General features: G+C 54.3%; 1 protein-coding gene across 1 annotated transcript; it reads left to right on the forward strand.

Annotated features, from left to right (window-relative positions):
- The first annotated feature begins 16453 nt into the window (after window positions 1-16453).
- LOC144736145 (sodium/potassium/calcium exchanger 1-like) lies at window positions 16454-62054 on the forward strand. The gene is made up of 9 exons (XM_078618722.1): window positions 16454-16623; window positions 17136-17989; window positions 32606-32711; window positions 51388-51462; window positions 52797-52921; window positions 54376-54549; window positions 55829-55918; window positions 56131-56297; window positions 61805-62054. The coding sequence occupies exons 1-9, from the start codon at window positions 16458-16460 to the stop codon at window positions 62052-62054; spliced, it is 2007 nt and encodes a 668-aa protein (XP_078474848.1). The 5' UTR covers window positions 16454-16457.
- The last annotated feature ends 58888 nt before the right edge of the window (window positions 62055-120942 follow it).

A 120942-nucleotide genomic window follows, 5' to 3' on the forward strand; every position in this document is an offset into this window, starting at 1 on the left:
GGGGCTGCCTCACATTCCAGTTCGCACCCCCCCCCCACTCGGAAAGCGAGAGGGACGAGGGGAGCGAGATCGTGGTGGTGGTGAGTGGTGGTGGTGGTGATGAGTGTTAGTGGTGGCGCAGTGGTTAGCACTGCACTGAGCGCTACAGAGTTCGATTCCCGCTCGTGGCCAACTCCAGTGGCGATTCTCTGAACCGGTCCTGGGCCTCTCCTAGGTCGACTCGGCCTCAAATGAGTACCCGGTTGCGGTGTGTAAACATCGCCATTGGGGAGACAAAGGCGGTCGGGCGAGGTGCTGGCCACCCACCCCCTCGTGTGCCGTTCCAGCCTTCCTAGGCGGCTGCTTGTCGCTAACAGCACTTGCCCCCCAGGCTACACGGGGGGGGGGGGGTGTTCTGGGGGATCTTTGTTTTGTGGTGACCGATGGAGTGACATGCGGCGAGGAAAGATCGCCTCTAAATAAAAACTCGCGATCCACGCACGACAGCCCCCCCCACCCCCACCCCTTCCTCCCTTTGGCACAGACGCAGGATGGAGGGACGTGCGCAGATTTCTCTCTCCCGGGGGCCGGATGGGGGGTGGAGAGCGGCGCACGGAGCGCCTCGCGACCCCGGAACGCTCCCGAGTTGCTGCTGTTCCGGGAATTGTCGAATTGTTCTGGCGCGCACTCACACCGGGCCCCACGAAGAGCGGTCACGCAGCATCGCACGGCGCGTCCACGTGCGGTGCTGCGGCCGTCTGGAACGTTCTCTCTCTCTCTTCCTTCCGATATTGCGAAGCCACTGGGAGCTATGATGCACTTTTAAATCATCGTCGTCGTCATCATCTGGATTGACAAACTTATTGCTTGCTGCTGTGTTTAGTCTATTGTCCCCCCCCCCCTCCGATTAGCGCGGTTGGCTACGTCCGGTGCGAAAGAAGTTCAACACACATGCGTATTGCGGCCACCGAAGGCTCGTTGCTGGCAGTAGGATGTCAGGGGACAGACCCAGGTGCTTGGGGTTGACTGACCGAGATGACTGGCAGATGCGTCACCTCTGCACGGTGCCAATTAATCCACTCGCACAAAGCCGAAGAACCCCGTATAGCCTTAGTAGATTGTTGGGGCAGGGGCTGTCAGTGAGCAGCTACCGCTCCCCACACATGTTCAACATACATACAAAGAAGTTCAACATGCAAGTGAGATCTACATACATGTAAAGAAGTTCAACATGCAAGTGAGATCTACATGTAAAGAAGTTCAACATGCAAGTGAGATCTACATGTAAAGAAGTTCAACATGCATGCCACATACATCTCGTGTCGGTCCTCACAGTGACATTTGCCCTCTTTAACACCTAGTCGGAGGCTTTCGCGACCAATATCAAAAATAGAGGTTGTTTGGGTTAGATCGCGAAGATATATAAATGTTTCGTCAAACCCGCCACCACCCGACACAGCCACAACCTGTAAGGGGGTTGTCACCTCAACAGAACGTGCCAATTCGTCACTAGCACAGCGGTGTGTTGGAGAGTAAACCCCACAACATTTACAATTCGAGTTCGACGTTTCGACAGCAATTACAACTAGCATCATCAGCCGACGGCCTGATGATGCAAGTTGTCAATGTGTTGGGTTTCCTCTCCAACCCACCCGCGTGCTGTACTAGTCAAGGTCGACTCAGCCGCAAATGAGTACCGGGTGCGGTGTGTCGTAAACATCGCCGCTGGGGAGACAAAGGCGGTCGAGCGTGGCGCTGGCCAACAACCGCCGCCCTCGTTCGCCGTGCCGGAGGTCGTAGTCGCTACGACGGTGCTCGCGAACAGGGCGATACGGCGGGGGGGGGGGGGCGTCTTTGTCTTAGGAGTTAGACGAGGTGTCTGATGACGATGATGATGAGACGATCTTTGCGCGTTAGTCACCCGTCATCACGATCATCTTCCGCCAGCGTCAGCAGCGTCAGCGGCGTCAGTGGAATCAAATACGAGCAGAGAAATTCGACTCCTCGACCCATTCAATGTAAGTCGCCCTCCTAACCCCTGACCCCCCTGACCCCCTCCCCCCCCCTGAATGTGAGTCTGGATCTGGGCTCCCGATCTCGCCCTAATGCGTGGGAAAGCGAGAGGCTTCGTGCGTGTCACGGTGGCGCGCGTTGGCCGGCTGAGATGACTGCCCGATGCCCCACCCGTGCCCCCCTACTGTGGCAACGCGCTCTGCCCTCCGCTGCTGTTGTTTGAGGGGGGCTGCCCCCAACTGCCCAGCAGCAGCAGCGACCTTCACGAGCTTCCTCCTCCACAGAGGCCGATGTTGACAAGGCTGGTACCGCTCATTGGCAAGTCCACTCAGCTTCCACATCCTCCTGTACCGCATCAGTCCATCCTCAAACACAAGACAAAGATCCCTTGTATAGCCCCAACAGATTCTTGGGGCAAGTATTAGCGGGTATCACCTACGAAGGCCGGCACGGCACACGAGGGGGTGGGGTGGCCAACACCACGCCCGACCGCCTTTGTCTCCCCACTGGTGATGTTCACAAACCACACCAGGTACTACTTAATTGAGGCCGAGTCGACCTAGGGGAGGTTCAGAACCGGTTCAGTTAATCGCCACCGGTGTTGGCCGCTCGCGGGAATCGAACTCGGGTGGCCGGGTTCGTAGCGCGTCGCCCACCAAGCCGGTCGCACGCATCCCACGACACAAACAAGTCGAATCGGCGTGGGGGAGCGCTCCGCACCATTCGACGTCGTAGTCGTCTCCTCGTGGTGGCTGCGCGTGGTCGTTTAAAGACGTTGCGAGTGGTGGGACGCCTCGGGGAATGGAGCCGCGCGCGTGCGTCGGTTTTTGGTCTTCTTCTCCTTAATAGGAAGTTGGCGGTGCGCTGAGAGACCGGCTCAGGGTGTGAACTCTGAACTTGGATGCGCGGGGGGGGGGCGAGGAGTCAGATTCAGCTGCGCTCGCCGATTTTGCGGGCCTGGAAATAGACGGCGGCGTTCCACTTTGCACCACCACCACTCTGTACCACCACCACTCTGCACCACCACCACTCTGCACCACCACCACTCTGCACCACCACCACCACTCTGCACCACCACCACTCTGCACCACCACCACCACCACTCTGCACCACCACCACTCTGCACCACCACCACTCTGCACCACCACCACCACTCTGCACCACCACTCTGCACCACCACCACCACTCTGCACCACCACCACTCTGCACCACCACCACTCTGCACCACCACCACTCTGCACCACCACCACCACCACTCTGCACCACCACCACTCTGCACCACCACCACCACCACTCTGCACCACCACCACTCTGCACCACCACCACTCTGCACCACCACCACCACCACTCTGCACCACCACTCTGCACCACCACCACCACTCTGCACCACCACCACTCTGCACCACCACCACCACTCTGCACCACCACCACCACTCTGCACCACCACCACCACCACTCTGCACCACCACCACCACTCTGCACCACCACCACCACCACCACTCTGCCACTGCACCTCCGATAATTAGCAACGGATTGGCCACGGTACGGTGCGAAAGAAGTCTAATACACACGACAGACAGGGCAGCAAACGAGGCCACGGTACCCAGTAGCGGTGTGCGCCCGTGGTCATCCAGAACAGAGACCGGAGGACAGCGGAGAACGACGCAATGCAAGAACCGATCCACTAACACGAAGGGGACATCGTCACAGCGGCGACGATACCCGAATCCGCGACTGCTCCTGCCGCGGTTGTCTGAGCTTGACCACCTGAACAACAACAAAACAACAACAACAATTATTAAAATTTATCATGCGCATTACTTCATAGGATCCCAATGCTCAACGCGTGAAACACAGGAAACAAAAGCCGAAGCAGGGCCCAACCGACCCAACTAGAGAGGGAAGGCCACTTTAAAGAGACTTTCAAGAGACTTTCAAGAGACGATGCTTCAAAGCGGACCGACTCTGATCTAGCGCCTGGGTGCCACGCTAACACAAGCCGCATCACCGACAGAGCGCGACCGATAGACGTGGGAGCGCTGAGCGGTTGGAGATACCAGAAGGTGTTAAGGAGCTGTGATGGACTATATATTCATGTATTAGGTCCTGCAAGTAATGTGGTGTGATGAGAAATGTTAAGTCCTTAGAGGTCATTGTGAAATTGTAGTTGAGGCTCTGCATCTACATCAGCAGCCGTACAAAAGAAGAAGCAGTCTAAACTATAAACTTTAAGAGTCTTTATTTTTATTTGACGAGTTAAGGCCCACTGAGATGCTACCGTGGCTCTATTTCAACAGTGGCCTGGCAATCACGAATGACAGCTCAACGAAGTGGCACATCAACATCGTCACGTGGGAATGTTTATCAGTAGCCAAATGGTCTAAACGCGTGGTGATGTTGATTCTAACTGTGGAGGGAAAACCCGGAGAGCCCGAAAGACAAAATTCACGGGACCACGGAGAGAGACGCAAACTACAAATCTACAGCAGCAGGCGGCGTCAGGGTCGGGATGGAACCCACGACCTCCTGTAGACCAGGCGAGCTCGTCAACATCTCCTAGTCACCGTGATGATGATGAGAGAGACGCAAACTCCAAATATACAGCAGCAGGCGTCAGGGTCGGGATGGAGCCCACGACCTCCTGTAGACCAGGCGAGGTAATTAACATCTCGCGCCGCCTGCCTCTCCGTGCCCTTCCCTCTGATCACGATCCCGCCTGGAGGGCCTACGAAGCCGCCCACCAGAGTCCCAGTGACGAATCTCTGAGCCGGTATTGGGCCTCCCCTAGATTGACTCAGCCTTAAATGAGACAAAGGCGTCCGGGCGTGGTGCTGGACACCCGCCCATGATGTGCGCCATGCCGGGCGCTGCTGTTACTCGCTAACAGCACTTGCCCCGACCGCCTGCTAGAGGCTATGCGGGTATCTTTGTCTTTTGCAACAGCTGCCCTGGGTATCCACGTACTCACGTACTCAGGGCATATTCGCCACTCTGCTTTGACATGTACTGTATGTACCGTCATGAAGGTCCATTGACCGAAACGTCGCCTACTATTTACATTATCATTCTCAGGCTATGCACACGCGGTGCTGTTATTGACACGGAATTTGTTCTCACAGCGCGTTACACAAATCCGACTCGTGAATCGAATCGCCACTGACGGTGCCCGCCCACTGGTTCAGACATCGCTCGCCGCTGACGGCAGCCGTGGGCATGGAATCGAACTCAGGGGAGAGCGGGCACGGCGGCGCTGTGTGCGCTGCTGACTGCTTCACGCCACTGATCCGCCACTCATCCTCGAAGACGAACTTTGGGGCTACGCTGCCCTCTGCTGGCCGACGCGCTGCGGTGGTGAGCATCGGTCCACCAGAGAGAACAGCCATCTTAAAGCATCTCAACTCGAAAGGGACTCCTCAACTGACGAACATTCGACTCACGAACTTTCAGAGATACGAACAAATCTGTCCGTATGTCGAGTTGCCTGATCGGACGGAGAGGCGTAAGTTCAACCGCCGCGCAACAGATGGCGGCAGTGGCATCGACATCTGCAGGAGAGGATACAACTTTTAAAGCCATTCCCCGTGTTTGGTGTCCACGCCGTACACAGCATGTTTGAAATCGACAGGAGTAAAGTTGGACTTATTATTTGGGTCTTTCGGTAAAGTCACCTAGATAGGTGAAAACAATAACAACAAAAAACTATGACGTTTCGATCGCAACACAAGCGGTCGTAATTGAAGATGTGGTCCAACAAGGATTGAATGCTGATGTACCAGCCCTGGTGAGACACTGCATCACCAATACATACTTCACCTGGAGTGGAACATTCTACAAATACAATGAAGCCACCCCAATGGGTTCTCCCTTTTCTCCGGTTGTGGCCAACATTTTCATGGAACAGTTTGAGACGGACGCCATCCGGGCACCCACTCTACGCCCGCCCTTGTGGAAGAGGTACGTGGATGACACGCTCGTCATCTGGCCACATGGCCGACCGGCTCTGAAACAATTCCTCAAACACATCAATTCCATACACCCAGCCATCAAATTCACCATGGAGGTGAGACCAGATGGCTCAATGAGCCATTCTGTCTATAGGAAAGTAACCCATACTGACGCCTACATGAAACCTGATTCCCACCACCATCCATCCCAGAAGAATTCCATCATCAAAAGGCTACACCATAGAGCTCAATGTATCTGCGACCATGAACACCTAACCAGTGAACTCAAACACAAACCTTACCATAATAATGTCAAAAAAACTCCGATCCAGGGGCCTACCTTGGCTCCTCCCCCCTCAACCAGTATATATACAAGGTCGGGTCTCTTGAAATTTCTCTTCACTTGATACAGCAAGCGAGCTGTGACGGTTCCACCTGAAGACGAAAGCTTGTGTTGCCTCCGAAACGTCGTGATTTTTTATTTTATTTTTATTAATTTTATTTTTAACCTACGTGACTTTACCGAAAAAACCTAACAGTATGAATCCTTGCAGTCACTAAAGCTTCAAATCTAGAATCTTAGAGACGGTGTTGATGGCACATTTCTGGGACGTCGTACTTGACCGGTTCCGCATGCACCTACAGGAAAGTGACATTGACATCGCTGTAGCAGCACAGCTTTGTCTTCGTTGAGGAATTTTGTGGCGGGACAGCGAGACGAGTTTGAGGCTTTTGAGAGAGCAGCCTTAATGTGACGGGTGTCTCTCAGCCATCTGAGCACGATCTTCAGCGAGAGAGGAAACGCAAAACATTTACAGATGAGAGCTCAGAGCCAGGCGTGACGCTTGAGGGGAGGGAGACGTTCAAAATAGAAACATTTTGTGTGGTCATTGATAAGCTGGTGGCATGCCTTGAACATCGCTTGGACGCTCACAAGTGTTTGACCAGTCTCTTTGGAGTTCTGTTCATGTCAGATCAGGTGTCTAAGAGTGATGTCATAGTGGGCAAGGTCAATGCACTCTCCGCTGCATACCCATCAGACCTGGACATGCATTATGCCAACGACTCTGAGGGTGAGAAGTGCCCGACTAAATTGCTTGAGACGTTGCAGGCGCTTAGTCTGCAGCGTCCCCCAATGTGTCCGTAGCACTTGGGATGTTTCTCACTTTGCCGCTGACAAACGGCCACGGGGAGCGCACATTTCCCCTCCTAGGCAGAATAAAAAATGAGCTGCGGAGTAGCGTGTTGCCAAACCCGTCTCAGCTCAGTGTCACTCACGTCGAGAGAGTCAGACCTTGTCAGACAGGGAGATGTTGACGATCTAGTGGATGGTTTGGCGAGGAGGAAGGCAAGAAAGACACCAACATAGGAAAGGGGGGGGGCTCCAAGAGACACGTTCCGGGGGGCCTCACGGGACCACGTTGCGGCCTGGCTGGTGGTGGTGGCTACTCTCGTGCGCGCGCGTGGCTGCCTGCTGTGGAGGCATCAGCGAGGGGTAGGTGGATCACACAGAGACGGTGTTGTTGTGACACTCCCTTCCCTTGCTGCCCGTGGGTGGAAAAACCGAAGAGGAGCCGTATCCCGGACTCTGCCAGGAGAGGGCGGTACACAGTGAGCGTGACCCGGCCAAGGTCACATCGCAGCGGTACACAGTGAGCGTGACCCGGCCAAGGTCACATCGCAGCGGTACACAGTGAGCGTGACCCGGCCAAGGTCACATCGCAGCGGTACACAGTGAGCGTGACCCGGCCAAGGTCACATCGCAGCGGTACACAGTGAGCGTGACCCGGCCAAGGTCACATCGCAGCGGAACACAGTGAGCGTGACCCGGCCAAGGTCACATCGCAGCGGAACACAGTCAGCGTGACCCGGCCAAGGTCACATCACAGCGGTGGCACGCGGTAGCGTGACCCGGCCAAGGTCACATCACAGCGGTGGCACGTGGTAGCGTGACCCGGCCAAGGTCACATCACAGCGGTGGCACGTGGTAGTATGACCCGGCCAAGGTCACATCACAGCGGTGGCACGTGGTAGCGTGACCCGGCCAAGGTCACATCACAGCGGTGGCACGCGGTAGCGTGACCCGGCCAAGGTCACTTTACAGCGGTGGCACGTGGTAGTGTGACCCGGCCAAGGTCACATTGCAGCGGTGTCACGCGGTAGCGTGACCCGGCCAAGGTCACATCGCAGCAGTGTCACGCGTGTAGCGTGACCCGGCCAAGGTCAAACGGAGGCAAGTGCGCGATCATCGAGTACAGAATCCCCTGCGGACTTCATGCCCCCCCCCCCCCACATAACCCCCTAAACACCCCCCCCACCCCCAGAGGAGTATCCTGAGCTATATTTAAACGAAGGAGCAGAGAGCGCACTGTAAGCTCACTGGCGTGAGATTAAACAATCTCGCACCCATTGTGAGTGTCTCCCAGTGTGTGTGCTTGGATTATATTATGGGGAGCGGTGGGGCAGCGGTTAGCGCGCTGCGCTAAGAACCCGGCGAGCTGAGTTCAAATACCGCTTAGGGTGGTGGTGGAGGTTGTGGTGGTGGTAGAGGTTGTGGTGGAGGTCGTGAAGGCTGTGGTGTTGGTGGAGGAGGAAGTGGTGGAGGAGGAGGTGGTGGTGGTAGTGGTGGAGGAGGTGGTGGTGATAGTGGTAGAGGAGGAGGGGATAGTGGTGGAGGAGGAGGAGGGGGTAGTGGTGGAGGAGGAGGAGGGGGTAGTGGTGGAGGAGGTGGTGGTGGTGGAGGTTGTGGTGGAGGAGGAGGTGGTGGTAATGGTGCTGGAGGAGGAGGTTGTGGTTGTGGTGGTGTGGGGAGCGGTGGCGCAGTGGTTAGCGCTACGCTGCGCTACTACGAACCCAGCTTGCCGAGTTAATTTCCCGCTCACAGCTAATAACATCGATGGCGAATATCTGAACCAGGTCGGGGCCGCCCCTAGATCGACTCAGCCTCCAACGAGTGTGTAAACATCGCCAGCAGGGAGACAAAGGCGGCCGGGCGAGATGGTGCTGGCCACCCACCCCCTCGTGTGCCTTGCCGGCCTTTATAGGTGCTGCTCGCTAACAGCACTTGCCCCAAAACGTCTGTCAAGGCTACCCGGGGTGGGGGGGTCTTTGTCCTGTGAAGACGATGGCCCTCGTGAATGAAGATGAATCGTAACTTACGATCTCTCTCACGGATCCGCAGATGCTGTGGTAAGAACAATCGTAACTTTAAACCGTGGTTGTGGCTTAACCCAGCCCATCATCATCATTAGTATCATCCACCCGGGGTCGATAAAGCGAGTACCACTCTGGTGGTACTTAATTAGGGCAATTCAAGTGGTTGCTCGGTGCGTTGACTAGCCATCTCCTCCACGCCATAGGAATGTGGAATTTCCACCACTGGAAAGTCCTCGCGGCCCCAGCACCGCCAGCTCCGTCGTCCCGCGTTGTGCCGATGTCGTCCTGCTGCCCGCTCGTGACTCAAACCAACTTTGTCCTCCACGCTGCACGCGCCCGATGATTGTTCAACACGTCCCACGTGACGCGCCCAGCAATTCACGCTGTGTGCGTCACGGAGAACGCGTGAATAGAGAGCACACATCTCCTGTGTCACCTGACCACACGCGTGGGGCAAGTGCTGTTAGCGAGCAGCACCTATGAAGGCCGGCATGGCACACGAGGGGGTGGGTGACCAGCACCACGCCCGACCGCCTTTGTCTCCCCAATGGCGATGTTTACTAAACACCGCACCGGGTACCCATTTGAGGCTGAGTCGACCTATAGGGGAGGCCCAGGATCGGTTCAGATAATCGTCACCGGTGCTGGTGGCCCTGAGCAGGAATCAAACTCGGATTCGCCGAGTTTCTTAACGCAGCGCGCTAACCGCTGCGCCACCGCTCCCCACGTGTACACACACGCGCGCGCACAGAGATGTCAATCGTAATTAGAAGCGGCTGTGTTGAATCAGGCGGCGCTAATTGCTTCGCGCTTCTCGTGGGACGCGTTTATCAAGCATCGGGCGCGTGCAGCGTGTAGCGAGTTTATTTGTATTTCGAATGGGGGAGGGAGCAGTGAAGTGGTGGTGGTGGAGCACAGTGGAGGGGCGCTTTGGAGCAGCCTACTCCATTCACTGGTGGTAACTATATTTACCGAGACCCTGGGCCGAGGAAAGAGTGGGATTAGTGGGGAGCTTAGGTGAGGATAGGCCGAGGAGTTGGGCGGGTACCGGGACGATCCACGGGAAGGAGCAAGTGTCGAAGTGCCGACCTCGGGTGTGATCCTGTGACCCTGTACGGGAGTGTGGTCGTTAATACACTGGCAATAGCCCTTACAGAGAAGACCGTCTCCGTGTGAGTTTACACCTCTACACATGGAAAACTTTGAAACAAGAGCACTTGCCTCGAGTACATTAAAACCATCTCTTTGGTTTAGATATGTGAATGACACTTTGGTTGTATGGCCACATGGAAAGATACACATAACGATTTCCTAAATCATCTCAATGCACAACACGCGGCCATCCAGTTCACCATGGAAATGGGGGTGAATAACACACTCCCGTTCCTAGATATTATGCTTGGACATGGCCTAAATGGTAAAATAACACACAGCGTTTACAGAAAGCGAACGCACACTGATGCCTATCTGAATGCAGATTAACATCATCACCCAGCTCAGAAATCCTCTAATCAAGACGCTCATACATCGGGCTAAAACAGTGTCAGGTGGTGAAAGTCTAGTGAGAGAGATGAAACATGTTAAAGAAGCACTACGACATAATGGCTACAATAATGCTCAAATTAAGAGAGCACTGAATGCCAAATCACGATCGCAAAGCAACACTGCTGAAAGCGATCAGATTGTTAAAACAATTAAAATACCATTTATCTCAGGAGTAACTGACAAATTAGCCCGTGTTTTGCAAAAGCAAAACATTACAGTAAGATTTGGTACAGTACACAAAATTCAACAACTAGTAACGTGCACTAAAGACGAACTACCTAAATTATCAACAGAAGGTGTATATCGGATTAATTGTGTATGTGGCAGATGCTATATTGGACAGACAGGGCGTAACGTTAGTGTAAGACTAAAAGAACACCAGAGAAATATTAAACTATCGCAAACACAACTGTCGGCAGTGGCTGAACATGCTTGCCAACAGGGACACTCAATTGATTTTGACAACGTTGAAGTGTTGTGTAAAACTAGTTACTACTGGCAAAGACTAATAAGAGAATCCATTGAAATTAAGAGAAATAGAAATAACTTTAATCACTCTTACAGCTACAAGTTTAGAGCGGCCTGGAAGCGTATTATTAAATAATAAATATTACAATTCCTTATAGGGGAAACAAATACTCATTAACTGATTACTAACGTAGCATATAATTACAATAACCATCCCCCCCTCCGCCCCCTTCTGATCTCTGCACCTGCTTGGGTATCATAATTGGGTTAAGTTGTTGAATAACACACATTGCAACTAATTACTAATCTACAACTAAGCATAATAATGAACTGATTACTAATCTATTTATAATAACAATAACCTCCCCCCCCCCTCACCTTTAATTTATGCACTTAAGTGGTTATTGTAAATGGGTTCAGTTATTAAATAATACACATAACTAATTACTAATCTACAACTGATTACTAATCATAACAATTGACTGATTACTAATCTATTATATAATTACACAGCCTCCGCCTCAAATCACTGCCCCTGATTGGGTTAGCTGATGATGACGTCTCCCGCTGCTGCTCTATTTAAGACCGGGAGCAAGTGAGAGCTTCACCATTCTGGCCGATTGCCCCGCGCCGCTGCTTGATGTGACCACCAGCCAAACGGCGGTCTCAGAAGTTGTCAACGTTGTGGGTTCACTCGTCAACACACGCTGTGGGGCTAAAGCAGTGAACTATTCGCCTTTTGTCAACGTGACACTTTTTTGCTGATTGGCCGTGTTGGGTGGTGGAGGGTTACGACACATAACAAAAATAACGCGATCTAAACCCAAAAGCGTTTATCATGAACGAAGCAAAGTGCCGATTAAACCGAGCATCATCATCCTCTTGTTCCCGCTGATCCTAACAATAAGGGAGAGGAGAGCGGGAGAATGGAACCGGAAGTTGGAAGAGCTTCGATGAGATTCGGATGAGGAGAGATAGAGGGGGGGTAGCGGAGGTGAGAGAGAGAGGGGGGGGGTAGCGGAGGTGAGAGAGAGAGGGGGGGTAGCGGAGGAGGAAGAGAGAGGGGGGGGGTAGCGGAGGAGAAAGAGAGAGGGGGGGGGTAGCGGAGGAGGAAGAGAGAGGGGGGGGGGTAGCGGAGGAGGAAGAGAGGGGGGGGTAGCAGAGGAGGAAGAGAGAGGGGGGGGGGTAGCGGAGGAGGAAGAGAGAGAGGGGGGGGGGTAGCGGAGCAGAAAGAAAGAGAGGGGGGGGGGTAGCGGAGGAGGAAGAGAGGGGGGGTAGCAGAGGAGGAAGAGAGAGGGGGGGGGGTAGCGGAGGAAGAAGAGAGAGGGGGGGGGGGTAGCGGAGCAGAAAGAAAGAGAGGGGGGGGGTAGCGGAGGAGGAAGAGAGAGAGGGGGGGGTAGCGGAGCAGAAAGAAAGAGAGGGGGGGGGGTAGCGGAGGAGGAAGAGAGAGAGGGGGGGGGTAGCGGAGCAGAAAGAAAGAGAGGGGGGGGGTAGCGGAGGAGGAAGAGAGAGAGGGGGGGTAGCGGAGGAGGAAGAGAGAGGGGGGGGGGTAGCGGAGGAGGAAGAGAGAGAGGGGGGGGGTAGCGGAGCAGAAAGAAAGAGAGGGGGGGGGGTAGCGGAGGAGGAAGAGAGAGGGGGGGGGGGTAGCGGAGGAGGAAGAGAGAGGGGGGGGGGGTAGCGGAGGAGGAAGAGAGAGGGGGGGGGGGTAGCGGAGGAGGAAGAGAGAGGGGGGGGGGTAGCGGAGGAGAAAGAGGGAGGGGGGGGGTAGCGGAGGAGGAAGAGAGAGGGGGGGGGTAGCGGAGGAGAAAGAGGGAGGGGGGGGGTAGCGGAGGAGGAAGAGAGAGGGGGGGGGTAGCGGAGGAGAAAGAGAGAGGGGGGGGGTAGCGGAGGAGGAAGAGAGAGGGGGGGGGGTAGCGGAGGAGAAAGAGAGAGGGGGGGGGGTAGCGGAGGAGAAAGAGGGAGGGGGGGGGTAGCGGAGGAGGAAGAGAGAGGGGGGGGGTAGCGGAGGAGAAAGAGAGAGGGGGGGGGGGTAGCGGAGGAGAAAGAGAGAGGGGGGGGGGGGTAGCGGAGGAGAAAGAAAGAGAGGGGGGGGGGTAGCGGAGGTGAGATAGAGAGGGGGGGGGGGTAGCGGAGCAGAAAGAAAGAGAGGGGGGGGGGGTAGCGGACGGAAGAGCAGAGAGAGGGAGGTGATAAGGGGGAGAGTGGGAGAGGTAGCGGAGGTGAGATAGAGGGAGGTGATCAGGGAGAGGGGGGGGCGGAGCAGAAAGCGAGAGGGGGGGAGGTAGGGGAGGAGGAGAGAGAGGGGGGGTGATACGGGGAGAGAGCTAGGAGAGAGGGGGGGGGGAGGTGGTATAGGAGAGAGCGGGGAGGTGGTTATAGGAGAGAGTGAGTAAGGAGGAGAGGGGAGCGAGGAGCGAGCGAGGATCGAGCGCGCTCTGTCTCCCCGCCAGCGTCTCTCCCCTCGCTCTCCTCCTCTTCCTCGGCGCCGGCGGCGAGGCAACAGGTCGGGCTCGCAACAACAACAACACCACCACCACTGTCGTATTCACAACGGCTCGCAACCACAATCGCTCGCAACAACCTTGCACAACGACACTCACAGACTCGCATCACCACCACAGTCAGTGTCACATTTGACCTTGCACAACCACTGACAGCCGCTCACAACAACAACCAAACCACAACCACCACCACCACTACAATGTTTAATATTGACAACCAAACCACCACCACCACCACAATGTTTAATATTGACAACCAAACCACCACCACCACTACAATGTTTAATATTGACAACCAAACCACCACCACCACAATGTTTAATATTGACAACCAAACCACCACCACCACTACAATGTTTAGTATTGACAACCAAACCACCACCACCACTACAATGTTTAATATTTACAACCAAACCACCACCACCACTACAATGTTTAATATTGACAACCAAACCACCACCACCACTACAATGTTTAATATTGACAACGAAACCACCACCACCACCACTACAATGTTTAATATTGACAACGAAACCACCACCACCACTACAATGTTTAATATTGATAACCAAACCACCACCACCACTACAATGTTTAATATTGACAACCAAACCACCACCACCACTACAATGTTTAATATTGACAACCAAACCACCACCACTACAATGTTTAATATTGACAACCAAACCACCACCACCACCACTATGTTTAATATTGACAACCAAACCACCACCACCACTACAATGTTTAATATTGATAACCAAACCACCACCACCACCACTACAATGTTTAATATTGACAACAAAACCACCACCACCACAATGTTTAATATTGACAACCAAACCACCACCTCCACAATGTTTAATATTGACAACCAAACCACCACCACCACAATGTTTAATATTGACAACCAAACCACCACCACCACCACAATGTTTAATATTGACAACCAAACCACCACCACCACAATGTTTAATATTGACAACCAAACCACCACCACCACTACAATGTTTAATATTGACAACCAAACCACCACCACCACTACAATGTTTAATATTGACAACCAAACCACCACCACCACTACAATGTTTAATATTGACAACCAAACCACCACCACCACCACTACAATGTTTAATATTGACAACCAAACCACCACCACCACAATGTTTAATATTGATAACCAAACCACCACCACCACCACTATGTTTAATATTGACAACCAAACCACCACCACCACTACAATGTTTAATATTGACAACCAAACCACCACCACCACTACAATGTTTAATATTGACAACCAAACCACCACCACCACTACAATGTTTAATATTGATAACCAAACCACCACCACCACCACTACAATGTTTAATATTGATAACCAAACCACCACCACCACCACTACAATGTTTAATATTGACAACCAAACCACCACCACCACCACAATGTTTAATATTGACAACCAAACCACCACCACCACATTTCTATAATTCTAATTATTTATTTTATTACTATATATTTTTACCTACGTGACTTTACCGAAACAACCTAAGAGTATAAAAAACAAAAACCACTAATGTAGACTGTAGCCTGGTAAAAACAAAAAAAACAGGCTACAGTCTACATTATAGACTGCCAGTACACTCACCCAGCTTAATAACCAGGCTACAGTCTACATTATAGACTGCCAGTACACTCACCCAGCTTAATAACCAGGCTACAGTCTACATTATAGACTGCTAGTACACTCACCCAGCTTAATAACCAGGCTACAGTCTACATTATAGATTGCCAGTACACTCACCCAGCTTAATAACCAGGCTACAGTCTACATTATAGACTGCCAGTACACTCACCCAGCTTAATAACCAGGCTACAGTCTACATTATAGACTGCCAGTACACTCACCCAGCTTGATAACTATTGCTACAGTCTATATTAGACTGCCAGTACACTCACTCCGATTAACCAGGCTACAGTCTACATTAGTGGTTTTTTGTTGTTCATTATTTTAATTGTATTTTGTATTATTATTTTTCTATCTACGTGACTTTACCGAAAGAACCAAAGAATACTTGGACAATTCTCGGTGGCACCGATGTCTGTGGCTGCTTTCTCCCGTTGTTATCGTTGAACCTGCGGGAACCCCTGTTACGACATTTACAACGCTAATTATTCTGAGTGTAGTGAGGTATATTGAGTCCCCATGGCGTCTATCGCCAGCTATTGGAAGAAGGGTGGCACTGCATGTTGGCGTCTCTCTCTGGCACCAGAGTGCGCGTGGCACAGCAGCGAGCCCTAGGGGGGGCGTGCTTCGGGTCACGGCCAGAGAGAGAGAGGGCACGTCAGACAGCAATTGAGGTCATGGCAGTCTGGGTGAACCCGAGAGGGCACGTGACCGGGTAGCGAGGGGGGCCAAGGGTTGGCGTGAGGGACACGTGATGCAGGGCCCAGAACCTTCTAGTAGGATCTAGAAGGGGGTGTGGCCGAGGGCGGAGCCAGGCCACTCTGAGGCATGAAAGTCCCGACATCCGATCGGGGCTGTCTTGTGGAATCAACCAGCCGTGCCAAGTCGTCTCGGTCTTCCATCCTCGGTCTTTGAGCTCGGCATCGTGGGTCAGGCAGTGCGTTGCCGACTGACCCGTTTCTACAGTTACCCCGTTGTGGTGTAGTTAACCGGTGTGAGGTGCGTCGTTACCCTGTTGGGGTCCTGTAATAAAAGTGTTGCTTCCAAATGTCGTGTGCGCCTCTGTAGAACCCACTACATAAGCATTATTAATTATTATAATGGTAAAATTATATAATAATTAATAATTGTTTGTTTTTACTTGTGCGTCCAGGACATTTGGCCATCATGTCTCGACACCACGTGACTCCCCGCACCTCCTGCACCTCATCGCTGCTCGTAGCGTTCCTCGTCGTCGTCATCGTTGTGATGGCCACGGGCACCACCCCGGCCCTCTGCTCCCGGGGGACGCAGCGCGGCCCCCACCTCGGCCTGGGCCTTCACCCCCCGCACGGTGAGAGATCATCATCGTCGTCGTCGTCGTCGCATTGGTCTTCATCCAGCAGTAGATTGACCATGGTTACCGAGACACGGAGAGGAGCACGTGGATTAGAGAATATGCGCAGGGTGGAGACATTATCATCCAGCAGTGGGTATGTCACAACTTCATGATGATGACCAGTAACTTGGGCCTGGCCAGGTGTTTCACCTAGAGTCCTTTACCCGTAAAGACTTGCCCCCACCATAGGAATGTGGAATTTCCACCTCTGGCTGTGCAGCAGGGTTGTCAACAGGATGGAGCGCCAACGCCTCGGCACCCATTCTGAGCAGCAGCAGTCGTAGTTGTAGCAGCGGTAGTAGTAACAGCATGGGCAGTAGTAACAGCAGCAGCAGTAGTAACAGCAGCAGCAGCAGTAGTAACAGTAGGGGTATTGGTGGCAGCAGCAAGGAATGAGTTGGCGACTTTTGTTCATGTTGTTTTCAACTCCGCTCCACCATTGCCCCCCTATCTCTCTCTCTCTGCAGCGCCGCCCGGCACTTCGTTCACAACCACAGCAGGAAGTGGCAGCAGCAGCACGAGTGGCAGCCCCGGCAAGAACAGCAGTTGGCACCACCATCCTCTGCTCTCCTCGTCGTCCTCCTCCAACGCAACCTCCTCCACTCCCGCCACGGCGTCCCCGCCCCGCGCCGGCGGCGAGTACCCCCGCGACCTCTTCTCGCTGGCGCAGCGCCGCCGCGGCGCGGCCGTCCTTCACCTGGCCGGCGTGGCGTACACCTTCGTCGCGCTGGCGCTCGTCTGCGACGAGTTCTTCGTGCCCGCCCTGGGCGCCGTCTCGGAGCGGCTTGCGCTCGCCGACGACGTCGCGGGCGCCACCTTCATGGCGGCGGGCGGCTCCGCGCCGGAGCTCTTCACGGCGCTCGTCGGCGTCTTCCTGGCGCGCAGCAACGTCGGCGTGGGCACCGTCGTCGGCTCGGCCGTCTTCAACGTCTTCTTCGTGGTGGGGGTCTGCGCGCTGGCGTCGCGCGCCCCCCTGCGCCTCCGCTGGCGCCCGATGTTCCGCGACGCGGCGTTCTACGCGCTGGCGCTGGCGCTGGCGATCGGCGCGTTCGCCGACGGGCGCGTCGAGTGGTGGGAGAGCGTCCTGCTGCTCGCCAACTACGCCGCCTACGTGGCCTTCGTGGCGCGCGGGGCCTGCGCCGTGGGCTGGCTCCGGCGGCGGCTGCGGTGGGATGGCGGCGGCGACGGTGGTGGCGGTGGCGGCGGTGGCTGCGGTGGCGGCGGTGGTGAGAGCGTGGGGGCTGCAACTACCGCTGCACCTGCACCTGCCACCGCTGCTGCTGTCCAGCCCGTGGTGATGGAGGCGGCCAGGAGGAATGAGGTGAGAACGTGGGGGTTCTCTCGGCGTGCTCCGCTACCCTCCTCCCGATAGCACCAGCATGTATAGAGAGAGGACGGCAGAGCTTAGAGGGTAATCGTTGGTTGCGCAAGCTCGGCACCGCGTGGCTGCTGCTGCTGCTGCGGTTACTGCTGCTGCTGCGGCTGCTGCTGCGGCTATTGCTGCTGCGGCTACTGCTGCTGCGGCTACTGCTGCTGCTCCCTTTCTCCTCGTTGTCGTCTCTGTCGCCCCCCCCCCCACCTTTCTCTGTACGAGCGTGATGAGCTGGCGCACCGTGTGATGGCGCCTTACCCAGGACACGCGCGCGCTCCCCCACGTCCGTGCACGCTCACGAACCGGACAAAAAAACGCGTCCGCCTCTCTCCACTCGAGTGGCCGTGGTGACATCACCAGCAATGCTTGCGCCAGGCTAGGTGCACCCTGAGAATACGTGAAGTGTGGAAGGGAGGCTCGCCACTGCGAGTAAGTGGGGTGGAGGTGATGATGGCCACCGCTGTGTCTGTCTGTCTGTCTCTGTCTGTCTCTGTGTGTGGGCGAGCGGTAGTGCAGCGGTTGGGTGCGCTGGCTCTACAAACCTAGTGACCTAGGCTCGATTCCCGCTCGTGGCCAACACCCGTGACGATTATCTGAACCGGTCCTGGGCCTCTCCGAGGTCGACTTGAGCTCAAATAAGTACCTGGTGCGGTGTGTAAAACATCGCCACTAGGGAGACAAAGGCGGCCAGGCGTGGTGTTGGCCACTCATCCCCTCGAGTGCCTTTCATAGCTGCTACTCGCTAAGAGCACTTGCCCCAACAGTCTGTTTGGGCTATATGGGGATCTTTGTGCGCGTGCGCGATCTCAATTGAGTTGTCAGCTGTGCAAGTGGTAAATTCGTGTATTTATCTTTCGGGGCATTTAAGGTGGCAGCAATCTTTAACGTCGTCCCGCTGTGAGCGATGGGAAAGTGGAGCAAGGGGAGAGGGGAGGATTGCAAATGCAAAACAGCAGCAGAGGCGTCCCCCACACCTACAACCACGCGCTACAGTCGACCCCCCCACCCCCACTTGCGACCACTCGCTACAACAACCGCCATTCGCCACTAAGTGCCAGCCTCGGTGCACTTTGAGGTCACGTAAAGTGTCGAACGCTACCCGCTGGCAGGAGGTCACGGGGCAGACCCAGGTGCCACGGGTCGACTGACTGAGATGACTGAAATGACTGGCTGATGCACCACCTGTGCCCCTTACTGTGCCAACTTCCTGTGCTTTAGCCACCCGGCGCTCCGCTTGTTGTTGAGTGCCGCTCCTCCGCCCTCCGTTGTTGTTGGAGGGTCGACTGCCTCCAACTGCCCAGTAGCGTCCTTCACGAGCCTCCTCCACAGAGGCCGATCTTGACACCGCTGGTACCAGTCATCGGCAAGTCCACTCAGCTCCACATCCTCGTGTACCACATCACTTCATTTTTTTCTCTAGCCCGTGCTGCGACCGTTTTGCCCCCTCGATCCGGCTGAAAAAACGCTGTTTAGGCATGCGGTGGCTGGGCATGTGGGCTACATGACCCAGCCAACGCAGCCTTGCCCGCCGGAGGAGCTCACCGATGGGACTTTGTCCAGATCTTTCAAGGATTTGTGAGCAGCTCACACAATCCAGCCTGGTTAAACCCAGGATGGATCGTAGGCAGGCCAGCCTAAATGGTTCTAAATGGTGAAGATGTTCCGTTAGAGGGGTCCACGTTTCGCAAGCGTAGAGAAGGGAGGGAATGACTGTGGCCAAGAAGACCTGAAGCTTCGTGCAGAGCGACAGACCAGGTAGATTCTACACAGTGTTACGCAACTGATGAAAAGATATTGCCACTCGACTGATTCAGAGTGAGACCTCTGCTGTTAAACTGGAGCTAGTCATGATCACACTTCCCAGGTATGGGAAACTCTCCGCTCTCCACAACTGCCCTATCACCAAGTTGGAGTTGTGGTGGTGGCGTGTCATATGGTACAAAATACCCAGGCAGGTGCTTAGTTTTGGTGGGGCTGATGGTAAGGCCCCACCTCTTAGTGGCACGCTCCAGGTTCAGCAGCAGCGCCTCTAACTCCTCCTCTGAGTGAGCAGCAATTACCGGATCGGCATACATAACATGGTTCAGCCTCCCATTGTATTGACACCAGATGGATATTCCTCTGGTACAGCTATTGAAGGCTTCATGAACTACATAGTCGAAATAGATGTTAAATAATGTGGGAGCCAGAGGGCATCCCTGTCGCACCCCAAGGTGGACAGGGAATGGTTCCGACTCTTGGCCACGTAGTTTTACCCGGGCCCGCTCACCATCATGAAGGTCCTTAATGATCGTGAGCAGGGGGTCAGGGACTCCGAAATCATGAAGAACAACCCAGAGCCCAGGCCTACTGATGGTATCATAGGCTTTGACCAGGTCAATAAAGCAGAGATGTAGGTCTTGTTGGAATTCCCTACACCTCTGCTGTAGCAGACGGACAGAAAATATGGCATCTGTGCCCTATCCTGAAATCACAGTGGGGCTCTGCAAGCCTCTCCTCAGCGTGCCTAGCAAGGTGATGTTGAATAATCCTTGCCAGGACCTTTCCCGGCACACTGAGGAGTGAGATGCCCCTGTAGTTGTTAGTCTGTGCGGTCCCCCTTCTTAAAGAGGGGGGGTACCACTAGGGCATCCTTCCAATCCTGCGGAACGCATCCAATGGTCCAGACTGTTATGATGTCATGTAGGGCAGTCTGTGCACAAACACCACCCTCCCTCAGCATTTCGCTTGGGAGATCATTGACCAGTTCCTTTCCTTGCCTCAGGCTCTGGATCGCCTTCAGTGCTTCAGATGGCACCCTCAGCCAGCCACTCACAGGGGGCGACCTCTTCCAATATACGAGGCACTGCAGCCTCGGCAGTGTCATCCCCACTTTGTCCCACGTTGTTTTCCAGGCTGAGGGATTTCCCCTCCCCCAGGACCTCGCAGAAATGCTCAACAAATATTTAAACCTGTTCCTTGGGGTCGGAGATTGCATCACCGTTCTTTCCCCTAATGATGATAGTAGGTGTGGCACTGCGGGTTACTTGTTTGATGGAATTAGGGCGATTTGTGATTGTGGGCCATTGAGCTTCGCACATCTCACCGCCACGCTCCCACGCCCCCTTCATTCTTTTGTTCAGAAGAAGAACCACCCCCTGTTGTTTGGCAGTCTCCTGCCCCGAGTAGAGGACTGTCCACCCCTCATGCTGGCAGGAGCCAGAGGCTATCTACCGGACCTCCTGAATACCACAGAGATCCAGGCGGTACTAGTTCAGCTTACACATGGCCGTCCATAGTGTTTTTGTTGTTGTTTCTGGAGGAGCCCTGAGGGTAAGGATTCTGTCTCCTGGCTCCGCCAAATGGGGTTTGGCCAGGAGACGTCAAAGACGTCTATCCTCCTGGAGCCTCTGGCACAAGCTGAATTAATTTAAATGTATTTTATAATCGTAGTTTAGTGGTAGTTAATTGAAGGTGGAGGGGTTACCAGCCCCTCGCACCCGTTCAGAGCCCCCATCTTACCGCTGTGGTGGTTACCACCATGAAATGAAAGGCCAATCTAAATTGGCCCTCCCCCCACGGCACTGCCCACTACAGGATTGCCGTCTGACACCACGAGGAGGTAGGGGGGTTGTTTTTGCCACACACTCGCCGCCATACACATCCACACACACTCACCGCCACACATACACACACTCATCACCACACACACACACTCGGCGTCACCTTCGCATACATACACACACATACACTCACCACAGCTTCCACATGCAAATCGCGACCCTTCATTAGTGATGCAGAATGCCAAGTGCCGGATTAAAACTCACACGGCCTCCCTTTCAGTCAACCACCCGCACCTCTCGCCCACCCACCCACCCGCACCACGCCACCCGCTCCCCACACAACTCTCGCCCACCCACCCGCACCACCCGCCCACACCCCCACACCACCCGCCCACACCAATCGTTACTAGTTCAGCACTAACTGGTGTGTCGCAGAGTAAACCCACAACACATTACAATTCGAGTACAACGTTTCGCCAGTAATTACACCTAGCCTCATCAGGCAACAGCCAGAGTGGTGGAGAAATCCTCCTGGTTCGATCTTAAATGGAGCGGATCAATGCGGCGTCACTTGTGAGTCAATCAGGTGCGAAGATCAGAGGGGGGGGGGGGTTAATGTGGGCCCATAAACATGGGGGGAGCAAACTCCACGACGCTCAACCACCACCACGGCACTGGGGTTTCCTCACGGAAGAATATTACGCCTCAACCTGGAACAAGAAGTGTGCACACGAAGCTGCTGCGGCTGCTGTGGCTCCACAGCAGCAGCAGCCCCCAGGATCAGTCTCGGGGGCTCGCGGAAGAGCTCCACCACTGCCGTGGCTTCTGGGCCTCGAAAACATCGCTCCCCTTCTTGCTGGAGGGAGTAGCCAGCAAGGCCATCGGGAATCACAAACCCCTCGATGAACAAGGACACGTCCACATACCTGCGCCTACCTTATTACAGACTAATTCAGACCTTATTGGTCAAGGCGTGGTCTTATAAATGTCAACGTTCATCCTACAAAGTCCCATCAGAAGGGAGAGACACAAACTAATACACTTTTTTGTGCCCATATTGAAACGGCTGTACGCCGTATGGACCTGAAAAGTCAATTTCCCTGTTCAGGAATACGGAGTAAACTGTGTGGGTTGACAGGGATGTATCCATGTCGCCACCACCACTGCACAGGTGGCTCAAATGCCAGAGAAAACAGTTCTGGCTAAAAATAAAAAAGTCCGACTGACCACCGAAGCGCGAGGGAGGCCTGGGGGTAAAACGACCAACCCTGCTGCAGAAATCCATCGTTCGTGATCTGACCTACCGAGGGAAGATCCTGAAACCGGATCCGGACACTTCGTGGAAGATGTGGGGACACTTTCTCCAGGAAAGGGAAATGAAGGAGAGTCCATGTATATGCATCGTGAACGGCTGCCCCGATCGGCTCGTTCAACGGCGATCTGAAACAAATCTACGAAGTGACGACTCGTGAAGCAGTCGAATGGAGATATTAAATCTTGGCATCAATTTGCCATCTGTTGCAATCCCCCAAAATGTCACTTGAAAGTATGGAGAGTGGTGGCGCAGCGGTTAGCGCTGCACTGAGCTATGCACCCAGCGATCCCAAGTTCGATTCCTGCTCACGGCCACCAACGCCAGTGACGATTATTCTAAACTGATCTCGGGCTTCCCCTAGTTCGACTTGGCCTCGTAAGTAGCTGATGCAGCGTGTGAAGGTCGCCACGGGGAACATGAAGGCAGCCGTGTGGGGCTGGCCATCAACGCCTCGAGCCGCTACTCGCTAACACCACTTGCCCCAACAGGCTGTTGAAGCTACCTGGGGGGGGGCGAATCTTCTTCTTTGTCTTTGTCTTCATCCCACGAGAAGCTAGCCAGCCCACCTCTCAATGCCTGCTTTGCACACTCTTCTATGAGTAATTGCATAGATGTGCAAATATCCCGCACTGTTTGTACGTGAATATTTATATTTTAATTCTAAGCAGAATTAATTGGGCTGCTTTGTGGGCGAATGAATGTGCGTGTACGGCAAAAGCAAACCCCTACCTCCCTTGTGATGCCTGACGGCAACGTTGTGGTGGACAGGGCCGTGAGGGGAGGGTCTACTTTAGATTGGCCTTTCCCCTCATGGCGTTTCTAACCACCACAGCAGCCAAATGGGGGGCTCTGGATGAGTGCGAGGGGCTAGTAACCCCTCCACCTTCAATTAACTACCACTAAACTATGATTATAAAATGTGTTAAGCTTGTGCCGGAGGCCCTGGGGGGACAGGCGTCTTTGACGTCTCCTGGCCAAATCCTATTTGGCAGAGCCAGGAGACTGAATTCTTACTCTCGGAGCTCCTCCAGAAACAACAAAAAGCCACTACGGATGGCCCTGTGGAATGTTCGAATGCTCACTGCGGAGGAGAGGCTGCCATTCTTCTGTCGGAAGCTTGACCAGTACCATCTGAATCTGTGGTATTCAGGAGGTCCGGTGGACCGGCTCTGGCTCCTGCCACCATGAGGGGTGGACAGTCCTCTACTCGGTAGGACAAAAGAATGAAGGGGGGTGTGGGAAGCTGTAAGCCCCAGGCTACTTTGGGCTCGCCTTCCCATCAACCAGAGGCGAGGAGTGGTGGTCGTGGTTACTTATGCCCCCACCAAAGACGAACATCCGTGGAGGGATGCAGGCAAGGTCGATGAGTCTGATGCCTTCTATAACCTCCTGTCACAAGTGCTCGCTAAAGTGGCCCCTTTGGGATAGAGTCATGTTGTTAGGTGACTTCATTGTCCGAGTTGGTCATGATGCTGGCATCTGGTTTGGAGTGATTGGAAGGCATGGATGCATGCCGGGTCCGAGCAAGAACATCTGCTGGACTACATAGTGATGGAACGTGGATACGGGCCCATGTCTTTGACACCAGGACCTACTGTGGAAATGATCTGTCCACTGACCATCGACTTGTCATCTTTTAAGATGCACCTGCCATTCTTCCACTCAGGTGGTGGGTGTACACCCAAGACCCCATTCAAACCCTTGGTGGCATGGTCTCAGCTAGCTGATGAAAGTTGCAAGCGAGAATTTCATCATTGCTTGTGGCTGGGGTTGGCATCGTCCCCCACTCCTCCTGATGTCGAGGGGGAAATGGGCGAGGGTTGAGGACTGCGGCTCATGCAGCTGGCAATGCCTGCTTTGGGCACATGGTCAAGACCTCATCAGAGACCCTGGCTGACAGAGGAGGTGTTCAGGCTGGCTCAGAAAAAGCGATAGGCCCAATCTCATCGGCTATAGCATCCCACGTCAGAGAATGAGGAGGCTTACCACAGCCTTCGCTCAGAGGTTCAGAGAGCATGAGGCACTGAAAGGATGGTTGGTGGTCGCGGGTTGCTGAGGAGATGGAGTCTGTCTCAATGGTCCGCGATCACAAATCGCTCTTTAATTCCATAAAAAAGTAACCTGCAGCGCCGCACCCATTACCATCATTAGGAGAATTAACGGTGATCCAATCAGACCCTCAGGAACAGGTTTTCAGATTTTCTGAGCATTTCTGTGAGGTCGTGGGGGAGGAGAAATCCCTTAGCCTGGAAAACAACGTGGGACAAAGTGGGGATGACACTGCTGAGGCTGCAGTGCCTCGTATATTGGAAGAAGTCGCCCCCTGTGAGTGGCTGGCTGAGGGTGCCATCTGAAGCACTGAAGGCGATCCAGAGCCTGAGGCAAGGAAAGGAACTGGTCAGAGATGATCTCCCAAGCGAAATGCTGAGGGAGGGTGGTGTTTGTGCACAGACTGCCCTACATGGCATCATAACAGTCTGGACCATTGGATGTGTTCCACAGGATTGGAAGGATGCCCTGGTGGTCCCCCTCTTTAGGAAGGAGGACCGCACAGACTAGCAACTACAGGGGCATCTAACTCCTCAGTGTGCAGGGAATGGGCCTGGCAAGGATTATTCAACATTGCCTTGCCAGGCAGCCAGAGAAGAGGCGTGCAGAGCCCCAATGTGGTTTTAGGAAAGGGCGGTCCTGCACGGATGCCATATTTTCTGTCCATTTTCTACAGCAGAGGTAAGAAATTCCAACAAGACCTACATCTCTGCTTTATTGACCTGGTCAAGGCCTATGATACCATCATTAGGCCTGGACACTCTGGGTTGTTCTTCGTGCTTTCAGAGTCCCTGACCCTCTGCTCACGATCATTAAGGACCTTCATGATGGTGAGTGGGCCCGGGTAAAACTACGTGGTCGGGAGTCGAGCCATTTCCTGTTCACTTGGGGTGCGACAGGGATGTCCTCAGGCTCCCACATTATTTAACATCTATTTCGACTACGTAGTTCGTGAAGCCTTCAATAGCTGTACCGGAGGAATTTCCATCTGTTACAGATACAATGACGCTGATCGATGCCCGGGTGCGGTAAAGGGATGGCTCCCTATTGCTCAACCATGTTATGTATGCCGATGATATGGTAATTGCTGCTCACTCAGAGGAGGAGTTGGAGGTGCTGCTGCTGAATCTGGAGCTTGCCACTAAGAGGGTGGGGCTTTACCATCAGCCCCACCAAAACTAAGCACCTGCCTAGGTATTTTGTACCATCGGACACTCCACCCACACAACTCCCAATTGGTGTTAGGCAGTTGTGGAGAGAGTGCAGAGTTTTCCATACCTGGGCAGTGTGCTCATGACTGGCTCCGGATTCACAGAGGTCTCACTCTGAATCGGTCGAGCAGCATTATCTTTTCATCGGTTGCATAATGCTGTGTGGAAGCTACCTGTTCTGTCACTCCGCACGAAGCTTCTCAAGTCTTCTCGGCCACAGACATTTCCCCCTCTACGCTTGCGAAACGTGGACCCCCCTAATGGAACATCTTCACTGGTTAGAAACATTTAGGCTGGCCTGCCTACGATCCATCCTGGGTTTAACCAGGCTGGATTGTGTGAGGAGCTCACAAAACCTTGCATGCCTAAACAGCTTTTGTTCGGCCGGATCGAACGGGCGCGGCACGGGCTAGAGAAGAGATGCAGTGATGTGCTACAGGAGGACGTGGTGCTGAGTGGACTTGCCAATGACTGGTACCAGCGGTGTCAAGATGGGCCTCTGTGGGGGAGGCTCGTGAAGGATGCTGCTACTGGGCAGTTGGGAGCAGTCGCCCTCCAACAACAGAGGGGGGAAGAGCGAAGCTCACATCAACGAGCGGAGCGCCGGGTGGCTAAAGCACAGCAAGTTGGCACAGTAGGGGGCACAGGTGGTGCATCAGCCAGTCGTCTCAGTCGACCTCTGGCATCTGGGTCTGCCCTGTGACCTCCTGCAAGCGAGCGTTCGACACTTCACGTAGCCTCAACGTGCACATAGCCTGGCACAAGCGTCCTGGTGACGTCACCCCCACTTAGTGGCGAATGGTGGTTGTGTGTCTTCGCTTACAGCACTTTCCCCAAAAAGTCTGGTCAGGCAATACGGGCGATCTTTGTTCTTCCTGTCAAATGAGTACCTGGTTGCGGTGTGTAGTAAAACAATGTCACTGGGGAGACAAAGACGGCCGGGGAAGTTTAATACGGCGTAGGCAACCAATGTATATTATAACTCGCCATAGACATTTCCAGGTCGGCTCTGTGGAAGTAGTAATGTTTTGTGTCGTACACCCTTCCTCTACCTGACACAACCCAGTTTATAAAGCTGTCACGTGGTGAACAAACGTGGCCAATGTCTTGGCGTGCTGTGTAGCAGCAGCATCACACCAGGGTGCGTTACTCACGCCGTGATAAATTGGCCACGTGTTTAATCATCGCGTGACGTCATCAATTGGGCTGTGGGGGTGGAGGGGTATACGACAACGGTTTTACTCACACGGGCCATCTGACCCAAAGCAAATAAGTATAACCCGTAAAAACAAAGTTTTTCACTATAAATCCTTTATATGCGTGGCAGCGAACTTAATATAAAGGATTTAAAAATATATTCGCCTGTGGAGGACGCGGGGATCGATCCCGCGACCTTTGGCATGGGAAGCGAGGGCGCTACCAACTGCGCTACTCCGCCACGGCCTGTGGAGGGGTTACGCTCTGGGCTCTTATACTGTGACGTTCAGCCAAAGCGATGAATGAGTTCTATTTGAATATATATAAAATATTTTTTTTTTGCCTAAAAAGTGTCAAATTTTGTGAATTTTTTTTTCACGAACATTAATTGTCTGGCACAACGAGTCTGTGTGGAAAATGTCAGCTCGATTGGATCACGGGAAGTGGGTTAAAAAACGAGCGAAAGATTTGCACGGTCCTAAGAAAGCAAGCAAGCACGCAAGCAAGCACGCAAGCAAGCAAGCAAGCGAACTTAATATAAAGGATTTAAAAATATATTCGCCTGTGGAGGACGCGGGGATCGATCCCGCGACCTTTGGCATGGGAAGCGAGGGCGCTACCAACTGCGCTACTCCGCCACGGCCTGTGGAGGGGTTATGCTCTGGGCTCTTACACTCTGACGTACAGCCAAAGCCATGAATGCGTTCTATTTGAATATATGTAAAATATTTTTTTTTGCCTAAAAAGTGTCAAATTTTGTGAATTTTTTTTCACGAACAATAATTGTCTGGCACAACGAGTCTGTGTGGAAAATGTCAGCTCGATTGGATCACGGGAAGTGGGTTAAAAAACGACCCACATATTTGCACGGTCCTAAGCAAGCAAGCAAGCACGCGAACTTAATATAAAGGATTTAATAAAAATAAATCGCTGCTGAATGGTTTGGGAACGAGGCGGGCGAAGCAAGGGGGGAGGCTTTCTTGATGGACTGGTGTTGGGGACGGCTTGGAGTTGAAAATAAAGATAATTATTACATTCATATTTATAAGCACCTTCTTTGATCCAAGGTGCTTAACATAATAAAACATCGGTACGTCTGAACAAGGGCAGTATTTGAATGGCAGGGACATGCAAGGCGTGATGATTGAGTGACATAATAGTGCTGGGGGGGGGGGGCGGTCACGAAAGGGGGAGTGGAGGGAAGAGGAAGGGAATGGGCGGTAGAGAAGAGGTGAGGCTTGAGAGGAACGGAAGGAGGTTTAAGCGCCCCCCCCCCCCTTTATGTACAGGGATAGCATTGAGGATATGGTGCAGTGTTGGGTCTATGGGTAGTGTTGGGTCTGGTGCAGTGTCGAGTCTATGGTGCAGTGTCGAGTCTATGGTGCAGTGTTGGGTCTATGGGTAGTGTTGGGTCTATGGTGCAGTGTCGAGTCTATGGTGCAGTGTTGAGTCTATGGTGCAGTGTCGAGTCTATGGTGCAGTGTTGAGTCTATGGTGCAGTGTTGGGTCTATGGTGCAGTGTCGAGTCTATGGTGCAGTGTCGGGTCTATGGTGCAGTGTCGAGTCTATGGTGCAGTGTTGGGTCTATGGTGCAGTGTCGAGTCTATGGTGCAGTGTCGAGTCTATGGTGCAGTGTTGGGTCTATGGGTAGTGTTTGGTCTATGGTGCAGTGTCGAGTCTATGGTGCAGTGTTGGGTCTATGGTGCAGTGTTGCTCAATGTAAGGGAAGCCGATTCCAGTGGAGGGATGTAACCAGAGATGGGCCGTGCCGGCCATCATTGGCACCACCGCTGCTAATCAATAACAACACTTGTCCCAACAGTCTGCTAAAGGCTACACGGGGGTGATTTAGCTTTGTATCCCCGCAAAGAGTAGGAGGGAATTAGGATGTATGCGCCACATCGCGATCTGACAAGCGCATGAGATGACCACTTGGCATCGACCCACCGTGTGATTCTGTATCGACCCAGACACGCACAGCGTGTTTCCACTGTCACGTGGGACGACCGTTCTCTCGGATGAGACCTTCCGCATTGGATGAAGCGTTGCGCTTCACGAGGATTATCTGTCCGCCTCCGATGCGACGACTCCTGCCATGCTTACTCTGTGCCGGATGACGCTCGTGCGGGGCTTGTAGCATGATGTTGTTATAAAGGGGCCCTAAATAAACAACGCATTCATATTAAAAAAACGCTTTTTTACTTTCATAGTAAAGTAAATGTGTTTTTTCATTTGCTACACAGTTGGGTAATACAACAAATTGCTAACCTTAAACACCGAGTCGTTCATAAAAGTTTAAGGTAGTAGAGTACTATTGTAAGTGCAGAATCACTAAACCGGAATTGATGGCTTGAAAGCATTTAGCGTGGGGCCCTTGAAAGTGCGGGTAGTAGCTACTACATGTGTAGTAGCTACTGCTGCACCTACTAATCCTGCTGCTACTACTGCTGCTACTCCTGTTATTTCTGCTGCGACGACTTCTGCTGCTGCTGTTGCTGCTGCTACTACTCATGCTGCTGCCTGCGTGTCGAGGCGGTGTTGTGATTTCAGTGGCCGCGTCCTGGCCCCTTTTGGTGCACAAACGAAGCCGTAGCAGCAACCGTGCTAACCTGCGATTAGCATGGTTGGCTACGTATGGTGCGAAAGAAGTTCAACGTACATTACATAAATACGATGGACAGAGGGAGAGCTAGAGAAAGGGAGCAAGAGATAAAGAGAGAGAGAGAGATGGAGGGAAAGAAAGACAAAGGGAGAGGAAGAAATGGAGAGAGGCACAAAAATACAATTAAAGGGAGATGGAGGGAGAGAAAATGAGAGGGAGAACGATCGAGAGAGAGTGAGAGAGAGAAAATGTGAAATTGGGAGATCTCAACACAATGTGGAATGTGAAAAAAGTGGGTTTTTTCCAATTATTTTTGCAGCCAAAGACATTTATTATTATAATGACATATTTAATCTGATTTCAAATGTCCCGAGCAGGAGTTACTCAGTGTGCAGGTGCAAATTTACATTTGCATCTTAATTTCCAGAGTCGGCAGAGGTGTGAATTAGAATGCGGACTGAGTTATGTTTGAAATGCATGGGAGAAGGCCGATGGTGTTTAACACTCGCCCATAGGGTGGTGGTGGTTATAGAGGTCACATAGGTGGTGATGGTGGTGTTGGTGCTGCTGGAGGTGGTGGAGATGGTGTTGGTGCTGCTGGTGGAGGTGGTGATGGTGGTGTTGGTGCTGCTGGAGGTAGTGCTGGTGGAGGTGGTGCGCGCTGGTGGAAGTGGTGGTAGTGGAGGAGGTGATGGAGGTGGTGGAGGTGGTGGGCAGCAGCAGTATAACGGTGAGGTCGCTGCACTCCAAACCCAGCGACCGGAGTTCAATTTCCGATTTATCTGAAGCGGTCTTGGGCCTCCCCGAGGTCGGCTCGGCCTCATGACTGCCTGGTGTGGTGCGTAAACACCGCACCGCTAGGGAGACAAAGGTGGTCGTGTGCCATGCCGGCCTTCGTAGGTGGTACCCACTAACAGCACTTGCCCCAAGTCTGTTGGAGGCGATATGGGGAATATTTTTTCATTGTAGATGGCGTGTGGTTTGTGTGTGAGAGAGGGTCTGTCAACCCCTCCAACTGAACACTTGGGTGATACCAAGAGGCAAGGTAGAGGCCTGGGGTGGATAGGCGTCTGACATTTTCCGCATGAACCATCGTCACGCGAACTCCGCTCATCCTCGTAGCAGCGGCAGCAGCAGCGGCGGCTTTCGGCTGCTGGCCATCGAACAAAGATGGCGGTCACCGCATCATCGCCCGGCGATTTCAGAGGCGCTTCTGCGGCCGTCTGGAACGCTCTTCCTTCCGATATGAGGAAGCCACTGAGCTATGCAATTTTAAATCTATAGTGAAAACTAATTTCTGTAGAACTACTTTTTGTGTTTAGTTTGTCTTTATCCCGAACCTCCAATTAGTGTGGTTGGCTACGTGCGGTGCGACAGAAGTTCAACACGCATGCGTATTGCGGCCATCGAAGGCTCGTTGCTGGCAGTAGGATGTCACGGTAAAGACCCAGGTGCTATGGGTTGACTGGCAGATGCGTCGCCTCTGCACGGTGCCAATTCATCCACTCGCATAAAAACAGGTCCCCGGTATAGCCTTGGCAGACTGTTGGGGCAAGTGCTGTTAGCGAGCACCGATGAAGGCCAGCACAGCACACGAGGTGGTGGGTAGCCAGCACCACGCCCGGCCGCCTTTGTCTCTCCAGTGGCGATGTTTACACCGCGCCAGGTACTCATTTGAGGCCGAGTCGACCTAGGGGAGTCCCAGGACCGGTTCAGATAATTGTCACTTATGTTGGCATTGAGAGGAAGTCGATCTCGGGTCTCCGGGTTCGTAGCGTGGCGTGCTAACCGCTATGCTACCGCTCCCCACACAACCGCCATTTTCCACCAAGTGGTGATGACGTCACCACGGTGCTTGTGCCAGGCTACGTGCATGTTAAGGCCATGTGAAGTATCGAACGCACGCCGGCAGGTCACGGGATAGACCCAGGTGCCATGGGTCGACTGACTGAGATGACTGGTCGATGCACCAGCAGGGCTTCTTACTGTACCAACTTGCTGTGTTTTAGCCGGCCAGCGCTCCGCTCGTCGTTGTGAGCGTCGTTCCTCCGCCCCCCGTTGTTGCTGGAGGGCGACTGCCTCCAACTGCCCAGTAGCTGCGTCCTTCACGAGCCACCTCCACGAGCCCAATATTGACAAGTCCACTCAGCTCCACGTCCTCTTGTATCACGTCACTCCATCTCTTCTCCAGACCGTGCCGCATCAGTTTAGCCTCCTCTATCTCGTCGAACAGAAGCTGTTTAGGCATGCAGTGACTAGGCATGCAAGCTACATGACCCAGCCACACTCACTCACTGACTCGCACTCGCTCACGCGGCCGATGTGGCGGTGCCCCTATGCCCCCTAATTGGGCCGTGCCGGCCGTGGTTCACATTCACCGGCACTGACGGAGACCGCGGCGGCAATTATGCCCCTGGAACGCGCGACACGCGTGGCCACCTGGCGTGCCGGGGGGCGTCCCCTCAATCCCCGCCCGGGGAGACGGGGGACGCTGCCCCCCATCATCCCAGGAGTGGAGTGACCATGGCTGATGATGACCGTGGTGGTGGTCTTCATAGGGAGGTGCTACTCGCTAACAGCACTTGCCCCAACAGTCTGTTCAGGGGATCTTTGTCTTTGGTGTTGCCCCCCTCTGCCCCTCCCCGCTAGAAGTGGCGGCTGCAGCGCGGGGGCAGCACGGCCTCCCTGCGCAGCAGCACCATGAGGAGCAGCCTCTTCCAGCTGATGATCCACACCCTCGACCCCCTCGGAGATGGTACAGGCCCCCTGCCTCCCCTCACCCCCCTCCATCTCTTCCCCCTCTCACCCTCTCCTCCGTTTTGTTTCATCTAGACCTCGACACTGCCACCCTGCCCATAAACTCAGCACTGTGCCCCCATCGTGCCATTACTCACCTGCGTGATCATTGCTTTCATTCCACATCTGTCCATTCGTCTCCACCACAGTTAACCCATCCCCCACACCCACGTGCCCCAGTGTATCGTAGTGGTAGTGTATCGTGGTAGTAGTGTCTAGCCATGTGTATCTATCGTATGTTGAACTTCTTTGGTGTTGTCCATAGCGAACCGTGCTAATCGGAGGTGCCGGGGGGTGGGGGGCAAGAAAAACAGACGTATCACAAAAAGCAGCTCCTCAAGAAATCAGCTGGTCTCTCCAAAGTGATTCTTAGCCTGCGGTGCGAGATGATGCCCTTTCCGGGTGCGAGATGTGGCCAGATTTTTCTAGAAGGTAAATCGTGGAAACGCAAACTAAGCACGGGCACGTCAGTTAAACTTCTTTGTTTCATTAAAGCCCTGTCTTTATTAACATTGTTTTTTACGATTGAGAAGTAAAAGGGTGCAAGGCTGCAGCAAAGGTTAAGAATCGCCGATCCAAATGATGATTTAAGAGTACATCAAAGCTGCCGGTGGCTTCCTAATATCGGAAGTGGCGTTCCAGACGCCCGCAGAAGCGCGTCTGGAAGCGCCGCACGACGCCGCCTTTGTTCGACCGCCGCGAGGACGAGCGGAGGGGGGGAGTGTCGTATGAGGACGATGGCTCCGAGCTCCTTGGCCGAGATGGGCGGCGAGGCGGTATTGTGGTGACGAGCGAAATGCTCGTCAGCGGTATGCGTCGGGAGAGCGAAAAAAAATTCCGAAATGAAGAAAGAGAAATTATCTTTGAGAGACGTGTCGAGGTTTACAAAAATCACCAAACCCCCCCCCCAACCCCGGTTCCTTTTGCGAGAGTCATGGCAGAGTGACGCGGTGGGAGTTATTTTTGGGAAGCCGCCGCTGACCTTTTCCGAGACGCGGCGTTGCAGTGAAGCGCCTCGCACATGTCGATAATCCCCAGCGGAGGCGTCACTTCAGCTCCCATCTCCCTCCACCTCTCCTCCCTCCCCTCTCTCCCTATCTTCCACTCTCTCTCCCCTTCTAACCCTCCCTCTTCCCCTCTCTTTCTCCCATTCTATCCCTCCTCTCTCCCTCCCCCTCTCTTTTTTTTTAATAAAACAACCTTTCTTTAAAAAAATCCATAAATCAAGAAAGGTATTCAAATCGCTGAAATAAATAAAAGTAGAATAATTTCTGCAAGCTTGACGCACTCCTTTTGAAAAAATACATTAAAAAGAAACGATAATTTTCGTGTTAATGTTATTCCGTTTTAAGTTATTTCTTTATTATATATTTTTATTATTTCCCTTCTATGTGACTTTACCGAAAGAACCAAGAATATGAATCCCTGCAGTCATGAAAGCTTTAAATACACATTTATTCCTTTATTGTTTTGACCGTCCGTCTGCAACTCCTCTGGGCAACCTTCACTCCAGCAACCGATTTATGAATGTGGATGTTAGAGGGGATTACGTGAAGAGGAGAGGATCGCAAAGATGAGAGGATGACAAAGGAGATGAGGGAGATGGTGAGAGTTGAGATAAAAACTTCGTTGATGCAGAATTATGGGGGGGGGGGGGGGGGGTGAGGGGATGAGTGAACAAGGTGGAACATGAACTAGTTTGACAATTTTGAAGGCGATGGTAGGTAAAGGGAGAATGAGGCGAGGATGAGGGGATGGGACATGACGTGGAGGAATGAGGGCGAAGTCTTCACTTGTCAACAGCGATGACTCCCTCTTGAATTTCGTTTAATTCTCCTCTAGATGTGACTGTCGGCCTCCAGCACGAAGATCTTGCAGTCGTTTCCATTCATCTGCCGCGGTAAATTTTTTGGGAGCTGGATACTCCAGGAGCCCTTGAGGTCCGGCCGATCTCGTGCCTTGGCCTCCTCGGTGAGATACCGGGAGATGATCGTGAGGCAGGCGGTGGTTGCTGGGCTTGGGGTCGAGTCGCAGAGTGAGATGTCGTGCATTTGTAGCCGTACGGCGCCTAGCGCCCAGTGCAGGTGCAGGAGCAGGAGGAGCAGATGGCGTGAGAACACAGACACCTTCTTCGGCCATGGCTTCACGCCGCCGTGGCCGCGATGTTCGAGGTGGCTGTAGACAAAGCTGGTGAAAAAGTACACATCCGGTTTCAGGTCTGGCAGCATCTCCCCGTATACGTTTGTTGAGGTGTAGAACCACGCAGACTCGGAGTTTCTTGTAAGGGCTTACGCCGGTCTATTAACACTTCATGAACACACCAGAGGTAGGTGCACACTACACTCGGCCCTTCCCTTGGACCTCGGCTCTACTCTTGTCCCGAGCCTCGGCTATTCCCTTGGGCGCTCTCACTCGAGTCGGGATGGGGGTTCGGCAACTTCTCCCTAGCCGGCTCTCACGGACTTCCTGGAGCCTTACCCTCGGCCATCTTGACGGCTCTCCCGCTCGTCAAACCCGGGACGGGGATTCGGCCAACTTCATCCGGTCACGAGCGGGAGAGACCTCCCTCGGCCGCTACACAGCCCGGGCTCCCATAACGACCCCCTTAACGTCACGGGGTCCCCCTGAAGTAGTACCCCCTTACAATCCCCGTCGCGTGACGTCATCCCGCTATCCCTTGACGCCATCGGGCTACTCGACACATTGATCACCTGATCGTTGAGCCATGCACGGCCACCTTCCTCACCCTGTACATGGTGAGCTTGGCATAGCCGACGAGCACGTTGACCAGCCCCTGAAGATGTTGGGATCCGTCACCCTTTGGGTATCCAGAGATGAGGACCGTCGGGGAGAAGTGGAGGCTGAACCTTAGGAGGATGTTTCTAAACATCTTGAACAGTGAGTCCAAGCTCTTGCACTCCACGTATTGGTGCGCCACCGTCTTCACTTTACCGTAGAACCGGCACTCTGGGGATGTGTCGGTGAAGCCCGCCAGGGAGGCATTGGTTGTGACGGTGCTGTGGGCGATGCTCCAGCTGAGGTCGCCGATGCGGGTTTTACGTTGGTCTGGAGTAGAGTTGCCTCCAGCGAGGCCTCTCTGGAGAGGAGCAGGGCTTTCCTCCAGGCATGGTCCTCGTGGCTCCTCAGGGTGTCCTGTTGGTGAAACTGGACCATGTCGGAGTAGAGCCCCTTCCTCTTTACATTTGCGAAGGCTACCTCCGGTAGGTCTTCCAGCCGGCACAGGTTGTGATCCGCCTTCATTTGTCGGCATTGGCGATGCAGTGGCACGACGAAGAGCTCCGGTGGAGGGGGACCGAGAGGGGCCTCGTCATCGCCAATGCTGATGGGGGTGGTCTCCCTGCTGCCGCTGTGGTTGCCCGGCCAGGATCCGGGCAACCACCCGGTGCAACCTGCAGCCCTGTCTTTGCGACCATGTCTGCTGGTCAGAGTCACCGGCCCCGTGTTGCAGGCTCCACCAGATCTCCCATCCTGGTGAGCCGCACGTTGGTGAGGCGCCTCTCCATGCCGGGGGTGGTGGATGGCAGCTTTGTCTGCGGGTTCCTGAGGAGATCGGTTCAAAGACCAAATCCCCGGCCGATCGCAGCTGGTTCAGCCTCCTGACGGCGAGGGAGCTCCATGTCTGCAGGATAATCCTGTAGAAAGAAAGGTAGCAGCTGTCCCAGTGGGAGGCCCTGCAGGTCCATGTAGAATAGTTGTTAGGAGCACTGCAGACCCCCCAGCTGCTTCAGGAGGAAGGAAGCCGTGATGCTGCAGACCGGTGCAGGAGCAGCGTGCAGGAACTTTTGCGTTGCCTGCAGACGAAAGGTGGCCAGCCGGTTACGCATGCACACCAGCCCGTGACCGCCCTCGTCTAGTGGCAGGGCCAGGACCCCAGCCGCGACCCGGTGTCCTCTGCCCGACCCAGAAGAAGTCGGACTCGCTTCTGAAGTGTGTTGACGAGGCTCATGGAGGGGGGGAGGGTTGCAGGGAGAGCAGTTCCTCTGTGGTGGTTTCTCCTCTGGTCCCAGGAACACCCCCAGGTGGTGCAGCGATGTTGTGCTCCAAATGATGGCTTTTTCTTTCTTGGGACACTGGGTCTCATGTCCCACGTTCCAACCAGCAGCCTCTGCACTTTGCCAGTTCATTTTTGATGAGGCCTTCCAAAAGACCTCCTGGCACTCGTGCAGCAGTTCAGTTAATTTATTAGGTACAGACCTATGAGCCATTCGGCTCTTGATTCGGGTGCAACCGCAACAAACAATAAAATTACGAGATACATTTAAAATTTACTGTATGCAAATTGAAACATCTCCTACAAAAACAATAAAATCTTCCAGAAAAAGTGAGGCTGCTGCCCCCCGATTCCTCTCCCCCTTCCTCCTTTTCTTCTTTCCTCGCTGCCACCGCTTCCCCTCTGCGAGACATAACTCCTGGCTGGCCCTTGGCCACCTCGGGTCATTCACACACCTGGACGCCACGGCCCACACTCGTGTATGCGCAGCCACTCAAACGCGACATCTCCGCTCTCACAACCACGCTCGGCGATGCACACACGGAGCGGAGGCCAGGGGTCACAGGACGAAACGCGTACTCGCGGAGTCCTTCGGACACAGCGTTTCTTCCACCGTGACACAGTGCACCGACCACATGCATTACGGCGAGAGCACACACGCACCACGCACTTTCCTCACACTCGTAAAAACCACACGAGGCTGTTATTGATCACTAACGATTTATTCCCGGTGTGTCTGCGAGCTACTATTATCCGAATCAGTCTGAGTCAGCAGGGCAGGGCTAACCTATCTCCCGATGGTCTAAACCCAATCTACCTCGTCTACTTGGAATTAAACTCCCTAGGATCTTAGGCTAGATTCCAACTCTGTCTTGCATACTCACGGTTCGGCTCGGATGTGCTGGAAGCCGTGGAGAGGCGAGGCTGCACGAAGTTCTCCTGGGGCCGGGGCCTGGCGGCGCCGAGACTCCAAAGATGAGGACCGTCGGGGAGAAGTGGAGGCTGAACTTTAGGAGGATGTTTTTGAGGACCTTGAACAACAAATCCAGGCTCTTGCACTCCACGTATTGGTGCACCACCGTCTCCACTTTACCGCAGAACCGGCACTCCGGGGACGTGTCGGTGAAGCGCGCCAGGGAGGCGTTGGTGGTAACGGTGCCGTGGGCGATGCTCCAGCTGAGATCACCGATGCTGTTGTACGTCGGGCTGGAGTAGAGTTGCCTCCAGCGAGGCCTCTCCCGAGAGGGACGGGGCTTTCCTCCAGGCATGGTCCTTGTGGTTCCTCAGGGTGTCCTGTTGGTGAAACCGGACCATGTAGGAGTAGAGCACCTTCCTCTTTACATTTTCAAAGGCCACCTCCGGTAGGTTTTCCAGCCGGCACAGGTTGTGATCCACCTTCGCTTGTCGGCATTGGCGATGCAGTGGCACGATGGAGAGCTCCGGTGAAGGGGACCGAGAGGGGCCTCGTCATCCCCAACGCCGATGGGGGGCGTTCTCCCCGCTGCCGCTGAGAAGGCTCGCTTGGCTTCGGCCAGGATCCGGGCAGCCACCCAGAGCGACTGCAGCCCTGTCTTTGCGGCCCCGTGTTTCAGGCTCCACCAGATCTCCCATCCTGGTGAGCCGCGCGTTGGTGAGGCGCCTCTCCATGCCGGGGGTGGCGGTGGTGGATGAGAGCGTTGTCTGCGGATTCGTGAGGATTGGTTCGAAGACCAGATCCTCGGCCGATCGCAGCTGGTTCAGCCTCCTGACGGCGAGTGAGCTCCATGTCTACAGGACGCTCCTGTAGAAAGGTGGCAGCTGTCCCAGTGGGAGGCCCTGCAGGTCCAAGTAGAATAGTTGTTTGGAGCACTGCAGACCCCCCAGTTGTTTCAGGAGGAAGGAGGCCGTGACGCTCCAGGCCGGTGCAGGGGTGGCGTGCAGGAACATTTGTGCGGCCTGCAGTTGGAAGGTGGCCAGCTGACTCCGCACGCTTTTGAAGCGCGTTGACGAGGCTCATGGGGGGGTGCAGGGAGAAGAGTCGGTGCCACAGCATGGACGTCACCAGCTGGTTCACCACCAACGTCTTCGGCCTGAAGGTGAGGAACTTGCACAGGCGACTCCAGGTGCCCAGCCGCTCCTTCACCTTCTCCTCCAGCTCGACCCAGTTCATTTGCGGTGGTTCCTCCTCTGGTCCGAGGAACACCCCCAGGTGGTGCAGCGATGTTGTGCTCCAATGGGTGGCTTTTGCCTTCTCCGGACACTCGGTCATGTCCCACGCTACAACCAGCAGGCCGCTGCACTTTTGCCAGTTCATTTTGGATGAGGCCTTCGAAAAGACCTCCTGGCACTCGTGCAGCAGGGCGACATCATCCAGGGAACGAAGGATGAGGAGGATGTCGTCAGTGTACGCCGTGAGGACCAACTTGACACTTGGTTCCCTGAGCACCAGGCCGCTGAGTCTCTGCCTTATGAGACTCAGGAAAGGCTCTAATGCCAGGGCATAAAGTTGGCCCAAAAATGGGCATCCCTGTCTCACTCCTCGCTCGAATTTGACGGGGGCAGTGAGGGCGCCGTTGATCTTTATCATGCACTCCACCTTGGTGTAGAGTCTGCGGATCGTTCGGACAAAGCCATCCCCAAAACCAAAGGTCTTGAGGGTTCCCAGCAGGTATTTGTGGTCCACTCTGTCAAAAGCCTTTTCCTGGTCAAGGGCCAGAAACGCGATTTGGGATGCCCAACTTCTCGGACACCGTGATGAGGTCCCTGACCAGTAAGATGCCGTCATGGATGGATCGTCCGGGGATGGTGTAGGACTGGTCCCTGTTTACGACTTGTGCAATCACCCCTTTCAGTCACAGGGAGAGAGCCTTTGTCAATATTTTGTAGTCGGTGTTCAGGAGGGACACCGGACGCCAGTTTTGTAGGTGCCTCAGGTCTCCGTTCTTGGGAAGCAGAGTGAGCACCGCCCTCCTCCAAGACTGAGGCATCACCCCGGTGACAGAGGCTTCCTCCAGCACCTCTCTGTAGTCCTCCCGTAGGGATGGCCAAAAAGCGGCGTAAAACTCCCCTGTTAGCCCGTCTAAACCTGGGGATTTATTTGGGGCCAGTCCTCCTACAGCTGCGGCAAGGTCATTCCTGGTGAGCTTTTGCTCCAGCAGCTCTTTCCCGTCTTCCTCCAGGGTGGGTAGACCACTCCATGCCTCCGCCTGGGCCGCTCCCGATGTTTCTTCAGGGGAAAACAGGCTGCCGTAGAAGTCTCTGATGGTCTACTTCTGCTGGAGTTCGTGCGCCAGGACACCTTCACCATCAAAGAGGCACTCCATGGATTTGCATCTCCCGTTCTGCCTCCCGAGGGAGTAGAAAAGCGGGGATCCCGTGTCGAGGTCTGTGAGCTTTACCCGGGATCGCACACGCTCCCCTCGTCTGCTCCTCCTGTAGCCCTTTGAGACGCTCCCTATTCTCCTCGTATTCTCGGAGAAGAGCAGGGTCACTGTCCTCGGCGCGGCGACTCTCCAAATCGAGGACCCGGGCTTCCATGTCGGTGATGTCCGCGTTCTTCAGTCTGCTCCCCCAGGTGTATTGTTGGCACAACAGCCTGGTGTGCACTTTTCCCATATCCCACCATTGGGCCAGCGAGTCGAACTGCGTTTTGGTTTTTTGCCACTTCCCAGAAGTCCTCGAACATCTCTATGAAGGCGCCATCCTCCAGCAGCGAGTTGTTAAAATGCCAGTGGGACGCACCCTCGCGGGCCCTCTCCAGCCTGATGCAGAGCACGATGAGGTTGTGATCCGTGAAGGGTGCCGCCCTGATGCCAGACGTTATGGCGCACGTCACAAAGCTCTCAGAGTTGTAAAACCTGTCGAGCCTGGACTGTGTCACCGAGCCATCTCGCCTCGTCCTCGTGTACGTGAACTGGCGATGGCCCGGGTGATGTATGCGCCACACATCCACCAAGGCGGCGTCCTCCAGGAGTCCCTGCATTTCCCTCTTCGGCCCAACTCCCCCTGCTGCCTCCCCGAACGATCCAGGGGCGCCGATTGTGCAGTTGTGGTCGCCACCCACAATCACACACTCGTCGTCCGGGATCCCAGCCAGGTGCCTCCTCAGGATGTGCAGGAATGGGATATTCTCCTTGTTGGTGACCGGCGCATACATGTTGATCTTCGAGGCGTGGGAGATGGTGCCTAGCAGGACGATGGCGACGATGGCGCCCAGGGCCGCGACGTACTCTCCTCGATCGTGACGGAGCTCGAGGCATAGTAGCGGATGTCGTTCTCGCGCGGCGGAAATATTCGCTGCGCACTTGGGGGGGTTGGCCTTGGAGCAGAGGCCCGAGTGGGGAGCCTCGTGACTCCGGGCAGATTGGCAGCTGCGGCCTGTGCGTAGGTGGCCATTTTATTCCTCCTACCCTCAAACGCTGGCTGACTGTGGTGTAGTGCTTCTATACAGAGCTCCCCTCGAGAGAGTAAACTGAGGATCAAGAAGTAATCCACGTTGAAGAAAATAAAGAAAGTGAGAAAAAAGAATAAATTAATTGATTTAATAAATTAGATGTATTTCTTATTTATTGAATAAATGAACCTATTGAGAAAAAAAGATTCTATAAATAATAAATGGAGATCAAATTGTAAATGTACGTGATGAATAAATAAATAATCTGCACAAGCGTGTAAGCAGCCTTATAGTTAATCATTAACAATTAGGCTGCTTAATCCGCAAAGTCAACAATAGTGTTCAAATTAACGTGTGTGGCTTTAACTCTGTGTTCACGGCAAACGCCTAGTCTTGGCTCACACAAGAAACAAGTTATAACAAATCTTAAAAAGTTTGAGAATCGCAAACTGAGATTAACAACATAAGCAGAAGAATACCGGAACAATAAGCAAAGTATAAAAAGCCTGTAAAGTATGAAAACGATGCTTGAATAAACTATGGGATTGACCACAGTGCCCAAGAAACAACAGCGTGTTTCAAAAGGCTGTGCCTCACCCAGAGCTGTTAAGCTTTAGAAAGTGAAGAAAAATAGAAAACCACACAAATATGGCTACCTGTGTGTGCAAGACGCAGAATACTTACTCTTACTGAGAAAAATCTGGAAAGAAATGAAGTAGTTAGAAGTGGGTTTCTAAGATATAGGATGGAAAACTCGGGAGCTCAAACGAAGCGCGTCCTCTCCCTTTCCCTCCCTCTCTTCCCCCTCCCGCCTCTTCCCATCGGCGCCCGCCAAAGTGGTCTGTTGATTTTCTGCTTTTCCATCCGTGTGAAGGGTACAAAGGTCCCCTGGATAGCCTGTAGCAGGTTGTTGGGGCAAGTGCTGTTGGCCAGTAACAACGGCGCCTACAAAGGCCGGCACTGTGGCACACACACAGGGGGTGGGTGGCTCGTACCACGCCCGCCCGGCCGCCTTTGTCTCCCCAGTGGCGATGTTTACTACACACTGCACCGGGTATTCACTTGAGGCCGAGTCGACCTAGAGGAGGCCCGGAACCGGTTCAGAGATGTTATTGGTGCGTTGCACGGCATCCCTAGAATTAGGATGTGAATATTTACTAACACTGGAGGAATCCGATGAGCTATAAAGCTTTCACAGATTTCCAGTCGGAGCACGGGGTCCGAACATTACAACATTACAACATCACCACCACCACAATACAAAAACACGGTCGGAGTGCAAAGTATAGGAAAGGTGAACAAACATTTCCACGCGACGATGATGAGTCATTTTGTTGAGCTATCAATTTGGGATAGCCAGGTCGTTGCTGAGAGACAAGCTAATAGCTCCGTGGGGCAATAACAGCATCATCATACTTTCACAGTTTTAGAGTACCTCCGAGAAGCATGGTTGGCTAAGTACGGTGCGAAAGAAGTTCAACGTACCTACACACAGAGCAGTCGGTCATCGGTGTTGTTTGACCATACTTCACCGCTTTGGGCAGTACTGGTGGGTCCGTGTTCGGTGCTGTGGGGAGCGGTAGTGTGGTGGTTATCGCTGCGTTACGAATCCGGCGACCCGGGTTCGATTCCCGCTCACGGCCAACACCGGTGACGATTATCTAAACCGGTCCTGGGCCTCCCCTAGGTCGACTCGGCCTCAAGCGAGTACCTGGTGCGATGTGTAAACATCGCCACGAGGGATACAAAGGCGGCCGGGCGTGGTGTTGGCCACCCACCCCCTCGTGTGCTGTGCTGGCCTTCATTGGTGCTCGCTAACAGCACTTGCCCCTACAGCCTGTTGCAGGCTACACGGGGGATCTTTGTTTTTTGGTGCTGGCGTCAGCGTCTCGGACTAGGGCTGAACGATTTGGGGAACATTTCTAATTGCGATTTTTCTGACAAATTTTGCGATTACATTAAAAAAGATCAAGCTTCAGTTCACGGTGTAGTAGATTTAAAATGTGATGGAGCGTTACCACATGATACCATCAAAATATGAAGTGCTCTATATATTCTAATGCAAGGGTGAGAACTTACAATATATGAGTTGCTTCCAACATGTTTTTTTTTAATGCTTTAATTGAAATATAAAACACAAAACAAATAAATAAATAAAGTTTTCATAATATTAAATAAATCAATTCCAATAAAAAATTAAGAGGACTTTTCAAATCGCAAAAAATCGCAGCCTTTGCGATTTGCTAAACGCATTGTTTCAAATTGCGGTTTCGATTTGAAATCGATTAATCGTTCAGCCCGACTCTGGACACGGCCATTTGTGGCATCTTCAAAGCGAAATTGTAATTTGTATTTATTTATTTTGTTCCCACGGACTCGAGCGGATCAATTTCCCCCATCTGCAAACACAACTCTGGTGTGTGCACGCTTTATATGTCGTGTTCCGTCGATTCCAATTTTCTGAGATGATTGGACTTTGGCGGCGGCGGCAGCAGCGAAATCTTCTTTGTCTTGGAGGACGATCCAAACACTCTCCAATTTCTGGTTGCCATATGGACACCTCCCATTGCTATTATTCACTAACTATAGTTTTTGTTGTACTCGGTAAGGCCCACTAAGCCATGTAGCTCGATCACAACGTCGTGATCTATTACTTTCTACCCACGTGACTTTACCGAAAGAACCAAAGAGCGTGGATTCCTGTAGTCACGAAAGCTTCAAATCAAGATTATATAGCTCTTTTCTTTTAGAAGCGACCTAGCCGCACGTATTGATGGCTCAACGTAGTGGCTTGTCGTCATCATAGCGTGCGGAATGTATTGCAGCCAAATACTGTACTCCTAAACGCGTGATGATGTTTCTAAATGCGGAGGGAAAACCCGGAGGACCCGGAGACAAATCCACGCCACCACGAGGAAAAAGAGATGCAAACTCCCAATATGCAGCAGCAGGCGTCGGGGTCGGGATCGAACCCACACTTTCCTGTATACCAGGCGATGTAATTAACATATTGCCCATAATTATTATCATTATTAACATGACCCCAGGGTTATTATCTTCATAATGACTCTGAAATCGTACAGCCGCTGAGTAAATCTCCCCAAACAGCAGGCGATGGCTCCAGCATCATTGGCGCGAGTGAGATCCCAACCTGTGACGACGCCTGCTGCTGCTGTCTATTTGGAGTCTTCGTGTCTCCATCTCTCTCCCCATGGTCGCGTGGATCTTTTTTTCTCCAGGTCCTCCGATTTCCCCCTCCCACATTGGAAATCAACATCGCGCGTTTAGAGTATTTCACTGCTGTACATTTCTATTTAAGCCACTTCGATGAGCTATCATTTGTGGCCAAGTCGCCTCTGAAAAAAAAGCGAATAGCTCAGGTGGGCTTTACCTGGTAAAATAAAAAATAAAGTGATTTTTTTTATAGTAATTTTCTTCCCTTTCCTATACTTTGCCCTCCTAGCGTATGTTTGTATTGTTTGGTGTTGTAATGTTTTGATCCCCGGTGCCCCTGCTAGATATATGTGAAAAATAACTTTAGAGCTCATAGGATTCCATCAGTATAAATCCATATTCGGATTCTCATTCTGACCTGGCAGTCAAACCAACACGTTCACCCTCAGGGTTGCAATGAAGTGGAATTGAGCGGCGAACCAACTCGCTGCACTTGACACCCCAGTTTAAACACTTCTCCGGCTACCCGAGTCTGAGTCTGTATGGGTCTACACGAGGCTATGGGTTTCTTATGTAAGTCTATTGATCTATACGAGTGGTTATTTGAGGCTATGGGGTCTCTGCGTGAGTCTATGGGTCTCTGTGTGTGGTCTATGTGTGAGTGTGGGTCTCTGTGTAAGTCTGGGTCTTTGTGAGTTCATGGGTCTGCATGAGTCTGGAGATCTGCGTGAGCTTTCGGTCTCTGCGAGAGTCTACGGGTCTCTGTACGAGTCTATGGGTCTTAGTACGAGTCTATGGGTCTTAGTACGAGTCTACGGGTCTCTGTACGAGTCTACGGGTCTCTGTACGAGTCTACGGGTCTCTGTACGAGGCTTTGAGTCTCTGTACGAGGCTTTGGGTCTCTGTACGAGTCTATGGGTCTGCGCGCGTTTATGGGATGGTAAAACGAGCACCGCTTTGAAGTCTTCCGTGGGTTCGATAGATCGAGACTCGGCTCTCCGGTCGTAGGGACGTGGAATTCGTGACAGATGTTTGATAGCAAAGCGTCGTTGGGAACAACGCAGTAAAATGATATTCGTGTGATTTATTCTCAGCGTCGTCATTGTCATTATTAAGATTTTTATATAAATGTGTTTATTTTTATCATTGTTATATAATATTTAAATTCCAAGGGTGAAGTTGTTGTTTTTGTCGTCGCAATCTGAGGGCCTTGGATCCCAGGTAACCGCTGCCATGGCAACCGTGTCGAGCGAGAACATAACGTGTAGTAATATTAATAATTATTTTAAACTCCAATTTGTTGTGTATTGTCGCTGCTGTTGTTCCTCCTGTTACAGCTCACTAGCGGGCTTTTATTTTTCGTGTTGTAGTGTGGTGTTTTATTAGCGTTGTTTTGTTAATGTGATTATTTATGATTTGATAAATAATCGATCGACTAAATCGCGATTACGCGACTACAGTGCATATCTACAATTTGGATTAATTCTGTACACTTCGCAATATTAGACATTATACCTGGTGCTTCTGCTGCATGAGTGACAACACTGCCAGTGTAGCCTTAAAATCAAATAAAAAAAACATTGTATAATGATTATATATCTTATTTATAAAAGGCATTTTGTGTCTGTCTGTCTGTCTGCGTACGCGCGCTTGCAAAGGATTTGGCTCGCGAACTGTGGGGTTTACGTAAAAAAAATTAGCCGGGTACCACGCCGTAAGCCCCGTGCTTGGCATAGGCTATTCCTGTTCCACGTCCGTCACCTTTAAGTTATTAATAAGTAATATAAAAAAACAACTTTTTTTTAAACACGCTTTAATGAAATGTACCGTACGAGTAATGGCAGAAATCCACGATTCCAGGAAGTGGCCGCAAAGCTTGCCATAACGTGAGGGGCCGTGGTGATTTATAGCCAACGTCAGTTGAGTGTGGATAATTAGACCCAAGCCGAAACATAACATACAAAAAATAATGATAGAATATAGTATTGTCATCAGTATGACACAAGTATACCAAGTTTGCAGTCGGTAGCACATTTGGAAGTGGGTTAAAATTGAGTTACAAGATTTGAGGATACGACAACAACAGACTGAGTTAAATAAAAGCATGTAAAAATAGCGTTTTGTGCAATTTTTCTTTATTTACTTCTGCCGCCCGGCGTGAGACAAAGCACGCCATTGCGCATGCGCGAAACGCTGACGGGAGTTGCCCCTGGTGGAGGGTGGGAGGGGATTTCACCTTCGCGTTCAAAATGCAGGTAAATTCATCAGTGTCATGTCCCACCCCAATGTGTGCACTTACTACTATAGGGTCGGTAGATACTACTATTATAGCGCTTGGATAGTATCATTGTAGCGCGGGCAGGGGGATGGTGGGCGGGGGGTAGCGACTCGGGCCACAGCCTCTGCCGGCTGGGCAATCTAGGCGAGGGCGGGGGCTCTGTACGGGACTAGGCCTCACCACGGCACTCTGTCAGGTGAGTACTTTGTGCTATAGAGTCGATATATACTGCTTTAGAGTCCGCATATACTACTGTAGTGATAGCAGGTACCACCACAGTCAGTATGCACTGCTGTAATCATAGCAGGTACCACCACAGTCAGTATGCACTGCTGTAATCATAGCAGGTACCACCACAGTCGGTATGCACTGCTGTAGTAATAGTAGATACTGCTATCGAGTTGGTAGATACTGCTATATAGAGTTAGTAGATACTAAAACAGTCAGCATATACCACTATGGTGAGTAAATACTGCTACAGTCAGTAGATACTAGAGTGAATAGATACTGCTATAGAGTTAGTAGATATTACGATAGTCGGTAGATACTACTGTACAGTCGGTAGATACTACAGAGTCAATAGATACTACTTCCTCTGTATGTAGGGTGTGTAGGTACATACACCTACGCGGGGGTAAATATATTCGGTAACCTTTTAGATCAACCATTTACCCCCCACTTTCTATAACGTTTTGGACTTGTGCAAGCCTCTTATCATTTTGTTGGTGGAGAAATAGACAAACGGCCCACTGGGCTTTCACAATACAGTGATACCTCGGTTCACGAACTTAATTCGTGAACTGACTCTGGTCGCGAACCGAATTGGTCGTGAACCGAGGCACATTTTCCCATAGGGTTCAATGTAAATCCGGTTAATCCGTTCTGACCTTTTTTTTGGTTTTTGAAGCACAAAAATATGAAACAAATTACAATACACATTAGTACTGTACAGTATAGTAATGTATAAATAGAGAACACTAACCTTGCTTGAGATGACTTAAGTAAGCACTCAAACGGGTGAACTGTACAATACAGTAAGTACAGTATTGTACAGTACAGTAGTACAGTACAGTACTGTATGTGCTAAAAAGCACACCAAAAAGCAAAAAGTCACTGAAATTGTCTTCACAGTACTCACAGTACTTATTTTTGTGTCTCTTCTTCTCTCCACGATCTTCCTACAGGAAGTCACGACCACGTGACAGCCTGGAAATAGCATTAAAATGGCCGCGGCTCCTGTTCGTGAACCGAAGCGAAGTTCGTGAACCGGAGCAGATTTTTATGAACTTTTCTGTTCGTGAACCGAGTTGTTCGTGAACAGAAGCGTTCGTGAACCGAGGTATCACTGTACCTTGGTATGTGTGTATGTATACGTAAGGGTTTTAAGATAAGTTTTGAAATATAATTTTAGCCCGCGCAACGCCGGGTACTTCCCACTAGTATTACATAAGGGGCCGTCCAGAAATGACGTCCACAAGATTTTGGACGATTTTGACCCCCCCCCCCCCCCCTTTTGTCACACGGCGTCACAAAAAGTCAGACCCCCCTCAAATATGACGCCACAAAGCTCTGCCCCCCCCCCCCCCCCAAAATGAAACATTCTTCAAATCGCTTAACTATTCATCTTCTTGGTTTTTTCGGTAAAGTCACGTAGAAGGGAAATAATACAATAATAAAAATAAAACATAATAAAGACGCTGTCTCCCCGACAGACCTGGTCTTCACCTGAGGACGGCTGCTTGCGTTGTGGCCGAAACGTCGTGAGAATTATTTTATTATTTTTTATTTTTATTATTGTATTATTTCCCTTCTACGTGACTTTACCGAAAGAACCAAGAAGATTAATCCCTGCAGTCACGAAAGCTTTAAATCGCTTAACTATTGTCATTGTAGTGTGTATTTAATGTGGCGCTGCACTCTGTTGTAGTGGAAAACATTAAAAAGTCTAATTAGAAGAACGTGTCTATATTTACTTAAAGTTGCACACTTTGATGTGATGTCACATTTCTCAAACCCCCCCCACCCCATCGGCACAAATGTCTGACCTCCCCCCCCCCCGAGGTGCGTGACGTAATTTATGGACGGCCCCTAATAAACATTGAGATCAGGAGAGGCCAGGTTGATGCGGTAAACGAGTTGGTTACTCCACTTAGATCGATGGGACCCTGGTGATAATTACATTATTCAGAATGTTTTCTGATGACCGGATTAATAAGATGTTAATATACACGTGACTAGTTTAACACGTCGGCTTTCGTGACCAAGATTATTCATGATGAAGGTTTTCGGGTGAGATCGTGTAAGTATAAATGTGTCGTAACCCTCCACCACCCTACACGGCCAGTAAGGTTTGTCACGTAAACAACGCGCCAATTAGTTTCTACTCCAGCCCACCGGTGTGTTGGAGAGTAAATCCACAACATTTACAATTAGAATCCCGTGACGTTCCGCTGGTAATTACATCATCATCGGGCGATTTGCCGCAACAGTGAAGCAATCCACCTGCTTCCGGTCTTAAAGAGCAGCAGCAGGACGACGACGTCACCGCTGAACCCATCAGGTGCAGAGATCAGAGGCGGAGGAGGAGTGGGGGAGGTATTGTAATTAATAATAGATTATTAATCAGTTAATTAGCATGTGTTCCTCTATAATAAATAGTTGTGATGTGTATTATACTTAATAATACGCTCCCAGGCCACGCTCAGCCTGTAGCTGTCAGAGCGGTTAAAATGATTGGTATTTCTCTCCATCTCAATAGATTCTCCAATTAGTCTCGGCCAGCAATAATTAGTTTGGCACAACACTTCAACGTTATCAAAATCAATTGAGTGTCCTTGTTGGCAAGCGTGTTGAGCCACTGCCGACAGTTGTGTTTGAGAGTATTTAATATTTATTTGGTGTTGTTTTAATCGTACGCTAATGTTACGATCCGTCTGTCCAATATAACATCTGCCACATAATCAAATAATCCGATACACACCCTCTGTTGATAACTTAGGCAATTCATCTCTAGTGCACGATACTGTTTTTTGAATGTTGTGTACCGTGCCAAATCTTACTCTGATTTTTAGTTTTTCCAAAACTCTAGCTCGTTTGTCAGTACATCTCGCAACATATGGTATTTTAATTGTTTTAATAACCTAATCGCTTTCAGCAGTATTGCTGTTCAATCTTGGTTTGGTATTCAATGCTCTTAATTTGAGCATTTTTGTAGCCATTTAATCGTAGCGCTTCTTTAACATGTTTAATCTCTCTCATCAGACGTTCACCATCTGACACTGTTTTAGCCCGATGTGTGAGCTTCTTGATGACATAATTTATGTGCGGGTGATGATGCGAATCTGCATTCAGATAGGCATCAGTGTGCGTTTCCTTTCGGTAAACGATGTCTGTTTTACCATTTATGACGTGTCTGAGCAAAATATCCAGGAATGAGAGTGTTATTCACCTCCATTTCCATGTTGAACTGGATGGACGGGTTTTGCGAATTGAGATGGTTTATAAATGCATTAAGTGTATCTTTGCCATATGGCCAGACAACCAAAGCGTCATCTACATATCTAGCAATTATTAATTACAATACCCCCCTCCTCCGCCTCTGATCTCTGCACCTGATGGGTTCAGCGGTGACGACGTCCTGCTGCTGCTGCTCTCTTTAAGACCGGGAGCAGGTGGATTGCTTCACTGTTGCGGCAAATCTCCCGATGATGCTGGCTGATGCAATTACCAGCGGAACGTCACAGGATTCTAATTGTAAATGTTGTGGATATACTCTCCAACGCACCGGTGGTCTGGAGTAGTCAACTAATAGGCGCGTTGTTTACGTGACAAACCTCACGGGCCGTGTCGGGTGGTGGAGGGTTACTGCACATTTATACTTGCGCGATCTCACCCAAAAACTTGTATTATGAATACATGTGAATAGTTATCTCAGTGGCTACTGTGGCAGCGAATTTTCAAGCCAGTTCCTGCGCTTCTCCCACCCCTAGTTCGACTCGGCCTCAAATATGTATCTGGCGCCGTGTGTAATAAACCAAAGCAAAACATTTCGCCACTGGGGAGGCACAGACGGCTGTGCGTGGTGCCGGGACCCCTTCTCCCCGCTCGTGTGCCGCAGTGGCGGCCTGCATGTGCGCTGCTGCCACTCGTGACTACTAAACAGCACTTGCCCCCGACAATCTGTCGCGGGCTTTACAGGGAATCTTTGTCTTCGACGGATGGGTCATTTCACACGTGGGCGTACCTGCTATTCGGTGGCGGCCGTGGTGGCCTCTATTGGGTGTCACGTGTGAATTGGATGGCTTTTATCGGCATGCGCCCACATGTCAGGTCACGCGCACACGTCACGCACGAGTCGAGGATCGAAATCCGAGCCCTTTTGTTGCCGTGAGCTGGGAACGAGCGTTCCGACTGCACGACCGTCCTGCGGTATCGCGACGTCGTGGCAACGTCGTGGCAACGTCGTGGCAACGTCGTGGCAACGTCGTGGCAACGTCGTGGCAACGTCGTGGCAACGTCGTGGCAACGTCGTGGCAACGTCGTGGCAACGTCGTGGCAACGTCGTGGCAACGTCGTGGCAACGTCGTGGCAACGTCGTGGCAACGTCGTGGCAACGTCGTGGCAACGTCGTGGCAACGTCGTGGCAACGTCGTGGCAACGTCGTGGCAACGTCGTGGCAACGTCGTGGCAACGTCGTGGCAACGTCGTGGCAACGTCGTGGCAACGTCGTGGCAACGTCGTGGCAACGTCGTGGCAACGTCGCTGTAATATTACTGCTATTCTTGTTGTGGTGGTGCCAGCAGCCCAGTTCCAAGAGAAGGCTGCGATCCTCCATCGCGTGGCGAAGATGCAGCGGGATGAGCCACAGGCTGAAGGCAAGCCAAGCCAGGCTCCTGCCCACGGCACCCACAGCACCCACGGCGCCCACAGTGCCCACAGCACCCACAACACCCACAACATCCACAGCACCTACAGCACCCACAGCGCCCACAGTGCCCACAGCACCCACAACACCCACAACATCCACAGCACCTACAGCACCCACGGCGCCCACAGTGCCCACAGCACCCACAACACCCACAACATCCACAGCACCTACAGCACCCACGGCGCCCACAGTGCCCACAGCACCCACAACACCCACAACATCCACAGCACCTACAGCACCCACGGCGCCCACAGTGCCCACAGCACCCACAACACCCACAACATCCACAGCACCTACAGCACCCACGGCCCCACAGTGCCCACAGTGCCCACAGTGCCCACAGCACCCACAAAACCCACAACACCCACGGCACCCACGGCACCCACAGCACCCACAACACCCACGGCACCCACAACACCCACGGCACCCACGGCACCCACAGCACCCACAATACCCACAGCACCCACAGCACCCACGGCGCCCACAGCACCCACAACACCCACAGCACCCACGGCACCCACAGCACCCACAACACCCACGGCGCCCACAGCACCCACAACACCCACAGCACCCACGGCACCCACAGCACCCACAACACCCACGGCGCCCACAGCACCCACAGCACCCACAGCACCCACAGTGCCCACAGCACCCACAGCACCCACAGCACCCACAGCACCCACAGCACCCACAGTGCCCACAGCACCCACACCACCCACAGCACCCACAGCACCCACAGTGCCCACAGCACCCACACCACCCACAGCACCCACACCACCCACAGCACCCACAGCACCCACACCACCCACAGTGCCCACAGCATGGTAATGATTTATTGTAGCGCCGTAGATGCCAGGTCGCCCCGGAGCGCTTTGCCATGCGCCTCATCTCGACACATCTTAACGGGCACCTCCAGTGGCAGCTGTCCCTTTGCGGCCCACGGGCGACTCTGTAACCTTGCTTGTAGCAGCCCATTGGCCTGCTGCCAGTAGGGTGGGGAGCACCGACTGCAGCTCCCGCTGCTGCTGCTACGTGATCCATAGAGGAATTTGGGCACCCCATGGATGACGTGCCTTTTGCTGATGATGCCACGGGGTCTCAAACGTCCAGTGCGCTTATTGCTCCGCGCAGTATCCGCCACCACCGCTATCGCCCACAACATCCTTCCTGTGTGCCACAGCGCCGGCCTTAATAGCTGCTGCTGCTACTGCTACTCGCTCCTAACGGCACTTGGCCCCAACAGTCTGTTCAAGGGCACCTTTGTCTTTGCTACCGAGGCAGCGTCGGCCGCGGGCCCAGCTGGGACGGATCCTGGGCACCACGTGCTGCTCTCCCAGTCGCCCGGCGTCAGCGGCGGTGGCGGCGGGGTGGTCAGCTACCAAAACTACGACTCCTCGCTTCAGTCGGTGAGGTCATGGGGGGGGGGGGGCGAGGCTCATGATGGAGCCAAGCCGAGACGGCTCCACCTGTGAGAGCTACAACTCTACTCTACACTTTCAAACTATATATTTTTTTATTAAATTTTTTCATTGACCCGGTGTAAGGCTCACACTGTGAGCTAAGATATACTTTACTTTTCCAGCAACGACCTGGCTATCACGAATGATAGCTCTTCATTCGTGAATCTATTGTCATCGTCATCGTGGCGTAGAAATGTAGAGTAGCAGCCAAAATACTCTAAAACGCGTAACCTTGTTGGCGATTCTAAATGTAGAGGGGGAGATGTAAATAAAAAACGTCGTAGGAACCCCAGAGAGAAATACACGCGACCACGGGGAGAGACACGCAGACTCCACACATACAGCAGCAGGCGTCGGCATGGAACCCACGGCCTCCTGCATGCCAGGCGAGGTAGTAAACATCTCCTAACCACCGTGGCGCCAACTCCTCGCCGATGCCTCCACAGTGATTCCAGGCCACGTGCAAAGCCAAAGGTCCCCCCTCGCCATACAGCCTCACTGTTGGGGCAAGTGCTGTCAATGGCGAGTTGCAGCGCCGATGAATGCAGGTAGCAGACAAACGCGTTCACAAAGTAACGCGGCCGAGATCCCATCGGAGATCGGCAGTGTTCCATCCACTGCTGGATTAAGACCGACTCCAGCAGAATCCCACAACCGGAGCTCGTCTGCCCCGAGCCTGGAGCATCGGTGCGGCTGCCGAGTGCGCAGGCGGTGCAACTGCATGGGGGGAGCCCAAAGGGGTCCCAGTGCCCCGGGCGAAGGCGCAGGAGTGGGGCGAGCGAGAGGGAGAGAGAGGGAGAGAGAGGGAGCTTCCACCAGAGCCCTGTGCCGACACGCGCCTATTATATTCATAGACTCGCGCAGAGACCCATAGACTCGCGCAGAGACCCATAGACTCGCGCAGAGACCCATAGACTCGCGCAGAGACCCATAGACTCGCGCAGAGACCCATAGACTCGCGCAGAGACCCATAGACTCGCGCAGAGACCCATAGACTCGCGCAGAGACCCATAGACTCGCGCAGAGACCCATAGACTCGCGCAGAGACCCATAGACTCGCGCAGAGACCCATAGACTCGCGCAGAGACCCATAGACTCGCGCAGAGACCCATAGACTCGCGCAGAGACCCATAGACTCGCGCAGAGACCCATAGACTCGCGCAGAGACCCATAGACTCGCGCAGAGACCCATAGACTCGCGCAGAGACCCATAGACTCGCGCAGAGACCCATAGACTCGCGCAGATTCATAGGCTCCATAGAGACAGACTCGCACAGACACCAACAGTGTGCATGCGCGTACTTTAAACACTTCGAGCCGCCAGTGCTCATCGGCGACTCGCGGCAGAGCGAGCCCGCTGCGTGACCTCTCCTTGTGCACCCACCCGCTTGTCCACGCAGCTCCAGTGCGACGACGACGACGAGGTGGGTGACGACGGTGACGATGGAGACGAGGCGATCGAGGAGCCCATGAGCCTGGCGTGGCCGGACTCGACGCGCAAGCGCGCGATCTACCTCCTCGTGCTCCCCATCGTGTTCCCCCTGTGGCTCACGCTGCCCGACGTGCGCAAGCCGGTACGCAGGGGGTCCGTGTGTGTGGGAGAGTGTGGGAGAGTGCGGGAGAGTCTGTGCGAGTGCGTGTGGGGGAGTGTGTGGGAGTGTGTGGGGAGTGTGGGAGAGTCTGTGCGTGTGTCTGTGCGAGTGTTATGGGGGAGTCTGTGCGTGTGTCTGTGCGAGTGTTATGGGGGAGTCTGTGTGTGTGTCTGTGCATGTGTCTGTGCGAGTGTTATGGGGGAGTCTGTGCGTGTGTCTGTGCGAGTGTTATGGGGGAGTCTGTGCGTGTGTCTGTGCGAGTGTTATGGGGGAGTCTGTGCGAGTGTTATGGGGGAGCGGTAGTGTAGAGGTTCGCACGCAGCGCTACGAATCGGGTGGGCCGATTTCGAATTACGCTAGCGGGCCACCCACACCAGCGACGATTATCTGAATCGGTCCTGGGCCTCCCCAAGATCGACTCGCCTCAAATGAGTACCTGGTGCGGTTTGTAAACATTGTCACGAGGGAGACAAAAGCGGCCGGGTGTGATGGTGGCCACCCACGCCCTCGTGTGCCGTGCCGGCCTTCATAGGTGCTCGCTAACAGCACTTGTCCCTACAGTCTGGTGAGGCTACACGGGGGATCTTTGTGACCACCGCCGCCCCTACCACCCCCCACGCAAAGATCCCGCCCCACCCTGTATCGGCTAACAGACGGTTGGGGCAAGTGCTGTTAACGGGTAGCAGCGTCTGCGAAAGCCGGCAGTGTGGCACACGAAGGGTGTGGCACACGAAGGGTGTGGGTGGCCAGCATCACCCCCCCCCCCATACACACCCAGGGTAGAGATATCGTCGCATCGATCTTCATCTCGGGACGCATCGATCTTCATCTCGGGACGCATCGCGTTCCCCTCCTGCTGCTGCTCGATTCGACGTCTGTGACCGGCTGCCCGGCGCCGTCCTCCCAGCAGGGAGGGAAGCCACCGGGCAGTGCGGGGCGAGGCGGTGCGCGCTGTGGGAAGCCTCAAACTCAGGTGCCGTGGCGCAGCGCGCCCGACTCGGAGTGGGGCATTGGGTGGGTCAATGGGTTCGTGGGCGGGCAGACGAGTGGGTCAGTGGGCGGTGGGTGGGTCAGTGGGCGAGTGGGCGGGCAGACGAGTGGGTCAGTGGGCGAGTGGGCGGGCAGACGAGTAGGTCAGTGGGCGAGAGGGTGGGTCAGTGGGCGAGTGGGCGGGCAGGTGGGTCAGTGGGCGAGTGGGTGGGTCAGCGGAGTGCTCGCCGGTAAGACCCCCCCCCCGCCCCCTCTGTGCGCGCGTTCCCAGGCAGCGCGGCAGTACTTCGTGGTCACCTTCTTGGGCTCCATCGTGTGGATCGCGCTCTTCTCCTACCTCATGGTGTGGTGGGCGCACCAGGTATGGACGCCCGTGGTTGTAACGGCAGCGACTGTGATGCCGGGTCGCCGCTCTCTAAGGCGGCCCAGCAGCAAGCAGCGCTGTGGAAAGTATTGAGATGCCAAACTCTGGGTCACTGATCCCGGGTCACCAATCCAATGCACTGTTCATCGACTGTGAATAACCGATAAGATTTTCCAACAATGCGTGCTTCCTCCCTGTCGTGCTGCGAGGTGGGGGAGACGATGGGAATCAGCGAGGAGATTATGGGACTCACCATCCTGGCAGCGGGGACATCCATCCCGGACCTCATCACGAGCGTCATCGTCGCTCGCAAGGGCCTGGGGGACATGGCCGTCTCCAGCTCCGTGGGCAGCAACATCTTCGACATCACCGTCGGGTGGGTGGTTAGGTGGGCGAGTGGGTGGTTAGGTGGGCGAGTGGGTGGTTAGGTGGGCGAGTGGGTGGTTAGGTGGGCGAGTGGGTGGTTAGGTGGGCAAGTGGTTAGGCGGGCGAGTGGGCCAATGGACGAGGCTGTAGGAGCATGAGGAGCAGGTGGGTCGCTATGTTGGTGGATGGGCGAGCCAATCTGCTCTCTCTGGCTCCCAGGTCCAGCACTCAATATCCAAGTCATTGTCCCCGTGTCTCATTGCCCTTGTATCGGTCTGTCACTGCCCAACATGTGTCCGCGTGTCTATCTCACGGGCCTTGTAACATAATTTCATTGTCCCTGTAGGTCTCATGGTCTACCTCCTTATCCCAGTAGGTCTCGTGGTCTACCTCATTGTCCCTGTAGGTCTCATGGTCTACCTCATTGTCCCTGTAGGTCTCGTGGTCTACCTCATTGTCCCTGTAGGTCTCATGGTCTACCTCATTATCCCTGTAGGTCTCATGGTCTACCTCATTGTCCCTGTAGGTCTCGTGGTCTACCTCATTATCCCTGTAGGTCTCGTGGTCTACCTCATTGTCCCTGTAGGTCTCAAGGTCTACCTCATTGTCCCTGTAGGTCTCGTGGTCTACCTCATTGTCCCTGTAGGTCTCGTGGTCTACCTCATTGTCCCTGTAGGTCTCGTGGTCTACCTCATTGTCCCTGTAGGTCTCGTGGTCTACCTCATTGTCCCTGTAGGTCTCGTGGTCTACCTCATTATCCCTGTAGGTCTCATGGTCTACCTCATTGTCCCTGTAGGTCTCGTGGTCTACCTCATTGTCCCTGTAGGTCTCATGGTCTACCTCATAGTCCCTGTAGGTCTCATGGTCTATCTCATTGTCCCTGTAGGTCTCATGGTCTACCTCATTGTCCCTGTATGTCTCATGGTCTACCTCATTGTCCCTGTAGGTCTCATGGTCTACCTCATTGTCCCTGTAGGTCTCATGGTCTACCTCATTGTCCCTGTAGGTCTCATGGTCTACCTCATTGTCCCTGTAGGTCTCGTGGTCTACCTCATTGTCCCTGTAGGTCTCATGGTCTACCTCATTGTCCCTGTAGGTCTCATGGTCTACCTCATTGTCCCTGGTCTCGTGGTCTACCTCATTATCCCTGTAGGTCTCATGGTCTACCTCATTGTCCCTGGTCTCGTGGTCTACCTCATTGTCCCTGTAGGTCTCGTGGTCTACCTCATTGTCCCTGTAGGTCTCATGGTCTACCTCATTGTCCCTGTAGGTCTCATGGTCTATCTCATTGTCCATGCATATTGTGGTCTACCTCATTATCCCTGTAGGTCTCATGGTCTACCTCATTGTCCCTGTAGGTCTCGTGGTCTACCTCATTGTCCCTGTAGGTCTCATGGTCTACCTCATTGTCCCTGTAGGTCTCATGGTCTACCTCATTGTCCCTGGTCTCGTGGTCTACCTCATTATCCCTGTAGGTCTCATGGTCTACCTCATTGTCCCTGGTCTCGTGGTCTACCTCATTGTCCCTGTAGGTCTCGTGGTCTACCTCATTGTCCCTGTAGGTCTCGTGGTCTACCTCATTGTCCCTGTAGGTCTCGTGGTCTACCTCATTGTCCCTGTAGGTCTCATGGTCTACCTCATTGTCCCTGTAGGTCTCGTGGTCTACCTCATTGTCCCTGTAGGTCTCATGGTCTACCTCATTGTCCCTGTAGGTCTCGTGGTCTACCTCATTGTCCCTGTAGGTCTCGTGGTCTACCTCATTGTCCCTGTAGATCTCATGGTCTACCTCATTGTCCCTGTAGGTCTCATGGTCTACCTCATTGTCCCTGTAGGTCTCATGATCTACCTCATTGTCCATGTAGGTCTCATGGTCTATCTCAGTGTCCATGCATATCGTGGTCTACCTCATTGTCCCTGTAGATCTCATGGTCTACCTCATTGTCCCTGTAGGTCTCGTGGTCTACCTCATTGTCCCTGTAGGTCTCGTGGTCTACCTCATTGTCCCTGTAGGTCTCATGGTCTACCTCATTGTCCCTGTAGGTCTCGTGGTCTACCTCATTGTCCCTGTAGGTCTCATGGTCTACCTCATTGTCCATGTAGGTATCATGGTCTACCTCATGGTCCCTGTAGGTCTCGTGGTCTACCTCATTGTCCCTGTAGGTCTCATGGTCTACCTCATGGTCCCTGTAGGTCTCGTGGTCTACCTCATTGTCCCTGTAGGTCTCATGGTCTACCTCATTGTCCATGTAGGTCTCATGGTCTACCTCATTGTCCATGTAGGTATCATGGTCTACCTCATGGTCCCTGTAGGTCTCGTGGTCTACCTCATTGTCCCTGTAGCTCTCATGGTCTACCTCATGGTCCCTGTAGGTCTCGTGGTCTACCTCATTGTCCCTGTAGGTCTCATGGTCTACCTCATTGTCCATGTAGGTCTCATGGTCTATCTCAGTGTCCATGCATATCGTGGTCTACCTCATTGTCCCTGTAGGTCTCATGGTCTACCTCATTGTCCCTGTAGATCTCATGGTCTACCTCATTGTCCCTGTAGGTCTCGTGGTCTACCTCATTGTCCCTGTAGGTCTCATGGTCTATCTCATTGTCCATGTAGGTCTCATGGTCTACCTCATTGTCCCTGTAGGTCTCATGGTCTACCTCATTGTCCCTGTAGGTCTCATGGTCTACCTCATTGTCCCTGTAGATCTCATGGTCTACCTCATTGTCCCTGTAGGTCTCATGGTCTATCTCATTGTCCATGTAGGTCTCATGGTCTACCTCATTGTCCCTGTAGGTCTCATGGTCTACCTCATTGTCCATGTAGGTCTCATGGTCTACCTCATTATCCCTGTAGGTCTTATGGTCTACCTCATTGTCCCTGTAGGTCTCGTGGTCTACCTCATTTTCCCTGTAGGTCTCAAGGTCTACCTCATTGTCTCTGTAGGTATCATGGTCTATCTCATTGTGCCTGTAGGTCTCATGGTCTACCTCATTGTCCCTGTAGGTCTCGTGGTCTACCTCATTGTCCCTGTAGGTCTCGTGGTCTACCTCATTATCCCTGTAGGTCTTATGGTCTACCTCATTGTCCCTGTAGGTCTCGTGGTCTACCTCATTTTCCCTGTAGGTCTCAAGGTCTACCTCATTGTCTCTGTAGGTATCATGGTCTATCTCATTGTGCCTGTAGGTCTCATGGTCTACCTCATTGTCCCTGTAGGTCTCGTGGTCTACCTCATTGTCCCTGTAGGTCTCGTGGTCTACCTCATTGTCCCTGTAGGTCTCATGGTCTACCTCATTATCCCTGTAGGTCTCATGGTCTACCTCATTGTCCCTGTAGGTCTCATGGTCTACCTCATTGTCCCTGTAGGTCTCATGGTCTATCTCATTGTCCCTGTAGGTCTCATGGTCTACGTCATTGTCCCTGTAGGTCTCGTGGTCTACCTCATTGTCCCTGTAGGTCTCGTGGTCTACCTCATTGTCCCTGTAGGTCTCGTGGTCTACCTCATTGTCCCTGTAGGTCTCGTGGTCTACCTCATTGTCCCTGTAGGTCTCATGGTCTACCTCATTGTCCCTGTAGGTCTCATGGTCTACCTCATTGTCCATGTAGGTCTCATGGTCTACCTCATTGTCCATGTATGTCGTGGTCTAAGTATCTCGTCGTTCCTTTGCAAGTGTCTCTGTACCTCAGCCCTTGGATCAGCGTCTCATCGTCCCTGTTTCAGTGTCATCGTCCATCTCCTTGTCCGTGTCAGCGTGTCCCTCTATCCCTGTCCGTGTCTTTATCTGCATCCAAGTCTCGGCGTGGCATCGGCAGCCGTCTCATTCAAAATTAATGGGGTCCCGGAGGGGATCAGCTGGAGAGACGGGCGGGGGGTGGGCGACGGGGGGGGGGGATTACGCTGCTGGGCGGTGAGCAGCGATTATCTCTGTGGGAGACCGTGGGGGTTGTTTTTTAAATGGTCCTGGGGAGCGCAGCGGCGAGCGCCCTGCACTTCACGCCCAGAGTGGAATTCCACGTGGGGGGAGTGGCTCCACGTGGGGGGAGTGGCTCCACGTGGGGGGAGTGGCTCCACGTGGGGGGAGTGGCTCCACGTGGGGGGGAGTGGCTCCACGTGGGGGGAGTGGCTCCACGTGCGGGGAGTGGCTCCACGTGGGGGGAGTGGCTCCACGTGGGGCGAGTGGCTCCACGTGCGGGGAGTGGCTCCACGTGCGGGGAGTGGCTCCACGTGGGGGGAGTGGCTCCACGTGCGGGGAGTGGCTCCACGTGGGGCGAGTGGCTCCACGTGGGGGGAGTGGCTCCACGTGGGGGGAGTGGCTCCACGTGGGGGGAGTGGCTCCACGTGGGGGGAGTGGCTCCACGTGGGGGGAGTGGCTCCACGTGCGGGGAGTGGCTCCACGTGGGGGGAGTGGCTCCACGTGGGGGGAGTGGCTCCACGTGCGGGGAGTGGCTCCACGTGGGGGGAGTGGCTCCACGTGGGGGGAGTGGCTCCACGTGGGGGGAGTGGCTCCACGTGGGGGGAGTGGCTCCACGTGCGGGGAGTGGCTCCACGTGGGGGGAGTGGCTCCACGTGCGGGGAGTGGCTCCACGTGGGGCGAGTGGCTCCACGTGGGGGGAGTGGCTCCACGTGCGGGGAGTGGCTCCACGTGGGGGGAGTGGCTCCACGTGGGGGGAGTGGCTCCACGTGGGGGGAGTGGCTCCACGTGCGGGGAGTGGCTCCACGTGGGGGGAGTGGCTCCACGTGCGGGGAGTGGCTCCACGTGGGGCGAGTGGCTCCACGTGGGGGGAGTGGCTCCACGTGGGGGGAGTGGCTCCACGTGGGGGGAGTGGCTCCACGTGCGGGGAGTGGCTCCACGTGGGGGGAGTGGCTCCACGTGGGGGGAGTGGCTCCACGTGCGGGGAGTGGCTCCACGTGGGGGGAGTGGCTCCACGTGCGGGGAGTGGCTCCACGTGGGGGGAGTGGCTCCACGTGGGGGGAGTGGCTCCACGTGGGGGGAGTGGCTCCACGTGGGGGGAGTGGCTCCACGTGGGGGGAGTGGCTCCACGTGCGGGGAGTGGCTCCACGTGGGGGGAGTGGCTCCACGTGCGGGGAGTGGCTCCACGTGGGGCGAGTGGCTCCACGTGGGGGGAGTGGCTCCACGTGCGGGGAGTGGCTCCACGTGGGGGGAGTGGCTCCACGTGGGGGGAGTGGCTCCACGTGGGGGGAGTGGCTCCACGTGCGGGGAGTGGCTCCACGTGGGGGGAGTGGCTCCACGTGCGGGGAGTGGCTCCACGTGGGGCGAGTGGCTCCACGTGGGGGGAGTGGCTCCACGTGGGGGGAGTGGCTCCACGTGGGGGGAGTGGCTCCACGTGCGGGGAGTGGCTCCACGTGGGGGGAGTGGCTCCACGTGGGGGGAGTGGCTCCACGTGCGGGGAGTGGCTCCACGTGGGGGGAGTGGCTCCACGTGCGGGCGAGTTGGTGGGTCAGTGGCCGAGTGAGTGGGCGCGTGAGCCGGTGAGCGACACCTCCCCCCCCCCGCTGCCCCCAGGCTGCCCGTGCCGTGGCTGCTCTTCTCGCTGTCGCACGGCCTCGCGCCCATCGGCGTGAGCAGCAACGGCCTCTTCTGCGCCCTGGTGCTGCTCCTGCTCATGCTCGTGCTGCTCATCGGCACGGTGGCGGCCAGCCGCTGGGTGATGACGCGGACGCTGGGAGGCGCGATGTTGGCGCTCTACGTGCTCTTCCTGCTCGCCAGCGTGCTGCTGGAGCAGCGCGTGCTCACGTGCCCCGTGTCGCTCTGAGCGAGACGGGGCACGTGCTCACGTGCTGCTGGAGCAGCGCGTGCTCACGTGCCCCGTGTCGCTCTGAGCGAGACGGGGCACGTGCTCACGTGCTGCTGGAGCAGCGCGTGCTCACGTGCCCCGTGTCGCTCTGAGCGAGACGGGGCACGTGCTCACGTGTTGCTGGAGCAGCGCGTGCTCACATGCTCACGTGTCGCTCTGAGCGAGACGGGGCACGTGCTCACGTGCTGCTGGAGCAGCGCGTGCTCACGTGCCCCGTGTCGCTCTGAGCGAGACGGGGCACGTGCTCACGTGCTGCTGGAGCAGCGCGTGCTCACATGCTCACGTGTCGCTCTGAGCGAGACGGGGCACGTGCTCACGTGTTGCTGGAGCAGCGCGTGCTCACATGCTCACGTGTCGCTCTGAGCGAGACGGGGCACGTGCTCACGTGTTGCTGGAGCAGCGCGTGCTCACGTGCCCCGTGTCGCTCTGAGCGAGACGGGGCACGTGCTCACGTGCTGCTGGAGCAGCGCGTGCTCACATGCTCACGTGTCGCTCTGAGCGAGACGGGGCACGTGCTCACGTGCTGCTGGAGCAGCGCGTGCTCACGTGCCCCGTGTCACTCTGAGCGACACGGCGGAGGGCGGTGGTGGTGGTGGCCGTGGCAGTCGTGGTGATGTCGGTGGCCACTGTGGTCGTGGCGGTGGAGGCAGCAGTGCCAGTGGTGGTGGTGGTTGTGGTGGTGGTGGCAGCAGTGCCAGTGGTGGTGGTGGTAGTGGTGGTGGTGGCGGCGGCAGCGCTTGAGTGCTGTGGACGCGGCCACAGGCGTCCCCGTGCCTCACTGATGAGACCAAGTGGAGCCGGTTTCTGGGTTTTTCCTGCAGGAGATGTCCAGACCGAGCTGTGGGTAGAGAGTGTGGGTTGTGCTATTGGTGGGTTACAACACAGCAGTATTTTACACACCCATCGGCAACACGTGGCGAGAAGCAAGAACAGATTTACTATAAGATTGTATCCTGTGCTCTGTTTGCCGGAGGAAGATTGCAGCGCTGATAGAAATGGAGGCGAGGGGGACGCAGCCCTGCAGGCTCCGGCTCGCAAGGTCATGCCCCCCCCCCCTCCTGCAGCAGTTACCCGCGCTTTACCCCACCACACGAGACCCACCCATCAGAGAGCAACTTGCGGGTGAATCCATTCATACCGCTGTGGGTGGACAGAGGTGGCCGAGGTTGGGGGGGGGCGCGAGTGGGTGGGAATGTTGAGACCCCCACTCCTGCTTCACGGCCACGCCGGGAGATGGACCCAAACCACGAGCTTCGGGTCGCGAGTGGAGCGGATGTCGAGGGCTTCGTGCGCTGACAACCCACGACACCACGACCACCACGACACCACCGCCACGACACCACCACGACACCAACACCACCACGACACCACCACCACGACACGACCACCACCACCGACCACCACCGACACCACCACCGACACCACCACCACAACACCACCACCGACACCACCACCACCGACACCACCACCGACACCACCACCACGACACTACCACCACCACGACACTGCCGCCACCACGACACTACCACCACCACGACCACCACGACGACACCACCACGACACCACCACGACACCAACACCACCACGACACCACCACGACACCACCACGACACCACCACGACACCACCACGACACCACCACCACCACACCACCACCACCACGACACCACCACCACCACAACACCACCACCGACCACCACCACCACCGACACCACCACCGACACCACCACCACGACACTACCACCACCACGACCACCACGACACCACCACCACGACACCACCACGACACCAACACCACCACGACACCACCACGACACTACCACCACCACGACACCACCACCACGACACGACCACCACGACACGACCACCACCACCGACCACCACCGACACCACCACCACAACACCACCACCGACACCACCACCACCGACCACCACCGACACCACCACCACAACACCACCACCGACACCACCACCACCGACACCACCACCGACACCACCACCACGACACTACCACCACCACGACACTACCACCACCACGACACTGCCGCCACCACGACACTACCACCACCACGACACCACCACCACGACACCACCACGACACCAACACCACCACGACACCACCACGACACCACCACCACGACACCACCACGACACCACCACCACCACGACACCACCACGACACCACCACGACACCACCACCACCACGACACCACCACGACACCACCACCACCACGACACCACCACCACGACACGACCACCACCACCGACCACCACCGACACCACCACCACGACACCACCACCGACACCACCACCACCGACACCACCACCGACACCACCACCACCGACACCATCACTGAGTGGCAGCGTCTGTCCGTGTCGTGTCGTCGTCTCTCCGTGTCGTGTGTCCTGTGCGACGTGACTCTTGGAAGGACGCCACTTGGCAGGGCGAGCGTCTGTCTGTACCGTCGCGTCTGTGCTCTACGTGTGTTGTGTGAAGGGGGGGGGCAATCTCTCTGCATACGGTGCGAACAAAGTCCACAGTGCAATCAACATCTCTCCATTTCCCGCCTGGCTCACACGGCGCCATGTGCTGGAGTCGTCACAGCCAAGAGATGTGGTGCTGGTGGTGCTGGTGGTGGTGTGCGGATGGAGAGATTATTAATACTACTACGATAGGTTATTTATGACTATGATAGATTACTACTATTACTATGATAGATTACTACTACTATGATAGATTACTACTACTATGATAGATTACTACTACTATGATAGATTATTTATTTACTACTATGACAGATTACTATGACTGAATCTCCCCGGGGGGAGCACCGGGAAAGCGGTGGCCACGTGACTGGAGTGTCGGCCCGCAGCCATCGCGGGTCGCTATACAGGATGTTGTGTGCCGGGTGGCGGGCTGTACAAACCCTTACAACCCAGCTGCCCTGTCACTCAATGGACCAAATGATACCGTAACTCAAAAGGTTTACATCGTCAATTATTGTTGTAAAAATGTGCAATCGGATTATTCTTTTTACGCACAATTCACCCCTAGAATTCTTTTTCGTAAAACGCAATTTTGGGTGCACGTCAAGCGAACCCGTGTCCCATGGGGAGCGGTGGTGCAGCGGTTAGCACTGCGCTACGAACTCGTGTCCCATGGGGAGCGGTGGTGCAGCGGTTAGCACTGCACTACGAACCCGTGTCTGATTGGGGCGGTCGACTCCGCCCCAAATGAGTACCTGGGGAGACAAAGGCGGCCGGGCGTGGGGCTGGCCAACCATCCACTCCCCCCCCCCTCACCTTGTGCCGTGCCGGCTTTCAATAGGTGCTCGCTGACGGCACTTGCCCCAAAAAGCTTGTTAAAGCTTTACGGGAGGAGGGGGGGGGGGCGATCTTTACCTGTGTCTTGTCCGTGCGCCGCGATGGCCTTAATAGGTGCTCGCTAACAGCAAACCGTCGTCCCTCCGCAGAAGACGAGGCGAACCAAGCAGGGTAATTCACGCCGTGTGTCTGTGTGCGCGTGGTTTGACATTCCTGCTAATCGATGTATGTTCACCTGTGAATCGCAACCGATGTCTGCGTGCGATGGGAATTGCGGACTTCTCGGGATGAGTTCCAGATCGTTGTCGATCATTCAAATCAACTTCCAATGGTCCGGCAACGATGAGGGGACTTCCGCAGCGCAAAATACCTTCTTGGGATGGGTCCGGAGATTGACGTCACTAATATGGCATCCCCCTTAGTTATAGGTGGGAGAACGGATACTATTATTCGTCCGTGGTGTTACAAAATCATTATCTGCGATAGTCCCTCGGGTTACAAATACAATCGATTAACCCCGCGGATTCAAGCAGCGTCTCGTTGCCGTGCAGAAACTCTGATACCCTCACCGAGTCGCGGATCCCGGCGGTGACGATCCGTGACGATTCGTGATGATCCGTGACCCGTGGATAAGCGTGGTGGCATGAGAAATCAGACTTGGTTTATCCTGGATGAATTCGCCAACTCGCCACGCGAGTTCCCGCTAGCCGTGACAGTTCAACATCGCCAGTGCTGGGAATGCGGTTTTATTATCCACCAACTACCCCACGCTTAACCAACTCCATCCCACATACAGCGGCGTTATTTGTGTCATCTCCGAAGCGCCTTGGAATAAGGCGGTGCTGCGAACTCCTCGATGAGATTTACGATGAGAAATCGGAGTCTCCGTCGGCGTTTATCTTTCAGCTCTAGCGGATAATAGGATCTCCGATGGCCTCTTTGACCAGTATAAATTATTTAAAAACATGGTTAGACATTGTGCTTTAAGATGTAAAGCCACAGTTATTTATCACTTAACTCATCCCTATTGGCTGCTGTTGTGATAATGTTGGCACAAAGTGTTTTACTCTTGTTGGCACGGTGCGAAAGTTCTACGTACGTTCATCGTTACACATTTACGAATCATTACGCTGTACATAATTTTATAATCTACAGGAAGCTGTTATAATGGAGGTACTTCCGCCAAAAGTCCCCACAATGTCTCGTTTTCTGTAATTGTACAAATAAAATAAAACTAATATATACCCCATCACAAATGTGCGCCTTTCTTTGCCAGCAATCAACGCCGGGTTGGGTGCCATTGAGGGCAGGGGACGACATCCTGCCACTGGAAGGCGTGCGGGCTTCGTGACGCCATTGATGACGTCACCACCACCACCGTCTCGCATTCACAGCGCGGCTCGCGAAAGTTCAGTTTCTTACAGAATTAGAACAAAAATTGTTATTGTTTTGGTTGCTCGACCCAACCCATCCCCTCTATGGGTAAGCCTCTTTATAAAGTACCACAGTCTCGTATTCACATGGCAGCTACTCATTTATTGAGTTTGACACCGAATTGGAATGCCAAACTTGTGTTAATTTGCTTGTCTGACGCTACCCCCACCCCCTCTGCTCAAAGAGTCAGAATCCTGCGGATCTTTCAAGGGACCACCCTCTCGTATCCACATTGCATCGCTGCTGTTAAAATTTTCGAGTTCAATGTACAATGCATCAGACTGGATTCCTAGCAAATGGTATCTATTTGTCGTTTGAACATCGAAACGCCTCCTGTTTTATTGCCAGAAAAAGGTGTCCGTCCTCCTTGCCTGCACGTCGAGCGATGGAGAAGTCGTCACCACCACCAACAAAGCCGCCGCAGTCGCGTCACTACAGCGCTTGTGCCAGGCTAGGTGCACCTTGAGGTCCACGCCAAATGTCGAAGGCTCATCCCGTTTGGCAGGAGATCACGTGACAGACCCAGGTGCCATGGGTTGACTGCTGCAGCAGGCTAGGTGCAGGAGATCACGTGACAGACCCAGGTGCTGTGAGTTGACAGCTGCACCAGGCTAGGTGCAGGAGATCACGTGACAGACCCAGGCGCCATGAGTTGACTGCTGCACCGGGCTATGTGCAGGAGATCACGTGACAGACCCAGGTGCTATGGGTTGACTGCTGCACCAGGCTAGATGCAGGAGATCACGTGACAGATCCAGGTGCTGTGAGTTGACAGCTGCACCACGCTAGGTGCAGGAGATCACGTGCCAGACCCAGGCGCCATGAGTTGGCTGCTGCACCGGGTTATGTGCAGGAGATCACGTGACAGACCCAGGTGCTGACCGACTGCGCGCCTGGCTGTGCTAAGAATGCCACACCCGCAACTTTACGCTGTTCACTTTCCAGCCCTCATCGCATTCATCGCGAATCTGTAATCGTTGTGGGGGTGGGGATAGGGGGTGGAGTGGGCAGTGGGGGAGACCCCAGGTAGTTAACCAATTAACCAATTGCAACGCCACTGTGACCCGACGCGTAATTGGACCCGCGCGTGCACAGAGACTCGAGGCATCGCACGCTCACGGCATCACTCGCACCTGCGGTGCGTTACACAGCGTGGCCCAGAAGTCAGGACACACGGGGCTATTGTTCTCCAGGGTGGCCCTCACAACCATTTATGGCAATCGGCCAGGAAAGTCACGAAACAAGTTGCACACGAACGACGCATTCACACAAGCACCCGATGCTCCGTTTTGAAGTTATAAAATTAAACGTCTTTGAATTGTATTATGTTTTGAATTAGATAATTTTATTTCCTCATTAAAAGCTTATATCATTTTACATCTGGAATACTTCATTGAAAAGGACATTTCGTGTGAATTTCCTCTCGTCGTTAAGTCGATGGCCTTGCTGGGGGTTCGCTTCGATGCGGACTTTAACCTTCATGGGATTGCGGTGTCGAGATGAGGCGACACGGAGCTGCTGGCCGTGCGAGGAGACGCCGCCGCCTGCGACGTGGGGGGGGGAGGCGACGTGGGGGGGGGAGGCGACGTGGGGGGGGGGAGGCGACGTGGGGGGGGCGACGTGGGTGTGGGGGGGGGAGGCGACGTGGGGGGGGGAGGCGACGTGGGGGGGGGGAGGCGACGTGGGGGGGGCGACGTGGGTGTGGGGGGGGGAGGCGACGTGGGTGTGGGGGGGGGAGGCGACGTGGGGGGGGCGACGTGGGTGTGGGGGGTGGAGGCGACGTGGGTGTGGGGGGGGGAGGCGACGTGGGGGGGGGGGGAGGCGACGTGGGGGGGGGGCGACGTGGGTGTGGGGGGTGGAGGCGACGTGGGTGTGGGGGGTGGAGGCGACGTGGGTGTGGGGGGTGGAGGCGACGTGGGTGTGGGGGGGGGAGGCGACGTGGGGGGGGGGAGGCGACGTGGGGGGGGCGACGTGGGTGTGGGGGGTGGAGGCGACGTGGGTGTGGGGGGGGGAGGCGACGTGGGGGGTGGAGGCGACGTGGGGGGGGGGGGGAGGCGACGTGGGGGGGGAGGTGGAGGCGTCGTGGGTGTGGGGGGGGAGGCGACGTGGGGGGGGGGGGTGGAGGCGACGTGGGTGGGGGGGGTGGAGGCGACGTGAGTGTGGGGGGGGGAGGCGACGTGGGGGGGGGGGGTGGAGGCGACGTGGGTGGGGGGGTGGAGGCGACGTGGGTGTGGGGGGGGGAGGCGACGTGGGGGGTGGAGGCGACGTGGGGGGGGGGGGGAGGCGACGTGGGGGGGGAGGTGGAGGCGTCGTGGGTGTGGGGGGGAGGCGACGTGAGTGTGGGGGGGGAGGCGACGTGGGTGTGGGGGGGGGAGGCGACGTGGGGAGGGGGTGGAGGCGACGTGGGTGGGGGGGGTGGAGGCGACGTGGGGGTGGGGGGGGGCGACGTGGGGGTGGGGGGGGGCGACGTGGGGGTGGGGGGGGGCGACGTGGGGGTGGGGGGGAGGCGACGTGGGGGGGGGTGGAGGCGACGTGGGGGGGTGGAGGCGACGTGGGGGGGGGGTGGAGGCGACGCTAATCGGGTCGTGGTGTCAGTCGAGTGGCGACGGATTTGTGAAACGACTTAAAACGGGGAAAACGTAAATGGGGGCATTGCCATGTATTGTCACTTCTACAACAACACATGTAAAGTCCATAATCACACACGTAAAGTGTTTAATATACAGGGTCCTCCGTTAGTCACAACATTAATTTAAATAACTTCACGTGTACGACCTTAATTGGAGACGATAATTCAATCGTTGTTTGGAATAAAACAAACGTTACGTTTTGGTTGCACATACGGTGCTAAAATAAAGAATAAATCACACTTGATTATCGTCAACATAACATGACATAATTAATCTCTTTTGATAATTATCAATGACTCACCACGTCTATCAATTACCAAACAAATATGCTGCCTAACTGGTAATTAAAAGACAAAGATCCCCCGTATAGCCTTGACAGACTGTTGGGGCAAGTGCTGTTAGCGAGTCGCAGCGCCGATGAAGACCGGCACACGAGGGGGTGGGTGGCCAGCACCACGCCCGGCCGCCTTTGTCTCCCCAGTGGCGATGCTTTACTCCACACCGCACCAGGTACTCATTCGAGGCCGAGTCCACCGAGGAGGAGGATGTTCAGATAATCGTCGCTGGTGTTGGCCGTGAGCGTGAACGAGGCTCCGTCGGGGTCCGTATCTCCAGCGCTCTCACCGCTACGCCACCGCTCCCCACTGGCATACAAAGACTAGCAGGCACGTGTCCGCCAGAGGGCGCCGTGTAACCATTCATTAAAATACAACTATAAACTATTTATAGTCTTGGTTCTTTCGGTAAGTCACGTAGATAGAAAAAATACAATTAAAATAATAAAAAGAACAATTTAAAATAATATAAGCAAAAAACTCACAATGAAAATAGTAAAATAAAATGTAAATTAATTAGGTCTAAATATAAACTATTTACCAGGTGTAAGGTATCCACTGAGCTCTTTTCTCAGAAGCGACTTGGTTATCACAAATTGTAGTTCAACGAAGTGGCTTCTCATCATCGCGTGGAAATTCATAGCAGCAGCCAAATCACTCGACGCGCGTGGCGACGTGATTCTAACAAGTGTGGAGGGGAAATCCCGGAGGAACCCGGAGTGAAATCCCCCGAGAACGATATGGAAAATACTTTTGATAAGCTCGTTGATCGTCAACAATGCGGGCTTCCAAGCATGGGGAGCGTCCGTTGAATGTATTTTGTATTCGTTTGCAGTTACTTCGCTACATCTACGTGGCATTTGTGTTGTTGCCAGCATCCACAAATTATGAGAAATTAAGAATAGGTTTGAGCCTATCCAGCCAATGAAACTGTCGTGAGGCCAATCCGTGTCGAGGACGATGCGTGTCTATCACAAAGGTCTACAATTGGTTTAGACGTCGTCTGCTGCAGAGAGGGAACGTGCTGCTTATTACGGATTTTGATGTGCTGAATTCAAATATGACAATCAAAACTGATTGGCTACTGTTCCCACGATATTTACGTTTTTCCATTTTACCTCCATGTATATTGTGTAAATAGTCGAGTTTTAATCATAAATTGTGTTTATGGTTCCTTTACATGATGACATGTCACCCGTCCTGTTCATGTAACACTTTAAAAAATCAGCAAAAAGGTTATATGAATAAAACGTATTATCACACAAAAGGCAAAAAACGATGATGTTTATATATAAGTACACAGTTTAGTCCTCATCCAGTGTCTACTCGGCGCTTCTTGGCTTGTCTCTTGTATTCATTAAATGGATCATCTCGTGTCACTGTCCAGTCTGCAGGCATTGATGGCCTCCATTGGCCCTCACAGCGTTTCTCCATCGTCGCAATCTCCTGGTGACATCGCTCGCCATGCTCGTCGCTCGCTGCTCCGCAGTTCGGTGGGAAACATCTCGATGAGAGTGCAAACACATGTACCCTTAGTGGCATGTTGCAGCCAGGGCTTCTACATGCCTTGAGGAGGTTCTCCACCAACACCCTGTAGTCGTCTGCCGAGTTGTTTCCGAGAAAATGTGTTGCCACTAACTGGAAGGCGTTCCATGCCGTCTTTTCCTTGCCACGCAGTGCACCGTCAAATGCATCATCTCGAAGAAGTTCACGAATATGAGGACCAACAAAGACACCTTCCTTTATCTGAGCTTCACTTCACCTTGGACATTTTCCACGGAGGTACTTGAAAGGTGTTTTGTCCATGGCTTTGACGAAGTTCTTCATCAGACCCAGTTTGATGTGTAAGGGTGGTAACAACATCTTCCTTGATTCAACAAGTGGTGGATGCTGAACATTTTGCCTCCCAGGCTTCGATGACTGTCAGAGTGGCCAATCTGTCTTGATGTAGTGGGAATCTCTCACGCGACTATCCCATTCGCAGAGAAAGCAGCAGCAGTACTTTGTGTATCCAAGCAAGAGATCAACAACCCTCAAATCGCCACAAAGCTGCCACTGATGTTGGTCATATTTTATGCATCTCAAAAGTTGTTTCATGTTGTCATTGGTTTCCTTCATATGGACTGCATGACCAACTGGAATTGATGGCAAAACGTTGCCATTACGCAGCAAAACAACTTTAAAACTAATCTTCGATTAATCAATGAACAGCCTCAACTCATCTGGATCATGAACGATGTTGAGGGCTGCCATCACACCATCGATGTTGTTGCAGGCTACAAGATCACCTTCATGGAACATGGAAACCCAACATCACCTGCCAGGAGATTCCACTGCTGCAGTCTGGAGCCCAACAGCCTTACTCTTGGGTAGTTCCAAATGCCTGACAAGGTCTTTCAGTTCACCTTGTGTTATGAGGTGTGGTTCAGAGGAGGAGGATGGGAGAACATCTGGGTCATGTGACCTTGATGGTTCAGGACCAGAAGTTTCATCCTCTTCCTCGTCTGACTCAAGTGAGAATGATTCTGGTGCATCAGGAACCGGCAGTCCATCTCTGTGGGGTACTGGGCATACAGGTGATGAAATGTTTGGATAATGCACAGTCCACTTTTTCTTCTTTGACACACCTTTCCCAACTGGAAGTGCCATGCAGAAGTAATAATTGCTGATATGATCTGTTGGCTCTCTCCAAATCATTGGCACTGCAAAAGGTATAGATTTCCTTTTCCTGTTCAACCACTGGCAAAGATTTGTTTCGCAAGTGTTGCATTATATGTGTGGGGCGCACATCTTGTTCTGATCTCCAATTTTGCAGCCAAAATAAAGGTGATAGGTTTTCTTAACCATAGTGGCTATACTGCACTTTGTGATGCAAAAGTCACTTCACCACGCACGTAGCAGAGGTTATCTGCTTTGTTCACACAAGTACGAGGCATCTCTGCTCACTTTGGCTAAACAGAAATGTGCCCCTTTGCAAAATCAAACATTGACTTATAAGAGAGCACGACACTCACGATTTCTCGAGCTGATGCAATTTGTTCAGCAGAGGGATGTCAGCCGAGCTATGGTGGCATCATCCATGACTTCGAGGAATAACATGAGGCAATTAATATCATGTATGACGCAATACCAGGTTCAGATTGCATCATTCATTGTTTTGCTAAGAAAGTAAGTCCTGTCCAAACCCAGTCATACATTTATTCATAGATCCAGTCAAAGATGTATTTTTGTCATTTCTGGTTTAAATTCAGATCCCTTCCCTTTATAACTCACTTATCAGTTTAACACGTAGGCTTTCGCGACCAATATTATTCATAATCAACGTTTTTTGGGTTTAGATCGCGTTATTTATAAATGTGTCGTAACCCTCCACCACCCGACACGGCCAATCAGTAAAAAGGTGTCACGTTAACAAAAGACAAATAGTTCACTGCTTTAGCCCACCGGTGTGTTGAAGCGTGACACCACAACATTTACAATTTGTGGTGGTTTCACGCTTCAACACACCGGTGGGCTAAAGCAGTGAACTATTTGTCTTTTGTCAACGTGACACCTTTTTACTGATTGGCCGTGTCGGGTGGTGGAGGGTTACGACACATTTATAAATAACGCGATCTAAACCCAAAAACGTTGATTATGAACTTACTTATCCTCCGCCATTCCCAAGTCAAGGGTCGTATATAATGGCCCAGTAGCATATCTTGAAAACTAGAGCCAATCAACAATTTTAAGCATCATTTCTATTCTCAGTGACCCAGAATTTGTAAAGTTGGAGTACATTTATTTCGGAAGCATTTTGGCTGTAGACGAGCGTAATTAGACACGTTTTTTGCGTGTTTTGCCATGAAGTGTCTGTGTGTGTGGCTGATGCAGCACGTATTGCCTTGCAAAGAGGTGTCTGTTGGGTGTTTGAACATCTTTAAGACCTCCTGTTTCATGGCCATAAAGGGTAACCACCCATTCTTCTTTTTAAAAATCGGTTACTTTGCGAGTTAGGATACCGCACAAAATGGACAATTGACTTAAACTATTTGGTGACGTTAACTGTTCATACATTTAGATCTCAGAACGATGTCGGGTGAGGCAAGGTTGGGAATAACCCCCGGGCGAGGCTCCCACGTGGTGCGGCGTTAACGACCGACGCTGACGGAGGCTGACGGAGGCCGACTGAGACGAAGCCGAAACCCGTCATCCTCAACCGATACCCGAACCCTGAATCCTGAACCCCAAACTCGAATCCAAAACCCGAGTCCTAAACTCTGACCCTGAACCCAAATCCTTAACCCTAAACTCCGACCATTAATCTTAACCCCTAGCCTTAATCCCTTGACCATAAATCAATAACTCTAACCCGTTAACCCTAACCACAAACCCTAACGACCAACCAAAACATAACCCTACACCCTACACCCTCGCATAACCCACAACCCCTGACCTCACCTATAATGCTAACCTAAGCCCAACAGTGTGAGAGTGTAGAGTGAGTGTCAGAGGGAGTTTTGGGTGAATTTGAATTCAGTATTGTCCAGCAGATGGCATCAAGTAACAACGTGCCATGAGCTGAATGATTTCACCCTCAACAACGAAATCTAAATAAGTGAATTCGTCCATCGTGTTTCGGTCTGGGTTGTTCCAGCGTTCAACCGCCTGTAACAGGCTGCAGGGGCAAGTGCTGTTCGCGAGTAGCAGCACCCATGAAGGCCGGCACCGTGGCACACGAGGGGGTGGGTGGGTGGCCGGCACCGCGCCCTGCCACCCGTCTCCCTCGCCGCGATGTTTACTACACATCGCTACAAGTACTCATTTGATGCTGAGTCGACCTAGGGGAGGCCCAGGACCCCGGTTCAGATAATCGTCACTGGTGTTGGCCGTGAGCGGGAATCTAGCTGGAGTCATCGAGTTCGTAGCGCAGCGCGCAAACCGCTACAATACTGCACACACAGACACACGTACACACGCACACACAGACACACGTACACACGCACACTTAGACGCACACACACAGACACGTACACACAGACAGACGCGCACACACCGAGACGCACAGACAGACACACGTACACACGCACACATAGACGCACACACACAGACACACGTACACACGCACACTTAGACGCACACACAGACACACGTACACACGCACACTTAGACGCACACACACAGACACGTACACACAGACAGACGCGCACACACCGAGACGCACACGCAGACACACGCACACAGCCACACGCACACTTAGACGCACAAACACACAGACACACGCACACAGACACAACAACAACAACCGCCATTCGCCACTAAGTGGCGGTGACGTCACCACGACGCTTGTGCCAGGCTATGTGCACCTTGAGGCCACGTGAAGTGTCGAACGCCCGCTGGCAGGAGGTCACGGGGCAGACCCAGGTGCCACGGGTCGACTGACTGAGATGACCGAGATGACTGACTGATGCACCACCTGTGCCCCCTACTGTGCCAAATTGCTGTGCTTTAGCAACCCGTCGCTCCGCTCGTTGTTGTGAGCGTCGCTCCTCCGCCCTCCGTTGTTGCTGGAGGGCGACTGCCTCCAACTGCCCAGTAGCTTCCTTCACGAGCCTCCTCCACTGAGGCCGATCTTGACACCGCTGGTACCAGTCATCGGAAAGTCCACTCAGCTCCACGTCCTCCTGTACCACATCACTCCATCTCTTTTCTAGCCCGTGCCGCGCCCGTTTAGCCCCCTCGATCCGGCCGAACAAAAGCTGTTTAGGCATGCGGGCTACATGACCCAGCCAACGCAGCCTTGCCTGCCGGAGGAGCTCACCGATGGGACTTTGACCAAATCTTTCAAGGATTTGTGAGCTCCTCACACAATCCAGCCTGGTTAAACCCAGGATGGATCGTAGGCAGGCCAGCCTAAATGTTTCCAACCGGCGAAGATACACAGACACATACACAGACACACACAGACACATATACACAGACATATATACACAGACACACACAAACACACACACAGACATACACAGACACACACACAGACACACACACACAGACACACACACAGACACACACACAGACACACACACACAGACATACACACAAACACATATACACAGACACACACACAGACACACACACAGAAACATATACACAGCCACACACACAGACACACACACACAGACACACACAGACACACACACAGACATACACACAGACACACACACAGCCACACACAGACACATATACACAGACACACACACAACCGCACACAGAGGCACACACACAGACACAACAACAACAACCGCCATTCGCCACTAAGTGGCGGTGACGTCACCACGACGCTTGTGCCAGGCCATGTGCACCTTGAGGCCACGTGAAGTGTCGAACGCCCGCTGGCAGGAGGTCACGGGGCAGACCCAGGTGCCACGGGTCGACTGACCGAGATGACCGAGATGACTGGCTGATGCACCACCTGTGCCCCCTACTGTGCCAACTTGCTGTGCTTTAGCCACCCGGCGCTCCGCTCGTTGTTGTGAGCGTCGCTCCTCCGCCCTCCGTTGTTGTTGGAGGGCGACTGCCTCCAACTGCCCAGTAGCGTCCTTCACGAGCCTCCTCCACTGAGGCCGATCTTGACACCGCTGGTACCAGTCATCGGCAAGTCCACTCAGCTCCACGTCCTCCTGTACCACATCACTCCATCTCTTCTCTAGCCCGTGCCGCGCCCGTTTAGCCCCCTCGATCCGGCCGAACAAAAGCTGTTTAGGCATGCGGTGGCTGGGCATGCGGGCTACATGACCCAGCCAACGCAGCCTTGCCTGCCGGAGGAGCTCACTGATGGGACTTTGCCCAGATCTTTCAAGGACTTGTGAGCTCCTCACACAATCCAGCCTGGTCAAACCCAGGATGGATCGTAGGCAGGCCAGCCTAAATGTTTCCAACCGGCGAAGATGCTCCACTAGGGGGGTCCACGTTTCGCAAGCGTAGAGAAGGGAGGGAATGACCGTGGCCGAGAAGACCTGAAGCTTCGTGCGGAGCGACAGACCAGGTAGCTTCCACACAGCGTTACGCAACCGATGAAAAGATATTGCCGCTCGACTGATTCGGAGTGAGACCTCTGCTGATAAACTGGAGCTGGTCATGAGCACACTGCCCAGGTATGGGAAACTCTCTACTCTCTCCACAACTGCCCCATCACCGATTGGGAGTTGTGGGGGCGGAGTGCCCGATGGTACAAAATACCCAGGCAGGTGCTTAGTTTTGGTGGGGCTGATGGTAAGGCCCCACCTCTTAGTGGCACACTCCAGCCTCAGCAGCAGCGTCTCCAACTCCTCTTCTGAATGAGCAGCTATTACCAAATCATCGGCATACATAACGTGGTTGACCAATAGGGAGCCATCCCTTGATCGCACCCGGGCGTCGATCAGCCTCCCATTATATCTGTACCAAATGGTAATTCCCCCGGTACAGCTATTGAAGGCTTCACGAACTACGCAGTCGAAATAGATGTTAAATAATGTGGGAGCCAGAGGACATCCCTGTCGCACCCCAAGGTGTACAGGGAAAGGCTCCGACTCCCGGCCACGTAGTTTTACCCGGGCCCGCTCACCATCATGAAGGTCCTTAATGATCGTGAGCAGAGGGTCAGGGACTCCGAAAGCACGAAGAACAACCCAGAGCCCAGTCCTACTGATGGTATCATAGGCCTTGACCAGGTCAATAAAGCAGAGATGTAGGTCTTTTTGGAATTCCCTACACCTCTGCTGTAGCAGACGGACAGAAAATATGGCATCTGTGCAGGACCGCCCTTTCCTGAAACCACATTGGGGCTCCGCAAGCCTCTCCTCAGCATGCCTAGCAAGGCGATGTTGAATAATCCTTGCCAGGACCTTACCCGGCACACTGAGGAGTGAGATGCCCCTGTAGTTGTTACAGTCTGTGCGGTCCCCCTTCTTAAAGAGGGGGACCACCAGGGCATCCTTCCAGTCCTGCGGAACCCGTCCAGTGGTCCAGACTGTTGTTATGATGTCATATAGGGCAGTCTGTGCACAAACGCCACCCTCCCTCAGCATTTCGCCTGGGAGATCATCTCTGCCCGGTGCCTTCCCTGGTCTCAGACTCCGGATCGCCCTCAGTACTTCCTCAACAGCCGGTACCTCAGCCAGCCACTCACAGGGGGTGACCTCTTCCAATATTTGAGGCACCGCAGCCTCAGCAGGGTTATCCCCACTTTGTGCCATGATGTTTTCCTGGCTGAGAGATTTTCCCTCCCCCAGGACCTCACAGAAATGCTCAGCAAATCTGCAAACCTGTTCCTGGGGGTCGGAGATTGGATCACCGTTTTTTCCTCTAATGATGGTAATAGGTGTGGCGCTGCAGGTTACTTTTTTGATGGAGTTAAATAGTGATTTGTGATCGCGGGCCACTGAGGCAGACTCCATCTCCTCAGCAACCCGCGACCACCACCCATCCTTACAGCGCCTTACGGCTCTCCGAACCTCCGAGCGAAGGCTGCGGTAAACCTCCTCATTCTCTGACGTGGGATGCTGTAGGCGATGAGAGTGGGCCTGTCGCTTTTTCTCAATTAACCTGAACACCTCCTCCGTCAGCCAGGGTTCCCGGGGAGGTCTGGACCGCGTACCCAAAGCAGCCATTGCAGCTGCATGAGTCACAGTCTTAAACCTCGCCCATTTACCCTCGACATCAGGTGGAGTGGGGGACGATGCCAACCCCAGCTGCAAGCGATGATGAAATTCTCGCTTGCAACTTTCATCAGCTAACTTAGACCAGGCCACTTTTGGTTGGAATGGGATCCTGGGTGTACACCCAACACCGGAGTGGAAGAATGGCAGGCGCATCTTACAGATGACTAGTCGATGGTCAGAGGGCAGATCAGCTCCACGGTAGGTCCTGGTGTCAAGGACATGGGCTCGCATCCGCTGGTCCGTCACTACGTAGTCCAGCAGATGTTCTTGCTTGGACCCGGCATGCATCCATGATGTTGTGTGGATGCGCCGATGCCGGAAGAGCGTGTTGGTAATTACAAGCCCATGGGCTGCACAGAAATCTAGCAGCCTCCTACCGTTGTTATTGAGCTGATCTGGCCCATGCCTTCCAATCACTCCAGACCAGGTGCCAGCATCATGACCAACTCGGGCATTGAAGTCACCCAACAAGATGACTCTGTCCCGAGTGGCCACTTTAGCCAGCACCTGTGACAGTAGGTCATAGAAAGCGTCTGACTCATCGGCTTTGCCTGCATCCCTCCACGGATGTTCGTCTTCGGTGGGGGCGTAAGTAACCACGACCACCACTCCTCGCCTCTGGTTGATGGGAAGGCGAGCCCAAAGTATCCTGGGGCTTACAGCTTCCCACACCTCACCGCCACGCTCCCACGCCCCCTTCATTCTTTTGTTCAGAAGAAGAGCCACACCCTGTTGTTTGGCAGTCTCCTGCCCCGAGTAGAGGACTGTCCACCCCTCATGGTGGCAGGAGCCAGAACCGGTCCACCGGACCTCCTGAATGCCACAGAGATCCAGGCGGTACCGGTCCAGCTCCCGACAGAGGAGTGGCAGCCTCTCCTCCGCAGTGAGCGTTCGAACATTCCACGTGGCCATCCGCAATGGTTTTTCGTTGTTACTGGAGGAGCCCCGAGGGTTAAAATTCAATCTCCTGGCTCCGCCAAATGGGGTTTGGCCAGGAGACGTCATAAAAGCCTGACCCCCCGGGGCCTCCGGCACAAGCTTATTAATTACAGGTTTATGTTTAAATCGTAGTTTAGTGGTGGTTAATTGAAGGTGGAGGGGTTACCAGCCCCTCGCACCCGTCCAGAGCCCCCGTTTAGCCACTGTGGTGGTCACAGACGCCATGAGGGGAGAGGCCAATGGGCATTGGCCCTCCCCCCACAGCACTGCCCACGACAGTGTTGCCCGTCCGGCCTTCATAGGTGCACAGCCACACACACACAGACACATATACACAGCCACACACACAGACACACACAAACATACACACAGACACACACACACAGACACACACACACATATACACAGCCACACACACAGACATACACACACAGGCACACACACAGACACACACACAGCCACACACATACACATATACACAGACACACAGACACACACACAGCCACACACACAGGCACACACACAGGCACACACATACACAGACACATATACATAGCCACACACACAGACACACACAGAGACATACAGACACACACGCGCACAACACTGCGGTGAATTATTTTTGGCACGAATCGCTGGGCGAGTTGACGCCTCGCTTGGGGAGGCATCCGCGTGACCCAGATTCCACTACAAAGGGAGGCTGCGCATCCACAATGATACACGCGTGCGTGTGTACACGTGTTTGTGTGTGTGTGCACGTGTGTGTGTACACGTGTGTGTGTGTACGTGTGTGCACGTGTGTGTGTGTATGTGCACGTGCGTGTGTGCACGTGTGTGTGTGTGTGCCCCTGTGTGTGTGCACGTGTGTGTGTACACGTGTGTGTGTGTTTGTGTGTGTGTATGTGTGTGTACACGTGTACGTGCGTGTGTACACGTGTGTGTGTACGTGTTTGTGTGTGCACGTGTGTGTGTATGTGCACGTGCGTGTGTACACGTGTGTTTGTGCACCTGTGTGTGTGCACGTGTGTGTGTACACGTGTGTGTGTGTTTGTGTGTGTGTACGTGTGTGTACACGTGTACGTGCTTGTGTACACGTGTGTGTGTACGTGTTTGTGTGTGCACGTGTGTGTGTATGTGCACGTGCGTGTGTACACGTGTGTGTGTGCACCTGTGTGTGTGCACGTGCGTGTGTACACGTGTTTGTGTGTGTACGCATGTGTGTGTGTGTGCACCTGTGTGTGTGCACGTGTGTGTTTGTGTGTGTGTATGTGTGTGTACATGTGTACGTGCGTGTGTACACGTGTGTGTGTGTACGCGTGTGTGTGTGTGTACGTGTGTGTGTGTGGGGAGCGATAGTGTAGCGGTTAGCGCGCTGCGCTATGAACCCGGCGACCCGAGTACGATTCCCGCTCACGGCCAACACCAGTGACGATTATCTGAACCGGTCCCGGGCCTCCCCTCGGTCGACTCAGCCTCAAATGAGTATTTGGTGTAGTGTGTAAACATCACCACTAGGGAGACAAAGGCGGTCGGGCGTGGTGCTGGCCACCCACCCCCTCGTGTACCGTTGCGGCCTTCATAGGTGCTCGCTAACAGCACTTGCCCCTACAGTCTGTTAAGGCTATATGGAGGATATTTATCTTTGTTGTGTGTGGTAGTTAGCGCGCTGCTCTATGAACCCTGCGACCCGAGATCGATTCCCGCTCACAGCCGCCACCAGTGACGATTATCTGAATCGGTCCTAGGTCTCCCTAGGTCGACTCAGCCTCAAACGAGTACCTGCTGCGGTGTGTAAACATCACCACTAGGGAGACAAAGGCGGCCGGGCGTCGTGTTGGCCACCCACCCCATCGCGTGCCGTGCCGACCTGCAGAGGTGCCCGCTAACGGCACTTGCCCCAACAGTCTGTTAAGGCTACACGGGAGAGGGGGATCTTTGTCTTTGTGTGTGATTGTACACAATTAGTGAAAGTTTCGATTTAAAGCTTTCGTGACTGCAGGGATTCATCTTCTTGGTTCTTTCGGTAAAGTCACGTAGAAGGCAAATAATATAATAATAAAAAATTAAACATATAAAATACAATTCTCACGACGTTTCGGCGACAACGCAAGCAGCCGTCCTCAGGTTGACGATTATCTGAACCGGTCCTGGGCCTCCCCTAGGTCGACTCAGCTTCGAATGAGTACCCTGGGTGCGGCGTGTCGTAAACATCCGCCACCACTGGGGAGAGACAAAGGCGGCCGGGCGAAGCAGTGTCCACCCACCCCCTCGTGCGCCGTGTCGGCCTTCATAGGTGCTACTCGCGAACAGCACTTTCCCCGACAGTCTGTTACAGGCTATATGGGTAACCTTTGTTGTTGTTTTTGGATCACGCAAAGTTAACGATACATTGTTTTAATGTATTGATTACCTATATAACAATTGCATCGCGTTATTCATGTATTGATAGCCCAGTCCCTTCAACCCCATCGTGTTGTTTGGTGCTGGATGCGACTGTGGGGGTTGGCGCAGGCGGGATGCTCATCGAGTCAAAACACGCCGCAAGTTCAGTATCTTCAACGACGATGTTTTACTTCACCAGGTAAGGCCGACTGAGCTATAGCGATATCTTCTTCAGAAGCATTCTTGGCCACAAATGATTTATTTTAACGAAGTGGCTTAGCATCATCGTATGGACGTCTGTGAAAACAGCTTCATACCTCATCGGATGTCTCCAGGATAAATCATTATTCTGATGTGGAAATTTATCGCGGCCAAATTTTCTCCAAACGCGCGTTAATTCGAAACATGGAGGGCAAAACCCGGAGGACCCGGAGAAAAATCGACGCGACCGCGTGGAGAGGGAGAGAGAGAGACGCAAACTCCACATCTACAACAGCAGCAGGCGTAGGGTCGGGATCGAACCCACGACCTCCTGTAGACCAGGCGAGGGAGATCACATCTCGCCACCGTGGCGTCTCACGAGGCCACTGATGGTAGCCGTGCTCCGCTAACACTCGGATCGAATCGAAGAATCGTCCTCGGAATCGAATCTCGTTGAGCGTTTCATCGCGCAAACGCGTGCGCGCCAACCACTGCGCCACCACTCCCCCCCTCCCCAAATCACTCCACCCCCCCTATGGTCGCGTGATTATTATTACGATTGAACGATATACTTAAATTAAAGGAATGATCCGATTATCTTGATGGTAATTCATCGATTGATTGATTTATCAATGGTTTATGGAATTAGGATGATTAAACATTGCACGGTGTGATTGATGATTATGGATTATCATGATTGACCAATATGCTAATTTCTGCCCGCGGGTGAGAATCGATTCCGCCACGAATCGATTCCCGCAGTGCGGGGAGGGGGGTTGCCTCGCTTATAGACCGCCCCCCACTCTCAGCCCCCCCGACCCCCGCGATTGACGTCATTGGTTGACGTCACAAGATGACAGCGGATGACGTTCCCTTGGTTTTTTGTGCGTGGCCAAAGCGAAATGCATCATCGTAATGGGGCAGCGAAAGACTGGGCCCGCGCGGTGTGTCTGGTGAATGCATGCGCAGTTGCCAGTCTCGCAACTGCGCCTGTCTGCCGCGTAGCTTTACACCATGAACGCACCTCCTCTCTCTGTACCAATACACAATGACAAAGACCCCCGTATAGCCTTAACAGGCTGTAGAAGAAAGTGCTGTTAGCGAGCAGCAGCATCTATAAAGGGTGACTCTCTACGAGACGTTTGTATGCCAGTACCCAAAGAGGTCCCATAGATGTAACTGCTCGACCCGAGCTATAGGTGTTCTGATCCGGGCATTGCCTTTGTACTGGTCGCCCTTTTGGCGTTGTTCTCTGATCGGGCACTGGTGGTGAGACGAGGCCATGAAGAAGGCTGCCTCTGGTGTAGGCCAATCAGTTTAAATGACAACGCAATTATTATCATTATCAGAGCACGTTTGCTTCCATGCTTTGCCACGAGTATGTGTGGTTAATGCAGGCCTGATGATACCTTGCAATAGGTGTATATCATAGGAAAAACCTTCATTATGAATAATATTAGTCGCGAAAGCCTACGTGTTAAATAGGTGTATCTATTTGGTGTTTGAACATCTTAACACAGCTCATGTTTTATTGCCAGAAAGGGTGAAGGGTTACTAGTTCAGAACATGTCAAATGGACAGACTTCCCTTGTCAGGGAAGCCTCGGGGCAAACTGGAAATTGTGTTTAAAAAATAACAATCAGTTAATGCACGCTCGCAAACAAAGAAAAGCACTCTTAAATCATACTTTGTAAGATTTTTGAGCGAAAATAGATACAATCAATAATAGTTTACATTTGTAAAGTGACGCATTTCATCCGTATGTCCCAATGCGTTACCGTGTATGGTAAGCATAACATCACCAGAACCTGAAGGTTAAACGGCCAGAACTATAAACTATTTTTATTTTTACAAGGTAAGGCCCCACTGAGCCATGTAGCTGTTTTTTCAGAAGCGACCTGGCCACAAATGATAGCTCAACGAAGTGGCTTATCATTGGGTGTAAATGTACAGCACTTTAATTCTCTAAACGCGTGATGTTGATTATAAATGTAGAGGGAAAACCCGGAGAACCCAGATAAAAAATTCCACGGGAGGAGAGAGACACGCAAACGCCAAATATACAACGGGTCTCAGGGTTGGGATCGAACCCACGACCTCTTGCATACCAGGCGAGGAAGTTAACATCTCACCACCACGGCGCCCTAGGTGGGGGTTAATGCCAGTTCAAAGAGGTGAGTTTTCAAGACAGAACTTAATAGAGCTAGCGACTCTGATTTGTCTTCATAGACAATGGCACAGAGCGTTGTTCCAGACCTTGGGAGCTGCCCAGTGGCAAAAGGTCGATCACCCCTATAACCTAAAACCATAAACCCTTTCAGGATGAGAGCGTTGACCTCAGAGTCCTTAGGCAGAAGCGATCCGCAGGTCTCAGGGACCTGGTGAGAGAGCCAACGCGGATGAGTCCCTGTCGTTATCGGTGGCCATTTTGAGAGATGAAAAATGGCTGCCAATTTGTATTTCCAAGTGGCTTGCGGTTTGAGTCAGCCGACGACGCAGCCAGTAGAGAGCGTCACGAGCGTGGGGAACAGGTAGGGGGTGCCTTGGCGCCCCCCCCCCCCCACACTTGATGGCCAAAGCTACAAGTTGCCCCCCCCCCCCGATAACCACCATGATAGATGTTTTCAACAAGTGTAAACAAGCACACGACACTTCTTTAGAAGGCGGTTTAATTGTTTATATTAAATTTATTTCATTTAAGGTTCGATGTTTTATTTCAATTTAATGCGAGCAGTGACGTAATATTGCAAAGAGGTAACTACGACGGAGCTGTAGTGGCTGCATTGTTTCGAAGACGGAGGAGCGACCCCCATACAGCGTTAAATGTTCGAGACCGTGAGCGTGACGACGATGTGGGTTAGGGCAAGAGGAGGCGGTCGCGATATGTATAATAGCTTCTCGGTGCGACCGTGCAAAAAGACAAATCGTTGCGCTGCTGGTTAGATCGCGTAAATATAAATGTGTCGTTAATCCACCATTGTCGTGTTTTTCTCCAAACACACAACCGGTGTTCTGAAGTGGTAGCTAATTGGCACGTTTGCTTTCGTGTCAAACCTTATCTATCTAACCCATTAAACCTTTATGATGGTTAATATTGGTCGCGAAAGCCTACTAACGTGCTAAACTATTAAACACCACGTAACCGAAAACCAAACATCATCACACGCCCTTCTGGCCTCATCCTCCTCCTCGAAGACACCGGTGCTGCAACCATGAACTGCATCAGAACATCATCAGCTCCAGATTATCTTGGTACGCGCAAGAATAGGAAGGCATTACAATGGTGCTACGTAGCAGCAGGCTACCGAGGAGATGGTGAGTGGCCACTCTCTCCTTGCAGCGCCACACGGCTCTCTGGACTTCCAAGCAAAGCCCCGGGTGAACCTCCTGGTGGGATGATGTTGAGATTCGGGCCCTGCCACTCGATCTCAAGTGGGCGCTCACCAGCAGCGGTTAGCGCCGCACTCCGCTACGAACCCAGCGACCCCAGTTCGATTCCCGCTTATGGCAAACTCCAGTGACGAATATCTGGGCATCTCTTAGGTCGACTCAGCCACAAATGAGTACCCGGTGCGGTGTGTAAACATCGCCACTGGGGATACAACGGCGGGCGGGAGTGGTGGTGGCCCCCCACCCCCTCGTGTGCCACGGCGCCGCCCTTGACAGGTGCTCCGCGCTCAACGCACTTGCCCCAACAGCCTGTTCTGGCGCTATGAACCTCGTCACGTCTGAGTTCGACCACAAACCCACGCCAGGTCAACTCGCGACTCAAGAGAGAACCTGGTGCGTTGTGAACTTCGCAACGTGGACGCCACGGTGGCTAGGAGATGTTCACTACCTCGCCTGGTATGCAGGAGGTCGTGGGTTCGATTCCGACCCTGACGCCTGCTGCTGCTGCTGTATATTTGGAGATTGCGTGTCTCTCTGTCTCTCCCCGTGGTCGCGTGGATTTGTCCCCTCCACATTCAGAATCAACATCATGCATTTAGAATGTTTGGCTGCTATAGATTCCACACGACGATAAGCCACTTCGTTGAGCTGTCATTCGTGATAGTCAGGGTCGCTTCTCAATAAAAGAGCTACATGGCAACTCAGTGGGCCTTACCTGGTAAAAAAATAAATAAATTGGTGAGTTTGTTAGTTACGTGGTGTAACCGGCATTTAATAGGTTATCGATAACAGCACACCTCTCGCATACAATCCGGAAGGCTGTTGTACCCCGTGGGATTGGAGCGTTAGCTTCAGTGAGAGTGAACGTGAGAGAGATAAGCACGCAGGGAGATTCTGGGAGGGATGAACAGAGAGACCAGGAGGAGGGTAACGCATGTGGGGGGATAGAGACAGAGACATATAGATAAGTGTGGGAGAGACGGGGGAGACGCAGAGAGAGGGAGAGCCAGCGTGGGGAAGAGACGACGCATAGAGAGTGCGTGTGTGTGTGCGTGGGAGGAGGCAGTGGCATAGAGAGGGAGAGAGGGGGGAGAGTGGGAGGCAGAGAGAGCGCGGGAGGAGGAGGAGGAAGAGGAGGGAGATTGGGAGGGAGACAGAGAAACGGAGACGGAGGGAGAGGCAGAGAGAGAGAACGAGATACCGGCTTCAATGGAGAGTCGAGAATGATCGCAAGTTGCGTCCACCATCGCATCGGTATGCGCCGTCTGTGTATGCACACACACACATGCACACACAGACGCCCACAAAGACACATGTAAAGGTCCCTGTATAGCCTCTAACGGGCTTTTGGGGCAAGGGCTGTTAGCGAGCACCTTTGAAGGCCGGCACGGTACATGAGGGGGTGGGTGGCCAACACGCAGACAGACTCTCAACTACGTGCACACATGTCCACACACATGTCCACACACATGTCCACACACATGTCCACACACATGTCCACACACACATGCACACACACACATGTACACACATGTGAACCTGAAGACATGTATACACACACGTATATGTGGGCACTCACACACACATATGTACACATACACACAAATGGCACGCAGATATGTACACACAACACACACATGTGCACACACACATATGCACACACACACATATGAAGACACACAGATACATACAGTACTGTACATACAAATCACACGCACACACACACAGGCGCACACACACACACACGAGATATGCGCATGCTGCATAATTCATAAACATGAATGCGCTCACACACACGTGCATATCATTATGTGTGGACATGTGTACATACTAAAGACACGCAGTACACATTAACCCGAGCACAATGCACATGCTGTAATGTCTATGCAGTGTGCGTGTGTGATATAATGTCTATGTAGTGTGTGTGTGATATTATTCATGTGTCCTCGTCGGATGTAATAAATGCTCATGAGCAAATGCATTTATAGCACCCATCTGTGTATATGGTGCGTGCGCGTGTGCATCATTATGAATGTTGATAAGGAGGTGCAGCATAAGGGAATTCATTTAAGAGAATGAATGCAGAGAGAGAGAGGGGGGAGTGGTGGGGAGAGCGAGAGAGTGAGCGGGAGTGAATTAACAGCGAGAGAGGGATGGAGAGAGAGGGGATCTTTCTGGGGTGCTCGCTTTAACATAATAGCACTTGCCCCCAAATGTTCAGGGCTAAACGGGGGATCGTTGTCTTTTCTGTATGTTTGTGTGTTTGAGTGTGTGTGTGTATGTTTGTGTGTGTGTCTGTGTGTGTGTTTGTGTGTGTATGTGTGTGTGTATGTGTGTGTTTGTGTGTTTGTGTGCGTGTGTGTGTATGTGTGTGTGTATGTGTGTGACTGTGTGTGTGTATGTATGTGTATGTGTTAGTTTGTGTGTTTGTGTGAGTCGGGAGCGGTGGCGCAGCGGTTGGCGCTGCACTGCGCCAACGAAGCCGGCAGAGCGAGCCCCGAGTTCGCTTCGCCACAGACATCGGTGACGAAATATCAGAACTGTTGCTGGGGGCCTCCCCCTAGGTCGACTCAGCCTCAAATGAGCTACACTGTGAGCATCGCCGCGAGGGAGACAAAGGCGGCCGGGCGTGGTGCTGGCCACCCACCCCCTCGTGCGCCGTGCCGGCCTTCATGGGTGCTGCTGCTACTCGCTAACTCATTGCCCATCCAACAGCCTGTTAGAGGCTATAAGTGTGGGGGGGAGGGGGGGTCACACCTTCACCGACTACCTTCGCGAACCCCGGTTCAATTCCAGTACAACCAAGCCATTCATGTGTGTTGCTGCTCAGCAGACCTCCCGCTATCCACTGTGCATCTGCATTACAATGAGGAAAAACAGTATTTGATCCCCTGCTGATTTTGTACGTTTTCCCACTGACAAAGAAATGATCAGTCTATAATTTAAATGGTAGGTTTATTTGAACAGCGAGAGGCAGAATAACAACAACACAATCCAGAAAAACGCATGTCAAAAATTTTATAAATTGATTTGCATTTTAATGAGGGAAATAAGTATTTGACCCCTCTGCAAAACATGACTTAGTACTTTGTGGCAAAACCCTTGTTGGCAATCACAGAGGTCAGACGTTTCTTGTAGTTGGCCACCACGTTTGCACACATCTCAGGAGGGATTTTGTCCCACTCCTCTTTTGCAGATCTTCTCCAAGTCATTAAGGTTTCGAGGCTGACGTTTGGCAACTCGAACCTTCAGCTCCCTCCACAGATTTTCTATGGGATTAAGGTCTGGAGACTGGCTAGGCCACTCCAGGACATTAATGTGCTTCTTCTTGAGCCACTCCTTTGTTGCCTTGGCCGTGTGTTTTGGGTCATTGTCATGCTGGAATACCCATCCACGACCCATTTTCAATGCCCTGGCTGAGGGAAGGAGGTTCTCACCCAAGATTTGACGGTACATGGCCCCGTCCATCGTCCCTTTGATGCGGTGAAGTTGTCCTGTCCTGTCCTCTTAGCAGAAAAACACCCCCAAAGCATAATGTTTCCACCTCCATGTTTGACGGTGGGGATGGTGTTCTTGGGGTCATAGGCAGCATTCCTCCTCCTCCAAACACGGCGAGTTGAGTTGATGGCAAAGAGCTCCAATTTGGTCTCATCTGACCACAACACTTTCACCCAGTTGTTCTCTGAATCATTCAGATGTTCATTGGCAAACTTCATACGGACATGTATATGTGCTTTCTTGAGCAGGGGGACCTTGTAGTGTAGTTCTGGGCTGATTCCTCACCATTCTCATGATCATTGCAACTCCATGAGGTGAGATCTTGCATGGAGCCCCAGGCCGAGGGAGATTGACAGTTATTTTGTGTTTCTTCCATTTGCGAATAATCGCACCAACTGTTGTCACCTTCTCACCAAGCTGCTTGGCGATGGTCTTGTAGCCCATTCCAGCCTTGTGTAGGTCTACAATCTTGTCCCTGACATCCTTGGAGAGCTCTTTGGTCTTGGCCATGGTGGAGAGTTTGGAATCTGATTGATTGATTGCTTCTGTGAACAGGTGTCTTTTATACAGGTAACAAGCTGAGATTAGGAGCACTCCCTTTAAGAGTGTGCTCCTAATCTCAGCTCGTTGCCTGTATAAAAGACACCTGGGAGCCAGAAATCTTTCTGATTGAGAGGGGGTCAAATACTTATTTCCCTCATTAAAATGCAAATCAATTTATAACATTTTTGACATGCGTTTTTCTGGATTTTGTTGTTGTTATTCTGTCTCTCACTGTTCAAATAAACCTACCATTAAAATTATAGACTGATCATTTCTTTGTTAGTGGGCAAACGTACAAAATCAGCAGGGGATCAAATACTTTTTTCCCTCACTGTAATAGATGCTCGCAAACAGCAACTGCACCGTCTTGTAATGCTACGGGGGGGGGGGGGGGTGAAGAGGGGAGGGGTATTGATTGGCTGAAAGCCCACTCTCAATCATTGCCTCCAGTGACGTCACTGAACATGCACACATGCATTCACCACAAAGACAAAGCTCCCCTGTGTAGCCTTGAACAGACGGTTGGGGCAAGAGCTGTTAGAGACGAGCAGCAACGCCCATGAAGGCTGGAACGACGCACGAGGGGGTGGATGGCCAGCACCACGCCCCCGCATAGCCCGACAGACTGTTGGGGCAAGTGCTGGCACCACTCCCCACGTACACAGACACACACGAACAGTGCACGCGAACACACGTGAACACGGATGCTTGTGCATATACATAAGGAAGTGATACATGTAAAAATATTCCTGCACGGAGGAAGAGAGATCCACCGTTTAATTGGGCCGATAACCACCTTCATATATAGAGGTCAGCAGAGCGCGGGCAATCGTTGGTACCCCCGGCTCCCAGCCACTGTGTGGCTCCTGCTGCTGCTTCTGCTGCCTTCCCACTCCTCGTCTGTGGTCCCTGGCTCCTCTGAGTCGTCCTCTCTCTCTGAGTCGTCCCCTCTCTCTCTGAGTCGTCCCCTCTTTCTGAGTCGCCTTCTCTCTCTCTCTCTGAATCGTCCTCTCTCTCTCTGAGTCGTCCTCTCTCTCTCTCTGAGTCGTCCTCTCTCTCTCTGAGTCGTCCCCTCTCTCTCTGAGTCGTCCTCTCTCTCTCTGAGTCGTCCCCTCTCTCTGAGTCGTCCCCTCTCTCTCTGAGTCGTCCTCTCTCTCTCTGAGTCGTCCCCTCTCTCTCTGAGTCGTCCCCTCTCTGAGTCGCCCTCTCTCTCTGAGTCGTTCTCTCTCTTTCTCTCTGAGTCGTCCTCTCTCTCTCTGAGTCGTCCTCTCTCTCTCCCTGAGTCGTCCCCTCTCTCTCTGAGTCGTCCCCTCTCTCTCTCTGAGTCGTCCCCTCCCTCTCTGAGTCGTCCCCTCTCTCTCTGAGTCGTCCTCTCTCTCTCTCTCTGAGTGGTCCTCTCTCTCTCGGAGTCGTCCTCTCTCTCTAAGTCGTCCTCTCTCTCTGAGTCGTCCCCTCTCTCTGAGCCGTCCTCTCTCTCTCTGAGTCGTCCTCTCTCTCTCTCTGAGTCGTCCTCTCTCTCTCTCTGAGTCGTCCTCTTTCTCTCTCTGAGTCGTCCTCTCTCTCTCTGAGTCGTCCTCTCTCTCTGAGTCGTCCTCTCCCTCTGAGTCGTCCCCTCTTTCTCTCTCTGAGTCGTCCTCTCTCTCTCTGAGTCGTCCTCTCTCTCTGAGTCGTCCCCTCTCTCTCTCTCTCTCTCTGAGTCGCCCTCTCTCTCCCTGAGTCGTCCTCTCTCATTGAGTCGCCCTCTTTCTCTCTCTGAGTCGTCCTCTCTCTCTCTGAGTCGTCCCCTCTCTCTGAGTCGTCCCCTCTCTCTGAGTCGTCCCCTCTCTCTCTCTGAGTCGTCCTCTCTCTCTCTACGAGCTGATACTTGTTGTGATCAATGAAGGTGGTTGTGTAGAGAGGGTGTGAGTCAAGACAAATAGGGTTATTAGATTTTCATAAACACCGGCCTTAACATATATTAATTTATTATTCTTGAATGTTTTTTTTATCTCATCTTATCAATTTTACTACTGTATCTAGTTTTCTTCTTCTGTCTTTGCCTTTTCAGATTGTATGTTGGTTTAAAGAAAATGTACCGATTGATTCACCTGTAATGTGTAATGAGTAATGTGCAATGTGTAATGAGTCCGAAATTAATTTCAAAAGAGAAACCATGCATCATGCATTCTTGTTAATGGAAGTCGGTTTAAACATTTGTAAAAATAAATTAAACCCCTTCGTAATTCGTTAAAATAAATATAACAACCCTATGTGTCCTGACTTTTGGCCACCCTGTATATATCGCAGGTTCGGAGCGAGACATCTGCTGCCAAGCTCGGGCAAGCCACGAGCACAGAGTCTCAGGTATGGGGCATTCTCACACCGTCTCTACACAACCACCTCCATTGATAATGACGATCATCAGCTCGCTCTCGTAGAAAAAGCGGACGACGCAAAGAGCGAGAGAGAGAGAGAAGACGACACAGAGAGAGACAGGGGGACGACTCAGAGAGAGAGAGGACGATTCAGAGAGAGGACGACTCAGAGAGAGGACGACTCAGAGAGGAAGAGGACGGCTCAGAGAGAGAGGACGACTCAGAGAGAGGACGACTCAGAGAGAGAGAGAGAGGACGGCTCAGAGGCGTTAGGAGGAACCACAGACGCGGTGGTGCTTCCAACGATTGTCCAAGCTCCGCGGCCCTCTATATATTAAGGTGTTATCTCTCCCTCCGTGCTTGACTATGAGTGGGAGGAAACTGGGGCACCTGGAGACAAATGAGAAACCCCCACGCGTGCGAGGGGCATGCTCTCGATCCCACAGCCGCCTTCTCCTGGCAGAGCCAGGCGGTAACGGCTCCTCCTCGACGCCTACCCACGGGTAGGAAGGGGGTTCCGCACCACCATCACTCTGCGTGGTGATCCATCAACCCTGGCTGCTGTTGCCGCTGCTGCTGCCTGCACAGCGCTACGGAGATCACAGGAGAGCCATGTGCAGCTTGGCCACAAAGACAAAGATCCCCCGTATAGACTTACAGACTGTTGGGGAAAGTGCTGTTAGTGAGCATCAATGAAGGCCGGAACGGTGCACGAGGGGTTGGGTTGCCCACACCACGCCCGGCCGCCTTTGTCTCACCAGTGGCGATGCTTACACACCGCAGCAGGTACTCATGTGAGGCTGAGTCGATCTAGGAAAGTCCCAGGACCGGTTCAAATAATCGTCACTGTTGTTGGTGGTGGCCGTGAGCGGGAATCGAGCTCGAATTCGCCGAGGCCCCCCCCCCCGCCACCCCCCTCCTCCGCCCCCTTCGCCACCCGCCCCCACTCCCCCGCCTCTTCGCCGCCGCACCCTCGGGACGGCCTCTGGCTCTAGAGGGGATGATGTTTGGATTCTCAGGCCGCAACCACGGGGTCCGCACCCCCACCCCCCCACTACTGCCACCATCACCACCATCATGGTGATGAATGATTCTTCGGCAGAGCCACGGACCCTGAACGCACAAAGTGCGACCCCGAGTCGCTGTTCCCCAACCCCACCTGTGATCGTAGCGCAAGGCAATGAACCGAGCAAACACAGCTCACCTCTGCTGCAGGCAGAAGGATTTAGTGCGGGATTATGGCCACATTTGCAAATGCGATGTTCTTGTAACCTTGATCCTTGCCCGTGTGTCATGGATAGTCCCATTTGAAATGTGCAGTGCTATTGAGGGACTGTGTTGTTGTTGTTGTTGTCTTGGTGTGGCCTAGGACTGTTGTTGTTGTATTTCTGCCTCGCTCCAAGTTTGCATTTTGTGTTGAAAAATCGACAATTTGTAGTAATACGCCTTCGTTATTTTGCGTGACTTGCTTACCGTTCCTACACTTTGGACTCCGAGCGCGTTTTATATCATTTGTAGTTGTACTTTGTTGGCCTGCCCCGACCGGACACCTGTGGGAAAAGAGCTTCATAGCTCATCGGATTCCTTCCAGGATAAAGATTCTGATTCTGCTCGGCGTGAGCTGCTAGCTGTCTGGCTATTTGATAGCGAAATTGAGCATCGATACATTTTGCCAGGACAATTTGTGATTGGCATACTCAGGTAGGGAGGTTGTGTCAGTTCACTGCACTCGGCACCGGGTTCTAACTTAAGGCTGAGTCGACCTAGGGGAGGCCCACGACCGGGGTTCAGAGTGAGCGGGAATCGAACTCGGGTCGCCGGGTTCGTAGCAAAGCGCGCTAATCGCTACACTTCCGCTCCGACCATTAACATATTCACATTAATTATGATCACGAAGACCAAGATCCCCCGTATAGCCTTTAAAACGGACTGTTGGGGCAAGTGCTATTGGCGAGTAGCACCAATGACAGCCGGAACGACACGCACGCCTTTGTCTCCCTAGTGGCGACGCTTACTCCACATCGCTCCACATCGCTCGACGTGGGGCAGGCCGCAGGCCCGGCTCAGGCAAGGGGCCCCCCAAGGTGCCGGTGGCTGCGCCTGAGACGCGTCCCCCCGGCCCGCCCCCTCTCGTCCCAGCACCATGGAGAGCTCCAGCAGCCTCCACTCATTCGCGTCGCCCTCCCTCGCCTCCCAGAGACACGGCGGCTTCCAACACCTGCAACAGCAACACCTCCAACACCACCACCACCACCAACAACAACACCACCACCATCAGCACCAACCGCAACCCATCACCACCGCCAATCATAACCGCACCATCGAGACGGACGACTCGATGGACGCGGAGGGATACGCGGGCGATTTGTCCCGCGGCGCCTTCAAGGGACCTCATCGCCGCTACTTCTCCAAGGAGTCGTCCGCCGACACGGGCTACTGCACCAACACGGAGCGCAGCTTCGCCGACGCAGAAGACTCCATCGACTTCGGCGCAATGTTCGGCTTGCTGGACGAGCTCGACCCTCGCCTGGAAGGTGGTGGCAGCGGTGGTGGGCGCCGTCACGGTGGTGGTGGTGGTGTTGTTGGTGTTGTTGGTGATGTTTTGGCTCCACGCCACGCGGTCGAGCACCATCAGGCCTATCAGCAGCGTGCGTGCAGCGATCACATGCAACATCAACAACATCAACAACATCTACAGCAGCAGCACTATTTCCAAAATAACCCCTTCCAGCTGGTTCAGAAGCATCACATCATGAACCTTCATAATGTCCTGCAGCATCAGCAGCAAGACGAGAATCATCATCATCAGCAGCAACTGCAGCAGCATCAGCTGCAAGACGAGCATCATCATCATCAGCAGCAACTGCAGAAGCAAGACGATCATTATCAGCAGCATCAGCAGCAGCAACTGCAGCAGCAAGACGATCATCATCAGCATCATCAGCACCAGCCGCACGCGTTCGCCGACTCCATCCTGGGCAACGGCGTCGCCGCGCGCGTCGCCAAGGCCGGTTTCGCCGCCCAGTTCAGCAGGGGCGGTCCCCCGCCGAGGCTCGGCTCCATCCCCGAGGGGAACTCCCCACCCGACGGGTCCCCGCCGCTGCCCGCGGCGCGATCCTGTCGCTCGGTGCCCGCCTCGCCCGTGTCCGGAGGTCGCGATCTTGAGAAGGAGCGAAGGACGCGGCACGGAGACGCGGGGGAGGACCAGGAGGAGGCAGCGCGGCGGTTTGCCCGGCGCGAAGTTCAAAACGGCGAGCGGCACGCACACGGGAAGAGGCATCACGGGAGGCATCATCATCAGCAGCAGCATCGTCATCAGCATCATCATCAGCAGGAGCAGCATCATCATTCTCAGCAGCAGCGGCGTCACAGTCGCGATCTACTCCATCATCAGCAGCGTCATCATCATCAGCAGCCGTCTCATCATCTTTATGAGCCGAAGCAATTGTATCATCAGCAGCAGCAGCAAGAGCTACAGCAGCAGCTACAGCAGCAACTTTCTTTCGAGAATCATAATCACCACGATCCACATCAGCATCAGCAGCAGCAGCAGCAAAGCGAAGACCACCACCAGCACCACCAGCACCTCCATCAACTTCAACAATACAGTCGCGAGCAACCCGACGATGAGCAGCCACACAATCAACAACACCTGCAACAGCAACAACAAGAGCACCACCACCATCTCCTCCTCCACAACCACCACAACCACCATCAACAACAGCAACAGCAGCAGCGGCAGCCGAACATCCAGCAGAAACGCGAACGTCTGCAGCGAGGCCATCACCGCTCCCTCGGCACGAGGGATGACGACGACGATGACGACGACGACGATGACAACGACGACCATCATCACCACCGTGATCACCATCGTCACCACCTCCACCACCACCATCACGGCGAGGAGGAGGAGGAGGCCGACGTTTTGACCGCGAGTCTCGAGCTGCAGCGGGAGCCCGAGGAGCTGGAGGCGAGCGTCTCGGAGCTGGCGCAGCGCGTCGTCGAGATGGAGCGCCGCCTCGAGGCGCTCGCGGGAGTGCGCGGCGAAGTGTCCCAGGTGCTCGTCAAACTCGACCAGCTCGACGCGCGCATTGTCCCGCCTCCGCCACCCTCCTCACTCTCCTCGTCGACCGATCAGCTGCAGCCGTCGCACCACCAGCAGCAGCACCAGCAGCAGCACCAGCAGCACCAGCAGCGGCAGCTCGGTGGGGGAATGATCTCCGTCTCCGCCGGAGCGACTCCGAGGCTGGTCCGCCACAGGCACGCGGCGGCCAACGTCGTCGAAGTGGGGAGCGCCGCGGCCGCCGCCTCCGCTGCTGCGGCTGCGGCGGCTGCTGCTGCTGCTCCTGCTGCGGGGAAAGCGGCCGCAGCCTCCACCAAGGGCGGCGCAGGCACCGTCGGGGATGGAGGAGGAGGAGCGGGAGGAGCGGCGGCGGCGAAGGAGCACTCCTACAGATCCACGTCGGCGTCCGTGTCGGCCTCGGCGGAAGCGTCGCAGGTTGGGAGATCAACGATGCTCGTTGACCCAATGCCTGACCTATGCTCATTGACTGAATGCTCATTGATCCAATGTCCATTGACCCAATGCCTGACCAATACCCATTCACTCTGCCTGACTAATACCCATTCACTCTGCCTGACCAATACCCATTCACTCTGCCTGACCAATACCTATTGTTCCTGCCTGAGCAATGCTCATCGACCCAATGTCCATTGACTCAATGCCTGACCAATGCCCCATCGACCCATTCACCGTTGACCCAATGCCTGACCAATGCCCCATCGACCCATTCACCGTTGACCCAATGCCTGACCAATGCTCATTGACCCAACGCACCATCCACCCAATGCCTGACCATTGCCTCCGTCGCCCCCGACGCCCCCAGGACGAGGGCTTCCTCCACGGCTCGAGGTCTCGCGGGGCGGCCGCTCCGCGCTCGGCGCCGCTGGACCGGCGGAGCCGCTCGTTCAGCGCCGCCGACCCCGGCGGGGCAGCGGCGGCGGCGGCCGCGGCGGCGGCTCGCGGCTCGTGGGTGTCGCTCTGCGCCGTCCCCGGGGAGCCGCCGGCGGGGGGCGCGGGGGGGGGCGGGGTGGGCGGGGGGGGCGGGAGCCGCCCACAGCCTGGGCAGGGCGGAGGGCTGCGCGAGGGAGCGCAGGTGCCGCGGCGGCAGGGAGAGAGCGCCGAGTCAGGGGTGGAGCGACCCGCAGGTGAGTGGGGGGTGGGGGTGGTGGTGGGGGTAGTTGTTGTGGGGGTGGTGGGGGTAGTTGTTGTGGGGGTGGTGGTGGTAGTTGTTGTGGGGGTGGTTGTGGTCGTGATGGTGGTCCTTGTGAGGGTGGTGGTGGTTGTAGTGGTTGTGATCGTGAGGCGCTGTGGAGTTGGTGGGACTTGCTGACGACTGGTACCAGCGGTGTCAAGATCGGCCTCTGTGGAGGAGGCTCGTGAAGGACGCTGCTGGGCAGTTGGAGGCAGTCGCCCTCCAACAACAACGGAGGGAAGAGGAGCGACGCTCACAACAACGTGCAGAGCACCGGGCGGATAAAATTCAGCAAGTTGGCACAGTACAGCTGGTGGTGCATCTTCAGGTGATCTCAGTCAGCCAACCCATGGCACCTGCTGGGTCTGTCCCGAGACCTCCTGCCAGCGAACCTTCGGCACGTCACATGGCCTCAACGTGCACCTGGCCTGGCACAGGCGTCGTGGTGACGTCACCGACACCGAGTGGCGAATGGCGGCGGTGTTGGTCTTGGTGACCGTGAGGGTGAAGGCGGGGGCCAAAGTGGCCGGTTGTGACCGCGTCTCTCCCTCCTGCTGCCCCCCCCCCCCATCTCTGCGGCCCCCCCCCCCCCGTACCAGCGCCTGGGCCTCTACGCTGCTCTGCTCCCGCGTAGCGACACCGTGCTCAGCGCGCCGGGCGGCTCGGCGGCGGTGCCGGGGGCCCCCCGCGACCCCCGCGACCCCCGCGACCCCCGCGGCGACGCCGCCGGAGTCCCGTCCCGCCGCTCGGCGGGGGTCGCGGGGGGGGGCTCGGGGCGGGCGCGGGGCGGGGGCCTCCCGGGGGGCCGGGGGCGCGAGCGCGGGTGCCGTGGGCCCGGCGGGGTGGCCCTGGCGGGGCCCGAGTCGGTGTGGAGCGTCCACGAGCACGCCTCGTGGACGCCGCAGGCCAGGAGGTGTCCACGCGAGTCGGCGGTGAGTGTGGGGGGGGGCAGGGGAGGGGCCGATCGTGACTCGGCCACCCCTAACAAAGTCGTATGTGTACGAACATTCAACCGGTTTTTTTAAATAAAAACTAAATCGGACAAATGTAAGAGGAAAATGAGGAAGAGCTCTCAGAGAATGTAATAATCGTAACATTCAGAGATTTGGTTTCCAAAAAGACGCGGCGCGCCACTCTTTGCATATCGCCAATACGAGGCCGAGAGAGGAGAATGGGAAACAACTGACGAGATGTGGCAGTGGACACCGACGCCAGTGGCCTCTCTGCCCCCATGGATGATCATGATGATGATGATGAACTCAGTTGATTTTGTAATCTTACCAGGTAAGGAAGGCCCACCGAGCTGTGTCGTCTCTTTTTCGTCAGAAGTGACCCTGCCCATCACAAATAGAACCACGAGAACCTCGCTGATCTCGTCGTGGAGCTCTGAACCACCATCTCTGCTCATCCTCACAGCGGCAAATGTTTTGGGCAAAGCCATCAAAGGCGGTGGTCCGGCCGCATCGCGCGGCGCTTTCAGACGCACTTCCGCGGTCCGCTGGAGGCCCCCTTCCTTCCCATATTAGGAAGCCCAATGGGAGCGATCGAACCCAAATGGAACACAAATCGAACCCAAATCGAACCCAAATTTAAACCAAAATCGAACCCAAATCGAACCCAAATCTAAACCCAAATGTAAACCCAAATCGAACCCAACTCTAACCCAAATCGAACCCAAATCGAATCCAAATCGAACCCAAATCGAACCCAAATCGAACCCAAATCTAAACCCAAATCAAACCCAAATCTAACCCAAATCTAACCCAAATCTATACCCAAATCTCAATCCAAATCGAACCCAAATCTAAACCCAAATCGAACCCAAATCTAAACCCAAATCGAACCCAAATCTATACCCAAATCTAAATCCAAATCGAACCCAAATCTAAACCCAAATCGAACCCAAATCTAAACCCAAATCGAACCCAAATCTAAACCCAAATCTAAACCCAAATTGAACCCAAATCGAACCCAACAAAAAACCTCTATTATGGATAATATTGGTCGTGAACGCCCTACTACTACTGCCACGTGCTAAACTCCCTGGGATCTGTGTGGCTACAAACAAGGGTGTCAACAACTCTGTGACGACTTGGGGTCGTGGAAGGGTGGCGGCGGTCACGACCATCTCTTCTGCTCCCTCCCGTCTGTTGTCGTTGTCGGTGGCAAGATGCCGCGGGACTTCTCCCTCGACTTCTCCACCGGCGATGACGACGACGAGGCTCGCGCGTGGCTGGGCCGGCGGGGCCGGGGCGGCGGCGACGCTGGCGACGGCCCCGAGGCAGCGGTGGCGGCGGGCGGCGTGCCGCGTTGCTGGCCCTCCGAGAGGCGGCCCGGCCGCTCGCTGGCGCCCTCCTACGACTCGCTGCTGCGCCGCAAGGGCCGCGCGCACGCCCGGGCGCGGCGCTGCAAGCTCGTGGCGCTCGTGGTCGCCGCCTTCTGCACCCTCGTGCTCGTCATCGTCGTCCCCATTTGCACCTCGCGCGGGTGAGAGGCTGGAGGGGGGGGGGGGGGCGGCAACGGAAGAGATTGCACGCCCGGCTCCGGCCTGAGCCGATCCAACCCGGCCCGCCCAGCCGGTAGAGGTGGTGATGGAGGTGGTGATGGAGGTGGAGGTGTTGATGGTGATGATGATGGAGGTGTTGATGGAGGTGGTGATGGTGATGATGATGGAGGTGGAGGTGGTGATAGAGGTGGTGATGGAGGTGGAGGTGTTGATGGAGGTGGTGATGGAGGTGGTGATGGAGGTGGTGATGGTCATGAAGGTGGTGATAGAGGTGGTATGCAAAATAAGAAGAGGTGTTACCCTTTGTGGCAATCCAACAGGTGTTAAGATGTTAATAGACCAAATAGATACCTTTTGCAAGAAATCGAGTCCGCATTAACCACAAATCTTACTCTTGGTAAAATATGCAAAAAAAAACTAAAGCTATCTATTTGGTGTTTTGGACTTCTTAACAGCTATTATAATTTTTGTTGGCAAAAAGGGTAAAACCTATTCTTATTTTTGACACTGACAAAAAAATGTCCCATAGATACTTTTGTCGTGGAAGTGGTGATAGTTATGAAGATGGTCATATCGGTGTGTATTAACGATGTGGAGCTAGGGATTGGCGAATCGCGAGGTGACAATGCCTGTTACATAATTTAATCATCGCAGCTAGGAGATGTTAACTGCCTCGCCTCGTATGCAGGAGGTCGTGGGTTCGTCCACAACCCCCACGCCTGCTGCTGTGTATTTGGGAGTTTGCGTGTACCTCTCCCCGTGTGAACGTGGATTTTCTCTCCGGGTCATCCTGGTTTCCCCCTCCACATTTAGAATCCACGTTACGGGTTTAGAGTATTTGGCCGCTATACATTTCCACACGACGATGATGCTGATAAGCCCATAGCCACTTCGTTGACCGATCATTTGTGATAGCCAGGGTCGCTTCTTAAAAATATATACGTAGCAGTTCAGTGGGCCTTACCTGGTAAACGTTAAATGTTTGCCTGTTTTAGTTTGCCTGGGATCAAATGTCCATCCACTTGCGTGCGAATAGCACCGCACATCTGTCACACCACGGGGGTTGGCGACCAAATCAACGAGAAGAGACATTTTCTTTAGAATTCAGTAGAAACCCAGTATTTCAAGAGCCGCAATGCACGCGCAGTGAACACGAGACGGTGGCCCTTCATACATAACGCCACGGAACAGCCCTTAATGAGCCCGTTATGGTAAACTGGACTCCCGTGGTGAACTGGACTTCCACGATAAGCTGGACTCCCATGGTAAACTGGCTTTCCATGGTGAACTGGACTCCCATGGTAAACTGGACTTCCATAGTGAACTGGACTTCCATGGTAAACTGGACTTCCATGGTAAACTGGACCTCCATGATGAACTTTTTTTCTATGGTGAACTGGACTTCCATGGTGAACTGGAATCCCATGGTAAACTGGATTTCCATGGTAAACTAGACTTCCATGGTAAACTAGACTCTCAAGGTCAACTGAACTTCTATTGTAATCTGGACTTCCGTGGTAAACTGAACTTCTATAGTAAACTGGACTTCCATGTTAAACTGGATGTCCATGGTAAACTAGACTATCATGGTAAACTAGACTATCATGGTAAACTAGACTATCATGGTAAACTAGACTATCATGTTAAACTGGATGTCCATGGTAAACTAGACTATCATGGTAAACTGGATGTCCATGGTAAACTAGACTATCATGGTAAACTGGATGTCCATGGTAAACTAGACTATCATGGTAAACTGGATGGTAAACTGGACTGCCATGGAAGTGGAGGACTTCCATGGAAGTCCAGTTTACCGTTGCTCCGGATCTACAGGTTGACGACCCCCTAGGCGTTAGACCTTCTCAGATTTCACCTTTGAATTGTCGCGGCTCAACCAATTGAGAGCTTCTCTTGCAGACCTCACGTCAGCCTGGAGAATGCCATAACATAGGGCCCAAAGCTTGACACCCCTCTACCCTTCCTTCTCGCCTGGTCAGCGAGCCCAGAGAGTCTGCTCGAATTGGCCCAGATAACGAGGACTACTTGATTCTTTAACCCTGACTAAAAAAACATGAAGAGAGAAAATAATACAAATATCACGACGTTTCGATCACAACACAAGCAATCGTCTTCAGGTGAGAGACGATTGCTTGCTCACCTGAAGACGATTACTTCTGTTGCGATCGAAACGTCGTGCTATTTTTATTATTTTTCTATCTACGTGGCTTTACCGAAAGACCCATAGAATATGTATTCCTGCAGTCACGAAAGCTTCAAGTCAAGATCAAATATGAAGAGTCGGATCTGACAAAATGAGGCCCTTCACATGATTTAGTAGTCCCATGTGTGAGTTAACTCGATAGACATTAACTAGCTTGTATTTTGTTTTATTTTTAATAGATTCCCACCAAATGTTGACTTTTATTTATATCCAAACCCGTTTGTCGTAAGCAAAGCTTCGACGTGGCTTTATGTAAAGCACAGCTCGGAGATGCAATGGCGGCGTGGCGGGTGCAATGGGATAGCTTGCAGTTTTAACATTTGTGACATTGTTCGCAATACGGAGATAGCCATGGCAAATAATGTGCTTGCAGATTCAAGTCTTTTTCTTGACTACGAAGGAGGTAATGAGATTTGTTATTTGTAAAAAAATCGCAGAATATGAATTCCCACCACCTTCCTGGGTGGAGGGCTTTAAGCCAAAATACTATAATAACATATTCTTTGGGTCTTTCGGTGAAGCCATGTAGATACCGACAGACCCAAAGAATATGAATTCCTGCAGTCACTAAAGCTTTAAGTCACGATAATAATAATTCATCGATACTTCATTTAGGTTACAAAAAAGCAGTATGGTGGCCTCCTCATCCGTGGCTAGTACTGTAGTCCCTTGGTTAACGCCTTCTAATCCGTTCCACGACTAATGTTCACACAAATAACTTCATCGAATATATGAATCACGTGGTTAAAAGCATTAACGGACAAAGCCAGTTGAGCTCGAAGCTGATTGGCTGCAGGCATGGCTCAGCCCCCCCCCCCCCACTTAACGAGCGACTCCGATTGGCTGAAAATGGCGTGACCCGGTGCACATGATATAACGCAATCACGTGACCATGAGTCGAAAATGGTAACGTTAAATGTTGAAACCGTGGGAGTCCCTCTAAGGGAGGCGTTAAACGTTAACTGCACAAAAAAAAAAACGTTGACCGATGTCACCGTTAACTGAGACTAACTGTCTTTCCATGGTTCGAGTGAATTAGGTGGTGAGATCATTTTTCCGTCTCTTTTTTACTTATTACACGTGCACCATCGAGCATAATTACAGTATATCATCAATTATCCGGCGGCTTCAAGGGGAAGGGGCGCCGTGTTTTAAAAAACGCCGGATGATCACAAAATCATTCTTTAAAATGTCTTATTTTTGCACATTCGTGCATAAAGTTAGCTTTTTAGGTGTTGTGTATAGGTTTTTTTAGTGTTTGAAATTGATTTACTTTTGTGAAATTTGGCGTGAGCATACAAATAGACAAAAATAAATATCCTGCTGTAAAAAAAGACTGGATTCACTGTACCGTACAGTCTTTGGAGGGGTTTTGCCGATTTCGCCAGATCGGCCCGGTGACCGCCGATAAATGTTGGAAGCAGCCGGACAATCGCGCAGTGCCGGATAATCACAATACGAGTCGCAACACAAAAGTGTTGCGACTCGTATTGTGTTGCGACTCGTAATGTGGCGGCTAGCTCCGCCACCGCCACCACGCAGCGTTGTTTTCGCTCACCTATCTGTAGGCCAGTGGTTCATACTTTTTGGTTCTTTCGGTAACGTCACGTAGGTAGAAATAAAATCACGACGTTTCGATCGCATCACAAGCGACCGTCATCAGGCGGAACCGACACAGCAGGACAACTAATCCAGTTGTCCTGCTGCTACGTGACTTTACCGAAAGAACCAAAGAGTAATGGATTCTTGCAGTCACGAAAGCTTCAAACCAAGATGAGACCAGTGGTTCTTCACCTTCACTGCAGCCTTGCACCCCTTCGGTTCTCAATCGTTTACAAACTGTATAATGTTAATAAACACACCGGTTTGATGAAACAAAGTAAGTTGCACTTACGTGCCCGCGTTTAATTTGTGTTTCGATTATTAAACTTTTAAAAACGAAAAATCTGGCCATGTCTCGCACGCCCAGAAGAGGACTTCTGGCACCCCAAGGGGATGCGTGCAGGCCAGGTGAAGAACCACTGCAGGCGTAGAGGGAAGGGCGACTCCCGGGTGCCACGAGGACGAAAGCGCAGAGCAGGTGCGGCGATTTTAACGATTGCCCACAAGCGCTGGCGGTTCTCCCTGTGCTGTACCTATTGAAGAAGTGTCAGGCCGCGATTTAAACATGTGCGTCATTGTGCACGTGGCAGGGAAATCAGGAGGCACAACCCCATCCCACCCCACCCACCGGGAGACGTTTGCGAAGCACCACCAAAAGGGGAGCTGACAGCACGAAGCCTACGCGTGCGTATGGGGTTCACGCCGTGGAGGAGGGTCCAGATGGCCTAAGAGGCCTTCTTGGGGTGAAAAGCAATTTTTTTAAAATTTAGTTTGTCCTGGTGCCATCATCAAGGTTGAGGTGCAGATTGGCACCATCCTCCGAGAGAGGGGGGAGGGGAGGGCCCTCCCGGGGGGCCCTCCCCGCTGCCGGTCGACTGCAGCTCAACATACGTGGGGGAGCACGCGTGAGCTCCGGGTATGAAGAGGCCTCGTGTCCTCTTCCACGGAGGCCTCTTACCCCCCCACCCCCTCTGCCTATGGCAGTACGAGACCGGCTGAACGTTCACACCTCGTTCCTTCAGGTGACCCCGGCGCTTCGATAGCTGCCTTCCGTCACGCGCATGTGAGAGAGACGCGAAATATTGACTGTGACGGAGCTCTCAACGTCGCCGACGCTGAGTTCTGAACGGTACCCCCCCCTCCCCCCCACCACGACAAATGGGATCCGTCTTGCCACCGAACTGGCACGGCCAAGTCGTGCGACTCACAACATCCCACCGGGAGTTGTGACGTTGGTGGCCAAAGACACGGCTGTCATAGTAGCAGCAGCAGCGCAAGTGGGCGATAATTATTGTATCCCTTCTAGATTTGAAGCTTTCGTGACTGCAAGGAATCATATTCTTAGGTTTTTTCGGTAAAGTCACGTAGATGAAACATCAAAATTAATGAAAATAAAATAAAACAAAAATCACGACGTTTCGGAGGCAACACAAGTCTCCGTCATCAGGTGATTTGTGATTTGATGCAGCTAATTCGGCTGTGACTGTCCCACCTGATGACGGAGACTTGTGTTGCCTCCGAAACGTCGTGATTTTTGTTTTATTTTATTTTATTTTCATTAATTTTGATGTTTTACCTACGTGACTTTACCGAAAAAACCTAAGAATATTATTGTATCCCGTCTGTGTGGTGTGGGGATTTGTTTTAGTTTTCTACCCTTACAGCTACAGCACTCCCCCAAGTTTCGACGCACACACGAAGCGAACAGCACGTCTCCTTTACACTGGCAGGGAACCGCACGCATCAATTGCAGGACCCCCGCCCGTAACCCGAACACCCGCAGTGTTGGGTTCCGTGATGCGGCATTGCCGTGCCGGGTGGGGGGCTGTGCCTCTTTTATCTGCGCACGGTTGGTCGGTCAGTTAGTTGGTAAGTCAGTTGGTGGATCGATCGGTCGGTTGGTCGGTAAGTCAGTTGGTAAGTCAGTTGGTGGATCGGTCGGTCGGTTGGTCGGTAAGTCAGTTGGTAAGTCAGTTGGTGGATCGGTCGGTCAATAAGTTAGTCAGTCGATCAGTTGGTCCGTCAGTTGGTCGGTCATTCTGTTGGTCGGCCGGCCGGTTGCGATTGACTGACACCTGGCGCTGTAGGATGATGGCACGCGGTGCCGTGCATCATCCTGGGGGCCATCGCGGCGCCGCCCCCACCCCCACAGTTCGCAGGGCCCCAGCCCCGTGCGTCGCGAGCAATGGAGAGGGAGAGCGTGGGGAGGAGGGGCGTGGAGGGCGCGGGGCATCACTTGGTTAGCTAAAGTGGTCATTCTACATTGTCATGGCGGCGGAAAGTCTTCCCTGAAGCAGAGCCCAGCAACCGACAGTGTTATTCTCCTGCACTGAGTGGAGTTTGTAAACTCCACCTTCCTATGACAAGAGGCTCCGTGGATGTATTTTTGTTTGGGAATGGAAAATGGCGGATGGGGTCCTTGGTGTGTGTGTCAATGACCTGTTTCTGTATTAATGTACCATGATGATTATTTATTCATATATATTTGCACGTGTGATTTCACTATATGGTATATTTAGCACAAAGTTCCACTTGTAATAATAACAATAATGGTACAGCTGTTATCATGATCGCGTGCGGTGAACAAGGCAGTGACGGTGGTTGAAAACCTTTTGTTGAATCCATCCTGCACTGTGTCCTTGTTGTGAGGTCACAATGTGGCAATGTTACGTCACAATGTGATGTCGTGACAGCACAATAACCACATTGTGACGTCACAATGACCAGAGCCATCCTCTCGACTCTCGCGCACACAACTCGCTCAGCCCAACCCAGGGGTGGGGGCAGTGAGTGGGGGGTGTGGGTAGGGGTGGGGGCGGTGAGTGGGTGGTGTGGGTAGGGGTGGGGGCAGTGAGTGGGTGATGTGGGTAGGGGTGGGGGCAGTGAGTGGGGGGTGTGGGTAGGGGTGGGGGTGGTGAGTGGGTGGTGTGGGTAGGGGTGGGGGCGGTGAGTGGGTGGTGTGGGTAGGGGTGGGGGCAGTGAGTGGGTGATGTGGGTAGGGGTGGGGGCAGTGAGTGGGGGGTGTGGGTAGGGGTGGGGGCGGTGAGTGGGTGGTGTGGGTAGGGGTGGGGGCGGTGAGTGGGTGGTGTGGGTAGGGGTGGGGGCAGTGAGTGGGTGATGTGGGTAGGGGTGGGGGCAGTGAGTGGGGGGTGTGGGTAGGGGTGGGGGCAGTGAGTGGGGGGTGTGGGTAGGGGTGGGGGCAGTGAGTGGGGGGTGTGGGTAGGGGTGGGGGCGGTGAGTGGGTGGTGTGGGTAGGGGTGGGGGCAGTGAGTGGGTGATGTGGGTAGGGGTGGGGGCAGTGAGTGGGGGGTGTGGGTAGGGGTGGGGGCGGTGAGTGGGTGGTGTGGGTAGGGGTGGGGGCGGTGAGTGGGGGGTGTGGGTAGGGGTGGGGGCAGTGAGTGGGGGGTGTGGGTAGGGGTGGGGGCGGTGAGTGGGTGGTGTGGGTAGGGGTGGGGGCGGTGAGTGGGTGATGTGGGTAGGGGTGGGGGCTGTGAGTGGGGGGTGTGGGTAGGGGTGGGTAGGGGTGGGGGCGGTGAGTGGGTGGTGTGGGTAGGGGTGGGGGCAGTGAGTGGGTGATGTGGGTAGGGGTGGGGGCGGTGAGTGGGTGGTGTGGGTAGGGGTGGGGGCGGTGAGTGGGTGGTGTGGGTAGGGGTGGGGGCGGTGAGTGGGGGGTGTGGGTAGGGGTGGGGGCAGTGAGTGGGTGGTGTGGGTAGGGGTGGGGGCGGTGAGTGGGTGGTGTGGGTAGGGGTGGGGGCAGTGAGTGGGTGATGTGGGTAGGGGTGGGGGCGGTGAGTGGGTGGTGTGGGTAGGGGTGGGGGCGGTGAGTGGGTGGTGTGGGTAGGGGTGGGGGCGGTGAGTGGGGGGTGTGGGTAGGGGTGGGGGCAGTGAGTGGGGGGTGTGGGTAGGGGTGGGGGCGGTGAGTGGGTGGTGTGGGTAGGGGTGGGGGCGGTGAGTGGGTGATGTGGGTAGGGGTGGGGGCTGTGAGTGGGGGGTGTGGGTAGGGGTGGGTAGGGGTGGGGGCGGTGAGTGGGTGGTGTGGGTAGGGGTGGGGGCAGTGAGTGGGTGATGTGGGTAGGGGTGGGGGCGGTGAGTGGGTGGTGTGGGTAGGGGTGGGGGCGGTGAGTGGGTGGTGTGGGTAGGGGTGGGGGCGGTGAGTGGGGGGTGTGGGTAGGGGTGGGGGCAGTGAGTGGGTGGTGTGGGTAGGGGTGGGGGCGGTGAGTGGGTGGTGTGGGTAGGGGTGGGGGCAGTGAGTGGGTGATGTGGGTAGGGGTGGGGGCGGTGAGTGGGTGGTGTGGGTAGGGGTGGGGGCGGTGAGTGGGGGGTGTGGGTAGGGGTGGGGGCGGTGAGTGGGGGGTGTGGGTAGGGGTGGGGGTGGTGAGTGGGTGGTGTGGGTAGGGGTGGGGGCGGTGAGTGGGTGGTGTGGGTAGGGGTGGGGGCAGTGAGTGGGTGATGTGGGTAGGGGTGGGGGCGGTGAGTGGGTGGTGTGGGTAGGGGTGGGGGCGGTGAGTGGGTGGTGTGGGTAGGGGTGGGGGCGGTGAGTGGGGGGTGTGGGTAGGGGTGGGGGCAGTGAGTGGGGGGTGTGGGTAGGGGTGGGGGCAGTGAGTGGGTGGTGTGGGTAGGGGTGGGGGCAGTGAGTGGGTGGTGTGGGTAGGGGTGGGGGCGGTGAGTGGGGGGTGTGGGTAGGGGTTGGGCTGTCGACGTCCTCCATCGCGCCTCTCTCTGCCTCCCACACTTTCTCCCTCTCTATGACACTGCCTCAAAGACAAAGATCCCCCGTATAGCCTTAACAGACTGTAGGGGCAAGTGCTTTGAGCGAGCAGCACCTATGAAGGCCGGCACGGCACACGAGGGGGTAGGTGGACAGCACCACGCTCAGCCGCCTTTGTCTCCCGAGTGGCGATGTTTACTCACCGGACTAGGTACTCATTTGAGGCTGAGTCGACCTATGGGAGGCCCAGGACCAGTTTCAAATAATCGTCACTGGTGTTGGTGGCCGTGAGCGGGAATGGAACTCGGGCCGCCCGGATTGGTACCGCAGCGCGCTGACCGCTGCGCCACCGCTCCCCAGTTGGCGCCCGTCTCCTTCTGGACATTCACTCTCGAAAACGTTTGTCGGAGCTGCTCCTTGTGCTTAGTTTGATGTCCTTCCCCCGCACCTTCGATTATCATGGTTGGCTACGTCCGGTGCGAAAGAAGTTCACCATACACATGTAGCGGCATAGCGCAACATACCCTCTATGCGTCTCCTCTTCCACTCTCCCTCCTCTCCTCCCTCGCTCTCCCCCCTCGCTCTCCCCCCTCGCTCTCTCCCCTCGCTCTCCTCCCGTCTCCCTCCCCAGCTCCCTCCTCCCGCTGTCTCTCGCCTCTATCTCCCCGTGTCACCCGGCATTGACCCCCCCCCCACTCTGTCCACTCAAAGTTGTGAGTGAACGTTTCACACTTCACATCGACTTCCCAAATAGCAATCAGTCGGCGCCAACGCGCCGCACGCGCCTGATGATGATTATTATATTGATGATGATGATTATATTGATGATGATGATTATATTGATGATGATTATATTGATGGCTAAACATGTCCCACGAGATGACGCAGCCCGACACAGAAGGTCTCGATGCGGTGGCGTCATTCACCCGGGTCACGTGTTCATGATAATAATCATATTTATTTATATTATTATTACTCATCGATCATCATCACTGGGCGCGTGTAGCGCGTGGCTCGACCTGGGTGCAGGAGGAGGAGCCGTGGAGGGGTTGGCGGGAGGGAGAAGGCGAGAGAGAGAGGGTCGCTGGGAGTCGGGCACACGCCCCCATCACTACCCAGTGACGTCTCCGTCTCGTGCACTCGAATTAGGACACTCCGCGCACTCGTCTGCAACAACGCTATACAATGCACGTGAGATCACACGTGATCACGTGTGATATCACGTGATCACGTGCATTGTGTGGACACGCGCAGGGCAGGTCCTGGCTTCACGCGTTGGCGGTGTTCCCACGACGAGGCGTGTTCGTTGTAACGCGGTTCTTCCATCCGGGAACACTACGTTATAACGCAGCGCACACAACCGTTACGACGCAGCGCGGGCACCGTTATAACGCAGCGCACACAACCGTTATAACGCAGCGCACACAACCGTTATAACGCAGCGCACACAACCGTTACGACGCAGCGCGGGCACCGTTATAACGCAGCGCACACAACCGTTATAACGCAGCGCGGGCACCGTTATAACGCAGCGCGGGCACCGTTATAACGCAGCACACACAACCGTTATAACGCAGCGCGGGCACCGTTATAACGCAGCGCGGGCACCGTTATAACGCAGCGCACACAACCGTTATAACGCAGCGCGGGCACCGTTATAACGCAGCACACACAACCGTTAGAACGTTATAACGCAGCGCCGGCGCTGTTGTGACGCGGTTTTCTGAGCGACGACGGAACTACTTTCTTGAGCTGCGTGGCTTAGAAGTACAGTGATACAGTACGCAGAGCGATACAGTAATGCGGTCGTGGCGTGCCCTCGGCTATTTGTTCCGCCATCTCACCGCATGTGTGCGCAGTCATGGTACTTGCTATTTCGCCAAACTTTATCGTTTTATGAGGCACAGGAACGCATCTACCGCGTTAAACGAGAACTTGCTGTATTCCTGTGTTAGCAACCCCCTTCAACACACGATGTGGTTATTGACACGAATTCTTTTTCTGGAGTTTTTTATTAAAGACTATTATTTGTGCTTGCGCACCACGGCTGCTAACACAGCAGAGGCTGCACCGCCACTAAATCTAAGGTGTACAGTACAGTCATGTTTAATAAAGGGTCGCTGCAGTGACGTCACAGGAGCGCTTGCGCGTCTGTCCCGCACGTGGTATCACACGTGGTATCACGTGTGGTATCACACGTGCTTTCGATGTTTTCAATAGGGCTATTTGATGTTTACTGTAAGTAATAATGTAATTAAGAAATACTCGCTTATATATTATGATGATGACGGTAATGATGACGAATATTACATTCTATAACTGTAGGTGGTCTATGGTAATTGGACATTCCTCTGGAATTTAGAAATATGACATTTTAAATCATATATATATAATTATATATACGCACACATCTATATATACACACACTCATAATGTTAAATCTTCCTATTTGTAATTTAGGCCGTGTCTTTGAGTTCTTATCAAAAAGTTACGGAGGTGGGAAAAAAATCTATGAAGTCTTGCAAAGCAACATATAGGACAGGTCAGGCCGAGTAAAATGTAACGTGTGTTGTGTTGTCCACCCTCCTACACCCAACTGGGGTGGGGAATCAACCCCCGGGTCGCCGAGTTTACGAGTGGTGCCAGCAAAGTGGTCCCAGCTGCTTCGTTGCCACACACAGAAGACACAGAGAGGGGGGATAGAGGGAGGAAATAGAGAGAGAGAGAATATGGTGCCACGGTGGCTAGGAGATGTTAACTACCTCGCCGGGTATACAGGAGGCCATGGGTTCGATCTAGACCCTGACACCTGTTGCATATTTGGATTTTGCATTTCTCTCTCCCCGTGGTCGCGTAGATTTTTCTCCGGGACCTCCGGTTTTTTCTTGCACATTTAGATCAACATCGTGCGTTTAGAGTATTTTGGCTGCTATGCATTTCCACATGATGATACGCCACTTCGTTAAGCTATCATTTACGGTCAAGTCGCTTCATAGTAGCTGAGTAGGCCTTACCTGGAACATGTTCAGTTTAGTTTAATAGAGAAAACTCATTCATGAAAGGCACGCCATGAATGTATTCTCCAGTGAAGACTTCGGCTGAGTCTCAAGATGCATTTCAGGAGGCTGCTGCCTCTATTGGGCACAACTCCTCTTTCCCAAATCCTCTATTTCCCAAGAGGATTTGTCCAGAAGGAGGTGACCTCACGTGAAATCTTCCTGTGGCTGCCGATGCTGCTGATGATGATGTAGAGCAATAGCTGTGATTCCACAATAAGTAGGTTGGTGGTTGACGAGCCGCATGATTGCGTCAGCAGTAGCGGAGTGTTGACGCATCGTCATCAGCGATGTGGTCACGATGCCTCCTCCTCCGTAGCGATCTCTGTGCGAGTCTGTGGGTCTCTATGCGAGTCTAAGGGTCCCAGTGTGAGTCTATGGGTCTCTATGCGAGTCTATGGGTCTCAGTGTGAATCTGTAGATATCCGTCTTCTTCGTGTGGCTGACGTTGATGATGTCGAGCCAACAGCTGCCTCGAGTGGTTGAATCATGGTACCTGAGCGTGTGCACTTGCATCACAGATTGTGTATACCCTGGCTTGCACTTGCATCACAGATTGTGTATACCCTGGCTTGCACTTGCATCACAGATTGTGTATACCCTGGCTTGCACTTGCATCACAGATTGTGTATACCCTGGCTTGCACTTGCATCACAGATTGTGTATACCCTGGCTTGCACTTGCATCACAGATTGTGTATACCCTGGCTTGCACTTGCATCACAGATTGTGTATACCCTGGCTTGCACTTGCATCACAGATTGTGTATACCCTGGCTTGCACTTGCATCACAGATTGTGTATACCCTGGCTTGCACTTGCATCACAGATTGTGTATACCCTGGCTTGCACTTGCATCACAGATTGTGTATACCCTGGCTTGCACTTGCATCACAGATTGTGTATGTGTGTATTTGGAAACATCCAGTGTGCCTACATATAAATGCCGCACGTGCCCATCACCAGCTCCCTACACCACCACCACCACGGTTGGCTACGTACGTGCCACACGACCCCATCTCCTCACGGTGCATGAGCTAAATCTAAATTTAAATCTCTCCATCTCTGAGTGGCAGTCGTAAAAAAAACATTCTCTCTATCGGACCCTCTCTGCCGTTATCCAGACGATGAAAATAAAATAAAAAAAATTAATCGGCTTTAGCCTTTTCTGGAGACGTGAACTCCCTGGCCTGGTTTACAGGAAGTCGTCGTTTCGATTCCGATCTTGACCGACTGCTGTATATTTGGAGTTTGCGGTGTCTCTCTCTCTCCCTGTGGTCGCGTGGATTTTTTTCTCCGGGTCCTCCGGTTTTTCCCCTCCACATTTTAGAATCGACATCACCACGCGTTTAGACTCATTTTGGCTGCTGCTGCTATAAATGTGCACGTGGTGAGGATGATGATAAGCCACTTCGTTGAGCTATCAGTTGTGATAGCAAGATCGCTTCTGAAAAAGAGCTAAATATAGCTCGGTGGGCCTTACCTTGTAAAACTAAAGAATGTTTATAGTTTATAGTAAAGTAAAATGAATTGTTTGTTTCGGGTGGAGGGGGTGTATACAACACAAACCATTTTTTACTTCCGCCCACTTGATTAAAAAACAACCTTTTTTAGTATTATTATGAAGCATAATGATCACGGTTGACTTCCCACAAAATAGGTATCGATTTTATCGACCCCTCCATAGTTGGAATGATGATGGGCTCATTCGACAATTTTATGAGCTCGCGACTGTTGAGTTTTGTGGATACGGCCACGTGGCACGGCTCGTTAGAAGTCGTTAACTAATTACTTTAACCAGAGATGCTTTTATATTTATTTACGCGAGTGATAGGCGGGGGAGCGGTTATCGCGCTTTCGCTACGAACCCAGACGACCCCAGTTCGATCCCTGCTCACGGCCACCACAAACACCGGTTGACGATTATCTGAACCGGGCCTGGGCCTCCCCTAGGTCGACTCAGCCTCGAATGAGTACCCTGTGTGCGGCGTGTCGTAAACATCCGCCACCACTGGGGAGAGACAAAGGCGGCGGGCGAAGCAGTGCCCACCCACCCCCTCGTGTGCCGTGCCGGCCTTCATCGGTGGTGCTGCTCGCTAACAGCACTTGCCCCAACAGGTTGTGAAAGGCTATACGGGGGACCTTAGTCTTTGAGATTTATTTCATGGCTGTTGGAATCCTTGCACTGCGCTATTTATCACTTCATTATTATTATTATTATATAATTCGTATTGTTATATAATTGTATCACGCGTCTGAGAGTGTTAATTGCGCGGGCGTGTCTATTATCACCGCCAAGTGTTTGCTGATATATTTACCGCGTCAATTGCCGAACCACGTCAGAGCAAATGCCAACACACTTTGTTTGTTAAAAATAAAGAAAACACAAAGTACGATTCACGTTGTTGTTGTTATTTATTGTTGATGTTTTTAATTATAGGTCAAGAGGTCATCGGCTACGCTGCTCGCAGATGGCTGTGATCCAGGCGGTCACAGCAAAGCGTGTGGACTCATCTCCATTCTTGAACATAAGAATGGGATTCACCATTTTTTCTGGCTATAAAACGGGAGGTGTTAAGATGTTCACACACCGAATATAAAAGGTTTGCAAGGAGTCAAGTCTGCATTAGCCACACACGGTACTTGTGGCGAACATGCAAACGGACACGATCTGATGAAACTCGCCTCGTCCTCGTCTCAGCAGCGGTGTCACACCAGACGACACCAACAGGCGGGCAGCACAAGCGCTGTGCGCGTGTCAAGCGAGCTGGTAGTTCGGGGTGAGGCGTCACATCTGTGACAGGAGGCGGCGCAGCAAAGTGTGTGGACTCATCTCGATCAGTTCCAAACTCCCTGCTCCACTCTCCCTGCTCCACTCTCCCTGCTCCACTCTCCCTGCTCCACTCTCCCTGCTCCACTCTCCCTGCCCCACTCTCCCTGCCCCACTCTCCCTGCTCCACTCTCCCTGCTCCACACTCCCTGCCCCACACTCCCTGCCCCACACTCCCTGCTCCACTCTCCCTGCCCCACTCTCCCTGCTCCACTCTCCCTGCCCCACTCTCCCTGCTCCACTCTCCCTGCCCCACTCTCCCTGCCCCACTCTCCCTGCTCCACACTCCCTGCCCCACACTCCCTGCCCCACACTCCCTGCTCCACTCTCCCTGCCCCACTCTCCCTGCTCCACTCTCCCTGCCCCACTCTCCCTGCTCCACTCTCCCTGCCCCACTCTCCCTGCTCCACTCTCCCTGCCCCACTCTCCCTGCCCCACTCTCCCTGCTCCACTCTCCCTGCCCCACTCTCCCTGCCCCACTCTCCCTGCCCCACTCTCCCTGCTCCACACTCCCTGCCCCACTCTCCCTGCTCCACTCTCCCTGCCCCACACTCCCTGCTCCACACTCCCTGCTCCACTCTCCCTGCCCCACTCTCCCTGCCCCACTCTCCCTGCTCCACTCTCCCTGCTCCACTCTCCCTGCCCCACTCTCCCTGCCCCACTCTCCCTGCTCCACTCTCCCTGCTCCACACTCCCTGCCCCACACTCCCTGCCCCACACTCCCTGCTCCACTCTCCCTGCCCCACTCTCCCTGCTCCACTCTCCCTGCCCCACTCTCCCTGCTCCACTCTCCCTGCCCCACTCTCCCTGCCCCACTCTCCCTGCTCCACACTCCCTGCCCCACACTCCCTGCCCCACACTCCCTGCTCCACTCTCCCTGCCCCACTCTCCCTGCTCCACTCTCCCTGCCCCACTCTCCCTGCTCCACTCTCCCTGCCCCACTCTCCCTGCTCCACTCTCCCTGCCCCACTCTCCCTGCCCCACTCTCCCTGCTCCACTCTCCCTGCCCCACTCTCCCTGCCCCACTCTCCCTGCCCCACTCTCCCTGCTCCACACTCCCTGCCCCACTCTCCCTGCTCCACTCTCCCTGCCCCACACTCCCTGCCCCACACTCCCTGCTCCACACTCCCTGCTCCACTCTCCCTGCCCCACACTCCCTGCTCCACTCTCCCTGCTCCACTCTCCCTGCCCCACTCTCCCTGCTCCACTCTCCCTGCTCCACTCTCCCTGCCCCACTCTCCCTGCTCCACTCTCCCTGCCCCACTCTCCCTGCTCCACTCTCCCTGCTCCACTCTCCCTGCCCCACTCTCCCTGCCCCACTCTCCCTGCCCCACTCTCCCTGCTCCACTCTCCCTGCCCCACTCTCCCTGCCCCACACTCCCTGCTCCACTCTCCCTGCCCCACTCTCCCTGCTCCACTCTCCCTGCCCCACTCTCCCTGCTCCACTCTCCCTGCCCCACTCTCCCTGCTCCACTCTCCCTGCCCCACTCTCCCTGCTCCACTCTCCCTGCCCCACTCTCCCTGCCCCACTCTCCCTGCCCCACTCTCCCTGCTCCACACTCCCTGCCCCACTCTCCCTGCTCCACACTCCCTGCCCCACACTCCCTGCCCCACACTCCCTGCTCCACACTCCCTGCTCCACTCTCCCTGCCCCACACTCCCTGCTCCACTCTCCCTGCTCCACTCTCCCTGCCCCACTCTCCCTGCTCCACTCTCCCTGCTCCACTCTCCCTGCTCCACTCTCCCTGCCCCACTCTCCCTGCTCCACTCTCCCTGCCCCCACTCTCCCTGCCCCACACTCCCTGCCCCACTCTCCCTGCTCCACTCTCCCTGCTCCACTCTCCCTGCTCCACTCTCCCTGCCCCACACTCCCTGCCCCACTCTCCCTGCTCCACACTCCCTGCCCCACACTCCCTGCCCCACACTCCCTGCTCCACACTCCCTGCCCCACTCTCCCTGCTCCACTCTCCCTGCTCCACTCTCCCTGCCCCACTCTCCCTGCCCCACTCTCCCTGCTCCACTCTCCCTGCCCCACTCTCCCTGCCCCACACTCCCTGCCCCACTCTCCCTGCTCCACTCTCCCTGCTCCACTCTCCCTGCTCCACTCTCCCTGCCCCACACTCCCTGCCCCACTCTCCCTGCCCCACTCTCCCTGCTCCACTCTCCCTGCCCCACTCTCCCTGCCCCACACTCCCTGCCCCACTCTCCCTGCTCCACTCTCCCTGCTCCACTCTCCCTGCTCCACTCTCCCTGCCCCACACTCCCTGCCCCACTCTCCCTGCTCCACACTCCCTGCCCCACACTCCCTGCCCCACACTCCCTGCCCCACTCTCCCTGCTCCACACTCCCTGCCCCACTCTCCCTGCCCCACTCTCCCTGCCCCACTCTCCCTGCTCCACACTCCCTGCCCCACACTCCCTGCCCCACACTCCCTGCTCCACACTCCCTGCCCCACACTCCCTGCCCCACTCTCCCTGCTCCACACTCCCTGCCCCACTCTCCCTGCCCCACTCTCCCTGCCCCACTCTCCCTGCCCCACACTCCCTGCCCCACTCTCCCTGCCCCACTCTCCCTGCTCCACTCTCCCTGCCCCACTCTCCCTGCTCCACTCTCCCTGCCCCACTCTCCCTGCCCCACACTCCCTGCCCCACTCTCCCTGCTCCACTCTCCCTGCCCCACTCTCCCTGCCCCACTCTCCCTGCTCCACTCTCCCTGCTCCACTCTCCCTGCTCCACACTCCCTGCTCCACACTCCCTGCCCCACTCTCCCTGCTCCACTCTCCCTGCTCCACTCTCCCTGCTCCACTCTCCCTGCCCCACTCTCCCTGCTCCACACTCCCTGCCCCACACTCCCTGCCCCACTCTCCCTGCTCCACTCTCCCTGCCCCACTCTCCCTGCTCCACACTCCCTGCTCCACACTCCCTGCCCCACTCTCCCTGCTCCACTCTCCCTGCTCCACACTCCCTGCTCCACACTCCCTGCCCCACTCTCCCTGCTCCACACTCCCTGCCCCACACTCCCTGCCCCACTCTCCCTGCTCCACTCTCCCTGCCCCACACTCCCTGCTCCACTCTCCCTGCTCCACACTCCCTGCCCCACACTCCCTGCTCCACTCTCCCTGCTCCACACTCCCTGCCCCACACTCCCTGCTCCACTCTCCCTGCTCCACTCTCCCTGCCCCACACTCCCTGCTCCACACTCCCTGCCCCACTCTCCCTGCTCCACACTCCCTGCCCCACACTCCCTGCTCCACTCTCCCTGCTCCACTCTCCCTGCCCCACACTCCCTGCTCCACTCTCCCTGCTCCACTCTCCCTGCCCCACTCTCCCTGCTCCACTCTCCCTGCCCCACACTCCCTGCCCCACTCTCCCTGCTCCACTCTCCCTGCTCCACTCTCCCTGCCCCACACTCCCTGCTCCACTCTCCCTGCTCCACTCTCCCTGCCCCACTCTCCCTGCCCCACTCTCCCTGCCCCACACTCCCTGCCCCACTCTCCCTGCTCCACTCTCCCTGCCCCACACTCCCTGCTCCACTCTCCCTGCCCCACACTCCCTGCCCCACTCTCCCTGCTCCACTCTCCCTGCCCCACTCTCCCTGCCCCACACTCCCTGCCCCACTCTCCCTGCTCCACTCTCCCTGCCCCACACTCCCTGCTCCACTCTCCCTGCCCCACTCTCCCTGCTCCACACTCCCTGCCCCACTCTCCCTGCTCCACTCTCCCTGCCCCACTCTCCCTGCTCCACACTCCCTGCCCCACTCTCCCTGCCCCACACTCCCTGCTCCACTCTCCCTGCCCCACTCTCCCTGCTCCACTCTCCCTGCTCCACTCTCCCTGCTCCACTCTCCCTGCCCCACTCTCCCTGCTCCACACTCCCTGCCCCACTCTCCCTGCTCCACTCTCCCTGCTCCACTCTCCCTGCTCCACACTCCCTGCCCCACTCTCCCTGCTCCACTCTCCCTGCCCCACTCTCCCTGCTCCACTCTCCCTGCTCCACTCTCCCTGCTCCACTCTCCCTGCCCCACACTCCCTGCTCCACTCTCCCTGCTCCACTCTCCCTGCCCCACTCTCCCTGCTCCACTCTCCCTGCTCCACTCTCCCTGCTCCACTCTCCCTGCCCCACACTCCCTGCTCCACTCTCCCTGCTCCACTCTCCCTGCTCCACTCTCCCTGCCCCACTCTCCCTGCTCCACACTCCCTGCTCCACTCTCCCTGCTCCACTCTCCCTGCTCCACTCTCCCTGCTCCACTCTCCCTGCTCCACTCTCCCTGCCCCACTCTCCCTGCTCCACTCTCCCTGCTCCACACTCCCTGCTCCACACTCCCTGCCCCACACTCCCTGCTCCACTCTCCCTGCTCCACTCTCCCTGCTCCACTCTCCCTGCTCCACTCTCCCTGCTCCACTCTCCCTGCCCCACTCTCCCTGCCCCCACTCTCCCTGCCCCACTCTCCCTGCTCCACACTCCCTGCCCCACTCTCCCTGCTCCACTCTCCCTGCTCCACTCTCCCTGCTCCACACTCCCTGCCCCACTCTCCCTGCTCCACTCTCCCTGCCCCACTCTCCCTGCCCCACACTCCCTGCTCCACTCTCCCTGCTCCACACTCCCTGCCCCACTCTCCCTGCTCCACTCTCCCTGCTCCACTCTCCCTGCTCCACACTCCCTGCTCCACACTCCCTGCCCCACTCTCCCTGCCCCACTCTCCCTGCTCCCACTCCTCCCTGCTCCACACTCCCCCTGCTCCCACACTCCCTGCCCCACTCTCCCTGCCCCCACTCTCCCTGCTCCACACTCCCTGCTCCACACTCCCTGCTCCACTCTCCCTGCTCCACTCTCCCTGCTCCACACTCCCTGCCTCCACTCTCCCTGCCCCACTCTCCCCTGCTCCACTCTCCCTGCCCCACTCTCCCTGCTCCACACTCCCTGCCCCACACTCCCTGGCTCCACACTCCCTGCCCCACTCTCCCTGCTCCACTCTCCCTGCTCCACTCTCCCTGCTCCACACTCCCTGCTCCCACTCTCCCTGCCTCCACTCTCCCTGCCCCACTCTCCCTGCTCCACTCTCCCTGCTCCACTCTCCCTGCTCCACTCTCCCTGCCCCACACTCCCTGCTCCACTCTCCCCTGCTCCCACTCTCCCTGCCCCACTCTCCCTGCTCCACTCTCCCTGCTCCACTCTCCCTGCTCCACTCTCCCTGCCCCCACACTCCCTGCTCCACTCTCCCTGCTCCCACTCTCCCTGCTCCACTCTCCCTGCCCCACTCTCTCCCTGCTCCACACTCCCCTGCTCCACTCTCCCTGCTCCACTCTCCCTGCTCCACTCTCCCTGCTCCACTCTCCCTGCTCCACTCTCCCTGCCCCACTCTCCCTGCTCCACTCTCCCCTGCTCCACACTCCCCTGCTCCCACACTCCCTGCCCCACACTCCCTGCTCCACTCTCCCTGCTCCACTCTCCCTGCTCCACTCTCCCTGCTCCACTCTCCCTGCTCCACTCTCCCTGCCCCACTCTCCCTGCCCCACTCTCCCTGCCCCACTCTCCCTGCTCCACACTCCCTGCCCCACTCTCCCTGCTCCACTCTCCCTGCTCCACTCTCCCTGCTCCACACTCCCTGCCCCACTCTCCCTGCTCCACTCTCCCTGCCCCACTCTCCCCTGCCCCACACTCCCTGCTCCACTCTCCCTGCTCCACACTCCCTGCCCCACTCTCCCTGCGTCCACTCTCCCTGCTCCACTCTCCCCCTGCTCCACACTCCCTGCTCCACACTCCCTGCCCCCACTCTTCCCCTGCCCCACCTCTCCCCTGCTCCCACTCTCCCTGCTCCACACTCCCTGCTCCACACTCCCTGCCCCACTCTCCCTGCTCCACTCTCCCTGCTCCACACTCCCTGCTCCACACTCCCTGCTCCCACTCTCCCTGCTCCACTCTCCCTGCTCCCACACTCCCTGCCCCCACTCTCCCCTGCCCCCACTCTCCCTGCTCCACTCTCCCTGCCCCACTCTCCCTGCTCCACACTCCCTGCCCCACCTCCCTGCTCCACTCTCCCTGCTCCACTCTCCCTGCTCCACTCCCCTGCCCCACTCTCCCTGCCCCACTCTCCCTGCTCCACTCTCCCTGCTCCACCTCTCCCTGCTCCACACTCCCTGCCCCCACTCTCCCTGCTCCACTCTCCCTGCTCCACACTCCCCTGCCCCACTCTCCCTGCCCCCACACTCCCTGCTCCACTCTCCCTGCCCCACTCTCCCCCTGCTCCACACTCCCTGCCCCACACTCCCTGCTCCACACTCCCTGCCCCCACTCCTCCCTGCTCCACCTCTCCCTGCCCCCACTCTCCCTGCCCCACACTCCCCTGCTCCACTCTCCCTGCCCCACTCTCCCTGCTCCACACTCTCCCTGCCCCCCACTCTCCCTGCTCCACTCTCCCTGCTCCACCTCTCCCCTGCCCCCACACTCCCCTGCCCCCACTCTCCCCTGCTCCACTCTCCCTGCTCCACTCTCCCTGCCCCACTCTCCCTGCTCCACTCTCCCTGCTCCACAGCCGTGGGCGGCTGTCTAGGAGGAGGCGTGTCCCTCTGCCAGGTCGAGGCACGTCAAGGAGGGGAGGGCGGGAGTCGAGCTTCAAAAGAGGGAGATGGAGCAGATGGGGGGTAGGGGAGGGAGTGGGAGGAGACAGGGAGGGGTGAGGTAGAGGGGGGGATTGGAGGGAGATGGTGTTGGAGGGGTGAGGTAGAGGGGGGGATTGGAGGGAGATGGTGTTGGAGGGGTGAGGTAGAGGGGGGGATTGGAGGGAGATGGTGTTGGAGGGGGTGAGGTAGAGGGGGGGGATTGGAGGGAGATGGTGTTGGAGGGGTGAGGTAGAGGGGGGGGGATTGGAGGGAGATGGTGTTGGAGGGGTGAGGTAGAGGGGGGGATTGGAGGGGAGATGGTGTTGGAGGGGTGAGGTAGAGGGGGGGATTGGAGGGAGAGA

The sequence above is a fragment of the Lampetra planeri genome, chromosome 59 (assembly GCF_965212315.1).
Source record: "Lampetra planeri chromosome 59, kcLamPlan1.2.h2, whole genome shotgun sequence".
Classification (NCBI taxonomy): Eukaryota; Metazoa; Chordata; class Hyperoartia; order Petromyzontiformes; family Petromyzontidae; genus Lampetra; species Lampetra planeri.

Coding starts and splice junctions, on each gene's coding strand:
- LOC144736145 (XM_078618722.1), top strand. CDS start 16,458: ATGTCTCGACACCACGTGACTCCCCGCACCTCCTGCACCTCATCGCTG. Junction 16,624..17,135: donor GGGCCTTCACCCCCCGCACG/GTGAGAGATCAT, acceptor CTCTCTCTGCAG/CGCCGCCCGGCACTTCGTTC. Junction 54,550..55,828: donor TGCCCGACGTGCGCAAGCCG/GTACGCAGGGGG, acceptor GCGCGTTCCCAG/GCAGCGCGGCAGTACTTCGT.